The 144,179-nt window shown below is 39.7% G+C and overlaps 3 protein-coding genes and 1 long non-coding RNA gene across 12 annotated transcripts in view; all 4 read left to right on the plus strand.

Annotated features, from left to right (window-relative positions):
* Positions 1 to 5,607: 5,607 nt before the first annotated feature.
* Positions 5,608 to 99,517, plus strand: EXOC6 (exocyst complex component 6). 8 transcript variants are annotated; one of them, XM_048310777.1, is made up of 24 exons: positions 5,608 to 5,675; positions 33,348 to 33,519; positions 34,797 to 34,844; positions 34,958 to 35,048; positions 35,961 to 36,006; positions 43,160 to 43,364; positions 44,453 to 44,608; positions 45,272 to 45,340; positions 47,332 to 47,415; positions 47,509 to 47,555; positions 47,938 to 48,058; positions 49,948 to 50,019; positions 50,611 to 50,708; positions 51,648 to 51,753; positions 53,628 to 53,737; positions 54,769 to 54,880; positions 55,628 to 55,762; positions 58,947 to 59,126; positions 62,170 to 62,199; positions 67,778 to 67,919; positions 75,150 to 75,223; positions 97,380 to 97,492; positions 97,915 to 97,926; positions 98,379 to 99,517. In XM_048310777.1, exons 2-24 carry the CDS (start codon positions 33,388 to 33,390, stop codon positions 98,509 to 98,511), a joined length of 2,316 nt encoding a protein of 771 aa, XP_048166734.1. In that variant the 5' UTR covers positions 5,608 to 5,675; positions 33,348 to 33,387; the 3' UTR covers positions 98,512 to 99,517. The 8 variants fall into 8 exon arrangements, with proteins under 8 accessions (XP_048166734.1, XP_048166735.1, XP_048166728.1 ...); XM_048310771.1 differs by lacking the exon at positions 5,608 to 5,675 and adding an exon at positions 13,076 to 13,269; XM_048310772.1 differs by lacking the exon at positions 5,608 to 5,675 and adding an exon at positions 13,076 to 13,269 and having other exon boundaries at positions 53,631 to 53,737.
* A 723-nt stretch (positions 99,518 to 100,240) lies between these two features.
* Positions 100,241 to 109,780, plus strand: LOC125329776 (cytochrome P450 26C1). The gene is made up of 6 exons (XM_048312141.1): positions 100,241 to 100,432; positions 100,508 to 100,732; positions 100,862 to 101,137; positions 102,769 to 102,924; positions 106,504 to 107,010; positions 107,287 to 109,780. Exons 1-6 carry the CDS (start codon positions 100,241 to 100,243, stop codon positions 107,647 to 107,649), a joined length of 1,719 nt encoding a protein of 572 aa, XP_048168098.1. The 3' UTR covers positions 107,650 to 109,780.
* Positions 109,781 to 111,175: 1,395 nt separating this feature from the next.
* LOC125329734 (cytochrome P450 26A1) lies at positions 111,176 to 114,525 on the plus strand. Of its 2 annotated transcripts, XM_048312062.1 has the most exons (7): positions 111,183 to 111,641; positions 111,829 to 112,053; positions 112,145 to 112,432; positions 112,554 to 112,703; positions 113,035 to 113,169; positions 113,383 to 113,535; positions 113,726 to 114,525. In XM_048312062.1, the coding sequence occupies exons 1-7, from the start codon at positions 111,453 to 111,455 to the stop codon at positions 114,065 to 114,067; spliced, it is 1,482 nt and encodes a 493-aa protein (XP_048168019.1). In that variant the 5' UTR covers positions 111,183 to 111,452; the 3' UTR covers positions 114,068 to 114,525. The 2 variants fall into 2 exon arrangements, with proteins under 2 accessions (XP_048168020.1, XP_048168019.1); XM_048312063.1 differs by lacking the exon at positions 113,035 to 113,169 and having other exon boundaries at positions 111,176 to 111,641.
* A 27,815-nt stretch (positions 114,526 to 142,340) lies between these two features.
* Positions 142,341 to 144,179, plus strand: part of LOC125329106 — an 18,157-nt gene continuing 16,318 nt past the window's right edge. The window contains exon 1 of the long non-coding RNA XR_007205042.1: positions 142,341 to 142,603. This is a non-coding gene — a long non-coding RNA (uncharacterized LOC125329106). The remainder of the gene's footprint in view (positions 142,604 to 144,179) is intronic.

The raw sequence follows: 144,179 nt of genomic DNA on the forward strand, positions 1-144,179 counted from the left end.
AGGGAAAAGTAGATGGGATAATTTTCTGAAAGAAGGGACAGATGATGAATATGATTCTTTGCCTTTGGAGTCCTAATAACATCAACAAATTTGCATGTTAACTTTTGGGAACATTAGATGTGAGAAGTCATTTAGCAGCTTCCTGGCAATCACATAAAATCAGAAGGCATTATGTCCTTGTCCTCAAGAGAGAAAACAAAGTGACAAAAATTAATTTTTTCCATAAGACAAGAGCTTGTTCTAATGTACAAAATGAGAACTTCTAGGAAGAGACAGAGCAGGGAGAGCCTTTCCTCTGTTGCCGAGTCCTTCAGCCTGGGAAACCCATGCAATTCCCAAATCCAGCTCCAAGACATACCTGGCCCAGGCTGGAGCAGCATGTGGTGGCCACCTTGGAGGTTTGGCTTCCCCATGAAGCAAAGGGAGGGCTGTGCTCCTCCTGATTCTTTCCTTTCTTTCCTCACAGACATCTCCCACAGTTGGGTGTGGGGATTTGAAATACTGAGAAAATATTTTCTTTTTTTTTTTTCCGTGACTTGACTCAGCGAAGTTTTTGAGGGAGGAGAGCCTGGTTAATTTGTTCTGAGACCCTGGGAAGGTTTATGAGCTTGTGGGATATTTAGGGCCAGGGATTACAAGGGTGAATCTTCAGCAAATCCTTCCTAGTACGCTCTTGGGGAAATGGTGCCTGTTGGTGGATTTCTGACTTTCTGATCCTGTGAAAATTTGTACTTGTGGGTGACAGTGGTCACACCAGTATCCCGGGTGCAGCTGGGTCTGAGCTCATGATATCTGCCTGGCTGCATCCCTGTGGGGTGAGCACCAGGATGGGGCACAGACTTCTAATGTCTGTTTTGTTTTATTGGCAGTTGTCACCTGTAACCACCAATTTTCCTCACTGCAAAACCTGGTCATGTCTCAGGGTGTGGCAGAAGCCACTGCTCGGTCTCAGCGGTCAGAAAGAACGAGGCCATACAGTACAGCAGGAGATTGTCTGGATGTGTGGATTGAGCTGTGTTGTGCCATTTGCCCACAGAGCCCCCCCACATGAATGCCTACCGAGGTGACAAGGTTGTGCTGAGGATGCCCAGGTATGGGATGTTTGTCCTGCAAACGGCGCTGCAATGACCCCTGTAGCTAAGGAAGGAGAATTGAAGGGCTCAGTAAAAAGTGTTCTGAGACTCCCAAAGATGTTGACTGGCATTGGCATGGGACTTTAAGACAAAACAATAAGCATCTGAGTGATTTAAAGTGATCTTCAAAGTAAATATTTAAAGTGATCTTAAAATGCTTGCTATCTTGCAACCAGTAGAAATGTTGAAGTAGCAGGTAGGGAGATGGAGTCCATTATTTTTCTGGACCTTTTGGAATTGTTTCAGCTCTGACAAAGCAAATCCCCTCGTGAATGATGAGCTTTCTTTAACTCTGTTTGCAAGGGGTCATCCTAAAACTGAGAGGTAATCCTGTCTCTGTCTCTCTGCTAAACCATGCTGTGCTTCAGTCCAGCTGCCAAAAAGGAAAAATGAAAAAAAAAAAAAAAGAGAGGGGAGAGTTTATAAAATTTATTAAAACAGAACAAACCAAGAATGTTCAAATTACTTTTTTTTTTAACACTTAACTGCCTGGATTTGAACTAGCTATTTATTGGCCAAAGTTTATTTTTTCCTCTCATTTTTAATCCTACTAATGATGAATTATTTTAAGTAGTATTGGTTAGTTCTTGTTTCTTATTAGAACATTTCCCTTCCTCTTCCCCCTCTTCACCTCATGCTTTATATTTACAGAGAACATCAGGTAACAAGACAAGCCTGGCTTCTGACCAAAAAGGTATTTTAGCTAGAGATTCATTAGTGGGTATAAAAACAGCCAAGCTTGTTTAAAGGCACTTCTTGCACAAGAAGAAAGGGGTTCAATTACCATATTTCATTTAAAGTGAAGATTAAACATCTTTACCAGGACAGTGCACTAATCCCATGAATCCTATTTATGTTGAAATGTAGTGCTATTGGCAATAAACAGCAATTTGAGAAGTCATAACCCAAGGAAATAATTGTCAAGTGACTTTAGAGCTCCCTATAAATTTCCTCTTCATGACTTTGGCAGTAGTGTTCAACAACAGAGTTAAATATTTGTTTTAGGTACTCCTGCCTTTAACAGACTAATTAAAAAGATGGAATTCTTTGATTCTATCTCAAATAATTTTACTTCTAATCTCTCTCAGGCAAAGTCAGCTCTGTAAATGGAACTAAACATATTTTTTTTCTGAATAGAGACTTTACAGTATAGCAATAAATTCAAGCACTGGGAAAGTAAATGCAACTGAAGTACCCTTAATGATGCTATTGTGTCGTTGTTATGGTTGTAATCCCATTACACAGACCTTTACCTTGAAGGCCATAAATTCTTTGAGAAATAATTCTAATGGGAAGGCACATTACTTAAACATTGTGTTTAAACATGACAAAAAAGAAGATGATTTAAGTTTGAAAAACTAAGTCACACTAACTAAAGTAGTAATAATGGAAGGAGATTAAATTTTTGCCTATCATGCAAACCTTCTAAATTTGTATTTCCTGAGAAACTGTGCAATGGAGCTGTTCCCGGAGCTACTTCTTGTAATCACATGCATGCCTGGAACTTGACATTAAAGATCAGGCCCCCATTCTCTGGGAGGCTCTACTCCTGCAAACTTAAAAACAGTACCTGAACCAGAAAATTGTCAGTCTAAATGCCTGACCCAATGCCCAGTGAAGTCAATGGAAGATTTTTCATTGATTTTAATGATTTAGTTCAGGAGCTAAGTAAGTATTTCTACGACAAAAATCAATATTGTCCCACAGTGGTAATGTTTTCATGTGCTTCTATTGATCCTTTTGACACAGATTACAGAATACCTTGGCACTGTCAACATACCAGGTTTTAACAAACTGATTTGATTTATTAACACCATTTGATTAACATCTGAAGCAGCAAGTATTTATCAAATGTCAGCAAACAAATGTCCAGCAGACAGATCACCACAAAAAATGACTTGTTGCACAGTGTAAGCTGAAGTTCAATAGCAAAAGGCTTTCTGTAAAACCAGTTTATGTGAAAGCCCTACACAATATGCACAGCATAAATCGGGTATTGAGAAACTGGGTTTTTTTTAACCAACTATATCATCAGGGCTAAAAAAAAAGCTCTTACCTCTCCTGGAGCATCTTAATTTACCTCTTTACATGAATGGTGAAAAAACCACTGCTGTGACAGCAAGGCTGTAAAAATTATGCCAGAGTTTCCAAATCCAATGGAACTTGCTTAGTCTGTCAGATAAGTTTTATGATTTTATAACCCATCTTCTAAATAAATACAGTGAAATGCATTCTTCTCATTCAGAAATCCATTGCTGTGTTTGGAACATCTGACTTACAAATGGAAGTCCTGGGGCACCAGAAATGGTACTGGTTGTCAGTGATATTTACAATGTGATTGTTCAATTGACCATCCTGTAATTTAGCTTTGTCCCTTTATAAACCAACCAAAACCCTTCAGTCATTTCTTGAGAATGACTCTTTGAAATCTCCAATTCAACTTGATTTTTGTATGGCTATTTGAAAAATAAATAATTCATACAATTTAACAATTATGTAGTAGTAATCTGTGGTGCACAGCTTTCCTACTACATGACCAAAATCTACTCTTTTAGGACATCAGACTCTTCCACATGATATTGTTTCTCAGTTTATTAATAGTCACCAGAATGATCCCCAAATTTAAAATATCATTTCCTCCCTTTGAAAGGATCTTTTTCTCCTGGAAGAATATTTGAATCCTTTCAGAATTTTTCTGATCCAAACCCAAAACTACAAGTTATATCTGACACAGACTAGGATGGGTTATATTCATTTGCAATTTCCAAACCAAAGTAAAGCCTAATTTGCTAATTGAATTGATAACCATTTATCACACATATATGAATATCTCTTACAGTTAAATCGATCATACCAAAAATGTGCATATCATGTAAATCTTATCGGGATCACTAAAATAATGGGACTTTTGTTTACAAGGTGTCGATTGGTTTTAGAAGCTTTGATAATGACTCCAGACAGTCAATAAATACAGAGACTTTTACATAGCCAGTAGGAGCCGAACTAAACTATCTAATCTTTTTAAAATGACAGACAACACAATGAACTCTGAACTTAATCCCCTCCAAACATTAAGGAGACAGTTCAGTGCTTAAAGTACTATTCAAACTCAAACCCTACATTAAAACAAAATCACTAAGTGTCTGATTTAAACACACAGGAAAATTCAGAGGTGAGGCTGATTTTCCTTCCCATTGTGCCTGGGCAGTGGTCTGTGGTGGGCTCCAAGTCTGTCAGTTGCTTGTCTTGGGCAAGGAAAATACTTCTGTGCCTTTTGAAAGTTTGTAGTCAAAACATTAAAAAAAACCCCCAAAACTGAAGCCTTGATTGCTTTTTGTCTCTATCAGGCAAATTTTCCCATAATGTTTTGAAGCAGACATGGGAGACAATGTTATATGCTACATTTCAAGTTGCAAAATTTACACTGTTGGGCTCATAACCTCTGAAAATGATAAATTGCCTTTAAGAGGAAAAGGAAACTGTAAATGTAAAGCTTATGTTACACTGAGAGATGGGGGAGGAAGGTGGCAGGTAATGGCTAACATACAAGTTGTGTATGTATGAGCATATAAATATGTTAAATCACCCTTTATTTCAACTTGTCAATTTTTGAAATAGATAATAGGACTGTAGGAAAGTTTTATCTAGTATTAATGAAGTAAGAGAAGAGAAAACAAAAATATCCTTTAAATTATCATTAGCAATTCTTTTGACATAATTGTTTGCTTTCTGACATTATTAGAATCTCTATTTGCAGTGTGAATATGAATCCTCCCAGTACTGCTGAAGGTTCACTATTACCCTGTTTTCCATGAATTGCATCTTGTGTGAGCCTTTTATTAGTTTGTCTTATAAATGTACCTCTTGGGGTAATGAAAAGAGGAATGAATCCATTCTAACCTTTTCAGTGCATCCCTCTTGCTTCCTAATGTAAAGCCTGATGTGAAAAAATGTTTTTATTCTGTTCTTAACATGACCCAGATATCTTTAATGTCTTTCCTGGTTAATTGGAGATGGGATGTGTTAAATATCTGTATTTGTTATTAATTAATTCCACTGGATAGATAATATTTCCTGAAATCTTTTTGATGCTTCTTAGTATCCCAGGTAGATTGCTGTATGCAAAGGGGGAAATACAATTTAAATAATCACTTGGACTTTAAATCATAGATTTTTTAATTAACAAAATCTGCTTACATTATAGAATGCAATTTGTTGTTCTACAATTTTGTAAATTTGTTTTATAGTATCCTCATTGTCTTGGTAAGTTTCAGTATGTGAATGGCTTCAAATATTTTATGTTATTAACAATGATTCTTAAGTCAGGAATTTCTGATATTCCCACTACCTGGGTTTTGCCGTGATTAATTATTTAATCTTGTCTTTCCTGCAGTGCTTGGAGAGCAGACTATAGCTTCTTGTTGTTGAATTGTCACTCAGATGAGCTACATTATCAGGACAGCCTAAATCTTACAATGGATTGTTATTGAGAGATGTGATATCTGTGTTCTCAGGATGAGATCAACCAGCAGAAGTGAGAGTGTGAGTATTTATTTGGCATCAATGTGTGATATTTTAAACCATTTTCTAAAGTCTGAATTTACATTAACTGTATACAAACTCTATCTTGATTTCAGACTCCAGTTATGCTAGTAGATTTTGCTGATGGAACACAAAATTTCAAGATAATCTAATTTAAGAAACTCTCTAAATCCTTACTTTAGAATTTATTTGACTGACAGGGTTTTGATAATCAGTACTTTCTCTGGTGATCATTTGTGGTTGAATAAGTGGAATTTCATGACAGCTTATTACACAGCACTTTTCCTTTGCAAGAGTTGCCTTTCCTTTCCATATTTGCCTAATTAGTATTTCCTGAATCAGGGAACAGCTACATGTTTCATAATTCAAAAAAAAAAAAAAAAAAAAAAAAGAAGATAAAGAACCAGAGCTCTGCCAGGTCTGTGCTGAACGAAAGTCCACAATGGCCAACATATTTGCCTTCTGGTTTTTTTCCTTCTTAATTTCTTTAAAACTTTTCTTAACCATTCTAATAGATTGCTTCCTAATCTGCCCCTGGTTAGTTACTATGCATTTAAGGACAAGTACTGTAGAAAATCTTACAATAGGAAAGTTTATGTAAAAGAACTACACAACTGGTTGTGAATAACATCTAACCAGTATCCAACCAGAGCAGAACCTACAAGTGTCTATAAGATATGCTGCAGCACCTTTTATTCTCAGAAGCTCCTTGGTACGTGCTTTCTCTCCTATTCTCTTTCCTCCACCATGTGTTCCCAAATTCACTACATTTGGGCAGTGCCATCACACATCAAGTTATAACTAATTTGATTAGTTGAAGGCATTTGTATTTTTTTCTTTATTTGTACCAGTGGTAGCAATGAAAGGGTTTAAGAAAGCTGAACGATGCCTGCTGGCATTGAGGGCAAAGCATCCTTGGCATGGGCTGGATGGCAGAGGACTCCCAGACTCACCATGTCCCCTTGCTGAGGACTATCCCTGGTGCACTCTATGTAACACAGGCCCCCTGCTCTCCTCACTTTGGTGGGGCGTGGGGACCCCTCCTTGGCTGGCTGTGCTGCTCATGGCTGACTCGCTTGGAGCACCAAGCTGCCCCCGTGTCATGGGCTGCTCTGGAGCATGCTGGTGGGGCTGGCCTAGTGACATTCATGTCCTGGGCTAAGGGTGTGCTGCTGTGTTGGGTCTGCCTGCAGTGATTCAGTTTCAATTTTTAAAGCATGGAGCTCTCCTATCACCTGTAGCAGCCTCCCAGCATGGTGTTAGCCCCCAGGGTGGCTCAGTACCGGTGTCTGTGGAGGTCCTGCTCTCCTGAATGGAAACCAAGCACTGCTTTTTGGATAAAATCCCAGGCATGCCATGGCCAGTGAGCTTCTGAACCAAGAAGAAATATAAAGGTGTGACTTTTTTTCCTCCAAAAAGAATAGCATTTACCATATCTTTAATTCCAAACTGTGCAGCAATTTCACAAGGAGTACTTATCAGTTTCCCAATTTTTCAATTGATCAGACCCTGCCCTTACTTTGCCTGTGTGTGTATTTATAGCAGTGTAACACTAAACCAGATTTGCCTTTGTTTTTGTGATTTATGCATTTTTTTTTCTTGAACAGGAAAACATTCATTATCAAATGTTGTGAGAACAATACAGTAACTGGAGGTTATTTTATATTAAAATCTCGTTGATTGTTCCTCCCCTAGAAATCTCTCTTGGCAGCTCACTTCCTGCCAAATGAATCAGCAAAAGTTGCTCATGAAAGTTGTTAATATATAATACAATCACCCAGCACTGCATTTGCTCCTTATCTATAAAGTTCTTTTGTGATCAATGATTCACATCACCTTTTGATTATAGTCTCTGAGCACAAACAGTTTCTTAATATAAATTAATGGCCTTGGAATTTCTAAATAAACATTCCCTTTTGTTTAGCATCATTTCCTATTTTCGTACCAAAACAGAGACTTATTGTAATTGTTCAGTTTTCACTGGAAAAAGTGTTTGTGGCCTGGAATGTTCTCAAAAAACAAGCGGTTCCTTTCAAAGCTAACAGTGTTGATTTACAAGGTCTAACGTGCTATGTTAATTGAATATAGCTAGGAAATATTACAAAAAAGCAGCTAGTGTGGTGTGATACTTTAAATAATGATTCTTGTACTCATTTACTGGAAAAGAGATTTTCTCTTGGAGTATAGTACTATTTGGCAGTGTTGTTTGCTTGGATGTTTTTTTTCTTTCACAGTAATGAGACCCAGCTATCTAAGCAGCAGATAGTCAAGGCACTTCCTTTAAATTTCCTGATAGCTGTTAACACTATTAAATTGTTAGGCATGCACTCTTCAGCAAAATGAATACTGAAGATTTCCTCTGGCCACATCTGACTAGTAGGACAATTAAAATACCAACCATCACATGTTGGTAACCTAATGTTAACTATTCCCTCTTACAAACTTAAGAGAAGCATGAGTGGAGAATGTAGCAGAAGCATAACGCTGACCTGCACAGAACTGGTGCAAAAATCTATCTGATAATATTCCTTTCTAAGGCAGAGTTATTTCACTTAAATCAATTAGGTGGTGTTCTAACTTAAACTGAAATAAGAACCTGAGAGACTGAAAATGCCTGTGGAGATATTTAGTTTAATTAATTGTTAGCTAAAGTGATTCAAGCCTATATTCAAACAAGGTTGTGGGTTTTTTTCCCCAAAGTATTAAAAGAATATAGGCCATGATAAAAATGATCAAGCTTCTGAGTGGCTTGCTCATAGTAGTTTCAATTAAAGCATTTCAGTTTGCAGTGAGAGTAGACTCAGAGTGGGCACCATGTCTGTCACTCACGGTGGCTCAGCTGACAGAACAACTCATCAAGCTGGGATCCCTTGGCCATCACCCATCTGATGTCCATCATGCACTCATCCTAACCTCAAAAGTAATTTTAATTTCTGACTTGTTCATACCCCAAACTAGAACAGGGGCTGTTTTTCTCAAGAAAGTTCTCCTGGGTTACATAAGGAATATAAATTCTGTGGCTATCTAAGACTGGATGCTCTTAAAAGTGCGGAGAAAAAGAAAGCCTTCCCATTCCAGGAAAGTGATGTCCTCTAGAACAGTATCTGTAGTAGAGCTCCTCACTGCCTACAAAGAAGCAAAGCCCTCAGGCTCCCAGGGCATGTCCTTGACTCAGGGTTTTGGTCGATGCTTGTTCCTTAAAAGCACTCATAAGCACAGAGAAAATTTTTTTATGCATCAGTGTTTCATTCTGTAGAATGATAAAGATGCTACTTTGTAGGCTATTACCCAATATTATTAAAGTGTCTCCTTCAAATAGGAAATTCAAATGCTGTGCGAAAAAATATGGTTTGTATGTTGCAATGAAAATGAAATAGTACTTGTTCTTCAATGTCACCAAGCATTACATAAACACATATAATGACAGTGACTCTCCTCTCCTTCCCACTGCAGTCAGACAGAAGTGCCTCTGTTCAACCAGTCATTTCGACGCCTTTATTGACTCTTACAAAGATAACATCAGTGCCAGCTGAGGATCTCTCCAGATATTTTTAGGAACTTGTAAGATGTCAGTGAAATGTCAAAAGCAGTTAGTGATGGACTGCCCTCCTAATGGGAAAGATGTGTGCTGTTCTGATAATTTACTATAAAAAAACCCCAGGTGTAAATGTGAAATAGAACATTGTTCATTCAGTATTTGGTGAAGATTGTTATATACACTGTCCAATTCTTAAATACAGTGTAATTAAAACAAAAACCCAATGTATTTATGATTTTGACTACTATTCAGAAAGCACAATTCACTTAAATGCTCTGAATTAAAAAAAGGTAATTTCCCTGCTGATAATGGTAATTCCACCATCTCCTTATGTGCCTGTTTTCCCCAAGTATCATTTGATAGGGTTGTTGCCACCATGCTTCATCTGAGAGGCAGAAGTGGGTCTGGCCATCAGAAAAACAGGCACAAGGGGAATGGAAGCAGCCAGTTCAGTTTCTAGGGAGAATGAGCTAGTTTGCAAGGGTCCAGTTTGGGGATGAGCCCAGGAAAGAAGGCAGTAGCAGAGCAGGAGATGCCAGGGAAATGACTAATGGCATTGTTGTCCTTGTGGAGGGATGTAAAGAGGAGATATCTGGGCAATGACCAGTGAAGTAATTTGTTATGGATGGCATTGCATGTGAAAATTATCTATAGTAATTCCATTTGAGGGTGGACATTTTCCCCCTTCTCTCTTTTCCATGAATCATTCAAAATGGATTCCAATCCAACTGGGAAAGAAAATTAAACAGACTCAAGGCTGCTAATCGTGCACTGGCAATTTGAAAAAAAGGAAGTAATCTACACGGGAATTGCATACCCAGTAGGGACTCTATTCTACAGCACATTACACTTTTTGTAATAGTCATGTGGGTAAAATGTATTTTTAAAGTATCAGCACAGGCAGGCAAGATTTAAACCAGCAGTTCTTGGCCCTCTGGTATCCCATTAGGGTTGGGGAAGAATAGGAATTAGGGGAGGAAAGGGAGAAAGGACGTGGTGAAAGTGGGTTTGCTCTAGATAAGCCTCTGCATCCTGTTTCACAATCTTGTTGATAATTTGCCCCAATTTCCCCCCTTGCCCTCTTCTGAGCTGTGAACCGTTTTTACACCTTCAGCAAGAAACAGGTGCTTTGGATCATTTTTTAAAGGAAAAGCTTAGGATGATTGGAAAGATGGCAGCAGCTGTCTTTATAACTTACAGGGCCTGAGGTTTCTGCCTGTTCAAATAATGAAATACTTCCTTCACAGAAATAACGTGAGTTTAACCAGCACAGAAAATATCTTCTCTTTTTCTGCCAGGGACTTCTAGAAGATTAATAACTTCTCAGGCTTCTTGACCTGGTTAAATCTGAACTAGTACAAGTATGATACCTCAGAAATGATAACTTCTACTCTCCTTTTCTGCATGGAGAGTACCATAAATTAAAAAAAAAAACAAAAACCAAAACTAACCAAAAAACTTAGCATTGTCTTTGCTGACAATCTATTTAGCTGCAGCCTCCAAGTATGTTATGTATAGTTGTGAAGCAAAGATACACTGTTCTGCCAGAAGCTGATGTCATGTGCCTATACTGAATTTGTGCCTTTGTCTTTTTACAAAAAAAACTTCATTTCCTTGAACAAGGCAGTTCCCTAAAGCCTTTCGAGAGTGGCCCTGAGCCCAGCTGGAAAAAGGAAAAGCTCCTGTGTGACTGAAAGATGTAGATGTTGGGCACATCTAATCAGCACTGGAATTATGGTGGGGAGGAGCAGAAGACAGAAGTGGAGAAGGGGAGCCCAGGTTGGACAGACAGCACAGGGTAGAAGCAGGGTCATCTGTGCATAAAGGGCTTTTGGCAGGTGTTAATGTACTGTCCATGGATCAGATACAGATCCATCACTGTACCTTGGATCCTCCTCTGGATGTCATGGTCTTAGACTGGTTCAGTGAGCCTGTAAAACACTGGAGAGCTGAGCAGCCAGGCCTGGTGCATTTGGTCTGATCTTGTACAGAGAACCAAGGTACTTCCTCACTCACTGCCACAACCGAAGAGACTGTAACATCTGCCTATTTCTTGGTAATTCACCTTTGTATTTGTTTGCTTCTTTTTACATTGTTTTGCTTTGTTATTAAACGTATTTATTTCCACGCAGCTGTGATACCAACAAGAACATTTGCACAACAGAGTCAGAGTCCTGTTTATTTTGGTTGGTTGATTTCCTAAAGCAAGCTACTGTTTAAATTTTTTGGGAAAGGAGGAAGAAGAAAGTTTACCCAAAGCCTCTGTAAGAATTGAACTCACTTAAAATCATATAAATATATTCATAAAAGCATTTTGTATACATAGTCATGCTTCCATCACCGCATTCTATTTTTATTGCCAGCCAGTGTGTGATGGCTGGGTGTAGGTGTCTGAGGCATCTGTGATTTACCTGCCCAGCCTCTGCTCTGCCACAGTGGCAGTAGATGTACTTTCTTCTATCACACGAATAAGCTTAAGCTTATTGTAATATTTACAGTTTACTTTCCAAGCCTCACCTCATAATTGTTAAATTAATACTGAACCCAGTGACTGTTAAGATTAGAATGAAGAGTTACAATATCCATCCATTCGTCTGCGTTTGTGTGACATCCAGTGGCAGGATAGGTCAATCACAGGCTCCCCTTTCTGGTGAAACGTGTAAAAATTACTCAGAACTCCATGAAGAACATGAAAGCAGGAAATGTATTGCATAGTAGTGCTAACAGAGCAATTGCTTAATTTTGGTTCAAAAGTAAACTGGTGATTAAAGCAGCTTGTTCAAGGAAACACATTGCAAATTTGCACGTACCCTTAACTCACTGCAGCCTTTAGTGTTCTTTCCCACTGCTACTGACGTGAACTCATCTCCTCAGTGTTCCCACTGGGCACAGAAAAGTGAATAAACTATATATCACCCTGCTCAAAAATGAGTAATCTCTGTTTCCCTGCATTTAACTGTTGAGTGCACAGCGAGTGTCTGGACTCATCAATTTTGTCAGGAGCAGTACTGAGATTCAGAGCCAAATTTTGATTAAAACTTGTGAAATATTTAAAAACCCAAAATATATTAAGTTTGATTATCCAAATAATATTGAATTAGGCTTCTAAAAAGTTGTTTAAACTGAAAGATCTAAAGTCCAATCTCATGTTTGAAATAACTGTCTGAAATTAAAGTAATTCATGGCAGTTGTGTAAAGTGTTTTCTTTGCCATCGTCATGACAATGATGTGACAGCAGCACTGCTCTCAACATTTGTTTATCCATTTTCTTCCATGCAGATAATAAATTAGTAACATCTTTTTTATTGCTCACACACATAAAACCCACAGTTATCATAGAGAATTTTTTGCAATTTGTTATAAGTAGCAACTACTAATGCTGAAAACGACAAGAACATGTTTCTGTTTTTCTAATCTGCTTTACAAGATCCATAAACCTTTCATAAATCCAGCTAAGTCCTTGTGTGCAAGCTTTTTATATAGCAAAAGGAAAATAGAATTTTTTTAAAGAATAGTTTTAATCTCATAAAACTTAACAGAGAAATTAAGCATTGATGTCTAGCGTCTGAAATTCCTTTAAAGTTATGTTTTCAAAATTATTAAATTTCAGGTTTACTATTTATTAATGACAAGCTATTTCAAGGATGTAAAAATATTATTTTGGCAGTAAATTTGTTGTTAAGATAAATATATTGGACACACACACAAAAAAGACTGTGCAGGCCTGGGTACTGCATACGAGGCACATGTTACCAGTAGACAGGAAAACAGCAGCTGTGCACCATTCTTGGACACAAAGTCCTCAGGAGTCACGAGGTTAGCACAGGATCTTTTTTTTTTATGCCTGGTTTTGCTGACTACAGAGTCACTTAGTCAACTATAATAATCAGAATAAAAGTCCTCTCCTAATGTTAGATTAGTTTTATGCTACTCTATGGAAAGGAAAAGCAAGTCAAATCTGTCAGAATTGTATCTAGAAGAAAATAAAGATCAAATATACGAAAATGCCCTTGCTGAGATCCAGTCCTTTGAGCTGCCTCTTGGAACCACCCTAAGGTATGCTTCTTTTTGATAATACTATACTCTTCATGATGGATGTGTTCCATTCTATAGCTGTTCTTTCAGCCAGCACAATATATTAGAAACTTTGTTTTCCTGACCCTGAAGCCTACAGGAAAGTTGAGTTTAATTTCAACGTGATTGGCCCTAAGTGAAAAAATACAAACCAAGGTCACCTACTCTGCTCTTTCTTTTCACCAGGACAAAGCGATCTGTTACTGATGGCTGGCTGTAGATTTATGAAAAAAGAAAGTGCTCTTAAAAGTGAAAACAAAGGGAAATTTTGTCTTTTTTGTAGCAGTGTTTTTAGTTTGAAGTTTACAGCTATAATTTTAAAGAATTAACTGCTTATTATTCTTAAATTTTTAATAAAGGTAACTTTTATTTTAATCACCAAAGACACAACTACTTAAGGTTTTACTGTTGATATTCGAAAATATCTGAACATTTAATTTTTTTTTAATTTGCAGCTTATGGAAACTATCTAATAGTAAAAGTGTAACTGAGAAAGTTCCTCTGCATATTCATCCTTAAAAAAAGTAATACATAAAAGATTATTTTGTAATCTGTCTAGGTATATTGTCAGTATTTGCAGAAGAGTTTTAAAAATAGCCTGCCTGGCACTGTAGGCGTCAGGTTGCAGTAACGATCAGGCTAAAAAAAGAAAATTAAATTTACCCTGAAAAATGTGTCAATCTATAACTTCAGTATTTTGGTGGTGGGAAAAAAAGGAATGTGGGAAGATCGTTACTGCATTTGAGTGATTTCTTGAAGGAAATACAAGTGGTAGGATTTTTACTTTTTTTTTTTTGCATCATGCACTTTGTAAGCACTCATCTACATTTAGAGTAGTCCTTGTTGATTTAGTAGGCATCATTAATAAATTTATCTGAATCAGTGCTGAATATAATAAAGGCACAAGCACAGACAAGATGTGCACCGTCTTCGGTGCCATTTATTAACTCGTGTACAGGTGTAGTTGCACCAGAGCAGGAGAGATGTTTAGCTTGATAACAGTAACTGGAAGGGTGTCAGATGCAATTGTAGACCTTGATGCATTCACACTTGTCAAATGCTGTCAGTTCCTTATGGGAAAAAGTAGCTACACATCACCCTGAAGTTTTACGTATCTAGCCTATTTCTTTACACGAGCTTCCCACTTGTGTGCAGAGAACTTTGCCCAGAAAGCAGGTGCATCCTGTCTCCTGAGCATGCAAAACCCAAGGATTAGTTAATCCCTGGCCACAGGCCACAAAGTGTAAAATTTAAATAGAAAATAGGTTATTCCTCCTTCATTGACACATGAAGCTTTGCTGTACAAAGCACTAAGAAACAGTATGTCAGTTTCTACTGAAACACAGCAAGCCACTGCACGTAAAGGTGCACTTTTTTTTTGTTTTGGCTTGGCTTTGTTCTTTTTTTAATCCGATCCCCAAGTTTCTATCACGTAAAGAATGGAAGGACTGAAGTCAGTGACATAACCTGAATTCAGAAACCCCCGCGGCGCCGCCGCCTCAGGGGTCGGTGCCTTCCTGCCTGGACGGGCACGGGCCGCGTGTGCGGGAGTGGTCAAATCAAAACAAACCAAATAAATTATAATAATAATGATAAAGCAAAAGCACGCCATGAAACAAACCAGAACTAGCTCAGTGGAAAAGGCCGCGTTGAAGCCTATAAACCTTCAAGGCATCTGTGTAGCGCGTCTGTGCATTGGGGAGGGCAGCCGGTCCGTCCGGGAGAGGGGCCACATTCTGCGCGCCCCTCGTTTGTCACAGTGCGCTGGGCGGGTCGCAGCGGCTGGCGCCGGGCAGACGCAGCTGCCCGCGGTCTCTATCAGACACCAGTGCCCGGAGATGCCATGGGGACGGAGGGGCTTTGCTGGGCGCCCCTGGCGTCCCCGGCGCAGCCCTTCCCCTGACAAGGGCCGCGGGGCACTGGCGAACTGGTGCGAACCTGCGCCTCTTCACCTGCCCCGCTCCCTCCTCCCCGCCGCCCCGCGCGCACGGGAAGCCCTCCCCGGCCGCTCCCGCCGGCCCCCGCCCGGCTCCGTGGCCGCTCCTCCCTCGGCGCCTCCCGCAGCGCCGCGGCCGCGGGATCCCTCCCATCCAAGATGGCGGAGAGTCTCCCCGAGCATGATCGCATCCTGCAGGAGATCGAGAGCACCGACACGGCCTGCGTGGGACCCACCCTGAGGTGCGGGGCGTGGGGGCCGCTGCGCCGACAGCGGGCGAAGCTCCCGCGCCCTGCCCGCCCGCCGGCCCGGGGAGCCGCGGCCCAGCCCGGCCGCGCTTTCTGACAGCTGCTCCCCAGGGACGGCGCGAGGCCGCCCGCAGCGCCGCCGGCGAGAGCGGCCGCGCCGGGCGCGGAGGGGACGAGCAGCCCCCGGTGCTGCTCCGCGGGGGCCCGACCGCCGCCCCCCGCCCCGGGCGCTGCGGGGCGGAGGGAAGGGGCCGGTGCGGCGCGGGCAGGGAGCGGGGCTGTCACGCCGTGCCGGGGCGCTGACAGGCAATGGGGGCCGAGCGGAGACGGCGGCCGTGCCCCGGCTCCAGGCTGGCCGCTCCCTGGTGTTGTCTACCGGGGAAGCAGCCGGGCACGGCCCGGCTCCGGCGGGCTGGCGTGCGGCCTCGGGACGTGCCTGGCCCTGGGCCCGATGCGGGTGGCCGGGCTTGGGGCACCCGCCGTAACCCAGTGCCGGCCTTTGCTGCCCCGCACTTGGACAAGAGTCAGCTCCCTGGGTGTGCCGGTAGCCCCGGTTCTGTGCTGAGAACGGGGCCGAAACCGTATCATGGGTGGGTGTTGCAGCACTCCACTATGCAACCCCTAATGATGAGGTCTGAAATCTACTACCCTGGTCAGTTTCCTTGGAAATGTGGCTGTGTTTAGAGCATTTCTGCTGTGCCATGACTTCAGTGGTTTGGTTTTCTGTCTTTTTCCTCCAATTCCACATACTGCCAAATGGCCTAGCCTGCTTGTTGAAAAAAAGGTTTTGCATAACCTCTCCTGTTAGAGGCGAACGTCGAAGTGCCTTTCACTTAGAGCTGGGGAGATAAGGGCAGGGCCTGTGGTGAGTGAATTGGGTTATAGAGGAAACAGGGGGAAAGGGGGCTTTCATCATGGAGCTTTGCTGATGCTTCCCTGATTAAAGATGCTTCCGTGATTAAAGATGTCTGAAAGGAATAAAAAAGCATAGGCACTAGCCAAACAGGGGAGAGACAACTGTGAATTTGAATGTTATCTCTTTGAGAGGATACAGTGAGCCTGTGTGCAGAAAACTGGGAAAGGCAGTTTGTGTGGCAGCATGCTGCAAAGCAGTGAGCACGGTGCTGCTGGCTTTTCCTGGAGTGGGAATGATGCCTCCTAGAGAGTGTGGACAGGGCTGGGAAAGGGTGAACGTGGGGTACATGGGTGAGGAGCCCAGTGCTGAGAACTGGTAGAAGAGAAGTTTCTGTTGCATGCCAAATGGGCCATTCTGCACATCATAGCAATTGATTTTGAGGTTGGCTATGTGTGGATCCTCCAAAGCTGTGTGGGAGGTGGCAGTCTGGACATTTGTGTGAGGCTGGGGCTAATCAATCCTCTGAGAACCCCCATGGGGAGTGTGGTGGGGTCGTCCAGACATCACACAGGGACTGCTTGCTGCGTCAGTCTGGTCTTGGAGGTCAGCTTGGAGCAAACTGCACTCTGATCTCCCCTCATGTTCCTTAAACACAGCTGCTGTTGGGAATACAGTGTGGAGATGCTGAAGTTTAGCATCACAAGGAGCCTCGCATGTGACAAGTCTGTGGGCTTAGGCTGAGAGAAAGTAGCTGGGATGCTTTCAGACTTGAGTTGTCCCTGGAGGCAGTTTAACAGTGTTTCACTTTACAAGCCCAGGCAGGTTGAAGCTGATGCCTGCAAAAAACCACAGCAAAATATTAGATATAATTGCAGTTTCGCTGCCATTTCCAGTACAGAGCTTATATCATTCTGTGGAAAGGACAGAGAATTAGGCTACACAGCAGAAGGTGGCAGGTTTGGGAACCACAGGCGTGGATGGGGGAAGGGACTATATGAATCTCTCATTCATATTAAGCATTTAAAATTTGCTAATGTTTTTATAAATACTAAAACTTAATTTCTTATTTTTTTGCGTGTTCCTGTCCTATCACTGACTTTCCAGTAAGGGAATTTTTGCATTGCTGACTTTCAGGATTTTTAGGAAAAAAGTGCATGTTGGTCTGATTTAACCTCTGGTGTTCAATTACAAATAAAAAAAAAATGAGGTTAAAGAGTGGTTACTCTTTAGTGTTTTGAAAGAAGTCCAGCAAACACCGCAGAAATATGCTTCTACTCCCTAAGAACACCAGTGTTTAAAACCAAAACTTGAGCTGTCTGCTCAGCTCTGTCTGTTGCAATTTGTGAATTGCTGTGTGAAACTGAAAAGTCTAAAGTCCCACATCTAATTACAAGATCTATTTCAATGAACAGAAGCATGAATGTAAAATGGAGCATTATTTTCTGCCTGAGATCTAGGTTTTACTTGCTAAACAATATAAATCAAAGAAATGAGTTGAGTAATTCTATGTGCAATTGCATAAGGCTACAACATGAAGTGATCCATTGATTTCCAGTCACAGAAGCTATTGAAGCCAGTTGTCTCACGTAATGACTGAAATTATGTTAATTTCATTATGTGAAATGGAATATTTTTGTAATCTCTGGTTTGTAATGCTGGGAGAATATTTATAGCATTGCCACATGAAATAAAGTACCAACATACCTACCTAAATAGCAGAACAAAAGAAGGGACTTGAGGTGAGTAGTTCGGATAAGTAGCGTGAGGTAATATTAAATGCTGAAGATTGTAGGATATGCAGGATCTGACTTATCCTTAATTGTTAATATCAAGACATAAATGTCTTCCTAGTGCATCCATGCTTCACGAAGGATGTGTACTTTTTTCTTGTGGGCTGTATGTAGATTCCATGGAAACACATTTTTGCTCCTGTTTTTCTTCAGTGTTTTGCTTGCTGGTTTGGTATAGCTGTCCCTGCCAGGTGCTGCTTCTTACCTTGCTACAAGAGTGGCAGCACTTGTTCTTATTATAGAAAAAATAATAGCATTTATTGATATATAATGGTTTTGTGTATAATTTACAGGTAAGGAACAACATACAGACTGATCCTGCAGGTGATTTTCTAGTGCTGAGATCTACCCATAAGGAGGAATGTGAAATGCAGGTCCTTTATAGGAGGAATCAACATACAGCTAGTGCAGTTGGGATTATTTACTGTTCAGGAGAGTTAGCTCCTAAAGATGGCTCTGCATCTCAAGAGATGAAGAGATTGTATTGGATGAAATTAATTTTCTTTTTAGATTTTAACTGGGTGAATTTAGTGATTTAAATTTGCTGCTATTTTACTTTCATCTCTAAATTCAGTAACACATGCTGAATCACTATAAATGAGACTTAAGCCAGCATGCCTTTCATTAAATAGACACACTGTGTATATAGCAAGGCAGGATTAATTTTTTTTTCATCAGACTCTATGAAACTTCTATCAACATCTTTTTGGCTTTAATGGCTAACAAAATGAGATTAATGACAAAACTTGTTAAAGGCTCATCACTCTCACCTTTTTATATAACATGTTAATATAGTATAATTCATGTTTCATACATACTTCTGCACTTCTCTCAGGGAGAGCTATCTCATTTCTAATCTTTAGAAAGGAAATGGAAGACGACAGAAAGAAAGACAATTCCCATAATCCTCCCAACAACAACAAAAAACCCCGAAAGTTATTAACAAAAAACTTAAGACCCTCACTGAAGCCTGTATCTTAACACTTCTTGAATAGTCAGTTGGACATGCTGTGGTAGCTAGTAAGATAAATTCTCTTCAGAAGAAAGTAATTGACCTTATCTGATGGTTAGTTTATGGTTGGTTGAAATAGGTCAAAGTGGAACTCAACAGAGTAGGAGTTGTTCTGCCAGTGCTCTGTATACTATAGATAAGAGGTTTTTTGAGTCTGTAGTAATGTGTAGTATTTCAAAGCTTTTTTAAAAAATAAATGAATTAACTCTTAAACTCTAGCTTGGCAATATATTACATAAGCATATGGTAGACTTTCTCTAAACACTTCATCTTGTGAGCTTTGCATAACTAAGTTTGCAGTGTTCTGTGATTCCCATGCACAGCCGTCAGTGGAGTACCTCCATGCCCACAATTCATTGACTGAACAAAAATACAGAAGTAAAATTAAATATAAAAACTGTGGGGGATTTGGTAATGGAAATTTTGTAGCTAAGGTGAAGTTGATAAGGAGGTGCTATGTCTATTGATGTATCTATAAGTGGAATGTACTCTGTAGCTTTAACCCACAGTCACAGCTTGGAAAGTGCTCCTCAAAAGTCAGTGTAAAAATGCTTTTAATCAAATTCCCTCTTCCTGAAATCTGTCATCACCAAGTTGTTGCCTGGTAGATGTTAGAGCATCTTCCAGGTTGCTCTAAGTTGTGCTGGCTGTGAAACTTCTTTGCAGAGTTCTTAGAGAGCCTCCTGTGAAGACATTTCACTGGCCTGTTGTCTCTGGCTGCAGCAATCACACCCACAAGCGCTGTTCAGTCGATGCATTTCTGTCTGATGCTGCAGTGTGCTGCAGTCACCTCCACTGATCTAGGACTGCATTGCCCTGGTAAAAGCAGCACTGAGCTGAGACTGCAAAGCAAAATCATTTCTGTATAGTGCTGGGTTTTTCTCATTTAGGTTAAACAGAGTTTGGAGGTTGGATGTCATAAATGAGTTTGGCTGAAGTGTTAGAACCAATTGATAGCTGTTCATCCTGTACTTCTGTCCTTGAGTTACAGAGAAGCCAAAGGTAAATGCTACACTTTAGTAAGGCATCATTTGAAAAATAAGCAAGACTATTTTGTCCTTTACTGATCAACGTCTCTAAGAAAATTCAGAGTTAGAAATATGGAATGAGAGTCTAATTCTGCTGCTTTTACTGTATTGCGGTACACTTTGCAACTGCAGGTGCTTTGCCCGGACTGGGGTCTGTAATTTGTATTTTGGAGATATTCTTGTATGCATTGAGGGGGGCTGTCCAAAGCAAAATGAGCAAAGTGCCTAAATGTTATGTAGCTTCAGTTTTACTGAAAGTCTACATTACAGTTACTAGCAGGCATGATTTAGCTATGTGATTCTGTGTTTTCAGCACAACAGTTAGTGAGCAGTAACATCGGCAGTATGAATGAAATCTCAAAACGTGGGAAGATGGTACAGCATTAACACAATTGTAGGCAGGGAAATACTTTTTCTGAGTACTTGCCTATGGTCTATTGGAATTTGTGATGTGGTTATCCAATAACAAAATGTGGTTGCCCTCATTTTTGCCCTGTGGTCCTACTTGTCTGGTAGGATTGTCTAAAGTAATTTTTCTGTGTCTTCATTATTTTGGAGTATGACCCAGCAATTCGCATTTTTGTCTATAGCTTAGTCTTGTTTTAAATATAGAGTAAGAGTACTCTGAGATCATCAGCCAGTGCTATAAATCAGAATTTTAGTGGTTTGATCACATATTTTGATTTCAAATTGTATTTTTTTTCTTTTACAGAATTGTAAGTTACTGCTTTGAAAATTTGTAGTCTCTATTAATGGTCTGTCTTCAAGCCCTTCTCAATTTTCAAGTTAACATGTTTCATTCCTGGTTCCCTTTCAAGAAAAGTTACAAAGTAGCCCAAAAGAACTGGAAATTCCGTGTGTGATAGGTGTGGTCTCTTTTGGATCAGGTGACAGACTGTACTTTCATGTATATTGTTGTGGTTTAACCCCAGCCAGCAGCCAGACCCACCCAGCTGCTCATTCACTCCCCCACCTGCAGCATGGGGGAGAGAATCAGAAGGGTAAAAGCTGGGAAACTTGTCGGTTGAGATAAAGACAGTTTAATAGGGGAAGCAAAGGCTGCGCACACAAGCAAAGCAAGGAATGAATTCACTGCATCCCATGGGCAGACAGGTGTTCAGCCATGTCCAGGACAGCAGGACCTCATCACAAGTAGTGGTTACTTTGGAAGACAAATGGCATCAATCCAAATGTCTCCTCCCTTCCTCCTTGTTCCCCCACTTTATGTACTGAGCATGATGCCATCTGCTCTGGAATATCCCTTTGGTCAGTTGGGATCACCTGTCCTGGCTGTGTCTCCCCCCAGCCTCCTGACCAGTGTGGCAGGACTAAAAGGCCTTGGCTCTGTGTAAGCCCTGCTCAGCAATGACAACACATCTCTGTATTATCAGCCCTGTGTGCAACACAAGTCCAAAACACAGCCCCATACCAGCCACTGTGAAGAAAATTAACTCCAACCCAGCCCAAACCAGCACATACATTTATATATCAGTTTACCTGTATTATAATAGCTAACTTCTGTTTTGTATCTGGGTTGTTATGGAGTAAGGGGAATGGCCTGCTCACTGTGAACCAGTGTAGCCTAAAAAAACAGAGGCTTGCTTGTAGTGTCAGTTGCAGATTTTGTTACTTGGTGCAGGATTTGATGGTATTCCAAGTATTTAAGTTGAAAGACAACAGTCAGATAACGCAACTGTCTATGTGATGTATATTGCTATGAAGGAGCAATTTTTTTTTATTGCTAGTCCATTATATAGAGACAAAAGGTCATAAGAAGAGTCTGTGCTGTAGACTGATTAATCTGGCATTCAGCAGCAGAACTGCAGTTCTGATTTTTCTGTAGCCTGATCACTCAGATTTGCCATTGGTAGCAAAAGTATTTTAGAAAGATTCACTTGCATTGCTGCAAGTCTCAACATATTCTCAAGTTTTTATAAAGCCTGAAACTGCTTGTGGGTAATCATACCTGTACTGCATTTTTTTGTTGTGAAAAAATCTTTAGGTTACATGCTGATTAAGTTTGTCATGAAATATGTGTCTGGAAATCAGGTTATCTTGATCTTTTAAGTGTTCATGCATCAGCTTCTGACTCAATTCTTGCAGTGATTTCCAAATGGGCAACTGCCAAGTGAATCTTTAACCTACCTAGTAACCTGTGTGAATTGTTCTGAAACAGCTCTCTCCAATTTCCCAAGCATTACCAAAGAGCTTGAAATTGTCCCAGTGTTTAGGAAACAAGTTTCAAAATACATTAAAGCTTTTAAAATAGGGAAATCATCTGCTGCATCATCATCAGAATAGTGTACTTAATAGATGTTTAATGCAGTTTGTGACATTGTTTCTCATTTAAATTTAGCCTTCTCTTCATATGAACAGCTTATCCTTGTGCACTCTTACATCAGTTATATTCAGAAAAGCCAGTTCTTATTCCTGTCATCTCTTCATTGACTTATTCCTCAAGCTGATTTTATTCAGTGTCTGGTGACCCAGATTTTGGACCTGCCCATGTGCATAGGAAGTGCATAATTTTACATCCTTCACGGGTCACACGGGTGCTTACTTCCTTGCAGATTTTTTTGGAAAGCCAACAGCATAGCCTGTGCTCCAGCTTGCTTTGTGTCTGGCTGAACTATTGCTCCGAGACTTTGCAATTTCCTCAATACAGATATCTACCTGAGGAGCCTTAGAAAAATTCAGTTAAATATAAATCTGGTTTTGATCAGTAAGTGCTGGTGTGTTTTTAAGTTTCGTCATGTTGCATTTTATGTATTGTACTACTAATATGAGCTCATTCAAGTTGATGAGGATTAATATGTCTTAAATAATTCTTTTAAGATAATGCCAGAAAAGGATTTGAAAATAAGAAGCTATTTTTATGGGTTGTAGTAAGCTATTAAGTACTAACTCATTCAAAAATATAGACATAGCTTTGCATCAGCATCAAGTCATCACATGAGATTTTGTCTTGCTGAAGGGCTTTCTATGGCTAGTTATAAAATCTAGCTGGCTATTTTTAGATATTATATATCCTTCTGGCTATTTTCTGATGATGGTTGAAATGACCAAACCTAATCCCTGTCACCACAGACCTTGGTATAACAATGACAGAATGTTCAATTTGGTGTTTAGCTTGATGAAGTATTTTCAACAGTGCATCTCTTCCTCATCTTGTACATGTCTACTATGGAACTATCTGTACTCCTGACAGACTGGGTCCTGTGCAGGAAGGAGTTAATGATCTCTCCTGGAGCCTGGCTGAAACCCTTCCTTTACCTCAACCTTTGCCAGTAATAGCAAACTAGTAGGGAACTTAATCACTGACGGAGGTATTAAAAAGGAAGGAAACAGATTTTAGAGTGCATCAGCCTTGATGGAAAGACGTGGGATTGGATAGAGAGGACCTAAAAGATGCTGGGGATATTTTTTTTTATATATACAGCATGAGAAAAGTGTTCAGTTCTAATACCGTCAGTGAGATTTTCACTGTTTCTCAGGGAAAGTAATTTGCTTGCAAAATTGCAGTGAGTGTAACTTGCAATTCTCCTGTGAATCAGAGTAATACAAAATTAATAATGCATATACTGTCGTATATGTACCTGGGGGATACTTTTGAGACATTTCAGCTTCAAAGGGAAGTGTTTAAACTTTCAAGTTTTGGGACTTTCACAGTTTGCACTCTTCCTTAGGCATAGAGTGACTTTGAAGGATTTTTACCCCATTTTGTTCATGGAAAGAATGTTTCCTTATAAGTTTTGTTTTGAGTTAATTTTAGCAGAAAAGTAACGTAGTAGATACTGTTTTATACTGTATATTTGTTCTGGTTTGTTTCATACACGAAGGAAGCTGTAAGCAGTTAGCCAGTGTGTGCTACCTTCTCTTGAAATGTGGAGCTCCTGTGCTGTGCTGGAGTGTCACCTTTCCCTAAGAAATGAACAGATTTTCTTGGTTTGTTTATCGAGCAGGACGAGAACTGGAGTAAGTCAGTTGCTTCAACACTTAATTGCTTCCTAACTGAGAGAAACACTGTGAGTTTCAGTTCAACTTCTAAATTGAAAACAGACTTTTTTTTAGAAGTCATGTTTTATTTTCTTCAGTGATCCTGGGAGATATGCAAAGAATATATAGCACAGACTGTTGTTTTACATGAATTAAATACATTATGATTTTTTATGTGTAGGCTGTGTGAGCTCATAGAGTTAACAAAAATGAATTATATAAAATCACTGTAAAATGCATGATTTGGTTATAGGTTTGCAGAGGAATGTGATGCACCAAAGAATTAAATGGTTTGATCTGTATTGAATAGAATACATTCTTAATCCAATTGGTTTTGAAACTTAAATTACTGGATATTTTATTTAATCTGGAACTTCTTAAATTTGTGAAATAATATATTTACATCTGTGTAGCACTGATATTCAAAGCCTATTGAAGTAACTTAAACATTTCTGACATAAAATATTCTGTTTTATTTCATATGTCTTGTGAAGAGACATATGAGATTGTTGAAATATGAAATTTATTTTGTCTACCAAAACAACTGGTCTGTTTTTATCTCAAAGATTATGTCTCAAGTGCTCTAGATAAAGTTGACAGATTAGCTAGAGGTTGTAATAGATGCCTAATTATTTCTGGTACATGTGTAATAGAAATCTGATCAAATTTTTTAAAAGAACTTAGAAGCTCACAATTTGGTTTACGGATGAATCCATTTCTCCTAAAATATAACAATTTATGTAACAAACAGTCTATGGAAATATTAAGGGAAGATAAAAATACTGTTACATGGACTTCAATTTTCTACTTTATATTCTATGAAATAACATAGGTTCCAGCTACATCCACTTGTATCCATGTGGGTATATGAAACAGATGGCCAAACTTGGCACTTCATTCTGTGGCAATAGCCAGTACCAAAGCGAGCGAAGCTGCCATTTCCTTTGCTGCCTTTTTATCTACTATTACAACACAAAATTGGGAAAAAAAAGTGGTAGTGCAGCACTTGTTTTTCAGTTTCTTGCTTCATACATCAGTAAGTCGCACAAAGGCTTAGCAGGAAGAGGCATCTCCTTGGTCAGCAGTGTAAAAACAGGAAGGAGGAAGTCTATTGCAAATCTGGGTATACTGATTATCAGTTCGTGTTTTGCTGCAGAGGATGTCCATTAACAGCCATCAGCGTGATCCATTGCTTATCCAGCATGAACAATGACTGCTCTAGTGCTGCTACTACAGAATAAGGACCCTGCTTATAGGAAGTAATGTTAACTAACAAACTGTACTCGGCCCTTTCCTGCTCATAGAAACAGGATACTATTAGTGAGAACAATTCACAGAAATTGCACATCCAGGAAAACCAGGCAAGCAAAGCATAATAGTTAAACTAAGATTAATAAAATCTTTTCTCTGAATAGGCCATAGCTGAGTTTTATGTTGTTCTGGCATGTAATGTGAGCTTTTAAATAGAGTGGTGAGATGTAATTATGAGTAAGAATGGCAGAACTGGAATGTAGGTAGTGTCTGGCATTGAAAGGCTGCTTAGGTTTTAAGAAATGTGCTTATTACCATAACTGCAATTGAATGACCGGAAACACCTGGACATTATTTTATAAAGCTTTTTAGGGTGTATGCAGCCACCTATATGAAATTACTCTGTGGAAAAATCCCTACAAAGTTTGTAGCTTGTGTAAACAGAAAATATCTTTGTATATTGTAGGACAAAGGAAGTTTCTGCAGTGTTTCCTGTGAAATTGCAGCTCAAATGGAGTGTGTGATACAGTATCGTGGTTAGGGATGCCATGGTTATAGTCACAGTGACAGGTCTGTTTTAAGGGCAGAATCTTAATTTGCATTGTCAGTGTTTTGTGCTTGCACTGTTCCCACTGAACTCATCATGCAAATTTGAATTGTGAATATTACTTAATTTTATAATTTTATTTAGTATATCTCTGTGTTACTGTTTCATTTGGGATGTTTTTTCAATGAAAGGAGAAATAGGAAGAGCATCTAGTGGGCCACTTCTTGCAATGTGTGTGTGGGAGCTAGTTGAGGGCATCTCCAGCATCAGGACAAAATTGGCATTGGTAGCAAGATATTAGTAGTAAAAACATTACTTTCCATAAGCACAGTCTCTTCATTTGGGAGTTGGTTTATTTGTGTGTGTGTTTTGTTTTAAATATTACTTTGAAACATTAAATAAAAAGTGTATGGTTGGAAGGGGTTTCTTTTGTGCCTGCATTTAATTGATCAAAGTAATTAGTAGTTTTTCTCCCCTGCACAGTGCTTAATTTGAAGCTCTACAAATGAATCTTTTTCTCTTGCTTCCATTGCAGATCAGAAGTTGCATGGTCAGACTTACATTCCATGTCAAACTTGTACAACTGTTGTACAGACACATATAATTCCTGTCATTGTCACAGCATTCATGGAGTTGTAACTGATCGGCACTTACTGAGTGGTTATCAGTATCCTGAAAGGAATGTGTACATACAGTTCTTAATTGCTTCATATGTCTTGTGTAATCAGGAGATGAAAGACTCTATGGCAATATAGGCACGGCTGGGGAAACCTGCAATTCATCCTAGAAATGGGACAGAACAGGATGGGTTGGCGGAGGTGTGAAAATGGTGAAAGGTGGCAAGTCATTAATAAGGAGCTTCTTTGTCCTGTAGAAAGATTGCTGTTTTTTTCTCTATTTTCTGACATGGTTTTTTGGCTATTTTAAAATACATGATCTGTTTTAAAAGTTTCTGCTGCTGCTAGAGCCTATTATTATAAATGATTACTAGGAGAATTGTTCTCTCAAAAAATTTACGGTAATGCTTCATGAGCTCGGATTTGTCTTTCCTGAATATGGATTGCAGTTAAAAAGAGAATCATTGCCTATTTAAAAGAACACACAAAACAATCCCCAAAACCTTCAAGAAACAATATTTTTTTAAAAACTCCAATGGGATTTGTTAAATATTTTTTTTTCTTTATTTAATAGATTGTTCTAGTAATGATTTTTAAGTGACAGAGTTATCACCAACCAGGAATTCATATTATCTTCTGAATCATTATTGTTGTATGAAAGTATGGAGATTTTATTTTTAATAAAATAAACTCTTCAAGTTCTTTTTTTTTGCCTGAAGTGTGAGTTCCTGAGCAGTTCTGCTTTTCTCCTTTGAAAAGTTACAACTATTGCTATATATATGAGATCAAATTACTTTAGTTCCCATTCTGATTATTCTTGCAATTATTTTTCCATGCTAAACCAAGAAGATTACAGTAAAAGTTGTATTTAGGTGTCTGGTTATTGTCATTTTCTAGTCTAGAGGCCATAGATGCAGAGATAAACTGGAGATGAGGAGGGGAAAAAGCAAATTTGGGATATTTGTTGAACTTACAAAAAATAATTTTGGGCTCCTCTCCTTTTACACTTAATAGTCTGTATGCATGTCAATTGTCTGCCCTTCCAGTAGTCCAGTCAATGTATTAAATTAATTTTTGGGCTTATATAATTTTTTTTTTTTTTTGCTTCTAACTTTTTATTTCCCTCCTCCTTAGTGAAATGCTCATCCTCTTTCAATCCCGCCTACACTCAGGCATTTAAGGACATCTATCCTTAATTGCATGCACAGAAATATTTGTATGAAATGATAGCAGAAATGTATTTTTGAAGTGAGACTGTAACCATTTGTGAAGACATTTATGATGCTCGCTTGGAGTGATAATGTATATGTACGGACTTATCATTATGGAATAGATCAGATGATTTCAGGATAATTGATTTTTAGTATTATTTTTGAATATTTTAATATTTTTAGTATTATTTTGAAGAATTCGTGTGGAATTCTTGGCATGTTAAGTTTTACAATTTTTGACTGAATTTTAGTTCTCTGGAGATGAGCCTTTTTGCTTACTTAACAGTTGGTGGTTTTGTGCATAGGATGGTGCCCTCTGGTGCTTCAATATATTTTTACATTTAAACACAAAAAGTCATCAATAAGAGCTATTAAATACACGTTTTTCATATTGTGGTTTAGTTTTGAAAGTAAAAGTTTTAGGGAAGTTTTTTTACGGTATAAAGTAAACTTATTTTATTGTTTTAAATTGGAAAATGGTTGCATATCTGAAAATTCTACTTCATTTTTTCTTGAGACCTGAATTCAAATCTGTTTATGCTTGTCTTTCTCCCTTCAGCTTACCTGGTTAAAAAGATCAAGGTAAAAATATCCCTATTGCAATAAAATGTATCCAGTGAACTGAGACATCTTTTTCCTTTAGGTTAGTCTCTGACTACTCCTAGTTTATTTTTTTTTCCTTTTTCGATTACTTTCTACACTATCTTCTTTTTACCTAGACTGACTTTAATATGACTCATCCAATTGTTGGGACGAGTAAAAAAAAAATGTGTCTCAGTTTATATACAGAGTTCTGGGAATATAGACAAAGAACCTGCTACACATTACCAGGAAAGTTGTTCAGCTCTGCTTGTGCTCTTCATGGGTTCCCTGCTTGCCCTGTCGATTAGGGAGGAACATTCAAGTTAATGTTCTCTCATTCCAGATTGAAAATTAAGGTGATAATGTTGTGCAGTTTTGGGGTTTTTTGGGAGTCAAAATCAAATATAAGCTTCAGTCTCCAACAACAGTGATTTTCTCCTGTTTGATCCAGTTTGAAGACTCCTACCAAGGAAAAAACTTTGTCAAAGTTTCATGGTATGAATCAAGCACTAGTAGTCTATAGGTTCCTATAGCTGTGCAGATCAGAGGTTGAAAGCAGTTGTAATAAAAACTGATCATGTCTTTCAGTTTGACACAGTTCAAATCTGTGCTATGTTTCAGACCGTCAGCATCTACTTCAGGGGTCCATAAAGCTGAGGAAGATCCTTGGGGCTCTTCATTCAGAGGTGTATAAATTGTCATCTCCTGAAGAAATGGAGCTAGAAGGGTTACTACTTCCTCACTCGCTTTCCAACAGAAAACACTCTGTGTTGTAAATTCAGTTAATTTTGTCTTGTAATTAAAAAAGTTATCTCAAGGATGCTTTTAGGATTCCATGTCGCTTCAAGGTACTGCAATATTGGTCACTTGTCTGCCTGATAATTTAGTTCTCAAAAGTGGAGAATTGTTATCTGCATCTCTTGCAGTGTCATTATCTGTTGAAATGTACACTTTCAGATAATTATTCAGAGGTAGCAATTACTTTATTTAGATAGGTGTAGATAATCTTTGAAATAAATATATGTATGGAAAATAAGCTTCAGTATCAGAAATAAACTATGATGTGTGATGTTCCGTAATGGGTAAATCAGATGTGTATTGTCTCAGTTGTGTTTGCAGATTTGAGAAAAAGCCTAATTTCTGTCCATGGCCAGAGATGGCCTGGCTCTCCAGTGTACACTTACTTTTTCACAAAGGCCAGTGCTTTAGGCCAGACTTTGTTCTGAAGCCCCTGAAACAGCATGTGTAAAGTGTCTTCAGAGGACAGTGTCCTAAGGGAGTCAGTAAACCCGTTTAATTCATCTTCTTCTCACCTAGATGGGAAAGTTGTGATACAAAGTGTGAATTTCTTCTAAATACTCTGATTTATTTCTGTAAAGGCAAGCAGTTCTTTCTCAGGGTTTTATTCACTTGTGTGCTGGCGAGTGTTGATTTGTTGTTCCCACAAGATGGAGCTGTCTACATATGTAATTAACATGGAATTTATACTACTGGTGCATCTTGGGGAGCTCTGTCAAAATACTGGTTTAAATTATAGGTCACAATTTTATTAGTATCTTTGCAGGAAAGGGTACAATGTATGACACAAAACAGTAACTATTATTTTAAGGAGGTAGGGTAATCTTGTGATTAAGGCATTGGGAGGTACACAGTATTTCTTTCTTCCCCCCCCCCATTTCGAACATTTATTCCCTGTATTATTTTCAATTAAATATTGTGATAATACCCCTGAGATTAAAAACCAGTACTTTCTTATCATTAAATTTAAGCATAAGCAGCCTTAATATTGAGGAAAACCTAATCAATGCTGATTTTTATAACAGTGCAAACTGTATTACCTATGCTATGTTGTATGTACTTCCAGAACTTCTGGCTGTGTTTTCTGGAATTTTTTGATATCATTTTAAGGAGCAATCTTCTGATTGCAAAGGATTCCCTTTTTTCAGTATTTTAACAGCATGTGTGAAAGCGTTGGCACGGATGTGAAATGGATAAAAAGTTATCAAGGCAGCTATTGGATACCTTCAAATCATCAGGCAATAACTAAGTCCAAAAAGACAGTGCATTGCTACCGTCAAAGAAAGTTTAGTGTTACAAACTCAACTATGCAGTTCCTCTTGCACCATCTTTTTGCAGTCTCATTCTCCTTTTAGATATATTTTCTTTACTGAGTTTTACTGCTGTTTTCATTTATACTTACATTACACAATTTACAGTTTGAGCACATGGTGATAGATAGAAGTCTCCTGTCTTTGTGATAATGCCTCCCTTCTCACTTCTCTTTGAGAACACTGGAAGGAGACCTAAACTTGAAGGCTTCTTCCACCCTTAAACAGAAAGGCTAAAGAAAGCAGTAATAAAATGAACTTTCGTTTTTGTGTATGGTGTTTTTGTTGGTTTGTTTTTGTTGGGTTTTTTTGGGGGGTTTTTTTTTTGTTTGTTTGTTTGGGTTGGGTTTTTTTGGGTTGGTTGGTTGGTTGGTTTGTTTTTGGGGTTTTGTTGTTGTTTTGGTTTGGTTTTTGGTTTTTTTTCTGTCTTTTTGCTTTAGCATGCAGTGCAGTATAGGTGGTGAGTCCAGCGCGTTTAGAGGAGGCTCATGCTTTCCAGTTATCTGTGAAGGCACTTTGATACATCTGGTCCTCCTAATCTTTTTTTTCTTCTCCAAGGACTCTGAAGACAGTTGGATGTCCCTCTGTGTCCACCCTCTAGCTTCCAGCCTCTCTGACCCTTTTCTTAATGGCGCAATATTCATGTAACCAACCTTTGTATTTTGGAGTGCTGCAACATCAGTCATTGAACCTTTTTCTCATCCTTTCCCCATTTCTTTACAGGTGGCAGTGCTAGGCTCCACATGCTTGCCCCTGTGTCTTCTCACACAGAACATTAGGTTGCCTAATGAGGCCTCACTCAGTGCCCACTGTGTCTTGTGCCTTTCCTTCCTCCCAGGCCAGGATGCTGCTTCTCCCGCCAGCCAGCACTGGGTTCTGGGTGTGGGAATTCCCCCCTGGCAGATGCAGGTCACTTGTGACCATTCACCACAGCCCTTTAAAGCTCAGTCATCCTGGGCAGCCTTGAGGGAGCCCTTTCAGGCAGTCTGACAGGAACCTCAAGAGGAGAGACTTACGGGCACACTTTTGCTTCTTCCAGCTGTCATTTCAAACTGTGGCAGTGGAAATGGTGAGGGGTGAACCACTTTATGGGTAAACAACCTTATTTTTCCCCTGGTGCACTTTGGAGGAAAGAACCTGCTTTCAGTACCATAGCCTTATTTTTCTGTCCCCAACAACAAAAGGGGTTGTTCTTGGAATATTTTCTTCAATAGTTTTGCCCTGAGAAAATACCCATAACAAGCAGAACGTAAGGAATTGGCTTTCTTCCTTCAGAATGTAGGAGAGCATATTGCCTCTCTTATGTCTCTTAAGTTCAGTTGCTTCTCTGAATATATTGTACGAGGTTAAAAGAAACTCAAAAAGCATAAGGAATCTTGTTACAAGTCTTTTCAATCTCTTCTGCATCCTTTTCTTCACTGAAAGATCACGTTCCTGTCAGACACTCAGCTATAGGTTTGTTGTGCTGATGATGAGCCCAGATCTCATCAAAGCCCAGGGGTCTGGTTAGAAAAGGGAATCTTGAAGAATACAGGAAATCACACTTCTCCAAGAAGATTGGGAGGGAAGTACTTTCTGTCTACTCAAGAGTTTTAGAGGCTTTGACTCATGGTTACCTGGTTCTTGAACTTAAGACTGTACTTCTGCAAGCAACACTGAAACCCTTGGAACTTCAGCCTTTTCTTTTCCTCATCTTAACTTTTTAAAATTTTTATTTTTTTACAAACCAGCTTCTCCTTATAAATGTCCGGAGAAAACTTTGTAATTATGAAAGGAAATTAGAGGCTAAAAAAGCAATTTAAAGATTTTTGATCACTTCTATTTTCTAACACTCGTAGTTTGCAGTGCAAACGTTTGTATGTGTATGACTAAATCATCCTCGTATTGCTGCTCTCATTCTGTGTGAGAAGCTACTTTAAAACTGCCTGTCTTTGCTGTTGTTGATGTATGAAATTATTAATCAACTTTTTGAACTGTCTGTGCCTTGTCTTTGTTGGGGGACTCCATACCTTTGGTTTTGGTACTGTTCTATGTAAAACCTCCTGCTTCCTCTGACAAAGTCTAAAGCTTTAAATTGCCCCCTGCCTCTTTCACTCATTCTTACGCTGGAGCCTTTTTGCACGCAGATTTCTGTTTCTGATGCTGCTTAGCAAACGGCGTCAGTAATTTCTCCCAAGTCATGTTTCCTCCTGGAGGTTTCAAAGTGAGCTATTAAAGAATTAGTAAAATAAGCCAAAAGACCTGATTCTAGCCCTTCCTGACAGTTAGATCCCATGGAGGAAGCAGCCTTAGGCGTGTGCATGCCACGGTTTTGCCCTGGGAGCCAGTGGGCATGGGCAGGTGGGGACGGAGCTTTGGGGATTGCCAGGGGTCCGGCTGCTGCCGCACAATGCTCCGGTCATTCCGGCTGGAGTCATCCGACTCTGATTTAGTTGGATAACTCTGCTGGTAGGAATACCGGGAAAGCAAATTTGTATGTTTGCACTTCTTTATATTTAGCAAGGAGTGGAATTTGATGGAAAAGCGATCCATGCTATTTGAGGTGGTTGGAGAAACTGATTCTTTTGTACCCATATTTGAGCATTAGGGCATAAATAACAGACCAGTGAGGCTCAGGTCAACCATGATGTAACTGGTTAAGCACCTGGATTAATGCCATAAGGGCTGGGTTTTGTGCCATCAGTTCTCGGTTTTGTGCCATCTTTTTTTTAATGCTGATTTTGGTGGAGTGGGTCCACCAAAGGATACCACTGACATCAAGTTTGCTCACTTTTATTTTCTTTTTAAGAGAGATAGGTTTCAATAAAGATCGTTGCATACATACTATTTTCAACTGGGGATAAAAGTAAACTCTGATTTTCTTATTTGTATTTAATAGGTCTGTATATGATGACCAACCAAATGCACATCAGAAGTTTATGGAAAAACTTGATGCCTGCATACGTAACCATGACAGGGAGATAGAAAAAATGTGCAATTTTCACCATCAGGGCTTTGTGGATGCTATTACAGAACTTCTTAAAGTTAGGGCTGATGCAGAAAAACTAAAGGTAAGGAACAAGTTTTTCAGAGTTTCATATATCATCTTTGAATCTAAAAGAAGGAACTGGACTCTTCTACTGAAGATTAATTTAGTATTTATCACATGCATTCTGATGTTTGCAGCAATTTTTAGAAGTGAATTGGATTTATGATTAAAGCTGTGTTACCTGATACAGTAATTTACATTTACAAAGCTGAATATTTGATTAGATCTCATTCTGATTTTTTTTAATGTATATTTTCAGAAAATGCTACCAAATTATTTTGCCTTTTTTAAAGACTTTCTCAGAAGGTAAAGGACAACAAATGATAAACACAGTATTTCTGAAATAGGTCTTTTCCTAATCATGCATTTATATGTCAGACCTTAGAAGAATTTAAAGTCCTTATTAGAAAACTAAAAATACCACAATTATACATGAAAAAAAATTGTTCTTTACTTTGTAATGAGCAGAAGAGTAGGTGATGTTAGTAGTTTTCATGAGATATGAGAACCAAGATTTACTCACAGATCAGAATGCAGAATAGTGAATTATGAGATCCGTCCCTTTTAGCTCTCCTTACACTTTTGAGAGCAAAATATGCACACCAGACAGAATGAGCATAGTTCATCAGAGGTTATGATTAGAGGACCATTATATAAAGGATATTCAGATAACAAGAGACCAAATACAGCATCAATGAGGTCATTGAGCATCTTTGTTCAGAAATTAATGAGATTTTTAATAAACTAGAATGTGCTTCCTTATTATGATGACCTAATGAGTCACTTACTATGTGGGAAAATCTGAGGTTGAGCTTTGCCTGCACCTGCAGCATTAAAATGTTGCTGTGGTTTGGAGATTTCCACGTTTGATGTTAATCAACCACCCAGTGTTTGCATTCAGCAAAGTATGAATGTTTAATTACCATAAAATGCAATCACCATTTCTTACAGACAATGAATGGCCCATAGAGCTCATTGAGGTTATCAAAAAGGGACCAGTGGTCAATTGGGTCAATGATTTGAATTGTTTGACAGACCTACAGAAACAAGGAAAGTTCAAAAATCCCAAGTAGATTTGAGAAGTTTGCCACAGAATCTGTTAGAAAGAACTGTCATAAGTAATTGAAGTTAACAAAAGCCCTTTGCGATCAAAAGTTCAAGTTCAAGCTGTAGAGTTAATTTGAATTTGCATTTCTTTGTTCTAAGTTTCTCAGGAAGCATGATCTGATTACAAGGGTGAGCAGTCACATCAGGGCAATATATGCATATTTGTCTAACAAAGGTGAAATTATTTTTAAGGTCCAAGTTACTGATACCAACCGAAGGCTTCAGGATGCTGGGAAAGAGGTGAGAGAATGGTGCTTCCTATATGGGCATTATGAATTTTTGTAGCAAAATAAATTTATTTGCATAATTTAAGTGTGATTTTCTTTCCTTTTTTAAAAAAATAAACCTTTAAGGTGATAGCTCAAACAGAGGAAATCATCCGATGTAGAGTTCAACAGCGGAATATTACAACAGTTGTGGAAAAACTACAGTTGTGTCTTCCAGGTGAGTGACCTATAGCTAAATAAGATGGCAAATTAAATAAAGTAAGTCACAATAGCCAAAAGGAAAAGACTTTTATTTTTTCTAAGTTGTGGTCTTGTAACATCCAGTTTAACGAAAAAATTAATAGGTTTTTAAAAAATGTCAAAACGTAGGTTCCATGTCTTTTGTAATATTTGGCATAGAGCAATTGCGACACTGTCAGAAGACAGTGAGACATTTAAATGATCCAAACAATGTGGCCACATACAGCTTTGAATGAACTAATATTTTTGATATGTTAAACAATTCATTTTTTTGCTTGAGAGGGTGGGTTTTAGTGTTTGAATACTGGGGAAAATACTAATGATACTCTTTCAACGTTGTACTTTTAGCTCTGTGTCACTACAGGTGTTTTAAAATAAAACGTAAGGACTCTAAATGTTGTTTCAGGAAGGTAATATTGTAGGATTGCACATAAGCTCCCTAAGGGTTTTATCCTGTTTGTCATATTGGTGTAAAGTAGATTTGAGAATTTTTCTTTGTGAAGTCTTCTTGTTGACATGTTCTAAGTACAGTAGGTGGTACTGTTGCCTTTTTATGGAGACAGACCATGGACTGGTAATGCAGATAAGGTTGTGGCATGTAGTAAGTGAATGAATATGCTTGATATGTATAGTGCTGACTGTTTTGTTAATATTAATTATTTTTAATTTAAAAGCTGTTAAGAGTTCAGTTATTTTTTTCTTTTTTAGCTGCATTCTAGAATCTTTTTTTGCTAGGTTTATCACATTTATGCTATAGTAGTAATTAAATAAGGTAAATATAGCACATCCTTTTCTGTTTCTAATTTTGTCCTTTACAGTACATATTTTCCTTTTTTATTAACTAAAGCCATAATAAGACTAACAAATTAATCTGCTTGTTTTTATGCAGCGCTGGAAATGTACAGCAAACTAAAAGAACAGATGAGTGTAAAAAGGTGAGTAAACTTATTTCTATGAGAAAAAATGTAACATTTGTAAGTAAGTCGATAGAATAGCACTTACATAGACAAGTAAGTGTTCTAAGTCTGTAGCTTGGCATATGTGTAGTCTTTGTTTCCTACTGGCCTGTATTTCAAGAATATTTGAAAATGTTGTATTAAAGAGCTTCTAGGACCTTAGTGATTGCCATGAAAAATAATGCTTACTTAAATGGGCATGACATGTAATGACGTTATGATTATAAAATATGAAATAAAATTTGCTCTTCTTTATTACTTAAAGCAGTTTAAGAAGCAAGAAAAGTAAGATCCTTAGGGACTAAAGATCTTTCAGAGTACATTAATAGCTGATTAATATATCATCATATATTTAAATCAAACTCATAATGCAAGAAAAAAGGACATTTTACTCCTTATACCTTTCTTTAGACCTATCTGGTTTCTCTATACTTTTGTGTAAATGTGAATATGAGAACGAAGTGCAGATAATGTATTGTGGTTTGGGGTTTTTCCCTCTGTGACAAGTTGACTTGTTAAAAAGAATAAAAAATATAATTAAAAATAAATTTCTAGAATAACAGTTTATAGCTAGTACATGACTAGCTGGTCCTTCCTATTGTGTCTCCACTTTTCATCCTCTCAGGGAGCCACTCACTGCTGCTGTAGTCCCAGTATCCCCAGTTCTACCTCCCTCCATGGCAGCTTGGCTGCCCCTGCCCCATGCTTTAGCTGCATCCTGCCCCACTGGGGCTACTGCCTGCACCTCGCACACCCACCCCAGCAATACCACTGCAGCTATTTTCTTCTTCATGATTTCCATATCATCACTGCCACCGTGATCCCTGCCTGGTTTGCTCAGTCACTGGTGCTCTGTGCCTGCCCTTTCGGGATTCCTGGCTGCTGACGGTGCCTCTTTGTGCACTTGGCACCACCGCAGGGAGCTCCTGCTGACAAGTCTGTCTGGACAGGACTGGTTCCATTTGGAACTAGCTGTGCATGGTCAGTTGTCTGCAGGGCTGCTATGTAATCCAGATTTTGTCTGGATTTCAGTTTCTGAGTAGCCAGCACCTCCTACCATACTGTTGGACATCTGAAAAACCTCAACAGCAGTCACTGTGTATGAACAATCAGCTCTGAAGCCTGTGTGCAGACATGTCCAAAATGCTTCAGATTAACTGTACACATCAGCTCTATGAACATTGCAGCAAATCTGATGCATCTTTGACAGTGATATATGTGCTGCACGATACCTAGGTATGTTTGCTTTCTGGGAGGTCTTTGCAGAAATACAAAAGCTTTAAGAATGACCTTACAACTGTGGTACTGGGGTGTTTCTTATTACAATTAAAACATGCTGTACGTGAAGCAGTGTGGTAGATCTCATCAGCTTGGCTGCTATGCAATATTAGCTTTGAACAGGGCACTAGTTGGGCATCTGCTTAGAGCAGCTGGCATGTAGTAGTGGTAGTAGCATGTTATTGCAGCGTTCTTGGAGCGGCTCTGCATAAAGATGTAAATAGTCCCCTTGCTACTTCAGTCAGAGATCAGACTGAAGAGTGTGCTGTCTGAATCACACCACTTCCCTCTGCAAGGTCTTTTGTGGACTATGCTATGTTTAGTGTGCTGAAAATACTGGAAACACTGGGTTCAAGTGTGCATTCTGCCATACTTTTGCTCTGTCAGGCAAGGCAAGCAGTGTTCTAGTTTTTGAATTGCAGGGGAAGTTATAGTTCCTAATGTCATCATGTAAAGAGCATTTAGGCGAGATAAAATTGCTGATGGTTTTTAGCATTTTGACTCCATATTTGCTAGTGGTTTTGTAGAGTCCACTGATGGTTGATGCGCTTTCTGAGAAACCATCAGCACTCTTCAAATCTTAAACTTATATCTGATAATTTTCCTGTGGAAGTTGTTGCCAGACAGGAAGTCTTGAAAGTCAAAGGACTCCTGAATTGAGGGGTTTGGACATGTTATTGTCATACCATAAAAAGATCTAAAGGAAAGGGGAGATGCTTTGATGTACCATGCCTTGAAATCACATGGAGTGCAGAAGGCTTAGACTCTGCTGCAGGCTACTGCTTCAGCTCAGATAACTCTTTCATTAGCTACGCTACAGTTACTATTTTGCCTGTGACTTACAATTCCCTATAATACAGCCTACAGGTGGCTATCCTATGGAACTTGCAGGTAATTCAAGTGGTAATTTCCTTGTGGCTCAGCAGAGTGCATTTATTCTGGCCTTTATCACTACTAAAAGATTGAGCAACAGCAAGGACATCCATAGTGTCAGTGCAAAGACTTGACAGCTGATGTGTACACATACAAGGGATTTCAAAATTGATCTTCCTAAGTTTTGCTGTGAAGCTTTTTCCTGGAAGAGTCAGAGAGAGTAGCAGTCACAATCCCAGACATAACAAAGCAATGAGGAATGTTTGATTTAGGCAAAGATAATTTCTCATAAACCTTCATTGAGATTTGTTAATGCAGCAAAGCTTTCACTGCTCTTTTTTAATAAAAAGACACCTTGACTTTCCCTGCTAGTGGCCTTTTAGAATGTATTTTTGTTATTCCATTGTCTTACAGTCTTGCACCATGAATAAAACTCTCAATTCTAATGTTTAAAGGAAGGGAAAACAAAAATATGGATACTCTATATGTTTGGGGGATAGTTGTTACAGAGAAAGATTGGAATTTCATTTCCTTTTTTCCCTGGTAGATCTCTTTTGAGATAATGCAGGATTTTGGGTCCAGAATACATACTGGTTTGTGCAGATGGAATAGAGGTTTATGGAGAAGTCCAAAAAGCCATCTGTTGATAGCAACTTTTGGTCCTTACCAACATGGGTAACATTTGAACTGATGACCTAGAGGTGAAAGGCTCTGTATCCTATTTATCTGTCTCCTGAGCCATGGATAACACAAGCTGACAAGAACTGTAGTAGTGAGAGGAAGTAACTGCAGAATCTGCTCTAAACAGACACAGTTGGCTGGAAAGAGTTACAGAGGGTTTAAAGTCTTAACTGGGGAAGCACAAAGGAGAAGTGTGGTTTTCTTGCTGCTCTCCCAACTGCCTAGTGGGGGCTATGCACTTAGACAATTCGAGCTTCAATTTTAAGTCTGAGATAAGGTCATCACACATTTCATACAGCTCTGTTACCATGGCCTTAGTGTTTGGATTTTGATATGTGTCTTGGGAGAAAGGTCCCAGCTGCTTCAAGTGATTGTGGTCTAACTGGAAACAGAACTGGTGTTCTTGCAAGTCTTTTTCCACAACAAATATTACAAAAAACCCAAACCCATCATAAAATGAAAATAATTAAGTAAGTCAATCTGCTAAGGTTGTTGCTGAATCTTCTCAAATCTTCTGTGAGATGGACTGAAGAATGAGTATAGTGTTTCAGAGTGAGCTTTTTGCCCTGAAAGACTTGGATTTGTTTTTTGACCTTGGTATAAGCTTTTTTCCAAACTGTGGGAAGGACAGAGTTGGTTAGATATTTAGGTTACTAAAACTCACTGAGACAGCCATGCAGCCTTTCTCTGCATAAACCTTCCAACCATCCAAATAAACCTTAAGACATAAGGGATGCAAATATGAAAAGTTCATAATTTGTATAATTTGGTTTTACCCACGTGTGTATGGAAATAGAACAGATGAAACCATGGTGATTGGATTTTGTTTTTCTGCATTGTTTTGGAACCACGTCAGAATGCAGCACTGGCTTTTACCAGCTGCAAATCAATGCTTCCCAGAGGTACCATGGATATGGCAAAAAAACCCATCAAAATTTATATTTGATACTGAACTGTCAGCTGCTTTCTTTATCACCATTCTCAAGTCTTATTATTTCAATGATTTCACTTCTTAAAAAAATTTCCTACCACATCATTATTGACAAAAAAGGTATTCCACAGATCTTGTTTTTTTCCACACAGCAGCTCTTTAATCTGAATTTTGGAAATACTGAGCTTTTGATTGAGTTTATACAAGTTATAGAGTTATTAGTGCCTCTGTCTCAGTTCATGGTCCTTTGGGCAACTGAAAAAATTGGTATACTGGGGAAGTTTAAAAATTAGGTTTAAAGTTGGTAAGGCGACTAGATTAGAAAACAAAGACTTGTGGTAAAAGGATTTCAGTTGCAATTTCAACATGTCACCTTCAGGATCTCTCTGAATATGACTTTTCTGGAGCATTATTGAAAAATTCCAAGGAACTCCCTTTAATGTGTTTGGTAGCAAAGTTTTATGTATTTATTCAGTGGAAATGTAGTAAGCAGGAATATACAGTATTTCCTTTAAGGGAAGCACTAAAGTTGGGGAATACTACTATTTTTTCTTTGTAAACTAAGTTTATTTCCTTAATTAAAATAAAATGAGGATTCTGTCTCTCTTTTTTTTCAGCAGGAAATTTTGGGCTATAACTACATGTTTTTTTACTTAATAAGCTTGTGTGCAAATAACTTATTCTCAGTAAAATTCAGTCTTTGTGTTCATCTTGCTCCTGATCTGTGTAATTTCTTTACTGCTGTAGTTTAACTTGGTGTGGCTTTTTTAGTAAGTGATGGTATTTCTCTTTACTGACTCCAAACAACACTCTGCTGATGAAAATCTTAAAAGCTCTCTTTGACATTTAAAGCATAAATGCATACTTCATGTATACTAAATTAATGGTCATTTTCTTTTAGTTTTGGGTTTTTTGTGTGTTGATGTTTCATATTCTCTACAGACCTGACTCTTCTGTGCCCAGGGCATTTGGCAAAGAATAAGATGATGCAAAACACTAATATTAATCTTTGAAAGGGGGGGGGTTGGCTGTTTGTTGTGAGGGGTTTTTTTGTTTACTTTTGTGTTGTATTTTGGTTTCTTCTGTCCTGGTTCTTGATAGTATTAGAAGGTTCCATTTTTATAGTTTGGGTATGTTGGTAAAATCCATCATGCAATTTTCTTGTTCTGGTGTTGAAATGGATCATTTCTGCACAGTTACATCATATGACCCATGTTGGTGTTTCAAACTTGTGTCTTTAGTTTCAAAAAATTACGAATTTTGCATTGAGGAGCATATTCTCACAAGATTAGCTCAGAAGAATAGACAGAAGAATACTGTATGTATATGAAAAAATAACTTTGAAGATACTTCTTTAACTCATTTGTAGTCACATGGGCAATCTTCACCTTATGTGATTGATGATATATGATGGGAACGAATAATATTGTCAAAATCTTCAGCATTGAGTTAAATCTATGGAAAGTTTTAAAATCTGAATACGTAAATACATCATTCTAACTAATGATATGCAAAACTTTTAGTTTAAATCCTGACCTGCAGATGACCTTCAAATTAATAAGACTTCAGTGCTTTATCAGAACAGATGTTAAAAGGGCAAGGTCCTGAGCTCCATATATGTATAATTAGTAAGGGACTCTAGAATGGATTTAAAATGGATTATGTTAATTCTGATCTTAGAGCCAGCAGTCAAAAACCTTCCAGATGAACTAACAGTGTTCTGATAAGCTGATCTGTATAATTTAAATAAAAACCTTTTATACCATTTTGATGCTATTATGGTTTTATTCCCCAGAAGTCTCACCATGTGGCGCACTCTTGGCCATTTTCTGTTTAGAAAAACAAAACCCACACACATAAACCCCCCAGACCTTTTCTTATGTGCAACATTCCCGTCACCTTATGTATATTTTATATAAACCAAGTGTATAATAAACAAAAGCTCCTAATTTACACTTGAAACCTCTTTATTTGCAGTCTTCTGAAAGCAGCTCTGTTCTGGAATAAAAGAGAAGATTTTTCCCATCCTCCAGCTATGCTGAGTTGTTAACTTAGAAATGTCTTGATTAAGAAGATTCAAAACACTGTCTTAATTTCAGAATTGAACAAGAAGTCATGACTGTAGTTGTTAGTAATTTGTTATTGCTTGTGTACTGAAGGAAGCCAGAAACTTGAATTACATTTTTTGAAAGTGTTTACTCACTATATTTACAAAGTAATGTCTGGAAACTAAAGAACCATTAAGGACAATTTTCCAGGTTTTCTCATTTGAAGGGATTTTCCTCATATTCAGCTTTTTCCTTCAAAATAATTTCATAATTTTCCAAAACAGATTATTTGGGACTTTCAGGAGGAAAAAGGAACTAAGATTATGGAAGAAAAGCTGAAAATGGGTTAAGGATATTACTCCATATTTGTGGAAAGAAAGGGTTGGAACTAGCAGCAAATTAACTCCATCTGATCTGAGTGTTTTTGCTTTTCCCATTTAAGACCGAGCCAGAAGGCTTCGGTTTACCTTACTCTGTTCTAACAATCAGACAAACTAAATTCATTTTCCCAAATGCCTCCAAGGCTGAGTAGCTGGTAAGAATACTACATAAAGGAAAATTATTGTCACATCTACAATTGACTGCTGTCCTGCTCATGTTTAACCTGGTTCCTATACCTCTCTTTAAAATGTGGTTGAGATCACAGGTTTGTTGATTATAGTACTTTGTTGATTCAATGTAGTTGTTTTCTGGGTGGGATAGACTGTATTTTATCAGAAGAGTTAATAGGTTTGTGGTTTACAGCAAAATATGATATACTGCTGGAAAAAAACATTGTTCAGGATAGGTGTATACATGTCTTTTCTGACTAAGGATGGTGGAAAGAAGGTGGGCGTAGATGTGTGTCTGTGTTTACATATACCTGAAGAAGGCAGATACCTGCAGGCATGCTTTTTCAAGATTTTTTTCACTGTTTGGTGCATATACTGCAGTGTTGGGTGATTGGCAGTTTGTGTTTCAGAAAAAAACTCCGACTTGTAAAAAGCCTAATCAGTTCAATGTAGAAGGGAAGATAATGGTTATGACTTTAGTGTCTCCATTCTGCACAGTGCACCATGTGGTCCTGGGACTGTTGATCAGAACAATTAATACTCTAGGAGCCTACTTAAAATTTTGACTTGGCTGAGCTACTCTGGCACTTCACAGGGTTTTTTTTTTCAAACTTTATATGGATGACCTTTTGATTGTTAATTTTTCTAAAAACAGAGCAAGCTAATTAGATGTGTATTGGTTGCATGTGTGATATTGATGTCTATATTTGATAAATAAATTATTAAGTTTTTATGAGAAGATACATAATTTTATTTTAATATCTTTGTAGATACTATTCTGCTTTGAAAACAATGGAGCAGCTAGAAAATCTATATCTTCCTAGAGTTAGCCAATACCGCTTCTGCCAGATAATGATAGAAAATCTTCCAAAACTGCGTGAAGAAATAAAAGAAATATCCATGTCAGATCTGAAGGATTTCTTAGAGAGTATTCGAAAGCATTCTGACAGAATTGGGGAAACTGCCATGAAGCAGGTAAGCCAGCCTAACAGGATGACTTTGGTCCTGTTGTTTACTGAAAATTTGTTTCATTAGTCTCAAATTATCCCAGAAGGTTTATTCAAAGATTACAGTCATCCCACAGACCTCTGAGTAAAGAAGGAGAGCTGTGAAATGCTAACATGTTGTGTAGTTTTTATCAGTGTCCTAGACAAGAAGTAGTTTCCTCCCTGAGAAAGGAAGGAGAGATGCTGTGTATCTCAGGTTTCAAGAAATTACGAAATACTAGGAGTAGTCAACTCCTGAATAGTCTGTTTCTCAGCAACTACTGCACCAAAACAAAGAGCAGCCTATCTGGCCAGCTGGCCAGGATGAATTAGACAAAAGAAGTGTTGAGATAACTGCCTAGTTCTCTCTAAAGTGCTACTCGTACAGAAGACAGAGGTAAGAGCCAGGAGGACACTGAGACAGCTGGGGGCCTTGCCTGCTCCATCACAAAATAATCTGCCACTTCAGAGCACAGGTACTGGGCAAGGTTTAAAGCAGTTAATGCTTTTAGAATTTATTCAGAGAGCAAATGAAGTTTTCTTTTGACTTCTTGTTGACAGAATTCAGGTTGGGTTGCCATTTTGTCATCTAAGGTTCTTGTAAAATGCAGCATCGATTATTATAAATAAAACTTAATTGCAAAGTTGTGGTGTGCTGCCCTCAATAGTAAGGACAATATAGTGCCCTTGACTTCTGCAGCTGACTGCTCACTTAGACATAACTGAAGACAGCAGAAAAATAGCTGGGAACTCAGATACCTGTACTTCATTTAAATATTGATTCTCTGTTTGTGATTTATGGTCAGGAAAATTACGGATTTTTTTTTTTATTTTTTTCTGCCTTTAAAATTGTATTCTGGTAATTAGGGAAAAATTATGCAGGATTCACTATTGGATTCATTTATCATCCCAAATTGATGAAAGGCAAAATCACTGGTGTAGACTGAGGGTGCACACATCTTGCAGTTATACTGATGCATATTCAATTGTACCACCTGTTTTTCATGTCATAGCATATACTCATCAGTGATGAAATTTGAATTACATGCCTCTTAATTGGTTCTACTCTTAAAACAGGCACAGCAGCAGAAAACCTTTAGTACTGCTCTTCAGAAGCAGAATAATGTAAACTATGGTCGGAATATGCATTTAGGTAGAAACAGAATTTTGGAATCCAAGAATGAAATCACATTGAAGCGAACATTTGAAGATGAGGATGAACATGAAGAAGAGGTAACTTTGTACTAAATCAGTTCAACTTATTTAAAGTGAACTTTGTAGGTTTATTGAACAAAGCTCGCAGTACACGGTCTTTAGATGGTTAACGTTAATTAGTAAAACATACAGAACACCTCCAAGGGGTACCAGTCCAGATCAGCATTTTAGGGTGAAAAATTAATGCTAATATTTTAGTTGTATTAATGCTAGCTTTAGCATTATGTTTGAGGACATTCATTCAGACAGGACCTGCAGTTACTCTGGAATTCAGTTGCAACTTACATCATCCATTACCTGTCCACTGTTACATGGCCCGCTGGAATATTCTGGTGTTGCTAAATCCAGCACTTTGGTGTTGAGGACCTCAACTTGGGTTAGAACTCTTTCATCTGTCAAATACTCGGTATTCCTAAATTGAATAAAACAGTGAGTATTTAGACCTTTAAATCTGATGCTCAAAACACAGAGAAAGGAGTGTGGTATTGTAACACAAATAAAATATATTACTGTAATACAAAGGGAGGAGAGATTGGAGCAGTTGTTTTATTGTTTTTGGATAGAAGCCATCCATTTTTGAGTCCTTGTTATGTAGACAAGTTCTGTTGGTAATATATCCCATTTTGCAGATTATATGTTTATTATATTTTATCTACTCTTCTTTTTCCTTTACTTCTTCAGGTTTTAACTGCCCAAGATCTTGTAGACTTTTCTCCAGTCTACAGGTGTTTGCACATCTACTCAGTTTTGGTATGTATTAAGGTGACCTCAAGAAGAGATTTAAATTTTTGAAATTGCATGCTCATTTGCACATTGTTCATACTCTTAATAGTTCCCAAACAGGCAAGTGTGTTGCTTCTAGTGCTAGTAGTTCTGGATGAACCAGCTGAGATGGGTAGACTGTGGATACTCAGGGCATGAGCCCACCTGTTCTTTTGTATGCATAATAAAGGACACTCCACAAGGCATTAACTACCTAGGTGTTTTTAAGTATATATGTAAAATATGCATGTTTGCCTTAATACTGGTATTAGCACTTCTGCAGTTCCCACAAGTATTCCATGTTACCCAAATATTTGGATGAATATTACAAAACATAGGAATATTCAGACTGAATCTTGTGGAAGTCAGAGTAGTAGTGAAAAATAGGAAGCAAAACCTGGAGATTCTGACAGGGTGTGCCCAGGCAGATTAGGCTGGATTCAATGGCAGAGACACAGTAGCCCATTTTAGCTTCTGTGAAAGAGATTCAGTGCACAATCTTAAAAGGATGAACACTTTTTTTGGGAAACACGGTATCAAATTATTTGTTGTTTTCTGATTTTTCTTATGTCTCAGTTACTTTTGAAGTCAGGTTACTTATAGAATATAAGTATTAGTGACACATTGATGATGTAGATGTAAGTATTGCTAATCCTACAGTCTCAGCTGGACCTGGCTTCAAGCATTCAGGCTGGGTTATCATCTTTTTATGGAATCCTTGCAGCAGTGTTACATGAAAGTTTGCATATTGAAATACTGTTTAAAATGTTATTTCACTGTCAGGACTGGGTAGAGATTTGATGCTGGGCGTAGAAGTCAACAATCTGAAAACTGCACTGAATATTTGGGCTGGAGGTGAATGGTTGATATCTGATCAGTATGTGTTTGTATGAATTGGAGCATACTGTGTATAGTTCTTCTGCAACTTGGTTTCAAGGGTTTTTTTTGTTTGTTTTTAAGCAAAGTCTCTTTTACTTTTAGGCTTTCTTAGGTTAGCAGTATTTCTAAATATGACTAAATATTCATTATGAACTAAATATTCATTGTGAACTAAGTACTCATTATGAGCTAAATTTATATCTTATAAAGGAATTAGGTAAGTAGTGCTGTCTTAGTAGTATAAAATGTCTGTAATAATTTGATTTGGAGATTTTTTGGAAGACCAAGTAATGGAATTCTAAATAGCACTGGCCTAATCATGGGCTCATAAAGTGAAAACAAACCTTAAAAATGCTAAGATGCTTTATTATTCTTGCATACAAGTTACATGTGGTTTAGCAGATAGATGAGTCAATGCAGCACTGATTTCAAATGGACAGATGATTTCTACTGAATGGTCATTTTAATGAGATGAGTAGGATGTCACTTGAATTCCTCGTAATATAACCTTTAGGCACAGAAGGTATTGTGTTTTTGAGGATCATGATAGGAAAAAAATCCAAATCCAGACTCATTATAAATCTGAAGAGAATAAGCAAATATTCAATAAATCTAATGTGTGTCTTTCCTGAGGCAAAGGTAATGCAGGAAGTGTTCAGATGTGTCATATATTCACAGAAGCTTTTTTGTAACAACTTTATAATGCAGTTACTTTCTTGATTAACCTAGACAAATGTTTTAGGAGACAGTGAGTTTCAATTATACAGTAATAGGCAATATGCCTTGTCTATGAATATTAATACACTCTGAAAGTTGTAGTTTAAAAATGGACATACTGTTTAAAATGAATAATAGTACTTGACAAAATGTACGCACACGAGCAAAATTTTTGTTTACAGTACAGGCTGCAAGCTTCTCTACAGAAAGAGGTAATTTCTGCGTATTTCACGCAAAACTTTGCAGGTGTCAGTTGGAGGTTTACATGTGGAATAAATGCAAAATATGTGCTTAGTTTAAGAGAATTCTACCCTTAAATTAAGAAGAGCCTTTTTCATACGGAGACAATATTCTTTTTTTGACTACTTAACATCTTTTTTTAGGGTGATGGAGAAATATTTGAAAATTACTACAGAAAACAAAGGAGGAAACAAGCAAGATTAGTTTTGCAACCACAGTCAAGCATGGTAATCAGTACTTTTGGTTTTGCCTTGATTTGAGTTGAAGCTAATGCTTAGTGGTATTTTTGTTCCTAAACTTGTTTTCTTTTTCACTGAAAGCATGAAACAGTAGAAGGCTACAGAAGATACTTCAGTCAAATTGTAGGGTAAGTTTTCTTAATGAAAATTTATTTCAGTTTTACTGTGTTGATTCTTAATTCAACCTATCTCCCATTGTCCAAAAACTTTCTTCTGCAAGATTCAGTTTCTGCACAAATCGTGTGGGTGGTTATTGCTGGATCTGAGCAGGAAAGAGCATCCAGATCCTACCAGCACAGTGCCCTACAAGGACCCTCCAGCATCCTGGGCTCCAGATGGCATGAAACAAACTTTTCACATTTTTACTTCATTCTGGGTGAAGCACAACAGCAAACCTACTGAAGTGTCACTGCTCCCATGGGGAAGGTTTTGGCTATACTTGGGTGTGAAGGGTAGTATTTGCTCTAATATTAGAAACAACTTAATAATTTAAGTATTATTTTATTTTAGTTTCTTTGTAGTAGAAGACCACATTTTACATGTAACGCAAGGATTGGTAACTAGAACATACACTGATGAACTCTGGAACATGGCCCTTTCCAAGATCATTGCTGTTCTTAGAACACATTCAGTAAGTGAGAAGTCTTACCAGTATTGCAGTTTAAATCCTTTTACTTCAGAGCTCTGTGTATTTAAAGCTGGGATAGCAACAAAGTGAAAAATTACACCTCTCTCATGTTTTCTTTTTCTCGTGATTAAAAATTGCTCAGATTTGGGAGGGAGCCTGCCAAGCTTTTGTTTTGCCCAACAGTATCAGGCTGTGATCCACAGCCATGGGCTATTTGCATAATCCTCCACTGATTTACAACTCACAGGGTCTTCCAAACCTTCTCTTAGTCCAGCAGTTTAGAATATGCAGAGTTAATCTGCTGTTATTATTGCAATCCTTCCTCATTAGTCTCAACTGACCTCTTCATTAGATCAGATTGAATAGTTCAGTGCTGAAAGCACCACCAGGAAATAGTTCCTAATTATCATTCCAAATGCTGTGTTTCCAAAATAAACTCCACCAGCAAAACCCTTGGAGCTCTCTCTTCAATGCTATAGCAGTGTTATGTTTATGTTGAAATAAAGGTATTAGAAAAATTCTGTATCACTCGGGTATTTCGGTGTGTTCAAGTGTGTCTCCTAAAGTTATATTCCTCCCTTAGCTGCAGTGATGCTGCATGCTATTTCTTATTCCTCTATGAAAAACCAATGGAATACACATTGTTCACTCAGACTGACTGATAATAAATTGCTCCAGAGTTTACTATTGGTGTAACTTTTACTATCAGAAAAAATAGAAGAATTTTATCTTTCCCTTTTTAATGTTTGCTAGCAGCATTTCCTTTATGCAGTGTTAATTTTTATTTTTACTAAAATTGATCTTTAATTCAAGGAATATTTTCTATTGCATATATACTCAGCAAAAATGGGGAAAAAGTTGAGATTGCAACCATAGTTAGCATAGGACCTTTATTATCAGTGGTACATGAGATGTTCTCATACGTTTTTACTTCTTTTGAGAGGATTGTGATTAATTAAGAAATATCCATCCAGAATTCTTTAAAGCTAAATACTTTGCTAGTTACTTGTCTCCGTGTAGATATATACACCTATACAAGAATATGATAATTTAAGGGTTGAAGGTAATGTAATCTCTAAAGAACTTTTCCAAGTCTTGTTGTCTACTTGGTCACTATTTCTTCCCAATCTGCATAACTCACATCAAACCCAGTTCTTTCAGAATCTCTCTAACATCATCCTACTGTAGACTAATGTTTAGATAAATAAACCAAACCCTTACTTTTAATAAAATACGCTAAAACCAAAACTTCAAGAAAGGTGAAACAGGTGTATATGGTCTTCAATCAATACTGTATTCTTGTGAAGCTCTAAATTATTTTAATTTTTTTTTTTTTTTTACTTTATCTGGTATTGCAAATAGTGAAGCTGAGTTGTATGACTCTACACCTCTGAAAACCAAATTTCAGTCATCTAGTAAATAACTTAATGTCTTGACCTTTTTATCATCCAATTTAAATTTGAACTTGTTTAGAAAATATTTTATTAAGTTTTACCCATACAGCTAGGAAAAACTGTCTGAGGTGGTACAGCATTAGTTAGACCCAGGCTTGGTGGTCAAAAGAATGTCCTGTGGAACCTCTCTGATACTGATTTAACCAAGTGTGCTTATGTTCCACTAAAATAAATGTAATTTGCTGATTTTCAGTCTCAGTACACCATGCTGGTATTTATTGAATCTCATATTTTAGTTTACTTTTTCTGAACTTCTACACCATTGATAGTTGTATAAAAATTTAACAAATACTTTTGTGTAGCTGGACTAAGTAAAGACAATTGAGTCTAAGTTGTTTTTCACTAGGGCTGGAGAGTTTAACCTGTGATAGTATTCTTTGAAAATATATGTTCCATATTTTAAATCCTTTTAACAAAACCAGAATTTCTCACTTTCAGTCATATTGCAGTGATCCTGACCTTGTTCTGGAACTGAAGAATCTCATTGTAGTATTTGCTGATACTTTGCAGGTACATTCTGTATTATTAATTTAACTGAAATTCTTGTAGTCAGATTTTAACTTTAGATGAGTGCGATGTTTGTGTTTTCATGAATCATATATACAAATCAAACCCAAAATTACACAGTAATATTTTAAAAATGTATTTCTTGCCTTGGGTCTTCATTTTCATTATTATGAACTGAACATATGTGTTCTGGGCTATCCAGCAAGCATTAGTTATTCATATCTGTGCCAAATTAGTTTTGTAATCTGTGTATGCTCTTGTTTTTTAAAAATGCTTCACTTCTCATCTTAAAAAAGAATAGCATTCCAGTTATCCTTAACTCTTTAGCTGAAAGACCAAGTGAACATCATTGGGAAGTATTCTTGCAATTTTTAACAAACAAGGACAAATGGGGTAAATTTCTGAGTGCATAGGATAAATACTTTGGTAAAAATTTAATAAATCAACATGTAGTGGTGGGCTGAAAGTACTATGATCTGTGTTATAGAGGTGACAAGATTGAATAATAAATCTCACCTCAGATTTCTGAAGTGTTGTGATAGGAATTGAGTGTATTGGTTCTTGAACTATCCCCTTTTCATTTTTATCCTTTAGGGCTATGGTTTTCCTGTGAACCGACTCTTTGATCTTTTATTTGAGATAAGAGACCAATACAATGAAACACTTCTTAAAAAGTGGTCTGTATTGTTCAGGTACAGTACATCAAAATCGTTGTGCCTTTTATATTGCATCTATTGTTTTTGTCTGAGTTCAAGTTTTTATGATGTAATTCTGAAAGAATTTGTTAACTCAAGTGTTGTGTATGGATTTCAGGTTGGTTAGGACTAAGATATTCATCACATGTAACTACAATTAGAAGAGAAGACATCAAGTACTGCTTCTATAGTTAATGGAAAGAAGGAAGGTGTCCAAAGGAACATTATCAGAGAAACATGTAGGAAAGAGACATCTGTTTCTCTTCTTTAGGAACCTAATAATTCTAGGTTATTGCAATAGGGCTTTAGGTTCCTAATTTAGGTTGTCTTAATGTTTACTGTTAGTTGATACACATATCTCATGACAAACTACTGACATTGCCAGTATGTCTTCATGGTTTTTTTAATGAAGGTTGGTTTCCACCAATTCCTTGGGATCATTTAATTGAATAAAATTTAAACCCAGGAATATGTCAGCCTGAGACTGTACTCCAAAGCCTATTTACAGATGGGGTGTGATGTCTCAATGTGCAGAAATCGTTTGCCATAAAATGTTTCATTACAGAAAAACTTAATATTAAATTGACCACTTAAGGTTGTCCAGCTCTCTGGAAAAGTGTAGGTGTCCATAATCAGTAGGTATATTATGGTTTACTCTGGAGTGGATTAGTTGCTCTGAGGTTCCTTTGCTGTATTATGTACGTATTAAAACACTTCTGGGTTCTTGCTCTGTGATTCAACACACTGTAAAAAGTTAATATATATGAAGTATTTCCAAAGTAATTAAAAATACTTGGGATGTGTAAAATTCTTAAAACTTTTTGAAAGTGCACACCTAAGTGTGATAGTAAAATTTATATTTATTTACACATGTTAACACCAGAAAATACTGTAAGTTACGTGTCTAAATTTTTTTTCACTTCACTTATTCACCAGGGATATTTTTGAAGCAGACAACTACAGCCCTATCCCTGTAGCAAATGAAGAGGAATACAGAATTGTTATAAGCAAATTTCCTTTTCAAGATGCAGAACTTGATAAGGTAAGGGAATCTTTTATGTTATTAAAGTTTGTGGAAATCCAGTTGAAGACACTAGGGACAGTAATGATTTTTATAATTAAAAAACAATTAAAATTTGAAAAGCTAGGTCGATTAAGAGGCTAAATCACCTTCTTTGTGTGTAATTATCTAGTCATAAGTAAATATGAAAATGAAAGGTTGACTCATTTGTTCAGATGTTGGAGTGAATAATGAAACCCAATTGTTTTGTAAACAAATTAATAATAGAGTTTAATTGAAAAAGTCTTTATGTAATTATAATGCAATCTGTCTTCAGTTAATTTTTGTTGCAACTCACTGGGTTTAATTACTCAGTATATGCTGTTAGATTGCAAAAATACATGTAAAATAGAGATTGGTTAGAGACGATGACTTTTGTATTTCACTTTTAAATTTTAATATTTGTGTTTGCATATGTGGGGCAAAATAAACATGAAGGGACTGTGAATAATTCTGCTATACTAGCACAGCAGTAGGATGTCCTTTTGTAGCCTCAGCCATTCTTTCACTACAGACTCTTTTCGCAGAAAGGTGATTAACCTGTTCTGCTATTCAAGTATGGTTTTAGAAATACCATGAAGAAGTAAGAGGCTCATGATGGAGTCTGTAGAGGGGCACTAAGTCTAAGAACCTCATGACAGTGGGAGTAACTGCTGTAGGGGGAAGCTGTTCTATACACAATCCACCACTACAGATACCTGCCAAAGTGAAAAGCTATTTTAATTCTATGGTTCAGCAGGGATTTGCCAGGCAAATGTAACAGCTGCATGTCATTAATACAGTGTTGCAATGAAGATGAAAAATTAAAGTTTTTATGCTGATTTTTGAATGAGATTCCAGAGTGCTTTCTGGATGCTTTCTGCCATCAAATTAATTTACTTAGCCTTTATAATACTAAAAGAAGTTGAACAGAATGGAAATCCCTTATAGTGTTGGAAGTATACCATACTCTGGATACTATTTAGCATGGCATATTTTGCTAATAAATGGCAAAAGTTTTCATTTTGTACTGAATAGTTTTATCTGCTATACATATATGTATGGTTACTACAAAGATTTGGCTGTTGTTGATGGATGCTTTTTTTTTTAAAGAGAAAATGAATTATTCATGGATGATACCAGTTGTTGATTATTTTTCTCATGCATTAGTCATAAAGAGAAAAAGATTTTTTTTTGTAAATGTCAAAAATTATGTGTTCAATGCAGAAATACCTATTTGGTCTGTGTAGATTAAATTGAATTTATTCACTTTTGTTCTCCCAAATACAGTATCAGCTTTAAAATCAAAGTGTAAGAAGCATCTTATTATTACAAACTTACTACTGTTTCCCACATGTTAATCCAAATTCCTGAAAATAATTCAAACTGCTTTGGTTTTGTGAACCATTAAAAAAATAGTCTGAGCATTCTCTAGATACTTTGGGAATCCCAGAAGAGTTGAACTTCTCAAACTTTTTTTTTGGCACTGCTTTCTTTGGGAAAAAAAAAGTTTGTGTTTTTGAACCTCTTATCCCAATTACTTCTATCTTGTTCATTCAGATTAAAAGCAGTTTGAGACCTGTTTTTTAATGTATGTTTGTAAATTGCATTCTGCAGGGGCATCGTGAATTACATAAAATCTCCAAACTTTATTGTAATTTAAAGAAGTGATAAAATTCTATTTTGCTTATAAGCTATTTAAACAGACGTGGAAGTCAGCTCAACACATACAGCTTTGTATTTGATGAAAACCAGAAAAGGTTAAGATAGATTAAAACATTGATAATGTTAAGTGGCTTTCTAATTGTTGTGTTTAGTACCAAGCTCTGTTGGAATCAGTTTCAAGTGTAAGACAGTATTATCTCTTATTTTCACAGCAGTCCTTTCCAAAGAAGCTTCCAATGTCTCAGTCAGTGCCTCAAATTTATATGCAGGTGAAGGAATTTATTTATGCAAGCCTTAAGTTTTCAGAGTCACTTCACCGCAGGTAAGCTCGAACTATCAGGAATGTGGCTGTAAAGTAGCTTGTAACTTTCAGGTCACCTAAAAATATATACTAAAATGAAAATAAACTTTCTTGTGTACTTGCTTGCTATGCTTGTTTCATAATTTACATATGTAATTCTTTATATATGTTTAATCTATGATTCCCAGTGCTGTAGCATATATTTATATGTATGTGGATATATATATACACTATACAATATGTGCATCGGTGAGTGTAGCTTGGTGTGGTAAGCAGTTTAAAACACTGCTGGGGTTTTTTAAACAGTATTGACTGGTTTGAATAATCTAGAGAACCTATTTAACAAGGCATGTAAAGATTGAAAAGTATACTTTGATACTGACCATTTCAGAAGTAATTGTTTAGCATCCCTGATTACTTCCTAGTCTTTTCCTACTCAGTGCTTTGAGTTTCCTTAGCAATGATTTCTCCTGCAAGAAAATGAGCTGTCTGCATGTTCACTCCCTCTCCTATCCCACGGTCTTCTGATGGAAAACATCACACTTCACCCATTTTCTTTCCTCTTCTGGCCTTCAAAAGCTTAGTATTAATTCCATAAAATAAAATTCAGAGATCTGAAATCTGGAAGGCATTTGTGGTCCTTGTCACCCACTTCTGCACTGTTAAAGATGTAAATTACTCCCTTTCACACATTCTTAATTGATACTGTTTATAATTTACACGTACTAATGAGCACATGTTGACCTCCTTAGTAACTCATTAAAACCCACAAATTACCCTTTACAAACTGCAGTGTCAATAAACATGTCTGAAATTTAAAAATAACAGATTTTGCTTCAGTGTTGAACTTCAGTTAATGGATAATTTGGTAAGTGAAAAAGGTGTTCTATCTGCTAGATCACAGAAAGCTTGGAGCAACTGGAATTTAAATGTACATAGAGAATTCTTAGCGTCAAAGGTTCCCTTTGCAGGGAAGAAATTAAAATTATTAAATATCACTGTCAAAGTATTGTCATGTACAGCATAATTATAAAAATAAACTTTTTTTTCAGTTCAACAGAAATAGATGATATGCTCAGAAAATCTACAAATTTGCTGCTTACAAGAACTCTAAGTAGTTGTTTACAGAACCTAATTAAAAAACCTCATATAGGTTTAACAGAGGTAAGTTTTAAAACATATTCAAAACGATGGGTTTTAAAACAATCCATGCTAAAACTATTTTTCTAAATGTAGATACACAGATATTGACACCACAGTGTGAGAAAATCAAGTAATGTTTACTTTAAAATGAAAAATTAAGAGAAGTATAAAAAAGCATCAATATCTGTTACATAAATAAGAGCAATACAGTGTTGGGTCTAGTTGGGCCCAGAGAGGCCTCATGAGAGAGACGTGACAATGAAAGAGTTTTGTGTTTTGTGTGATGAACAGAGAGTTGCAAGAAATAAGCCAAAGACTCTTACATTTTTGTTTATATGCAGAGTATGATTTGTGTGTTCTGTCTAGCAGTTAGTAGCACTAATGTTGAGTTTCTCTTTCTTCCTATAAAAAATAGAGTGGAGTAGGATATAATATATACTTGAATGCATCATTCTGTAGACAATGTTGTGGCTTTTTTAATAGCAGTAAATTAAAAAAATTCAAATGGCACAAATTAGTGATTTTATTTTAGCAATATATTTTCCTTTTTTTAATTCTAAACTATCCGTTGGATTTATTTCTCTGGGTAGGTGTCTGCAATCTTTATTTTTGAAAGCAAACTTGAAAATTAACAGGAAATAGGTGGTAACCTGAAATACTGAAATGAATTTCTAGTACCATTGTTCCTGGAAGAAGTAACCATTTACAAAATCAAATGACAATGAGTGATATAAAAAGGTTTTTACAAGAATTTTTTGTCCCTTGTAGCTTGTTCAAATCATCATAAACACAACACACTTGGAGCAAGCCTGTAAATACCTTGAGGATTTTATATCTAACATTACAAATATTTCACAATTGACTGTTCACACTGCAAGACTTTATGGGCTTTCTACATTTAAGGTATCGTATATCTCATCCATTATATGACTTTGTCTGAAAAGTTATGTAAATGATGAAGCATTTTAAAACAAAAAGGGTGAGAGCAAAGCTGCATGTCTTCTCTTTTTTGTCTCTCAAATTATTCTGAACTCTAAAGCTTGTAAAGTTGTAACACTGAGCAGATAAACAGTGGGTTTTTATGTTATTAGTATGACCTGGAATATGTCAGGATGTGAGAAGCCTCAGTATTGTCTTTCAAATGCATTTTTTAGTAAGTTGTGAAATGACAATCTAAGCTTAACTTCACCAGAAGCTTTTAATAGATTAAGCTCCAGTTTGTGTAACATCTCCCTTTTTTCTGAATGGAATCAAGCAAAACAGCTAGCTTAATCTAAAATGTTTGTATCTATTTGTTTTTATTCTACAGTAGAAATGTTTTGTGATGTATTTTCAAAGGGTGTAAGTATTAGTATAAAAGAAGTATTAACAACTAGTGCTTCAACTAAAAGTATTCTGTGATATTTTTAGAATTTAAAAAGTAAAACAAAAATAAAAGTCATCAAGGATTCTACAGCAGCTGCAACTTGAAGTTTAGGTGTTTGGTGTTTTTTTCCGTGCACACTGAAACAAAGGAGAGTGATTTCTTGTATTTATGGGATAAAGAGGATTAATCCTATTGAGAGAGTTCTGTTTTCTGCAATTCATTTTCTCTCTTGATGCAATATGTAGCCTACCCTACTGTAATATACCCTCTGGCATAGATGTTAAAAGGTGGGTGAGGTGGAATAAGATATCATCATTGCAAGACACTTCTTATTTCCAGTTGATTGCTAACAATTCTCCCATTAGCTGTTGCTTGTTTTGCTAAGGATTTAGTGCATGAGGCAAGACAGAAAGGTTGTGGCCTAGCAACTGAACTTGGTTACCACTGCGCTAGCAGCAGTTTTACTAATTTTGGTCTAGGCTGCCTAGTTTGCTTGTTGTGTACCAATAGTGCATGTGTGTCTTGCAATTTGTGTATCTATAGCTATTTTCATGTAAGGGCAGTTTATTATCTTTTTACCATTCAAACACGCATTCAAAAACACTTAATACAGCCATAGTCTTTGATTTTGTTAAGAGGTGAGATGTTCTTTATCCTTGAGTTTCATTTAATACGTGCATTTTCAAGTTGCATTACTTTTTTTGTAGATTGCTTATGCTGTAAGTTATGTTTAACACTCCTGCCAGCTAAGTTTTGTTGGAGGGATTGACACAATAGTGTGTCTGTGCTTAGTGAGTTTAGCGTGTATGCACTTCGGAAAAATATGGGCTAAACTCTGACAAACATAACGGGTTTTTTGTGTGTGTGGCTTCTCTCCTGTCTACTTGCCTGGAGAACTTGTTAGCACAACGTTCTCAAATTATAGTCGAAAATTCTTTTCTTGTTAATCCCTCTTTTTTTCCCCTCTCCATTGTAATGAAAAACTGCTCACAGTTCCCCAACTGGGCCCTCACAGAGTTTGGTATGTTCTACTGTTATTAAATTCATCTCCTGGTGGCAAATTGTGTCACCTCCATTCTTTCAGAGTGGTCAAAAATCTCCTTTTATTAACAGCATTGATCACGTTTACATTCCATGAGATGAGCTTTTAAGTACATCTACGCTGTAATTTTTTAATGCAAGACAAAACTAGAAGGACTAGTGCTGCCACTGCCACTAAATTATTTTAGCTGTTAAAGGTGATACAACCACTCCATGAATGACTTAGTGTTTAAAAAAAAAAAATCCTAACACAAGCAAAAAAAAAATTGAAGCAATTTTGCTAAACCTAGGTGGATATATTTGCAAGTCCCATCATTATGCATTGTTGCAACTGAGGTTTCATTGTTAATTAGAAACTTTAAATATAGACTAGACTTTAATTGAAACTTCCTTAGTCATGGCCATCTACAAAATTGTGGCTATCCGCATACCCCTTTGACATCGTGAAAGGTTGCCAGATTCTTGCATGTTGGATTTGGAGAGCTGTTCAGTGGAGGCTTTCTCAAGTTGGTTTGGCAGTAAAAATGCTATTTTTAGGGAATCATACTTTGATACATATTTATGGCAGGGCCACATACTTTCTTGCTTACTCCTGAAGTGCCTCTCAGCCTTGGGCCTCATTGAAGACTAAATTTGGCACACTCAATGTAAGGACGCCTTTAAGCTCAGATAAATGTGAATATTTTTATTTTTTCTTTTTGCTTTTCTTATTTACGCTTTTGTCAAATGCCAAGTTTTTTGGATTGCTTTCTTTCAGAGGAAAGTAGTGATGGGAGTTTCATCTGCTTTTTTGTTGCTTCAGTATATCCAGGCTGTTTTTACCCTCTGAAATCCTTAAGCAACTGATCCCTTTGGTTTAAATCAAATGTCTTACTTGAATTATTTCTCAATTATCAGGGAAGAAAATTTTATGTTGAGCCCAAATTAGAAAGATACCCAATATCTCTAAACTGCAGACTGGCAAAAGCACAACTTTCCAGCCACACACACAAGCATCTGCCCATGGATCCTGTTGCATCACTGAGATGTCCCCTGTACAAAGGAGACAGAGAGACAGCATTGTAAACTCAGTTCACAGTAAATGCGGGACCTTGCTGTTCCAAAAAGTAGAATCCAGGGTGTGGGAGAACAAAAGTAGGAGGGAGGAGGGGAGTGCTCTGCATCGTGGTGTATGATGATCAGGATATTTAAAGGAGGATGAAAAATTATGAGTGTTCTTCAGATGTGCAGCTTTAAGACATTAATTATATAAAAATAATATGATTTCTTTACCTCTGTCCATAAAAGACAAAATTATTAGGTTCTTTTATTATTTTCTTTGTAAAAGAAAAATAAACTTTGTGTCAAGGTTGATACATTTGTAAGGCTGAATTAAAGGTGGTTGTTGTGAAGAAAGTAAACAAATTGCTTTGTTTCCAAATTAAAATTAACTTAATTTTTCTGAAAACTTTGATTATTCTGTAGGCATATCATGTTATAAACACTCATAGTATGCATTATGGGAGTATTTTATAAACCACAGCCTCAGATGTAAGACACATTAAAATACCAATTTAAATAAAATATTTTTTAATCTAAGAAAAAACAAATGATTTCAGTTTTGTTGATGGATATAATCTTATCTGAATTCAGTAATATTTTAGAATACTGACAAGCATTGCACACAATTTTTTTTTTCAGGATGCAAGGCATGCTGCAGAAGGAGAAATATATACAAAACTTAACCAAAAAATAGATGAATTTATTCAGATTGCTGATTATGATTGGACAATGTCTGAATCAGATGGACGAGCCAGTGGATACTTAATGGACCTAATTAACTTTTTAAGAAGCACGTTTCAAGTTTTTACTCATTTACCTGTAAGTGTTCAAAATCAAGTTTAATTTCAAACTATTTGAACATCATTTTATTTTAAAACAGTAAGGTTTTAACAAAAGATGTGTTTTTTGAATTGTGCACATGCTGACAGATGTATTTTTAAGATTTTCTCAGCACAGAAATGCTGTCAAATATGTTTCAGTATGTTGATAAAGCTTACCCATCAGAATACTTAGAAAATACTTTCAAATACTTTAGTCTAAATATTGTTACCAACAACTAATTTACAAATAGTGTAAGAACTTGTGCAGTTTTCTAAAGCCTTTTTGGTTAACCATCTTGGTTTTGTGTACACATGCATTGGTTCAAACAATGCAGAATTGGTGCAAGTCCTGCATTTGTGCATAAGGTTATGGAGGTCTTGTGTTCTCCAAGGTTTTTAGCTAAATATTTTTGATCAGTTATTTGATTCTAGTTAACAGAGCTTTATTGAAATGAATCCATGTTCATATTCAAATATATCCTGTGTCATTTTGTCCCAGGAAAAAGGGTACTGTTGACCTGTCTTATGTATGAATTGTTACATTCTGTTGTCTGATTTCCCCTTGCTTTCAGATGAAAAAGACTATTTCTAGTTATGCTTATCATCATAATGGTTTATAGCTTTATAGGTCTGGAGTAACTTCAGTAAGTAATTCAAGCTACATCTGCTTTTTATCAGCTTGTCCTTGATTGTTACAGTCACACTGATGTCTCACCTGCAGTGCTTATAAAGAATAAGTCCTCAATGCATAGGACGTTTCAAGGCTTCAGACTGGAAGTAAAAGATAATTCTTTATGTGCACAGCAAGATGTTGAAGTTGCTGGCATAGCAGGCTTATCTCATCTTCCAGGTTTTGCACAAAGAGACTGTGATTCTTCAGTCTCCTGTTCTTTTAACTGACTCAAAGACAAAGCCCTCTCAAAATGTATCATGTGATATTGATGTGAATGTGTCATGTGAGGCATATGCTTCTGTGCCAAATAAGTGGAGCATTTTTTGATAAAGAATAGCAAGTCTGTTAGATAATGTAATTCACTGTAACTTAGTATACAAAGCAGTGTGAGCAAACGGCACTGCTCCTCATATGCATATGGCAGTTAAGGGACGTGAAATTTGTAGAGCGGGGTGTACAGAAGTCTGTCGTGAATGTATGTTGCTAAATAGGTGCTCAGAAATGAGCCACAGACAAAACGAAGTAATCTGTTCAGAGGAATGCAAAGAAGCAGCTGTGGCATTAGGACTTAGGGAGTGTGGAAGGAATAGAATTACGTGCCTGGGGGTACAAGTCAGCCTTTGGAGAAAGCCAGTTTCTGTGGAGAGGTTATTCTGTAATTTCAAACTCTGGTCAGGTAACAGGCAGGATGTAGAATTGTGTGGACAAGCAGTCTGCTCTGGCAAGAGGTTTCTTGTAATTTTTACTTACCCTGCATCTTTCTCCCTATCCTGTCTTGGCCAATTGTAGAAACAGTTGTGTGAATGTTGTGTGTGAGCTGTGGAGTTTCTATGAAAATGTGTACACAGTTTCACTATGTTAGATTTGTACTAGTAAGTTACTTTCTTTAAGAGAGAATTTATAGTAAAAGTATTTTCTAAGATTAGCCCAGAACTAGGTTCTATAACTCACTAAAATAGTAAGTGCTTCAGAGTGATAAACTAAGCTAGATTTTCACATGCTATAATTAAGGTTTGGAATAGTTTTAGAATTAGTTTTCATTAGTGAATTATTCCATTAATGTCACAGTGTCATTTCCATAATAATTTTTGCATGGCTGGCAGAAACATTCCACTGCTCAAAATAGTTTATCAGAACCTTTTCTGTAATTAGAAATCAAAGAACAACAGTCCTAGAACACTGGCCATAATTCTAGTAAGAAAAAGAGTGGGACAAGTAGAGAGGTCTCTTCTCTTCTACCTTAGCATACCCAATTGTGTTAGAGGGCATTGGGCTAGGGCTGGGGACACTAGCTGGCCACACTAGTTCTTTGTTGTTACACTCCAGGATCACTGACTTTCTCTTTGGTATTGTTTCAAACTCTAGTCTGCCTGTAGAAGTGTTATAATATGTTCTTTAACAATTTTTTTTTGTTGCAGTCATTGGGTTCCTGTCATGAGAATCTTGTTTTATTTTTGCTGTATGTATAAGTTGTGTAAATGCACAGGGATGTGTCTCCCTTTGTGCTTTCATGTGAGGCTGTACTGATGTATTTCTGTACCAATGTAGACTAACTTTTCAAAAATGCATCTGATGTTGTATATCTGTTTCATGCAATTTGTATTACTTTTATTGGAGTATGAGAGCTCTAAATCAGGTCGACCATGATCTCAACTGTACAGAATCTTCACACAAAGTGACGCAAGTTAGTTGGGGTCTGATATCTCTGTTGAGTCGTTGGAAATGTCTTGTGTCTCCAAAGCTTCTTTTCTCTCTCAAGTTCTGCATCTTAATTTTCCTCCCTGTTTGTTTACTGTACTTAAGAAGCAATTTTGGAGAAGAAAACAGCTTTCTTCCACCCTACAGTTATATTGCCATAAGTTTTATGTTAAAATTTATTAATGAGTCGTGTTATATTTAGATTCTTACTATCCTGAGTCATTCTAAGTCTTGCTTGAACAAAGTATGTTAATAACATACAGATAGCCTCTGTAAGCAGTAATGGTAAACATGGCATTTGTTTTTTAACCTAAGAGTTTTGGAGAATACTCTTTGTAATGAAAAGTTTTTGGAAAGGCATTTCAATAGACATTCTCTCATTTGAAGTTTGCTACTTTGATATTTTGGCATATGGTTCCTTATTACAGAAAAACATATTATTGCCAGATTAGTATTATTTAAGTTATAATCTCTTTGTAACACCTCAACAAAATACTGTATAAGTTCAGAGGTTTTAAAAAAAATATTATTATGTAGCTATAATTGCTCTTTTTGTAAGCTTTTCCTTATCTTTTATTGCTACCAATTTTTTATTCTTTTTTTTTTTTTTTGAAGTTGACAGTACATCTTAATTTTTTTGTTTTGATTGCCTTACTGGTTTCCTTCTCAGAATAACAACAATGACCATGCAGCTATGTCGGTAAGTAGATGCAAGATGAAGAAAAAGCATGTGAGCAGAAAAACTATGAACTGCCTGCAGGCTTATTGCTTCATTTTTTAATCATTTAATAAAAAGAGCCTTTCTGTTTTGCTGATAACTTGCTGTGTACCTTGTGTGGATGCATGCAGGGATCAGGTTAATGACTAACATTGGGCTTTCATACACTGGCACAGACAGCAGGAGTCCTAAAAACCTTGCAGAAGGTTGATGGGATGTGCCTTGCATCCCAAATGAGCTAATTTAGAGGAGACTGAGACCTCTTGAAAGAGAGGTCAGGTATCAAAATACATGAGACATGCATACAGAATGAGGATAGAGTGATATAGCTGAATAAGGAATCAGTGAAAGTTCCATCGTTCCTCTGCTCCATTTGTGTGGGGTCAAGGGAATGTGTGTGCTGGTGTTCTTTATTTGCTTTTCTAAAAAATTTTTTAAGAAGCTGATGAATTGCATTTAAGAATTCTCCCATCCCCTGATTATTTTCAGGTTGTAATTTTTTTTTGTATAAGGAGTTTATTTTGATTTGGCATAAGCATTGCTGTGATAATGAAAGTGATGAGGTTAATATTACAAAATTATTAAAATCTGTAGAATGAATCTAGCAGTGGGCTCCCGAGTTGTTTGAAGCCTAGAGCACATGAGTTACAAGTGGAGGTGTAGGGAGATGGAGTATTTAGTCTGTTGAAGAGAAAGCTGAGGAGAGATCTAGGGGCAGCCTACAACATCTTGAAGAACAAATAAACAGATGGAGCCAAACTTCTTGGTAGGACTGACAAATTCAGACGTGTCTGTGGTCACAGGTAGAAGCTTGGGAGATGGAGTTTTGATATTAGGGGAGAAGTGTGCTCGGAGGCAGTAATGCAGTCTTGAAGGAGATTGCACAAAGAGGCTGCTGAATTCCCATCCTCAGTTATTTTGAAGGCTCTGCAGGAAAAAGGTCAATAGACCTGAAGTAGTGTTGGCAATAGTGCTCCAAGTAGAAGGCTGGACTAGATGACAACGGTGGTTCATTCCAATCAACACTTCCATCATTTGAATACTCAGCATTGTGGTGACCTGTCAAGCTAATAGGTGTCATGAGCTCTGTGTTTTGTGTAGAAGTTCTTCCTGGTAATGTTATATAGGTCTCAGACTGCTGATTATGTCATAATCGAGGACTAGCAGAATTTCAGCAATGTCGAGCACAGAAGCTGTGTGGCTTTTGGAAGTCATGCAGTTTTTAATGGTTCTGTTTTCTGAATTCACAAGAATTTAATCTTTTGAGATTATGTTTACATCCCCTTTTAAGTTCATCTTGCAGTTTGAAGTGCCACTAGATGCTTTGAATCAAAAAGCGAATTAAAATTTCATTATACAGCCATTAATCTCATTAAATAAATTGGATGATCATTTTTTTTATTAAGCAACTACCTTTTTTAGTTTTATTTTGAAGAATTAAGGAAATACATTACCTTGTATTTCCAGATCAGTTAACTTGAAATTGTAGTGGGACTATATGTAAGTGGCTTTAATCTAAGTTTAGAATTAGCTGAAATTTTATTCTAGATATGTGCCTTGTCAATACAAAGTTGGAAAAGAGTGGCCATTGAAAAGAGACAGTTGCAAATTAACTTTCAACTAGGTATTTTTAATTGTTTCAGTAGCATTTGGGGCAGAGACAGGAAGTAAAATTGATTCTTAAAAATTCCATTCATGTTTTTAGTATACTTGTATTCCATCAGTAGTTCAAAAGTTGGAGTTTTTAACCCTGAGTGATGAAATTTGTATGTTTAATTTATTTGCATTTTCAGAAATAATAACATTGTTATTTCATATTGTTAAATTAATTCTTCATCTTAACATCTTAGATTCAATGGATAAGTTTTGTTATTTTCTTTTTATGCTGAGGATAGCAGTTTGTGTTATTTTATTGTTTCCGTGATTGGCAGCAAAAGCCTAATTTCACAGCTTGCAGTGAGGGTGAAGGGGTGGTGGTTTTCTGCAGCTATATTCAAAAACTGTCAATCAACAGCCTCCACAGGCTGCTTAGAGAATGGGTTTTCTTACTGACTTCTCCAACTGCTGCTTCATGCTGTCTTTGATTGGCACAGCCTGGCAGGGAGGATGGATGAATCTGTCACTGGCTGGTTAATTGTGTTGCTGGTCTCAGCCTGACATCAGGTCTTTGACTCCTAAGTGGCTCAATACAAAACAAATTAGCAGATTGTAGTCATATTTCTCATTCTGTATGCTTTGACTTTGTTGAATGCAGTCCATAAATCATATTGACTGACACCATAGTGAATGATGAAAGCTGCTTTTGAGACAGCTAGCATGGGTTTTAGAAAGCAGCCCCACGAAGGTGCTGTGGAAGGATGCATATGGCTAACCCTTTGGGAATTTCCTAGGAGCCAAATGTCTCTTTACTACAATTGTTCTTAGGAGAAAAGCTTTTGGGTCCTGTAAAAAAGGATTTAATATGTCAGCAGATTCTCTTTACAAGCTCCTTTGAAATATAAGAAGTTTGTCTAAGGGTTTTCTCTTTTTACAAACTTGTATTTCAGCAAAATGTGAAGGCTGGGTGAAAAAGTAGTTGCCTTTAACACTGTTAGCAGGTGTTTTTGCGTATAGAATAGGGTCCTTGTTTCCTAAACTTTACACTGATTGAGTAGAAGAATAGGTTTTATAGATAGGAGCAATTAGCATAGGCACAGCAGAGACAATAGTAGTGTCTCCAAATGGGAGGCAACTGGGGCGGATGTGAGAAGCCTGCTGAATCTCTGCATGCTATTGAATATAGGTATTTAATTGCTAGATAACCATGGCCACCCCCACCCTCTTAAAAAATAATAATAGTAATTTAAAAAAGCAAAACAACTGACTGAGAAATAACAAACATCAAGACTGTTTTAAAATTAACTGACATTTGTTCAAGTCTGAAAAAGAAATGTTATTGCTATGTTCATGAACCCTTTATTTCCTCTTCAAAATGCTTTATGGAAGAATGGCAAGGAATTGATTATGTGGTACACGTTGGAAATTCGGAGATGAATTTTTAAATAGATCCTATTTTTCAAACACAAATGTTAATTTTATTCTTTTCTGGGTATGATACATTCAATGTATTTTGAAGTGGGAAGCACTGAATTTTGAAGAGGGATAACAGTATAGTTCATGTTTCTCTTAGTTAAAATTCAGCATATTGATAGATACGCGTAGCTTTATTTTTTCTCTAAATTTGAGACTATTGAGTGATTTTTCTTAAGTATCAACTGTGTATAGTAAACTTGTAGTATTTGTTGATGTGTCATTTGAACAATAAGCCTGTAGTTCAAGTTACATAGTTGGAAATAGTTTATATGTTAGGATGCTTACATTTTAAATTTAAAATTTAAAATCAACGTTAAATGTACATGTATTGATACTTATTTAAAGTCCAAGTGGCTTTAGCCATGTCATTTCTGTATTGTAACCATTATCTTGTGCTCCAGTACTATTGATATTTGCCAGATTGTAACAATTAACTACACGTGCTTGTTAGAAATATAAAATTCTGTCATTTATTTAAGATAACAGATGAGTACACATTATTTCCATATGAAATAAACTGAATGTTAAAATTTTTCATGACAACCTATTAATCTGGTTGAACTTTTATTACATTATAGTGGCAGCATAAATAGGACATGGAGCTGATTTGATGGAGCAGTACATTAAACAGAGATGCACTAGTTGTTCCATTAAATCAAAACGACATTTCCATTAAGTATTTCAGACATACTACACTGTAATTACATGAACTGTGGCCCATTGAGTCCCTTTCTCACCTCTCTTTTCCTTCTTTTTTTGCCTATTCTTTTTTTCTTCTTTTTGCCTCATTCATATTGATATTGTTCTGCTTGGGGAATATAGCTGCATGTCTCCCAGTATAATTGCTGTTTGGTTTGGGAGACTTTTAAGCATGCTGTTCTTGCATTGTTTCTTACATTCTTTGTTGTCAGTTCATCTATTTTGCTCAAAAATGTTATTTGCTTTTCTGAGATTTTCAATTAAGAAGCTGACATGTCATTTTAGATAAAAAGCTCCTAGCAGTTCAAGGTGTCCTAATGCTAAAAAAGAATTAGCAACAGCCATTTAATGTTTCAGTGTGAACATGAGGAGAGTTGAAGGCTTTCCATTGTATTCTCTACATTTTAATTACCTTTTAACAAATAACACATTTTTAAAGCACAAAATATTTGGGGCAAGATTTGCTTTCTGTTAGGAAAATTTTCTGTACATGGAAATTCAGTAATGTTAGTAAGTTGACTTTTTAAGGACAAGATCTGGCTCTTCAGGTGCTGGAGCAGAACTTTCCAAACTTTTTGGGACAGCGAACTGTTGTCCATTGTAATTGCTCATTACTTCTATGTGTTTCTGGAAGTCAGCAATGAATCGATCAACCTGGCTTTGCAGAAAACAGCTGGGGAACCATTGCTTCAGAGAAACAGGTGACATCACTGTACTGATGGATAGGAGTAAAACAATAGTGGTGTGTGCTCCAATAGCTCTGTTATTATGATTTATTTTGTGTAAACGTGTTGTTACGTTTGTTTCAATATCATTCAACATACACATCAGTTGAAAAGAGTGGTTTCAGTACATTAAACTGCAGAGATTATCATATAGTTGCATTTGACACCCAAGATCACTCTGTTCTAAAAGATGGCAGTGCTGTGAATAGAATGGTGCCATCTGGTTTGGTGTCTGGTCTCAAGTGGTTTTCTTAACTATAAGTAGGAATTTGGTTTTTTCAATTTTTCCGTACTAAATTTTAAGTAATTTATTCAGGTTAATGTCTGAGTTTGTGTTTTGTTTTTTGATCTCATGTTGGAAAAAGTGTCTCATTTACATGTAGATGATAAAGAACAATATTGCTAGCTAGACTGTGATTGGGAAATTATTTCTATTTTGTACAGCAGAGGGCTACATTTCATTTTGTAAGTAGTTGATCACTGACAGCACTGATTTATTAAGCACCTGAAAAGATGATGGATAATCATGAATTTTTAAAATAATTTAGCAACAAGCTTTGAGATGGAATCTGAGCAATTAAACTACTAGTAATTAGCACAAGCTCTTACGAGAAATGCCCCAACCAATTGCAATCATTTTGGTTTAAATAAATTTGGGGGTTTTGTAATTTACTGTTGTTAAAATTACGCTGCATGTTGATTTTCATTACATTCTTGCTTTCATTCTGTTTGGGTTAAAAATATTTAAATACATCCACAAAACTGTTCATATGCTTCAGCAACTTTAATTGTCATTGTTTTGGGAATGGCCTTGTATTCATGAAGACTGCTGGATATCTGGAAGAAATATCAATAATTGCTTTAAAATATATTTAACGTAGTTCTCTGATCTAATAGAAACAAATATAATAGCTCAAATAAATAACAGAAGTGTGATCTCTCTCCTTCTAATCTAAGTTTTGTATCATTAAGACTTAGAGTGTGTATTAAAATCAAATCAGATGAGCAGTTCTTTAGTGATGTATCATTGTTTCTATCGTAAAACTTGTTGCTTTTTCTACTAGGGAAAAGTGGCCCAGACAGCTTGCATGTCAGCCTGCCAGCATCTTTCAATGTCCCTAATGCAGATGCTACTGGACAGTGAATTAAAACAAATAAGCATGGGAGCAATTCAGCAGTTTAATTTAGATGTGATACAGTGTGAATGTAAGTATATATTCCTATCTGTATTGGTCTTAACATTGAAGAAAGTTATTTAATGTAAGCTATACAGTGATCTTTTTCCATAATCTACTAAAACTTTGTCTTTTATTAAAAAAATAATATTACAGTACATCTTCTTGTAAAAATTATTTATGAGTAAGTATATTGGCATTCCTCGGAAATTTTTTTTGAAACTTTTCTTTTAACTAAAGTACCTGAATTGAAACATACATTGTTGTTACTCCTAATGGGATCATAATCACTGTATCCAGTAAAGACTTAGTTTAGTACAAAATTGCCCCAAACTACTGCATAAATACTATGTTTTGATGGTTAAGAGCAAAGGTCAAATGTCTGTGAAATTTTAGTGTTCCCTCTTGAGTTCATCTATTATGATACAAATTTTAAATGTGCTGTTACATAGGGTTTCCTCACTCCTAGAACAGCTACTGCCTTACTATGCAGAATAATAGTACACATTTACTAAACATCAGATGTTGTTTTACTGTCACTGTTTAAAATATGGCATCAGAATTATTTTATAAACTGGTTAAATCCAGCACTGAAGGCAGGATTAATTACCTCATACAAAAAAGATTAAAAAGTTGTAAAAACAGAAATTATGTGGTATTCATAATACTGACACCAGAATCATTCATCTTAACAAGCTGAATGAATGCAACCACTAAACCATCATCTGCCTTCTGAACAAATAGTGCAACAGTGAAGAAAGCTTCCATTACAGTATTATTCTAATATCTAAAATACCAGCTGTGAACAACACAGTACTTCACTACTCTCTGTAGATGAACCAATGCCCTGTTTCACCCTGGGATTTCTAGCAGTACAGGGGATAAAATGCATGTCTTGCAGGTGACTTTCACATTATGAACAGTATGTTCACAGCAAAGAAGGGAGAAGTTCCAATGTGTCCAGCTGTCATCTGTTCTTTGGGTTTTTTCAGACCATTTTCTTCTCAGGCAAAGGCTGATATGTGCCCTGATTAGTGCTATCCTAATTTCTTACTGCCATTCTGTCTGCCATCTTTGGTTGATGCACAGCAGAAACTTTAATCAGTGAAGAAATCTTAGCAGAGTTTTATTTGATCTAAAATGATAACATTTCATTATTTTAGAGTTAAAATATAACTGTAAGACAACATGGTTTTTATATGTAGCTGTTATTCTGAGCATATGGTGTGGACAGGACATATCAAAACTTGGGCCAAAAAAAAGAAAGTTTCAGAAAGCTAGTAACTTAAAAACTGAAAAATGCATCTTTTCCACCACTCTGTAATTTCTAGCATGGGCCTTACAAGTGCTAATAGAATGAACTTTACTTCTTCCTTTCTGCAAGGCTTTTAAAGCATGTTAGAAAAAAAGAATTGGTTTTTCACAGAAACCCTTTGAATAGTTTAAATGCAATTATGGAAGCTTGTCAGAATAGTGTGTTGCAACAAATGACATTTTGCAGTCTGTAGAATAAAGGAGTGACACAAGATTTTGCTCGGACTGCTTTGATGATGTGGTTTCATTCATAAGGTCCATCACAGGCACATTCCAGGCCTCACTGTGATGCCCATGATTTATGTTCTTGCTCATCACCCTCCCCCAGCTTTATTCTTTGATTCTTTGGGATTAATGGACACGACAGTGACATTTCAATTAGTGCTTAGAGTGTGCGAATAATTCACAACTGTTGCGAGTTTTCTACTGTATTGTATTAATGGGTTTGACATTTTACTTACAATGGAGTATACTCAGATGAATTTTGAACTAAGAATTTAGATGAGATGTAGAAAGTTATTAATATCTGAAGGTAAACTTTTAAAAATTCTTGCCAGTATCCTAGAATTTTTTTTCTGATCTTTAATTTTATTCTTTCTGATATGTACTGGAGAGATCTAAATAAAATCAGGAAAATGTGATAACTTACTAGCTTTTTTCTTTTCTGTTAAAAAGCAATCAACAGTCCAAAGAACAATCCAGCAATCTGTTAGTCTGTAAGTGCTCTTCTTAGTGGCAAAGGATAGGTAGAGTGATAAGTGGACTTCCAAGAAAGGAAGGTGGAAGGGAAGGAAGTGATCTGGTGGTGAATTGTGATTTTCATTATCCTGCACTAAATTTTCATGCAGTGTAGTACCTATAGTAGCTAACTTCAAAAAGCAGTGCAGAAAATCTGGAAATATCTGATATTTTTGCTCAACAATAATAATAATAGCATCAGATGGTCTTGTCTCATGATTTGTAAGGAAAAAAAGATCATCATCATCTTGTTCTTCTTCTAGCAAGTTTTTTGTTTCCTTCCAAAGGTTCCAAACTCTTTCAGTATGATTTCAGTTTGTCCTGTTCTAATGAAAGTACTTCTCCACTTCCTCTGCGAATTCTATAACCTAGAGCAGTGTTGCACCCCTGTATTTTGTACCATTCTTTCTCAGTGGTTATTTTCCACTAGGTTGACTGAGATTCTTTCAGCACTGTTCAAAAAATAGAATGCACTAAGTCCCATTGAATAAAATCCAAAGATTAGTCTTTTGCTTGCACATTACATTTCGGTTCCCCCAGAAAGGAAACGGGTTGCGAAGGGGAGGTATTTTCTTGAAGTGAAATTCAAATGTGGGTTACTGTATCTCACTTTACAAGAAGAAAGGTGTACATAATAAAAATGAGCTTTTCAGAGACACCATCCAGATCTATTTAGCTTACATCAGCTTCTTATTAAAGAGTTAGAAGTTGTCAGAAGTTGCAATTGTTGGAAGAGCAAAATGTTTTAATGTATGTGTTTTAACACAGATGAATGGTGAGGCAGGATTAGTTAGCAGAATGAAATATGGGTGAATGGGCATCCTTCTTCACCCAGATGTGAAAGGGTGAAAAAGTTTTGGGTCTTGCCTATAATCGAGCAAGGGTTAGTAGAGAGTTAGTGCAAAGCAGGGTGTTCTGTATTTTCCTGATCAGCCCTATGTATGGCTTCCTGACAGTCCCTCCTTCCACCCACTGTGTGGAGAGCTGCAGTATCCAAGAGCAAGTGACATCTTGAGCAAAGTGTTCTCTGCTGAGCACACACAAAAGTAATCTCCAGGTGGGCATGCCAGAGGCTGAGGAACTCAGATCCTGTTTTTCCTTGGAAAGACATGATATTCTTCTCTGGAGCCCCCTCAGTTTACCTGCCTTCTCTCCCATCTGGGCAGTCAGGTTAACTTCGCTCGCTGGCGGCCATTCTTCATGTGCCGGTCACGTATGGCAGCACGGGCGGGAGAGGAAGCAGCGAGGTCTTGCTGGCACTGGGGGCTGCTGCCTGGCCAGCTGGCAGCTCCCTCAGCAAGGCTCCCTCCAGGCGTGTTTGAACAGCTGGAGCATCCAACAGGGCTGCAAAGTGGCTGAGGCAGCTGAGATAGTCACCTGATTCTCTGCTCTTCCTTTAAAAATACTTCTGAAGCTTTGCTGTCCTGCCTATGAATCAGTGCTATGAGACTGGAGTAAAACTGTCCTAGTTTAGCTTTTGATTCAAAGTCTGGACTCTGGTTTTTAATTTCTTCCACTGAACAGCAAAACTGTTTGTCAAGAATTAGGTACTGAATTCCCAGACCAACAGAGAGGCACAACCAGATGATGTCTAAAAGATGGGATTTTGAGAAAATAAAAGGAAGAGACCTGTTAATAAATCTAGAATTGCAGAGAAAATCAGTGCAATTTGCAGTTAAAGATGTCTTAAATTCCATTTAGCAGATACGGCCTTTATCTTATGATCTCCATTAATACTTATGTATATATATGTCAATTCTCATATATCCTGTATACAAAATGTAATTACAAGATCAAAGAAAAATATTCAAAAGAAAATGGACTGAAGTAATCTTTGCAACATTTCTATTCACCATTATAATGTGTGTGTTACCTCCCAGCCTGTTTTTGTATTACTACATATTTGCTTCGTTTGATCCTACCTTCTTTATATTCCTAAACTGCCTCTTACAGGAAGTATGTTGAGATTCTACATATTGAGGATGCATGCTGTGCCAAAGTTATTGTTCTATATGCACAGTAGCAGCAAAGCAGAGGAAGAGATGATGTTAACAAAAACCTTGTGAATACCAGATCACATAGTGTGTATTTTCAACGAATTTTTCCTAAACATTTAAGATTCTGATTCAAGCTGCCAAACAGCCACTTGTGTGTCCCTAAAAGTGACAGTTTAGTGGTGATCTTTGCACTTCGTTCTCCTGTGTTATAAAGTTCCGGAATGCTTTTATGCACGTTATGCCAAACAACCAACCATCCCCCTACCCCTCCAAATCCTCTCTAAGTCTAGAATGATTGTAGGGGGTGAATATTTTAGAAGATGTATATATGACAGTGTCTCATTACTATCTGGAAAAGGGCCCTTAGGACAAAGACATTAAGAATGTTAATCCTGTTCTTGTAATATCTTCCTAATACGCTGTGCAGTAGCAAATATTTAATTAGCTTTGTAAAATTGTTAGCAAAACTTAAAAGCCCTGCACTGAGGGTAGAGGGGGAACTGTCTGACTGTTATCATAAGTAGATTATCTTTTTGCCCTTTGAACTCATGAAATTAAAATAATGAAACAAATTCTATTGTAGTCACCTGTCAGAGTGATCCAAATGTGAGAATAAATGCCTGTGCTATAATGAGTGTCCCTAGTGTTGTACATGCGTTCATAATATAAAATTGTAGTTTAAGAGAACAAAGCTGATAAAACAACTAAGTTTGGTACATTGTGTGCTTCTTGTTCCATAGCTGCAATGCTAGTAGGTATTACGTAGAGAAACAATTTTTTTCTGCATTATTTAATGCATTAGGATAAATTCCAAACTATCTTACCCTGATGAGCACAGAAAAGAGGCAAATATTTGCCCCATGGCATGGAAGAGTATTCTGGTGTAGGCATATATCTCCCAAAGTATACAGTGCCAAAAGCTGAAAAGACTTTCTTAAGGTCACACTTTTCAGTTATATTTACTTTTCAGTTCTGTAGCCCTTTTTTTGTCATTGATCTTCTTTCTCCCAGTGCTAACTACAGTTGTGGAGTGGCTGGAGGAGTTGAGATTCTGGTGGGGGAAGCTGGTCTCAGTGTACTGTGTATGAGCAGAAAGTTAGGATCAGATCAGGTGATCTGATGGGCCTTACTTTCCTGGTTTAAGGGGTGTAGAAAAGACCCCTTCTGACCATCATGCATATCCTCCTTATTAATGTGCTGCCAGAGCTCACAACTCATGTATCTCTTCTTATCTGTTTACTGTGGAGCTTTGCTTAGAATTCCATGCTGGAGTATGGTGTTCCGTTTTAAACGCTGTGTTTGGCTGACCACAGAGCCCAGCTTCACTGTCTGTAAGAAAGGTGTTCTTAGTGGCCATGAAATGCCTGCAGAAGACAGCAATGTAGACACATAAGCCTTTAGCCTGGGTTGTTCAGAGGGGTGCCCAGAGTTCCTAGGCTTAGGCATGTTTGTACGGTGATTGTACAGGCTGTTTTCTCTTTGCTGCTTTTAAAGAGTTTAATTTTAGAAAACTCTGCCTATAAAATACTGAGTGTAAGGTATGTTTTTTCTACTGTTTTTTAGCTTTTTTTTTTTTAAAGGCATGTTTGTGGTCAATTAGAATTCCCTGAAAACACCTCTAGAAAGTTGGTGTTACTTATACAGTAGGAAGACCAGACAATTTAAAATTCACACTTGAATACAGTAATCAGTGAGCATTTGCCAATGTTACCAATACTTGTCTGTGACATTATAGTGGTCTCTCTAAGGCATTTGATTGCTATTTTTTATTTCTGTAGTTGATAAAGAATGAAGTTGTATTGCAGTTCAATTCATTCTCCTGTTACATGACTTTTGCACTAGTGTAATACAAGTAATAAATTCTGCTTCTACTGGTAAAGCTGCTACTCTAATACTATATCCATCTATTACTAAGCTATTCTTAAATATTCTGAGATGGTCTTAGTAGTTCCTTGTACCATTTAAGTGAGAGTCTTTTTTTTAAATTGTGTTCCGTATAGTCATTTTTAGACTTGTGGAATAGTCAATCTGAATTCATTAGTCTGCTTTAAGTTGAAACCATACATTCAGAACTAAATGTTCGAGGCCATTTTTCTACCATTGTGTTAGCTCAGACACCAGTGGTTTTCTGGATTTTACCTCCACATAATCTACATTTTCTAACTAGCCATTTTAAAAAATATATTAAGGATTTCATATTACTTCTAAATGTTAGTATTAGGAACAGTGGAGTTTAGCACTGGATGCATATGTTCTGTTTCCTCTGCCATTGAATGACTTGTTTCTCAAACTTGGAAAAAAATATTACCTTTCATTGCCTCAGATGATGCTTCTCTAAAACTATTGCAGTAGTATCTACTTTGTTTTGTTAAGAGCTCTACCTGAAGGGCGTAAGAAAAATACTCTTAATTTCTTTTGAAATAAATATCTAACTTAATTTCTTTTGAAATATCTAACCTGAGTGGGGATGTGAGGCAGTGGGTATTTGTTATTAACTTGTGACTGGGATAATAACAACAAAAAGTGTATTTATTTTTAAGTTGAACAACTATTGATTGCTTCCTGATTTAGATAAATAGCTGACTTTCTTTCACTAGCGTGTTACCATTTTTTGTATTATGATTATATTTTTGCCTGCCAATTCTGACAGCCAATTTTGGGTTCAAAATGAGCAGAAGGTCATTACTGATAAGCAGGCTAAAAAGCATAAGCAGGAATTTCAGCTCTGCTCTGACAATGGCACATGGGGCTTTCTGCCTGTTGTCTGCACATGAAACTAACTCCCACCTTAGTGTTTGTCCTTTAATGCTGTTTGGCTGGAGGTTGAGGTTTTTATAGCATAGATGCTGTAACAAAGGCAGATGTTTGAAAATACATTGACAGCCATGAAATTGGTATTATTTTGAAATTCTTCAGTAATCATGCACCTCAGGCTAAAAAATATCTTGTTTTCTGTGGTCATGATGTTACTACTGGGTTAGAATTTTAAGCAAAATTTCTCGTAATACTCCTAAAAGTATTATTCTTTAGGGTTATTGGAAGAACTGTCAAAAGGTTGTTTGTTGGTTTGTTTGGTTTTAATCACTGTGAGTTATTAGTTCAAACTATTCCTATGAAACTATGCTACCTAGCATTTACATTGCATAGAGCTTCATTTTTCTGTTAGATTAAAAAAAAATCTACATCCGTAATATTTAACCTTTTTTTTGCAGTGTTTGCTAGTTCTGAGCCTGTGCCAGGATTCCAGGGAGACACCCTGCAGTTAGCTTTCATCGACCTCAGACAAGTAAGACACTAGTTGGTGTTTTTTATCCTACTAATTTCCCCTTCTGACCAATGCTGAAGTTATTAAATTCAAGAACCTTTCATGTTTTTGCATTCCCATGTAATTAGTTGTGAAAAGCAGTTATTTGAAGTGTTATTAGTGGCACTATTCCCTGTAATTTAGCATAAAACTGTTTCTCCAGTGCGTGGTTAGGGGGCACTGTGCTACTGGTAGTACTCTTACAGGAATATTAGATTGAATTTTGGTCCTGACAATTCTGTGAAGATCCTGTGGGAAGATCCTTTTTGCAAGAGTGTATGTGTTATCCTGGTGTGTGCTGATCTGATTCCATTCTGAGCATTTGCTCCTGTCTGCAAAACTACTCCCTGGGTAGCAGAATCAGGCATCGCATTATTTAACATTTCCTTTCCTGAATTTGTTACATAGAATTCTTTTAAACTGTTGGAAAGCAGATTTATTCCAACTGGATGATCTTTATTCTACATAAAATCTAATTTAATTTAATTTAATTTTAAATGCTGTAATGTTGGGAACACTTTCCCACAGATCTTGCCAAAAGGAAGGTTTTTCCAGACTAAAATTTACTAAAATCTTTGTAAATTCAGACACTATAACCACCCATAACAAATGATTTTCAAAGCCTTTTCATGCTTGAAGTTAGCTTTTACAAATGATTTATTATTTCACAAAATTGTAAGTATGCGTACCATTTAAATAGTGAAATGAATCATTAACTGCACAGGGAGGATCTTTGGCCTGCAGATGTTGATGATATTTTTCAGCACCATTATGAGCCTATCAAAGTCATTAGAAAATAAGAGAAAGTGGAAAGAATTCCATACCAAATTATCTATATAGTAAGAATATTCTTGCTTTTAATAGTTTGGTAGGTTTTTCACAGCAAGATTATTAAAGGGTATTTCAGAAGGGAAAGTTCTTGAGGCAAAAGTATTCACATTTCTCCTGATAGTTAGAAAGGACTTCATTCAACTGTCTTTTTAAATGAAAAAGTTAAAAGGAGGGTTCTCTGTTACATTCTCGCAGTAACATAACAATGAACACTATCAACAGTGGGATAAGTGTGTACTGTGTGAGAAGGATACAGGATTATGGCTACAAGACTTGTTCATGCCACAAGTCTTGCCTTGACTAGCAGCCTTCCTCTTTTGGATTCTTTTTTACTCTCTTTTTATTGTCAGTGTTAAAAGGACTAAACATCTTTCAATTTGTACTTAGATCATTTCAGTTTAAGGGAAAGGATGTTGAGATTTTGGCACCATTTCTGTCCTCCACCTAAGTGGTATAAATCCTTGCAGAACCTATGTTTGTTTCAAGGGAAAACAATTTTTCCAGCTATGCGGGAGGGCATACTTACTACAGGAAATAAAGATTCTTGTATATTTTAAGCACTAGCTGGGGAATATGTCACTTCAATAGGTATTATATTGTTTATGATAGCTCTTAGTTTATGTTAGCAACTTATATTTAGAATTCTCTCAAGCGCTATATAGAGCAGAGAATTTAGTTGATTTAAGATACTTCATAAACAGGAGAAGTTTGGGCAACTCTCTACTGGGTTGCAACTGGAGCTTGCAGATGTAGAAGAGTTCTAGTATATGTGATTTGGTTTGGTTTTTACTATATTTTTGTGTGCATCACCAAAAGGTATTGCAGGCACACATCAAAAAGTCCTACCATTTAGTAAGGCTTTTCAGTGCTTTCTCTCTTCTCCTTATTTGTGATCCATTTCTGTCTTAATAGGGTAGATGACAGTTCTTTTCAAGAATACTTAGAAAGGCAACAGAGCCTTTTTCAAAAAGTTCTTATAAAAGGTCATGCTTCTGTTTTTTAGTTTGAATTTGATACTTCTTCATGAATTGCAGGATATGAAAGATAAGGAAGTAGGTCCAGTGGTCAGGTTTTACCTGCCCACCCGGACTGTGCCCTGAGGTCAAACTCCTGATATTGGCTGTTTGGTACAGAGGAGCTGATGACAGGTAGGGGCTGATACAAGGGGGAAAGCTTGAACCGTATCAAAGCTAAAAGGCAGGAGATTTGGGACTCAGTGAGAGACTGTAGCTAAAAGATGGATCAGCAGGATTGCCCTCTTCTTAAAAAGCAGCTGACCTGCAAGGGAAAAGACTTTATCGTCCTGCCAATCACATGGTTGCTAATGGAAGCCAGTTATCTCAACAACAGCTTACTCACTCTGTGCTGTACTAGTGCAGTGTGTAAGATTAATGAGGATTGGGCAGTAGGATATTATAGCACATTTTACTAATGAAGTAAAGTCACAGGGAGCCAACGTGGAAGACAGAGAGAAGAGCTACACTTGGATAATTACCATGTAGGGAGGAGCAGCTTTGAAAAGAATTGCCATAAGTATTTTCAACCTAACAGTTCTTGATCCTCTGTCTTTCCCTGAAGACAATGTGTAGGGAGCCTGTTGTCCCCAGCAAGCCCACTTTCCTTCTTCCTTCCACAGACATGGAAGAGCAAACAGAAACAGAAACAGCTGGCATGAGAAAGAGTTGTGTCTAAGAAGACAATAGTAATTAGTAGCAGGAAGCTCTAAGAGGACAGAAATCACAAAAGGGCAAGCACTTACCAGTGTGCCCTTTGAGCCACCTCTTTCTCTTTATACTGTTCTCCACTTAGGCTTTTTTCATACTTAATATGCTCCTTACAGATCTTTGTAATCTGAAGAAACCCTAGTCAATAAAGATTTTTGTGCTGTTTCCATAACCACAGCATCTCAGCATCTTACACAGGTGACTTGGTGTGGTTGGCTAATCACACATGGTGAATCACATGGATCATCTAGAAACTTGCAGCTCCAGCTATTTTAGCAGGTAGAAAATTTGGGGCAGATTCATGGTTCTGTGCAGCTGCAGTAATTGTGTCATGCCTTATGCCACTTTTCTTAGCGTATGACCTGAGGTCACACCTATGTGCACCCTTTGACCCCACTTAAAGCCACTGAGGGGCCATCTCAGCCAGGCAGTTATCAAAGTGGCATGTGCTGCGTTACAGAGATGTCTCTGGCATCTTGTGAAGATGACCCAGCTCTCCTGCAATTTGCATTGCTCTCTGACAATCATTTCTTGCTACTGTCTGTACAGGGAGCCTGGGTTAATAGTGCAGTGGCCCAAAGTGAGGGGGAATAAACTTTGGGGATTTTGCTACCAATTCAGATCTTAGGTCAATCGGAATTAACCTTCAAAAGTGAACAGGTCTTAGTTTGTTCTACTTGAATCGCCTCTGAAGAGGAAGCACAGCCTCTGATATGAATTAGTTTTTCCTGGTTATGATCTGTTCATTAGTGCCTAAAGACTAGGGTTACAGTTCTGGAATGTGAGGCAGTTTCTTGGATGTTCTGTACACCTAAGTACTGTGAGGAAAAGACATTAATATTACAATTTGTGTGTTATTCTTTGGAGAGCCAGTGTAGTATGTAGTGGACAAAAAAAATAACCTTGTGTTAGGCTCAGTAGTTGCTGTCCTAGGCCAAATGTCCTGATTCTTAACCAAGTGGGTGCCAACAAATGCCTACTCTTGAAATCAAATTATTTCCTGCAGAGATATAACCTAAGCTGCCAACATAGCTTGACTTTGTTTCACTTTGGACTTCAAAGGTTATTCCTGATGTTTCTCTCTACCATCAGCACTGCTTATGGGCTTCTTCCTCTACTGTCTCGTGTCAAACAAGCTAGCTTGATGATTGTGGAATTTCCTTGTTTTGCTGGGGTGAGGAGAACTGTGTCTCATCTGTGTTCTTTTGGCACTTAAGTACATGTGGTTAACACCCTCCAGCTGCTGTTAGTATTGGTCCTGCAATGGGCAGCAGTCTCAAGTGGAAATAATCAATTGGTAACTCCAGAGTTAAGCAACCATAGTAGCAGTATCTTCACCCACGTGACAAACACAGAGTTTACAGTCTGATAGTGGTGTCCCTCAGATGGTAGACCAGGGGCTGTGATCAACAATGTCCATAAGCTCTGCTTAAGCATGGGGGGAAATTTTAGATGATTTTCAGCAGTTTCTGTTTGCATTTTCTCAATGTTAGAGATAAATTGGACATAAAGTCATAACACAATCAATATGATTAATATACAGAGTAATATATCATAGAAATCTTAGAAGATACATTTTTGTCAGATTTTGTTTATGATGTGTGTAAATGAGCATGTGTCACTTCTATGAACTCAAATTATTGATAGTCCACAACATGTATTCCATCTGCAAATTGATACCTGATATTTAAAAGTATAATACATTATCTTCTAATTTGGAATCATTGATAGTTTACTGGGTTGCTTGTCCATTTATTTTGTGATGTGTTTTCTGGTGAGAAGTATTGCTAACCTTCTGACCTGCAGTGTTCCATGCAACATATGTAAATTTATTTGGAAGAGGAAATTGTTACTACTACTTAATATAGCCCTCCTCTGTCTTCCCATTCATTAATGAGACATAGCATTGTCCTTCTGATAAACTCAAAAGAAACTCATAGTAGGTAGGAACTGTGTAACAGACCACTGGGCTTCAGTCCCAGGCGCAGGATTTTCTGCCACTAAAGGCAGGGTGACAGTTCAGTCTTCCTCACTGTTATGTTCTCAGTGTTTAATTTGAATTAATTTCCTGTGGTAGTAACTGCGTTTCAGATCTGGCTTGTCTCCGATTCCCAAAGGTGCAGCCTGCCAAAGCTCTTGTCATCTGTATTCCCTGTGGAAAATGCTCTCGAGCTCTTCAGTAAACCTCAGAGAAGTTGCAGCCTATTGCCAGACCGGTTCACCATAACTCTTGGAGGTTGAGAGCTCTGAAGGTGTGCTCTGGCTTCCTTTACAGGCTGCCAGCCCACAGAGTGCCTAGGCTTTTAAATTAGTGGGGTACACTCACCCCAACCTCTGTGCCAAAAGAGTTTTGAACTGAAAAAACATCAGGATTTTTCAAGAGGGAGAAATCTTCAACAGTATGTTTAGGAGTAAGTTTTAAAAGCTTCAGAGTTTGAAGATAAAAAGTAAGACTTCTTTTCATAAGGCAACAGTTTGTATTTTTAATTAGAAAGTAGTATAGAACATTTCATATTTTGCTTCCTGAGGGAAATGGTTGCTGAGACTTTCATCTTCACAGAGGCTCTTTCACAATGCTTACCGATCCCTTTCCCCCTGTTTTGCACTCCCCAGCTTCTCTGAAGAAGCAGAGGAGCATGTTACATCTGTAACATGAAGCCCAGCCTCAGGGTGCTATGTAATGGGATTTGTGCTTCTCTAGTTTTCAGTGCAATGCTGCTTATTTAGCTAAAGAAAGGAGCTCAGGTTTCAGACAGCAACAAAACAGGAGTTGCATCTCCCTGGATTTCAGATCCTCACTTTGCTGGAGGAGGAAGGCAATTCTTCCTGGACTTTCCCTTCTCCATAAATTAACTTGGCAGTAAGGCAGGAGGGCTTGAGACACACTGTGATCAGAACAGGCACATGTCAAGTTTCAATATCTCATGTACTTGCACCATACAATGGTAGCATGCATATGCATCTCTGGGTTTAAAATGACACAGTTAATTTGAGTATGACTGCAAGCAAAATACATGTTACCTGGCTTGCTGGGAAGACACAATATTTCTTCAGAGTACTATATTCTTCCAAGTAGACAGGAATTCTTCACATAAATGTGGCAACTTGTTTGTAAGCACTTATATTCCCTAATGGAATCTCTTACTTTTGATTTCTCCTTCTCAGCTAGGTTCTGCAAAGCCTTTAGTAAATCACGGTAGGCTCAGATCACAAGCTGTGTGTATAGATATTTGTGAGGAAGATCTCAATCAGTGCTCTGTACACAGAAGCAAACCGGCTCATTACTGGGATGGGGTTTATACCTGCCAGCTGGTAAGAATTAGGAAGCTTTGGTAACAAATGCACAGAAATTAACAGCAGGGGGTCAAAAACAATCGTGGCTTTGGATTCACCATCTTGATAAGGATTTGCAGAATCAAAGCAGAATGGCAAGTCAGTCATTTCCTGGTAGTAAGTATTCCTACCCTGTTACTGCCAGAAACTAAAAGCACACATGCCGGGTATTAGGTGTCTGTATATTCTTTGGGACATTAAATCATTCATCAAATTCAGTGCAAAACAGATTGTATCCAGTTCATCTAAATGTCCCTTTTTCGGCAGAGAAGTGTAAATACCATGCTGATCATGTACCAGCTTTTTCTGTAGATCCTGGTGTACTAACAGTGAGGGGGAGTACCTGAAAACAGGTTTGAAAACCTCGGTGTACAGATGCTGTTACTTCACTTCAGTAGCTCTATCAATACCTCACTTAACTAAAATGATATACATATGGCTATTTAACTAAAAGATACCCTATTCCATCTATGGCAAAAACCTTACCAATTTCTCCAGAGGAAAGTATAGTATATTTTGAACAAAAGGTTGTGAGGTGTAACGGTGTAATGCTTAAGCAGAATGCCATCTCTTAATCGACTGTAAAGAATGCCATAGGTACCTGAACCATGGAAGTTATAAAAAAATAATAAAATTTTCTTATTGTTTCTTTAAGCTAGTTAATTTAAGGGATGCAATTCTCTCAGTTGTCCTCTTACCTAACAAGATACACACGAGAACTAAATGAGCTGACAAGAAATCTGTACTGTGTATTTAGGAAATGACAGAACTTGTGAAGCATTGACTCAGCTTGACTTAGAGACCTGCAGATAACAATCTTTGAATAAGAACATAAGAACAAGAACATTAGGGCATTTTTTGTTGTTGTTAGCCGAATTTATAATTTTGGGAACTAAGGCAGGAAATCGCATTTATTGGTCTCATTTGCCATGTGCAGGTGAAACGCTTGACTTAGAACTGTGCAGGGGAGTTTTATCTTCTAAATGCTACAATCATAGAAATCACTAAAAGTTTCACTGGAGAGGTTGATCAAAGCAGATATTAACGAAAAAAAAAAAAGTTGGCAAATGCTGCTGTCAAGACTATTTAGGTGGACATCTCTGAATCCCTATCTGACTACTAACTGTCACATTTAATCAGCTTTAAGCTCTTCTTGGTCATCATTACTTTTGCAAGACACAGTTAAGAAATAGTTAATCATTTAATTCAAAACCTACAGAGCTGTTGTTATGATGAAAACTTCATATCTCTGGAAAACCTTCCCATTCAAGAAAATTCATCCCATAGTTACAGAGGAAATTCCTATAAGACTGGGACCTAAATGGAACTAAATTGTGTCCTTGGTAGTTGAAGTGAAATCCCAAGAATACTCTGCACATAATGTTAGAACCCAATTCCATTTGCTTGGGCATGACACTAAATTTCTTTTATAACTGGCATGCTGTGGAACACTTACGAAGCAGCCATTTCCAAAGACATTATGAGAGAAGGCACAAAATAAACTTTATCTGGAGGTTTTATTCTTTTGCAGAAGGACCTGTTGGTAGGAAAGTGTGAGAAAGTTCACTTCTAGATAATTTCTCAATTAACAAATACCTTCCTTGAATTAGAAGTTGATCTATGCATGCTACATTTGTAAAATCCTACTTACCTTTTGAGTCACTGATATGCATTCCATTTGGTGGAAGTTACTCAATGAAACGAAGATTCTCTCTAGTTATTTTTCTGCTAGCAGTTTTGCTCCCATCCAGTCCTTGCCTTTGTCATGTAAGAAATTATGTACATGCAAAGAAGAAAGATTTGGGTGCAGAACTTCACAAGGTTTGTGAATACATTATATCAAGCTGTTGTCTTCCTGCTGACATCCAGTTGCTGCAGGATCTCCACCATTGTGTCTGGGCTCTTCTGCAGCCCTGAGCTGATGGATTGAATTCAGTTTTGGAGCCCCCATCTCCCCAGTACTTCCTCTGAATTCTGTGAGCAATATGTGGTTCCTATGAGTAATGAATAAGGATTGTTAGTTGAGCAACACAAGAGAAGAAAATTATTGGTTTCCTTCAAGTTCCATGTTGTTTGTATTCTGTTAACATTTCTAAGTCCTAGTCTCCTATCAGGGAGCCATGGAACTGGTAGCTGCACTAGTGTATTAAGTAATTTCTGCACCAAAATCACTTACATTCTCCAGCCTTAGATAAACAGGTAGTGTCGCTGGTATGTAGTATGTACTGAGCAGCACTACTAACCCTTTAACCCTACAGATTTGCCTGCAGTATTTTTTCAGTTGCATCAATCAACATATTTAGGTTCCATTCCTTTTCTAAATTATCTGTCAATCACATGCAGCAGACAGAATACCCCATTTTTTCCCCTTTTGCTAGTTTCTTCTGTGAAAAGGAAAGTCCATCTTATCTTTAAAAGTCACTGTAGGGCAAATGTAAAATCCAGCTTATCATACATGTTAACATTTATGGCTCTCATAACCTGGATGTGTCAGGTTTGGAGCAATTTATCCTCCTACAAATTGTGCTATTTTAAAGAATATTGAAATAACAAAGTTTGCATGGATGATTCACATATACATTGTGTCCTCCCTGCAGAGGACTTTCTCTAGAGCATTAGTAGCAAAGGAACAGTGCAGCTTAAAAGACCCCACAATTACGAAAAGTGTGAATAATAATAATAAAGAATAATAAAGAGTGAATAATAGCAGAAATGAAAAAAAGAGAAAAAAGTCAACATATGAGTAAATGGAAGCACTTGATGATGGGGAGAAAAGAAGAACATAAAAATACAGGATGAGGGGGAAAAAATATTAAAAGTCAGTTTGTGTCTGTAAATATACTTTATTGTTCTTACCCTTTTCTTTTTGTGTTTATCATTTTCCATGGTTTATGGTGAGACCATTAAGAGCATTTCTTTTTAAACAGTAGAAATTTGAAGAGATGTTTTTATCCAAAGAAAAGAAAGGACTTTCAGTACACAGTTAATGGTATATAAAATCCATGAAACCATCAGGTTGCCTCATTCCCAAGGAGAACTCAAGCTTTCCCGGTTTCAGTAGTGTGCCTCCAGGAAATCGTCCAGGAGGACACATAATTAGCCCACGCTCTTCCAGAGTGCACAGTGTAACATGATGCAGTTAAACCAGAAGACAGTTTGCATCTTTTGACCCTGTGTCAAATGTGTCAGTTGAGTAGCTTACCTGAGATCTGTAAGACAACGTAGGCCATCAGATGTTTTCCCATAGAAAGGAACATGCAGTAGGACACACACACACATAAACACAATTTTAAAACCTGACTTATTTTCAAAGTAACAGAAAAAGTGGCCTTTGTAAGTGGCACAACTCAGTGCTTTCAGATTCTTTCGTTTTGCCAGTCTGAAGTTTAAATAAAAATGTTTGCCCTTGCTTAGGATGTATGAGAAGGACATTGAAAGTGGCTCTTTCACTTTAGGCACTATCAAGATATTGAGTCCTCCGGAAGGGTGAATTTGATACTATCATTCCAATGCATGTCCAGATGATAGTTCTGGGAATGGTAAAATGTTTAGTATAGTGTCTACTTCTTGCATTTATTGCCATGCAGAATAGTCCAAAAAGTTTACAGTGAAACAGAATAATGTTGAATAACTCCTAGACAGAAATGCATGGTAAGTGTGTGCGGTGGGGTGGTGGTGGTTTGTGTGTGTCAGGGTGTGGTGTGTGTAGGGGGGACTTGTGTAAGTGGTAGAAAAGGCACAAGCTGAAAACTCAAATGACAGTGTAAAACGGCCCTCATAGCTTAATTAAATAAAACAAATAATGTGATTTAAACTTCTTTGAGTTAAAATTACTTTAATAAGGGTGTTAATTACTAGAGGATTAACACTGCTTACATGTGATAATAGATCTGGTCAGTCAATAAAGGGTGAGAATAATGTTCATTTAAGAAGCAAAAGAATCTAGCACAGGATTACTCACTAGAAAGGGATAACATTTCAAAGTGGCAAGTAAAATCAGGGGAAGATGTTTTCAAATTGCAGGAGGCATTAGAGGCTGAATCTTGCCATCATTAGTCAGCAAAAGTTCCATGTGTACTGGGATCTGTTGGAGCTAAAATATGAAGAGTAATTATTGCAAATGACATATAACAGAATTTGGAATTACTCAGTCTTCCAGGGAAATCATAAGAAGTAATTTTTCAGATAAAACATTTAAAGAAAATACTGTCTATAGAAGTGAGGAGAAAAGGTGTAACCTAAAGGAAAAAGACCAACTTCCAAGGAGAGTAATTTCTTGAAGATGTATTTCTTAGAAAAGAAATTGTATTGGATTATTGCCTTTAAGCAAAAAGGAGTTTTTCCTAATATGTTTGCAAACAAGAGCCAGAGGAGAAAGATCTTTTGCAAAAACCGTATAAAAAAAGGAAATTCTGAGGTATCCAGGTTACAACTTGCTGGGCTTGGAAGCCTTTGTTAAACCAAGTTATCTAGACAACAGGTTAACAAAACAAAGCCAGGATTTTATATGAGCTGTAGTATTTGCTAAAATATTTTTAGAGTCATTTGATAGATACAGATTGATACAGATTAGATATATATATATAGATATTAGATATAAATATGGAAGTAAATGTCTTCTTGTAGCTGAAGAGGAAGGTGAAGGTTGTCCATGAAAGAATATGAAAGTTTTTTCCTAGTGATTTTGGCTTTCCTTTTAACTTGTCTGTATTTACATTCCTGAGCTACTGATTGTGGAATTCCTTGTCCAGTGGTTCTCAGGTCTAGAATAGCTTTCCCTAAGGGATGTAACTTCATCTGCTATAAAGGGTGGTTTTGCAGCCGTTCTCTGAGTGCACTACTTTGGAAGAAATAACTATCTGTTTACAGTAAACTTACAATGGCCACATCTGTAAGTGTCTGTGCTTTATGGATTGGACTGGATTTTTGTTTCTGGATGCGAACAAACTTATGCTGGTCTGTGGCCTGTTATGTCTTGAATTTCAGTGGCTTTTCACATATTCTAACTCAGCACCCAAGATCAGCTGAGATACTTTATTGAGCACTTGCTGTATTTGAGCACTTGCTGTATCTGGTTCCTGCAGAAGCTTTTCAGAGAGACACCTTGTATATGAAATTCTAAGTGTTTTGATGGCCACCTACGAGAAGAATCTGGTGCACTGTGGCCGTAATTTTTTTATTTTAGATGTGCAGCTTTTGACAAATGCACAGATCCTAAAAGAAACCAAGCCAAAAAAAAGTTTTAAATTTAAAAATAATTACTCTGTTGTGTTGAAACAAACTATTTCCCCTTACCTGCTGTAGAACCTCAGGTTATCTCAGTGGAAATGATGTGATTCATAGTACACACTACAGATCATGGACTTCTGTGGAGACCAATTGCTGCAGATTCAAGAGGTGGTCATAAACCTTACAGACCTGATGTATATCCTCCTGTTAAGTTCAGTCAATCTGTGTAGCAATCTAATTTCAGCACATTTCATAGATGTAATTTTCTCAGGTGTTTTTGTTCAAGTCAGAATATGACAAGAAAAGATTGGAAAGTTAGGAGAGGGAAATGCTCCATTCACTGAATCCCTAGTTCTCAGCAGTGCCTGGGCTGGCAGCATCCTGGGTCTGTTCTTGAGCTGCAACTTCACACAAAGAGCTGAAGTCTTTGCCTCCTCTGTAAGCACGAAGCTGATGCCATGGAGCTGTGCCATGCTCCCTTGTCTTCCCATAGGCATCAGTTTGCATTTGTGTGCCAGGGCTGCGTATCTAAAACTCCTTCCTTCAATCCTAGAAGTAACCGGACTGAAATTTAAACTTGGAGTTGTAATTATACTTGGACAGACCACTGCAGGTGATTAGTTCTAGGGTACAGCAACCTGACTGTCTAGATTAGATGTGTGTGTATACAAGGACAGTTTGGGGTAGTTAAAACCAGCATTTGTCAGATAATGACTTCTTGTGATATGGTATGTATATATAAACTTGTAAGACTGCAGGCATCTGGAGTTACTCTTACGGGTAGTGCTAAATATTAAGTGTGACAGATGGGACAAGAGTGTTCAATTTCAGAACACAGTATGGAAGTTGAAGTGAATATGTTTTGTGTTTGAATTTTATTCTAGTTACACCAAATGAGATTATTTTAAATTAGACCCACCTCTAAACCAGAGAAAGTGGTTAAAATTTAACTTCAGATTTTGAACTTCTTGAAGATGTTTTTATAGTGAATCATCTCATTTTTCAATCATTTCAATCATCAATCATTTTTACAGGAAGGATTGAGACAAATGATACCGTTTTAATCCCTGAGAAACGTATTTTCGGATGCTGTGCCTCATCATGTGCTATTTATGGCATTATTTCATAGATGAGTGAATAGTTTAAAGCAAACCTGTGTAAGTTTAGTGCAAGTAAAAAAGAAGTGCCTATAGAAAATAAAAAACTAAATAAACTAAACTGTAAAATTCCTTTTTGGTAGATGTCAATATTAAGTACTACTGGCAAACCTGTGTTTAAAAAAACAATCACAAGCTGAGTGAAAATGCCAGCTGAGATTTAACTGTGCTATATTAAATGTTTCATAATTTTAACAGTTGAAATTGTGTTTTCAGTGTCTCATTCAGGTGAGAGGCAGATGGGCCATTTTGAGGGGCTGCACTTGTCACCCCTGCATGCTGTTTGAGCGAGTACACCTCTGCGTCAGGAGCTCAAAACCAGAAAAAATGGTGAATGACCTGACCATTGCATAATCCACAGTTTTTAATCCACACGAATTTTGCCATCGCCATAGTTTTATGCTTTGTCTAAAGGGACTTTGTGTACGGACTAACACGCTTGACAGGAGCAATTTGGCCCGAGCCCGTGCCCTCTGGAGCCTGACTGTCTGCCAGGCTCCTGCTTTTCAAACTCTTCCCTGTTTCTAGACTCAAAAGACGGTTCTTTTGCTACTAGTCCAGTTTATTCTTTAATGATGAAGAACAACACACTTCATAATAAACATTTTCACTGTAATTAAACAAGTCTTCTTTGAAGAGGTATTACTTGTTGCTATACTGTGTATTTCATAGGACCTAGCTATTTATATTTGTCTCAGAAACTACTTTTCTGTGTCTTCAGATGTTACATCTTGGGCTGCTTGAAGTTTTAATGGGATTTGTAAAAATTATACATTGTGAGTGTTTTTCTGGTTATGGTAACAGCAAAAAGCTTGTTCATGTGACTTCAACAGCAAGTGTTTTATTTTTTAGGCAGGCCTAAGTTCATTTGAAGTGCCAAAGGAAAAAAAAAATTATTTTGACATGTTCATGAATGTAACAAGACCAGACATCTCTCAAAGTATACCACAAGGTCCAGATTTTAGGAAAGAATTCTGCCCTTTGCAAGGATTTTTTTTCTTAAAAAAGATATATGAATACAAGTAACTTCTGTTTTTTTCTTAGCATAGCAACAAATCCCAATGGTTCACCTGTCATAACATTATACATTGTGCATATATGAATGTGTTGAAGATTGTATCCCAACATTCAAGATAGTGACAGATACAATTTCACTTATAAATTCGAAACAGATGGTAACATTTAAATACAAAATTGTTTCATTCTTGTGAACATTTCAATGTCCTAAATTTAGAAACAATTTCTAAATGCATGGTTCTTAAAAGAAGAAGGTGCGTTTTAATGCAGTGGCTTAAAAACTGAAAGACACTGCCTTTCTAACACAGACTATCCTTCCTTTGAAAATCCAGGGCTCAGTTTTCAAAGCATTGTCTAGGAATTTAGCCTGCGACCCCCATTGACACTAATGGGAATTGCATAGCTAAGTCCCCATAACATCACTTTGAACATCCATTTGTCGTACCAATTCAGAAAAAGGGTAGCATAAACTACAGGGAGACATTCACAGATCAAGAGATCGATGTACACTTTGAAATACAAGACCAATGTGCGTTATTCCAGTTATGTGATCAATAGGGGGGATTTTAAAATTCACAAAATTAATCACCAGGTCTAAATAAAATATTTTGGCAAGTGGCAGGCAGACTTTCTAACCAGGCTAACAAGATGTTTATCAGCAGTAATGAACACCTACTGATTAAGGGATAATTGTGTTTGGTTGGTAGGGTGTTATTCTACACTTAGCAAGCTCGGTCTTTTTTTCTTTCAAGCTGGACTTAGGTATCTATATTTTAAGTAGTTCTGTTGTTCCTTTGCAACCAAGAAATGTTCAGAGTAAACAAGGCTTGTCCTTGTCCAGTCCTGATTCTTATCCTGGTCCTTTATGTTGTTTTTTTTCCAATTTAGTAAGTGCTTTCATGGTGTGCATGCTTTAATTAACAGGAGCATAACTTGGTGAATAATGATGGTGTTATCTTCATGGTCATGCATACAGTTTTTGTTGGAAATAAGTGTATACTTGTGTAACATATATTCATGTATACTTATGCATGAAACCTAAGCAAAGATTTAAAAAGTGGTGTTGTTGTTGTGTAGCTGTGTAGCTGTGTTACTGCAGTGCCTATGAGTCCCGGTCATGGACCACGGCCCCATTATGCTGGGCAGAATATAAATAAGTGTTTTAACAAAAGAAAGACAGTGCTGCCTCAGAGTTCCCAAAGCAATGAGATTATAGCTCCACTGAAAGGTTAACGTTATGTCAGAGATTATGAAACAGCAACGATTCTGGTTGACAGGCTTCCTTTTGGGTTGTGAAACCCATTTGTCCTTCTGAATACAAGGTAGGGTGGATTGGTACAGTGTGAGCTCCTAGGAGTAGGAAATGTTGAGGACTGGAACATTTGTGAGTGGCTTTTGTGAATTTACTGTGTTTAAAATAAAAAAGTCCCCTTCATGTTTGGTGCTTTTTAGCTCCAAACCCCAATAAAAGTAGTAATAATTGAAATATCAATGTGTTTGCTATTTCTTTATCTTAATGACTTAAATGATACATAGCTAGCAACAGTCTTTTATTTTGTAGGTCAAAAGCCACGCATCCTCAAGGAAAAAATTGTAATGTTACTTGTGTATTCTTTCCTAAGAAAAGGTCGGGTGTAGCTTGCAGTTGTATATGCTTGGCACTGTTCATTTCCCAGAAGAGTTCACCGTATTCTAGGCTTTGGGGTTTTTTTAATTAAAGAGGTCAAAATCCATTATATCAAAATTTCAAAGAATTTACCAATTAGCTGTAGTCTGTGATGCCCAGCAGGTGGCTTTTATACTATTAAAGGGAGATTGTTTCCATCTCTGATCAAAGCAAAAGCAAAACAAAAGAAAATATAGAATATTTTGCTGTACACAGTGCAAACCACATGCAGTGTAAATTATGTGAAAACTGTACGTGAGAGACTGTTCAGTCATCCCACTTCAAGAAAAAGTTCTATGTATTTTCACGCTGGTCCTCACGAGGATTTTAATGGTAATGTCTAAGTCTGTTTAGATTACTGATTAGCTGCGAAGGTTAGACAGCTTGCTATTTCCTAAAATGAGGACTTTAGCATTTTTCTTATTTAAAAGTAAAAGTGAAAACGCACAATTAAGTAGATAATGAATTTAGTACGAGTGAAATTAGAAAAAGCTGAGTGTGCTGGAATGTTTCAAGATGCAAAAAAATTCCAATTTGCACTTTTCAATGAATCTAAACTTCCCCGATTTTTGCCTACTTAAAAGAATGTTTGTGACCTTTTGACCCTTTTGTTATCCCTTACTCAGAAAGGCCTTTATTCTGTAAGACTTAGGTATAAAAAAATAAAAAGAGTGTTAATGGCATAACAGTCGTTTCTGATCACCCTGTGCAAGATGTTTATGCAAAGTGTCAATAGAAGCAATTGGCCTAACAGTGTGACAACCTGCTTTGCTTGGAAATGGGCTAATCTCCTGTTTGGGTTATCCAGAGGTCAGGTAAGGATTTCTTTTTTCACACTCCCCGTAGCGCATGGGTACATAACCTGCAAACACTACAGGGCAGAAATCAGAAGCAATTGAGCCCAAGGATGCCACAAAGCATTTTTATTTAATCCTGACCCGTTTGCTTTTCCTGATTTTTTTTCCCCTCTGCCTTCTTTTAGTTTTTCCCTTCCTGGTCCCATCCCAGAGAGTCTGCTTGAGCGTATAACACATAATGAAGACAGGGACTCTACCAATTTCATTATCTGCTGCTTCACTGTGTTGGTTTTTTTCTTTCTTTTTTTTTTTTTTTTTTTTTTCTCCAAACAGGCATCATCCCACTCTTTTTTGAAGTTCACGTGGAAACAAACCTACTTTAAATCTCAGTTTTTGAGGGCTGCCCCTGTTGCCCTGTCACAGCAGGCTGGAACTCAATAAGAGCTCAGGCAAGCGTATCGGGCCGGGCAATGGGCCTTGGCGGGCTGCACGCTGTGAACTCCTGCCTCACTGAATCAGCTTCTGTGTGTTTTTATAACTGCCTTTTTTTTCCCTGTTAATTATGCCCCAAGGCTGTGGAAAGACAGCATTTATCTGTTTCAACAGACTAAGCAGCAAGTGTTCTGACATGTTTATCAGGCAAATTGTACCTGACAAAAGGTAATTACACATGCAATCAAGTCCAGAAGTAACTGGGTGATTAGGGGTTAATAAACTATTTAGCATAAGAAATATTCAGCTTGTGAGCAAGGGGAGTGGGCCAGAACTGACATAACTGACAGTGATATGTTAAAGAATTACTTTTCTTTGGATGGAATATTTGACTTTACTGAAAGGTAAGAAGGATATTAAGCGTACAACTCCTCAGTTTTATCTCCAGCTCCTGAATCACTGGTGCCTTTTGTACAACCAAAGGTCTTTGCTGGTGCTCGTGCTACTTTAGAAGAGATAATTGCACCATTCCAACTTGCACTAAGCTACCTTGATAATTTACAATTAGGATTTTTGTAGTATAACCAGCACAGTTGCTCTTGTCTAATGGACACTGCCCCCATTTCCATCTGCAAAGCTCGTGTCTCCTCCTTCTGTTGCTGTGTTCACTCTGTGCATAGCAAGTTCCCAAAGTTGCGTTCTCTTCCAAGATTATTCCTGACAGTTGCCCAAAAGTAAAAAGGCAAGGGCATCTGTATGATATCTGAGGATGTGACAAGAGGCTCAAATGGCATTGAAAGGGCCGGATGGTCGATTCCAGCAGTTCCCAGTGCACAAAATTCTCACGTAATTACAAGATGGCCTAAATACAGGACTATGGCTGAGCTGCTCTGAACTTTAGGTAATACAATGCAAAGCTCTAGTGAGCAATGATGAACAGTAATTTCTAACCAAACACAGCCATGTCACCTAGATACTGGGAAAACACTTTAACTTTGAGGAATGGTACAAGTACCCTATTTGAAATCAGAATTCTGTCTCTAAAATTTTAAGATCTTTTCCCCTCATAGCATCAATATTGTAATGTTTTGTGTTAACTGATCCTGTTAGCTAGCAAGGTCTTACAGTAGGAGCTCTTTTAACCAAAACATAATTTGGTATCTTTTAAAATAAAAGTCTTCTAATTAAAAATAGCAGTGTTATCTGTATAATGTCAGAATGTCCTATAAACTCTTACATAAGTACATATAAACACCTTTTCTTTTCCAAGTGGTGTTTATTTTTATAGAGAGACCTAATGTTAGACATAAAAGGCATTTAGAAAATACCTGCACATGAAGGGAAAATTACAAAATCATAGCTCTGCAGGGCATAATTCAAAATAAAAGTGCAGAATAGCAACCAGAGGCTTTAGTTACCTATAACGTTAGAAGTATATATGTGACTAATAATGTAATGGTTTGGGAAAGCAACGCTGTTGCACATACAATAAAAGAAACATGCTGCTCTCTGGTCATCAGCCCTGATGGTTCCAAGATGTTGGATAAAGGTTCCCCTTCTATCACACCTTTAGAAGAGGCAAAATCATTTAAATAAGGTGGAAGTGTATACTGTATCTTGTAAATGTAAGTAAGTGGACAATATATAGGATGTTCTATGTGGTGTACTGGAAAGGCTAAAGCTTGTTTTTTTTTTTTGTTTCCTTGTTCTTTTTTTGTTGTTGTTTTTTTTTGTAATGACTCAGACACTTCTCTGCAAATTGTTCCTACTCAGAAAGGAATAATTGCTCTTTGCTCCTAGGGAAGCATATTCTGCTTCATTATAAAATACTCAGGTATAGTATTGTCTGTCTGAGCTTATTCTTATTTTTCATGCTTGTTATGGGATAAAGAGCACAGCAGTACCATTGTTCTTGGGTAGCAGAGTATGTATATTTAGTTTATTTGGTGCTTCACAGTGTTTTGGCTGCATAAGCTGGTTCTGACTGAACACCCCTGGGTGGCTCCTTAGGTAGGGCTGAGGAGCTTTCTAACAGCCCAAATGGGCTGCACTGCCTCCAGACTCCAAGTAGAGGGTGACTGCCTTTCTGTCTGAAGTTTTTTCCATACATGTTAACTTTGGAAAGATGCATGTGCAGAATAAACATTTTTCCTATTGTAATTTCAAGGCAAGAAATCACATTCTAACCTCGAAGGAGTTGCAGCTGGTAGCACCAGTATGATGTTATACACTCTGTGGCCTTTGATTTTTGAGCCTGGGAAATACTTATTGCTAGGACCTACTCTTTGCCTGTATTTATCTTTTGACAGTGTATGCCAGTGTGGACCATTCCTTGCTAGAAAATACACCTCATTTTCAGTTATTGTCTCAGTAATAGTTAAAGCTTTAATAGATGAAGTAGTAGTAGGGAAATGTTGCTTTAACTTGGCCTTTAATAATTTTGATCTTAGGTGCTGCAGTAAAAACTACTGTCACAGAACCAGGAAATTGTCCTGTGCTTCATGTACATCATGTGCCTGTGGCCAAGACAGTCCTACTTTTTCTATATCAGGGAGAGGAATTAAAATGCTTAATTTAAATAGGGCACACATTTGTGTAGCAAAAGATGGCATAAATCAGAAAGGAACAGGGCAGCAGAAATTGAAACAGATTGGTGAGCCAGCACCTCTGCATTGTTGCTGCAGGAGTGAAGGTGAATTCGGCGTTGTGTTGTGCTCAAGTGAAGCTTTGCATGAGTGGATTGAAGTTATTTCCCACCACCCATGTGGTGGTCCTGGGGCCAGTGAGTCATTTCTGCTAGACCGTCCTCCTTGCCACTGACTGCTCACCAACCTGCTCCCCTCACAAAGTGCCTGCATGGGCTGTACATCCGCCAAGCCTGGGTGCCAGGGCAGATGCAGGTGATAGGAATGGCCAGGAAACAGATCCCAAGAGCTGCACACCAGGCAGCTCCTGCCCACCCACAGCATGCAGTATGTGCTGTCAAAGCCCACTGCACACAGCAATATGCCACAGTGCAGAACTGCAGCTGTGATGGGGTCAAAATGCACAATGCATAATTGTTCACAGCAGCAGTCTGGTCTCCAGCAGTGTCTGCAGCTCCCTGCCACATTTAATCCAGGGCCTAGCACATGATTGTCACACTGCAGCCCCTGAACAGATGCATAGAAGGAGGGAAGGGGGCTGTGACTGAGTGGCATGTGTCATTTGATTGCATGTCTGAGCCTTTGAGCTACCTGCCACATGTCATGACAGCTGCTTGAACTTAAGAGATTTATTAGCATGAGGTTGGTTGCGTGCAGCCCTTTGACCAAGCATGGAGCAGGGAAGAAGCTCTGGGTACATCCCCCTTGCAAATAGTGTCTCTTGAGGTGTTCATTCTTTAGAGCCAGGACTGTCTTGGAGTACACAGAATATGCTTCATGTTTTGTGTGACTTTTTTTTACCTCATGTTGAAAAACAACAGACTTCATGGTCTGTTTAGAGCCCTGCATGCTTACCTGTGTTTGGCCAGGTGACAAATGAGGTGTAATCTTCCAGCCATCACTGTGACTGAGATTTCCCAGAGCCATGGCACCATCAGACAGTTGAGTCAACCACTGAAAGCATGGTATGGAACTCACTCATGCAGTATTGTCAGGGAAGTTTTTCTGAACTTGTCAGCACTGTAATTGTGTCAGTCATCAATGGCTTTGGGCCACACGTTGCTTACAGGATACCTTTCGATACCTTTTGCCCATATGAGCTTCAGGGTTGTTTAGGATTTACCCAGAATCCTTAATTTCAATGTTACAGTAGGGATAAGAAATGAAATCTTTCACCTCTGACTCACTGCATGCAACTGCAGGAGCATTGGTCCATCATTAGGGACCATGTCCCATGTGGAGCACATGACAAGTAGCACTGTAAGTAGCAGAAAGTTATCAATGACCAGATTATATAGTTTGGGTTCCTGTCAGCTTTATCCTCACAGCTTGTCTTGTGCATCTGCCTGTCCTATCTTTTTACTCTTTTAATTGGGCTTTAAAATGCCTCTATGAGGACTGGGCACTACTAACTGTGTAACACAGGTAATAACAAGTGATAAATAACATGCAGCAGCAACTGAGGCTGTGGGTTTTACAAATGATACTAATTTCTGAGTTACCAAGCCTTCCCAAGTCTGTTTGCTTAGTGACTAAAGGCATGTTCTCTGCAGCTCAGTAAAATTGGTGGTGTCCATCTTGAGAAAGGGCTTTGCGGGAAAGAACTGTTTGAATTTGACCTTTGTAGTTATCACGGATATCTGGTCAGCAAAGAATGAAATAGCCTCCTTGGGTTTTAGATCCTTTCACCCCTGTGAGATAGGGAAATGTAAAATGTAGGTGTCATTGAGGTTTGTAAGGGTCCCTGGAACTCTTTGGGATGACAGAGCAGTAGGTGTGTCAGAGGTCCATTATAATGCCAGGAAATGTTGCTACCTAGTCCTAAAAGACTACACTACAAATAAGGAAGGAGTAATTAATTAGAAAATTATATATTTAAATTAGACACTTTATTTGAAAGTAACATAAGAAAGTGATTTGGAACTGGAAAAATTTGCAAAAAAGAGGCATAGAAATTTGAAGCTGGGAAGACTGGGTGTATGCTTTTATTCTGTAAATAAATTGGTGTTATGATTTTGGGCATGAGCATTACTGGACAGCTCTGACAGTTTATCAGGCTGAAAAATATGAGTAAGGCAAGGTTCTCTGAGGTGCAGTCCCTTCTCTTAGTGTAGCCTGAGAAGTCAGAGGAGTGGGCACCTGCTGCAGCTCTGCCTGCAGGAGCAGGGGCTGCTACTGTTGTGCCCCAGCTGTAACAGCTCTGGTCTGGCTTAGCAGAAGTGAACAGAAGTTTTAAATGAACAGGGTTCTTCCTTGAATTAGCAAAATGGTGCGACTTGCAGTAGTCTGTTACATTTTTTTCAGTGGTTTTGTTGCACAAAATCCTGTTCCAGCCCATCTTTCCAGCATTACTGATTCAGCAGGTCTCCAGGCAAGCAGGGCTCTAGGTTACACTGAGGACCCAGCTCAGCAGAGCAGCCACAGGCACTGTGCGCTGGGGCAAAGTGTTGTTAATGGTTCCCAATGCTTATTTTAACAGTAGGTTTGGCTAACACAGGACAGCCTGAGAACAAGCCCTTGTTAGCCCTCAGCAGCAGGACAAGGCCAGGCACCAGACGCAGGGGGAAGCTGGGGCGCCCCGCCATTGACGTCAATGGCACTGGGGCCCGCCGGCCCGCAGGTAGCCGTGGGAAAGGCATCCCCGAGCGGGACTGCCTGTGCCCTGGCCCCTGGCAGCCTGGGCAGGGTGCCCAGCGGTGGCTGGCCTGCACCCCGTGATGGTGGAGGGGGAATTAGGCTTTGAGGGCTGTGAGGGTGCTGGCTGCTGAAGGTTCGGCATTGCGTCTGATTGTAAAAGCAGGCTGGTTTTTTGTTGAACAGCAGCTCTGAGATCATGAGTCAAAGGCCTGATTTGAAACTGCAGCCAGGCACGGGACTGTGCTTGGAGACTTTCTGTTCCTCCATTGAAGTGTTTGGGTTTGTTTGGGCCAGAAGTGTGCCCGGGGCTTGGCGCTGAGTTTCAGAGATCAGTCACAATGGAGAGTGCGGCAGGAGGTGTTTAATTCACTTAGTTGAGACTACCTGAGCCTCTGGTTTTAATTGCTGTGAGGAGCAGCAGACTCGAGCATCCCTGTCTTGCTCCCCACGGTAAAGCAAGTTCCCGAACACCAAAGCATGAATCCATTAGCATCCCCTCCTGGGGCCGAACCTGCACAGCCGCCTCCCTGCACACGGAGGGAAGCGAGAGTGGTTAAAGAAAGAAATGGGCAGGTGAATGGGGGCTGTTGGCTGGGCTCGGCGAGGGGCTGCGCCCGGCCTCTCTCTGCAGAGCCGCCCCGCGCTCCCTCACCCGCCTCTTCCTCCGCAGCTCCTGGACCTCTTCATGGTGTGGGACTGGTCCACCTACCTGGCTGACTACGGGCAGGCCACCTCCAAGTACCTGCGGGTCAACCCCAGCACGGCCCTCACGCTCCTGGAGAAGTAAGTGCCGGGGCCGGAGCTGCAGGCGCGGGGATGCAAAGCAGCGCCGGAGCCGGAGCTGGAGCCGGAGCCGGAGCCGCCCTGCCAGGAGCGGCGGCGGCCGGAGCCCGCAGCGGGTCGGTGTCCCGGGGCCGAGAGCCGCGCGGGATGGCGGCGGGGCCGGGGCCGCGGGAGCAGCCAGCGGCTGCCCGAATCGCCGCTCTGGGGAAAGGGAACGCTGAGATTTGGCCGTGGTGAAGCCGGGGCGAGCATTTCGGCCGGCCTGACGGGCGGGCTGGGAGGGCAGGATGAGCAGGGCGCGTTACCGGCAGTCCGGTACCAACCTGCTTGTAAAAGCCGCATCGAAACACGTTGCGGTTTAAAGACGCTTTCTAACAGTGTTTTCTCTCCTCTCCTGCCTGCGATGAAAATGTCTTTTGCAGAGTTCACAGAGGGTACGTATCGCCTATATTGTTACAAAATATTGTTTCTGCAACTTACTTAATTTCCCCAATTTCGTTTTTAAATCCTTTGGTACGGGAAATCGGAGATACAGATGCCCGTTATTGATGGTGAACAAAACTCACTCATTTGCCGAGTCTGAATTTGCCATGGAAGCAGATGATACTAACGGGTTTTCTGACTTGCTTCTCTCCTAAGGCAATTGGTAGGATCAGGGGTCCTGCTGAAGGGGTATTTGCTTAATACTTACAGGTTATTTGTGAAGTAATACTTGTTAAAATGAGTTCTGCACTGCAGAAGTTTAATTTAAGAACACATAGTGAACAGGTTCTTATTAGCAGAAAGATCAAAAGAGGAACAGTAGTAAACCGATTTAAATAGTCGGATTTTTCCTTTTCGAATTATGTTTCTAATATGTTTGTCATTTGCTTTTTTATTTCTCTAGAATGAAAGACTCCAGCAAAAAGAACAACATTTTTGCTCAGTTCAGGAAGAATGACCGTGACAAGCAGAAGCTAATAGAGACTGTAGTAAAGCAACTTAGGAGTTTAGTGAATGGTATGTCCCAGCATACATAGGCCTCTTAAATTGACAGTATCTCATCACACCAAGAGGTGTTTCTTAGCCACTATTTCTAGTAAGCAAATAGTGATACCAGTTATGACTTTTGTTTGACTGAGAAAAGCAAAAATGCAGTAGATGGATTGTACATGGAGTCTTCAACAAAAAATTCTTTGTACGTATTTTTAATGGATCGACTACTATTTTGTATATTGTAAACAAATGGTGAAAAATGAGATTGTACAATAAAAACCAGCGCAATCATATTGTACATGGAACAGCTGAACTGTAAATATGTTATTTAAATATCTGCAGATATGGTGTCCAAAATTTTGCTCTGAGTAGGAATTATTTGAGAAACGATCCCTTAGTTGCTGTTTTCTGGTTGAATCCTAATTTAATGTTTTTAAGCATTGAGATACTTGTGTTTCAGATGCCACCTCTTGTTTTCCTGCATTAAATGTATATTAGCCTTAAAGTGATTGGACATAATTTTGTATTCCAGGTTTTGTAGTCTGGAGGTATGAAAAAGTCTTCTGATTTTTAGTACCTTTGAAAACTACCTGAGAACTAGACTTGATACCTATTTAGCATTAGGACTTATAGGCTTTGTTCTCCAAAAGGGTATAATCTTGAGGTTGTGAATGTAAAGAACCATTTGAGTTCTTTATAATGTGACGTTTTGTTTTGTTTCATTTTGGTTTTGTTCCTCAGGGTTACTATTTCTGACTGTACTTTTGTAAGATCTTGGGTACTTTATCCCAGGTTGCAGTAAGGAATAGGTTTGCCGCTGTTGGTTTTGTGCCGCATCTGTTTGTTAGTTTGCGCTTTCTCGCGCCAGCCCCATCCCAGCGATTAGCATTTTGTCCCACTACCAGTCTCTTTGCACTGTCCCCTCCTGGCTATTTTAGGCACTAAGAGAATGTTTAACAAATACAAACCAAATGGAACGTGTGAAAATAATGTACATTTTCGCTGTATTTTTAAGTTATTGACGGTCTAAATACAGTAATATAAACCTCACCCGTACTCCTGTTTAATTTCACACACCGAAACACACCTCGGAGCCGGTTTCGCGGGACCTGTGCAAGTCCCGACTCATTGGTGATTTACCCCAATCACCTTACCCCCGGAAGGCGGCCGGGGCTCCGCGGGGCCCCGACGGCGGGGTGCGGGCCAGGAGCACTGCAGGATCGCCTCGCCTGCCGCTGCAGGCCGGAAAGCCGGGGGCGGTGGGGCCTGCGGAGCGGGGCTGGGGCGCTCCCTGGTCGGGGGAGCCCGGCACGGAACTCGCTACCTGGGCAGGCTGGCCCGAGGGTGCGCCGGCAACTCCCGGCGGGGCGGAGAGGGTACCGCGCTCCCGAAGGCGGCCGTCCCGCCTACGGCTGGTCGCCCCGAGGGGCTGGGCGGGGGCGGGAGCGGGGCCCGGGCCCCCAGCCCCGGGGGCTGCCCCACCGCGGCCCTGAGCCCCTCGGCTGGTGGCCCCGGCCCTCCCGCGCCAATTACCGCACTTGGCCGCGCTGCTTAAATATGCAGCGGATACGTCATCTCCGAAGGTGGATCGGGCGTAAGTGGCCAATATCTATATAAATGTGGCCGAGGGGCGAACCGGCAGCAGGAGGCGAGCGGGGCCGGGCGGGCAGCAGCCGGCAGGGCCCGTCGCGCAGCGCCCGGAGCCGAGTCGCGGGGCGCCGGCCCCCCGCGCCTGACAGCCGCCGCCCGCCCCGTCCCCGCCGCCGGAGGAGGATGCCGGCCGGGCTCTCCTGGCCAGAGGCGGCGGCGCTGGCGCTGCTGGCCCCGGCTCTGCTGGTCGCCCTGTGCCGGCACCTGTGGGCGCTGCGCTGGAGCCTCAGCCGGGACCGCTCCAGCTCCCTGCCCCTGCCCAAGGGCTCCATGGGCTGGCCCTTCTTCGGGGAGACTCTGCACTGGCTGCTCCAGGTAAGGCGCCGGGGGACGGGGCGGGGTGGGAAGGGGCTGGCGGGAGCCACGGGCTGACCCGCAACTCGTCCCCAGGGCTCCCGCTTCCACAGCTCCCGGCGGGAGATGTACGGAAACGTTTTCAAGACCCACCTCCTGGGCCGGCCGGTGGTGCGGGTGACAGGCGCTGAGAACATCCGCAAGATCCTGCTGGGTGAGCACACGATGGTCAGCACACAGTGGCCCCAAAGCACCCAGATCATCCTGGGCTCCCATACTCTGCTCAGCTCCATTGGTGACCTGCACCGCCAGCGCCGCAAGGTGAGCCTCATGGCCACCCCAACAGGGCACACAGCCCAGGTGGCACCTCGGGCCCAGGCCTGGGCCTCGGTGGCATGTGTGCTCCCACTGCTTTAACTACCTGCCTCTCTTCCCCCCTTCTCCTCTTAGATCCTGGCCAGAGTCTTCAGCCGTGCCGCCCTGGAGAGCTACCTGCCACGGATCCAGAAGGTTGTGAGCTGGGAGCTGCGGGGCTGGTGCATGGAGCCAGGCTCTATTGCAGTTTATTCCTCCACTAAAACCTTAACTTTCCGCATTGCAGCTCGGATTCTGCTGGGGCTCCACCTGGAGGAAAAGCAGTTCAAGGATCTGGCCAAAACTTTTGAACAGCTGGTGGAGAACCTCTTCTCCCTGCCCCTCAACATACCCTTCAGTGGGCTGCGCAAGGTACTGCCACCTGCACTGCTCCCTCTGCCCGGGGGCAGGGCCTGGGCCCTGGCAGCACAGACCCCCTGTCCCTAGGCCCACCAAGGGGCACTTCTGATGGACCAGGACATCTGCAATGTCCCATTCTAGGTCTCAGAGCTTGGTGTCTTACCTACCCCAGCCGTTTCCCCTTCTCTCTGCACTTCTTAGCTGCTCCCAGTTGGCTTTCAGCACCTCTGGGCGCTGGCTCCAGCTCATTGTACAGCATGGGGCTCCTCTTCTCCCTCATCCCGTATGTTGCCTCTGGTGAGTCCATCATGTCTGGGCCTGTCTCATCTCATCCCACCTGGACTCATGTCAGCCCATGGCAGAGGGGTCTGTGGGCATAAGCACAAAGACAGATGGGCACAAAACACCTCAGGTTAGCATCCCTGTGCAAGTCAGGCAGGCTGAGGACTTAAGACCCTCTTACAGGTTCTCAGTCCCTTGTAGTCCAGCAGTACAGAGACGACCCGGGGAGAGGGACAGTCTTCTCTGCCTCTTCCAACCTGCAGTTTCTTCCCTGCTGCTCTGCCCCTCTTTGTCTGCCTCTCCACACTCCTGCTCCAGTTGTAGGTCCTGTGTACCATTCTTCCTCTCACATTCTTTCCTCCTCTGGCTTTGTGTTGTCCACCCTTACCACAGCTTAAGTCTCCTGTTCATTTTAGCCAGGTCTTCCCTCATCTCTTTTCCACTGTGAGCTCTGCCCCATTGGATCACCTTACCCAGCCAGTCCCAGCTCTCCCCCAGCCTCCCTCCTACTCTTCATCAAAGCTCTTGTTTCCCCTGTCCAGTTTCCCTTTGCAGGTTGTTACCAGTGTGAGCTGTCACCCCTCCTTCCCTATCCCTCCCTACTCTCTCTCAGGTCAGACAAAGCCTGTCTGGCCCCAGACCAACATCTTCAACTTGCCTTTAGGTCTCCTTGTCTTTCTCCTCGCTCCCTGCTGTGTTAACTTTGTCCAATCCTTCCCACCTCAAATCTAAGCCTCTGTTATCTTCTTCCCAACATCTGGTCATGGCCATTTTTAATTTCAAACTTGTGGTCCTTCTGACTTTTGCAAGAGACATTTTTATAGAGAGTCGTACACTCTGTGACTCTGCAAAGAGATTGCTGATCGCTTGACTTGCTGAGATCTTAAGTGAATCTTTTGCTGCACTGGAGTGCAGCACACCTGAAGATGAGCTGGCTGTGATTAATGTGTCTTTATCCACTATACCCTTGTAAAACCATTTGTGCCTTGCTGTCTGAAGTCAGTTTTATTAAGTTACTTTTTCTTGTCCCTTGGGATAAGCTTCTTTTGGACCTGACACAACTGTGGGTTTGCTCAGTGCAGATGACTCTGAACATGGTAGTGTGGATTTACTGCTGTCTTTTCCTCCCAGAGAGTTTCTTGGGAGTCTTTGCATTTGATTCACAACAGCAAGGCAACAGAATGTGCAACATTTCCCCCCAAACTGCTGCCTCTTACAAGGCTCTGGGGCTGGGCAACAGATTAAACAGTTCTTGCTGTTACAGGTCCTGGGATTAAGGATTGCTACACTTGGGTTTCCCTGGTCTCTCTAGAGAGGGGGCAGGTCCTAAGGTTCTCCTCAGCTGTGTCTGCCTCTCGCAGGGAATCAAAGCACGGGACACACTACATAAGTTTATGGAGAAAGCTATACAGGAGAAACTGCAGAGAAACAACCCAGAAGACCACAGCGATGCTCTGGATTTCATAATGAACAGTGCCAAGGAGCATGGCAAAGAACTCACCATGCAGGAGCTAAAGGTAAGGAGAACCTCTGCCTTGCAGTGCCCCTCCTGACTTGATGGCTGTTTGAGAGGCATGGGCTGAGGGCCAGGAGGAGGCTTGTATGGGGACCCACCACCACCTGCTGGCTCCTGCCCTTCTCTTACTCACATGAGGACACCAGCTCCTGCACAGGCGAGGGAGCCTGCACTTGGCACACTCTTGTAGTCATGTGTCTCTTAAAGGGACCCCTTTAAAAGGGAATAAATGCCCCTTCTACCTTTCCTCTTCATGGGCACCAGCCTTCAGCCTGATGTAGGATACTGGTAGGGTTATGTGGCTGCATTAAGGCTCTGCGCGTCTGTGCAGTCAGTAACCTCCAGGACACTCTCTTGGAAATACTTAGAGCTACTTGTGTGCTCCTCAAACACAGCCCAGCACCCAGCCTAGGGCAGGGTGTAGATCATGTCACTGGAGTGCTCAGGGCTGTGAGCCCAGAAATCTCTGAGATCATAAATCAGAATGGGTCCAGGGATGGAACGATGGATTCCAGGTCATTCCCTATCACCTCCTCATTAATCAGATCATGTAGCTTGTGGATTGCCATGGTGGAATATGATGTATGACAGTGACTTAGGGATGAACCCAGTAGTCCTTACTGAACCAAAACCACCAAGGGAATGTGAAGAGTATTTTGCCAAAGATCTTGGGAAAAAATTGTCATTAGTACTGCATCATTCATAGTTCCAGCTCACTTGGTATCAGTGAATGATAGATGACGTTGCATTTATATAACAAGTTTTGAAGCAGTTTTGCATGGATACAGCAGCTGGATATGGTTTTAAAGTATCTTAACATAGTTTAAAGGTAGTTTTACTGTTCATTTAAGCATTTCAGGAAAACTATCCAAAGACTAATGTTTTATAAATATTTTGTAAAAATGCAATCTCTAAATCTAAAATATTTGAAAAACTTTGAGCAACTAGTAGATATAATTAGAATCAGTATATATTCCTAAACAAATTTTATTATAATTATTTATTATTTATTTTAACAGTGTGTTACTATAATGTAATTTTTACAAATAATTGACAGATTCAAAATGTGATTAAGATTAATTAATCTCTGTTAGTATTCACATGAATATTGCTCAAGAATAATTTCACAATCTCTCACCATGTCCCTAGCTCTGACCACAAATAGAATAAGGGGATATTAAATGTAACATGGACTGTGTGACATCACAGCAACCTTGGACCAGCTGATTCAAATTATAATATACTCATATGCTGTACCTTTCTGTACCTTCATGGTTAGAAAAGCTCTGTATTTAACAAAATTACTTGAAAACTGAACTGCCTATGCTTGCAATTATGGGAATATTCTCCACTCTAATAAAACCATAGCAGAGCTCTCATTTAATGAAATGGTGTAATTGGATAAAAAGTCCAAATCTGTCTCAGAATTTTGGATATATCTGTCTTTGAGAGACCTTCCAGACACTGTCACACACTAGTTACTAATCTGCTTTTTGTTCAAATGGTCTGGAAAGACAGTTTTCCCAGAAATTTTCCTAAATACACTGTGATTTGTACTGCTGCCATGAACTTACCAGGACCCTTGAAATGTAAAGGTCATTAAAAAGATACTGCTTTGCCAAAAATACTGTTTTAAAATATTTAAAACCTTGAAAAGAGTAAAAAAACCCATCCTGCATAATGCTGTATAATATATGTGTATATATGTATATTATATACATATATTATAAATACACATATATATGTATATTATATATGTATAATATATAATAACACTGGCTGGATGTAATGCTGCCTGTTCTGCCTCCCAGGACAGGGAGCTGGGCTGTAGCACAGGGACAGTACTGGTGAAGCTTGGGAATATCCTGTGTTCCAGTCACTGTTTCTGTTGGCCTTGTAGAAACAGGGAGGGAAAGTTGTGACAGCAGCTGTGACACAACTTCTGCAGCAGCACTGTCAGAGGTTGATGCAAAGAGCATAAGGGCTGTTATTTCAAACCTAAGAGCTTGCCCTAAATTCCTTGCATGCTATTGAAATGTCTTGGGGTTTTAATTGCATGTGGTGGAATGGAGAGGTTTCTTTTCATCTGGATCTGCTACCTTGTGAATGTAAAAATTCCTGCTAATGCCTGCAGGAGGTGTGATAGGGGTTGACAGGAATCTGTTGTTCCAGGGGTCTTATTTCAGCTGAAAGATGCCCTTGAGAGCTGCACTTTGGCAAAAGCATCTAGTCCAGTCGATATATGGCACTAGGGATGGTAGCAAAGAGTCATCTTTGTTACAGTATCCTTAAATTTATCAGACTTGAATTCAAGACTTCTATTCAAGACCTTCAGTCTTCAAGTGTTTTTCTCGGTGTTTGTGGCTTCACCTCTCTAGAATCGATTGTATCAGAACAATTTAAAGTCCAGACCCAGTCATGTGAAAGGACTCTGTGTCCCTGGGGGATTTTGGTCCTCTTTGCCCCTGGGCTGGGGCAATTAGTGCTCTGTAGTACCAGTCAGGTCCCAATCCTCCCAGGGGTGCAGCTCCTGGTACTCCTCCCTTCGACTTCTCCCTGGCTTTTGTCTCTCAGCCTCTGGCCTCAGCACTCCCAGCCTTGTGCTGTGGAGCCACTGGCACCTTCAGATGGTGCTGTAGGTTTGAGCATTACATTTGCTGTCAGAGATGTGACAGGCCATGAACCAGCTCTGGGCAACCCTTAACTTTTGGAAAACCATTTGGAAAAGTTGATCAGAGGGTACTGTAAACAGCCCACAGAAACCTGGCATGTGCTGTGCCGTATAGACCCTGCAGACAGTTCCACAGAGGCTGGGAGGCTGCAAAGGGACCCCTGAACTTGGATAAGGCACATACTACAGATTTGAGTGTGCTGTGGTCCATGTATCTGGGCTGGTTAACTTCCTAACTGGTTGTGGATACATCTGCTTGTGGGAACACTGCTGTGCTTCAGATCGTACAGCTTGAAAAGCGAGCAAGTCCTTTGCCTGGTGTGTGCTCCCTGCTGGCTACAGCACTTCCCAGGCTGACCTGCTCTAGCAGAGAGGCCTTCATGCTTGAATCCCCTCCCAGATAAGATAAATCATAACTGGAGATGGATCAAATGCAACCCATTTTAGCTGCCAGCACATTTTTTGTGCATAAATTTGTGCATAAGATTTTTGTGCATAAACACAGCCATATCCACTGCCTGGGCAGAAAAGTAAAAGCTGGAAGCAAAGGGGAATTGGCAGATGAAGATAAAAAGCATAATGCTTGAAATGGACTTCACTCAACGTGCTATAATTCACGTTAAAATGCTGCTCTAAAACAGGTAAATATTTTGAGGAAAGCTCGGAAGAGCTGGATTGGAGGTGATGTGTACTCATCCCAGCTGTGGTTCTGCATCAGTCACTTGGCAAGTGGTTGTCCAGTTCATGCAGAAATGCTTTAGTCCCTGCCAACCCAGGATGGGTGCGGGTTTGGGGAGAGCAGAGTGGGGGCCCTCTGCACAGTAGCAAAACCTGCAAAAGGTGAGAACAGTCTGAAACACAATCACTTTAAAATGTTATTCAAACTTGTCATTTTCATTCCTCTCCCAGGAATCAGCAATTGAGCTCATATTTGCTGCTTTTTTCACCACGGCTAGTGCTAGCACCTCTCTGATCCTCCTGCTACTGAAGCACCCCTCAGTGATTGAAAAAATAAGGCAGGAGCTGATGTCCCATGAGTTGTACCATCAATGTGAGTGCTGCCCTGCAGGATCCTGCCTGGACACCCTGACTGTCCAGAGCAGGGACAGAGAGAAACCACTTTTCCACTCCATGGCCAAAGATGTTCACAAGGACCAGAGCCAGCCCCCAGCCCCATTGGAGGAAGATTCCCTCCAGCCCAGTGCCCTGATGGAGCCCACTGTCCCCCAGAGCAACCCCTGCACTGGCCCCCAGCTCCCGGTGCCAAAAGGGCAAAGCTGTCACTGCACCTCAGACATCAGCCTGGAGAAGCTGAGCCGCCTGCGCTACCTGGACTGTGTGATTAAGGAGGTGCTGCGGGTGCTGCCCCCAGTCTCCGGAGGCTACAGGACGGCACTGCAGACTTTTGAGCTCGATGTAAGTAAGTGCCTTGCACTCTGGCAGGCTGCTAGAGAGCTGCTGCCTGCAGTTGTGTGCAAGCACCCTGTGTCCAGCACAGTGGTGGGACTTGGCAGTGTACCTTAAGGGGAAGTGTCACCCAGCAACCTCTGTGGGTCCCAGCTGGGCTGGGGAGAAAAGGAACTGCAGAGCAGGTGGGCAGTGCAGTGGGGCTGTCCCCAGGTACCCTCTGCTCACCCTCCAGCAGCACAGGTATGTAACAGTCCTCTCCTCCCTCTTCTCTCCCCTCCCCAGGGCTACCAGATCCCCAAAGGCTGGAGCGTCATGTACAGCATCCGTGACACGCATGAGACAGCTGCTGTCTACCAGACCCCCCCCAGCAGCTTTGACCCAGACCGCTTCGGTGCCAGCCGGCCAGAGGCTGCAGGCCGCTTCCACTACATTCCCTTTGGCGGCGGGGCACGGAGCTGCATCGGGAAGGAGCTGGCACAGGCCATCCTCAAGCTGCTGGCCATTGAGCTGGTCAGCACGGCCCGCTGGGAGCTGGCCACCCCTGGCTACCCCACCATGCAGACCGTGCCCATCGTGCACCCTGTCGATGATGGGCTGCAGCTCTACTTCCACCCCTTGCAGCCCCTCCATGGCCATGAGGCCTGAGCCAGGGGTATGCTGCTCCCCTCAGCCCTGGAGCCGATGCCCCTCCACAGCTACTGGGAGCAGGTCTCTGCTGCCCCAGGCTGAGTGTGCTACTGGGTCACTGCAGAACAAACCCCAGAGGTCTTTCTATTTTTCCCCTCCTGGTGTACAGGCTGGTAGGGTGTGCAGCATCCTGGAGTAGGGTGTCCTGCAGAGTCCCACTCCTGAGCACTGGGGTGAACCTCAGCCCCAGGCTGGGGGCAAAACCCACTGAAGCTGCTGGCAGGGTGCATATACCATGGGGGCTCAGTCAGGCCCTGCCCCATACAGGCCCCCAGCTACCAGGGATGGGGAGCAAAACTTCCAGACCCACAGCTAGGGCTCCCAGGGTTATCTCCTGTAGGTGTGTTATAGGAGAGGCAGGACAAACCTCCTGCACATTGTAGCTTTTTAGATGCAAAAAGAGGGAAGGTGGGGGGGCTCTGCAGGAAAATACAACCCAGAGCTGCCCAATCTACGGCATCAACTCTAGCTAGAATAATAGGGTGTAAAGTGGTTTTTATTGTAAATATTTAATCTCATTCATGCACTTCCCATTAGAGCTGGCACAAACGTAACTCTCATTCACTCACTAGTAGTAGCTGTGCATGTTGTGCTTGAGCACTGTGCTGCTGCTTGGGGTCTGCCATGAAGCCCCCTCTGGGGTTCCCCCAGGATATGCTCCCCAGCCACTGCCTGCTCATGGGATGGACAGAAGCAGGGGAGGGGGCTTTGGGGAGCAAATGTCTAGAAAGCAGACGTTTATGAATATGTCTGATTTGTGGTAGAAAGTCACTTGTTCCTGATGATGCTGTTCACATTGTGGAGGGGATATTTGCAAGGTGACACAGGCCCTGTGGTAACTGGCTGGCTGGCCAGACTGACTGTGTCACCTCTGTCAGCCCAGCTCTGCCAGGCAAAGTGTCAGGACAGCAACTCCATGGGTCCATCCAGGGGGTGGTACCTGAGGCTAAATTTGGATGCTGAGGGCACCCTTTTAGGTGGCTTTTGAGTACTCCCACGGGGTATTTCTCTCCCATGAAAATAAAATGAAGTGAGTCCTGTTGTTTGTGTACTGAGAACAGAGCGGGGCCCAGGTCCTTGATCCACAACAATGTGTTTTCTTTCAGCTTTATTTCTACTCCCCACTGTCATGCATCCTGTGTGAATGCAGTGGGAAAATAATCCTCCTTGTCCCTACAGAGCATGCGATGCCTGGTGGTTTCGTGTGCTCTGTGTGAAGAACCAGCTTGACCTGTAAGGGCCAAAACATGGCAATAAGACGGTGTCCCTTTGGAAAGGCTCTGGGGAGCTCTCCAGTCTCCTGAAACTCTGTCATCATCCTGCTTCAGTGTTACAGATGACCTTGCCCTGGCCAATCCCCCTTGCCTGTCCGTGTTGGGGCACTGCAGCGGGGCGTGTGCTGGCGTTAGCTGTCAGAGGGCTGTGCAGTGACCACCACGCTACCTCGAGCAGAAACCTAGCTCCCAAATGTGACAGGTCAAATCTGGAAGAGGTTGAACTGCAGGGCTGAGATTAAGTGCTATTGGCAAGTCGACTCTGTAGTGAACCAGAGCCTCTGGCCCTCCTGACCTTGTCCTGAAAGGTGAGTCTTTTTGCCTATCAGAGGTGAAATCAGTAGATGGTGGCTGCAAGTGGCAATGACTAACTTTAATTAGCAGGAGCTACTGGCTGGCTGAGACCGCAGGCGATTCAGGGTCTCACTGCGGGCAGGGCTTGGGCAGGGCTGGGTCTACAGCGTCCAGCAGCGGGTGCAGGAAGGTCGGGGCTCCTCCAGCAGTGCACTTAAAAATTGCCCTGACTGCTAACGAGCCCGCTGAAAAATGTAACATGAATCTAGTTAAAAAAAAAAAAAAAGAAAAAAAAAGAAACGGATAAACTGATTTTGTTTTCAGATAAACACGAGCATTTACAAATGAAGTGTAATAATTGTTGCTTGTAATCAAAGTTTGTTCATATTAGGCTGTTAATTTCTTGACCCCCTTCCAAGATGTTTTTAATTATCCCTTTCACTCTTTACCATTTGATTTCTTTTCAAGCCGATGGCTGGGGAATACACAGCTGGGGAGATAATAAAGCCTTCCTGTGGCAATTATCGGTGCTCAGGCCACCGTATCTCGTTATTTTGATAGACAGTGAACTTGGCGCGGTTGCCGGCCGGGTTCACGCAGATGTCACGGTCCGTGCTGTAGGTCACAAGCAGGTCAGCGCCCGGCAAGAGGAGAGCGCCGGGTCAGGGCGCGGCCGCCGCTCCCGGCCAGCACCGGCCGGGCCCGCCGCGAACCCCGAGGGGCTACCGCCTCCGGGGCCTGGAGAGTACCCTCCGGGGGGGGTTCCCTCCTGGGCAAGGGGCTGCGGAGGCAGGCAGCCCCGCTTCGGCAAGGCATCGTAAGAGGAGGGCGGGTCTCGTGTGATGCGTTGATTGTTAGAAAAATAATAATTAAAAGTGACATCTCTCTCCCCTACACAGACACGCACACACAAAACTTCCAGCGTTTATTGAGCTTGTCTGGGAACAAGAAAGCAAAAGTAACAGGGAGGGAAGAGATAAAAACCGTAAAGAAAAAAAAGTGTATTGGCAGCAGCTGTGGCCGGCGGAGAGCTCCACGGCCCCGCAGCCGCCGTCCGCGCCGGGCGCCCCTTCCCCAGCGGCCGGCGGCTCCTCCGCCGGTACCCAGCATCAGCCCCATCCAGCGCAGCCCTCCCGCAGCCCCGCTCCCACCGCGCTCCTCCTGCCCGGAGCCGCCGCTGACGCCCGGAGCGCAGCGCCGGTGCCCGCCCGCCGGTGCCAGCACGGAGCCCCTCTGCGCCGCGGCTGCAGGCGAGGTGCCCCGCCGTGCCAAGCGCCTCTTACCGACCGCGGCAGCCCCGACGGGATGCCGAAGAGCCTCAGGAGAGGGCGGGCAGTGGATCCCGGGGAGAGAAGCTGGGCACGGCGGGTCTGGTGTTTCCTTTCCGCGCTCACCTCCTTTTCCCTCGGTGACCTGCGCTTGAACCTGCATCGGGAGGCTAAGACGGACTGCTGCCGGGGGCTCCTTCCTCCGTGCCCGGCAGAAATACAAGCCGTGCCTTTCGAGGTGAACCAGGGGACAGCGGAGGCTCCTCCGCCGACACGCCAGCACAGCTGCAGCTCTGCTCAGGGGGTCTCCGGGCAGCCCCAGCACGGGGGACTGTCCGCTCTGGCCGCCTCACGGTTCCGGCCCGGCGTCTCCCGGGTCCGGCCGCTACCTCGCCGTTCCCAGCCGACGACGGCGGCGGGCGGGCGAAGGAACTCCGCAGAGCTGATCGGCGCCGGGCGGTAGCGCCCCGGGGTAGGTGTCGCCGGGCCGCCGGGTGCCGGCGCGGGAATTTCTCGGGGCGACCGCTGGTCTCTAACGAGCATCGGCGATAAATCCGAGGAGGAGGAGGCGGTGGCGGCCGACCACCGGCTGTCAGCTGTCGGCGGCGTCCCGCAGCCCACTCGCCGAGCGCGGTGCAGGGTCAGCGAGCCCGGGGCTTCTGCCGCCGCCCCTGACAGCACCTTTCCTTCCCCGGCAGCGGTCTGTGGTGGACAGGATGCACTACGCAAAGCAAATAGTTAAAGATTTCGGGGGGAGGAGTCAGGCCGCAATCCGCAATTAAGGATGAACTTTGGGTGAACTAATTTATCGGACCAAGGTAGGGGTGGGCAGCAACCTGGGAAGGGTATAAAAGGCGGCCCGCGGCGAGCCCGGCCCGCGTACTCAGAGCTCCTGGGGGGCCGGGCGGGAGTCGCTTCCCCAGTCATGGGCTTCTCCGCCCTAGTCGCCAGCGCCCTATGCACCTTCCTACTGCCCCTGCTACTCTTTCTGGCTGCCGTCAAGCTCTGGGACCTGTACTGCGTGAGCAGCCGCGACCCCAGCTGCCCGCTCCCGCTGCCCCCGGGCACCATGGGGCTCCCCTTCTTCGGGGAGACGCTGCAGCTGGTGCTGCAGGTAAGGCGAGGCGATGGCGCGGGGAGCGGAGAGGCGCGCCCCGGCTGCTCCTCTGGCTGCAAGGGAGGGAGATGAGCGGCAACTTTGACAGGCTCCCGTGCCCAGGTGGGAAAGGCTCTCCCTGCCTCTTCCTCTTATCCTTTCTAAAATTTCCTTTATCATTTCCCCCCTCTCATCCCCTGTCCAGAGGCGGAAATTCCTGCAGATGAAGCGCAGAAAATACGGCTTCATCTACAAGACTCACCTCTTCGGGCGGCCCACGGTACGAGTGATGGGTGCCGAGAACGTGCGGCACATCCTGCTGGGCGAGCACCGGCTCGTCTCCGTGCAGTGGCCCGCCTCGGTGCGGACCATCCTGGGCTCGGGTTGCCTCTCCAACCTCCACAACGGGCAGCACAAGCACCGCAAAAAGGTACGGCCCGACGGTGGGCGGGGAGCGGGCGCGGTCGCCCCGGGCTCGGCGGCTGAGCCTCTGTCCCATTCCTCCTCGTCCCCCTGAGCAGGTGATCATGCGTGCCTTCTCCCGGGACGCCCTGCAGCACTACGTGCCCGTCATCCAGGAGGAGGTGAGCGCCTGCCTGGAGCGGTGGCTGGGCGCCGCCGGGCCCTGCCTGCTCGTGTACCCCGAGGTGAAGCGCCTCATGTTTCGCATTGCCATGAGAATCCTGCTGGGCTTCCAGCCCCGCCAGGCCAGCCCCGACGGCGAGCAGCAGCTGGTGGAGGCCTTCGAGGAGATGATCCGCAACCTCTTCTCCCTGCCCATCGATGTGCCGTTCAGTGGGCTCTACCGGGTAAGGCTCACGGCGGGCCAGGAGGAGAGAGGTGCCCCTGCGGCCAGGGCAGGGGGGAATCGGGGGGAAGGGATGGCAGTACAGCCTGAGACTCACACTGCTCTCCCTGCTGCTTGGTCAGGGCTTGCGGGCACGCAACATCATCCACGCCAAGATCGAGGAGAACATCCGTGCCAAGATGGCCCGCAAGGAGCCTGAGGGCGGCTACAAGGATGCACTGCAGCTGCTGATGGAGCACACACAGGGTAATGGGGAGCAGCTCAACATGCAGGTAAGGCTCCCCAGGACTGGATTCATCCCTTTCCCCCAGCCCCTCTGAGAGCATTACACTTGTGGGGACAAATGGAGAGAGCAGGAGGTGCTCCCTCTCCCCACAAAATAAACCAGCTTGTTCTGAGTACTAGGGTACAGAGGCTGCATTCAGGCTGTTGGTTGGGGAGACATGTCCATAGGGAGCATAAGCACCTCCAACCACCCCCATTCTGGCCCCTGGGTGTCTGCTCCAGTTTGGGAACAATGTACAGCATTGCAGTGGTAGAGTGGGCCTGGTAGAGATACTGCGTTCAAGGCCTGGTTTATTCCTCTTCTATCCTTTGTGTAAGGAGCTGAAGGAGTCTGCCACAGAGCTGCTGTTTGGGGGCCATGAGACCACTGCTAGTGCTGCCACATCGCTGATTGCCTTCCTAGGACTCCACCATGAAGTCCTGCAGAAAGTGAGGAAAGAACTGCAGGTGAAGGTGTGTCTTCCTCAGAGCCATTTCACAGGAGGGGGTAGTGGGAGGAAGGTACCTCCAGGACAGGTATCCCAGACAGGGCTCCCTTTGACCCAGGTGGTGCCCTCCTTTTAGGGGTGACAGGAAAATACCACTTGGTGAGGGGCAGCTGCTTTGCAGTGCCAGGAGCTCTGGCTGGCTGCTTCATGAATGTCATGGCAGCATTTTCCTTTCTAGGGGTTACTGTGCAGTTCCAGCCATGAGAAGCAGCTGGACATGGAGGTCTTGGAGCAGCTGAAGTACACGGGCTGTGTCATCAAAGAGACTCTCAGGCTGAGCCCGCCTGTTCCTGGAGGATTTCGAATTGCACTCAAGACCCTTGAGCTAAATGTAAGCAAGGTTTGGGCACAATTCCTCAGAGCAGCTGTGAAGTATTTTGTGGTCATGTAGCCTGTCTGCCTTAGAGTGACGTGCAGGAAGCCAGGAGGGGAGGTGGGGTGCACTGATGTGTCCTGTGCTGTCACTTCACGTTATTTAACACAGCAAGGTGTTCCACATCTCCTTTCTCTTCTTCTTATAGGGTTACCAGATCCCTAAAGGTTGGAATGTTATTTACAGTATCTGTGATACACATGATGTGGCAGATCTCTTTACCAATAAGGAGGAATTTAACCCAGATCGCTTCATGTCTCCATCTCCAGAGGATTCCTCTAGGTTCAGTTTCATTCCTTTTGGTGGGGGCTTGAGGAGCTGCGTGGGCAAAGAGTTTGCAAAAGTCCTCCTAAAAATATTTACAGTGGAGTTGGCTCGGAGCTGTGACTGGCAGCTGCTGAATGGACCTCCTACAATGAAAACGGGCCCCATAGTGTACCCTGTGGACAATCTGCCTACCAAATTCATAGGTTTCAGTGGCCAGATCTGAGAGCTCAACACTCGCCTCTGACTGAATTTCTATATAGCATTGAATATGTACATAGTAACTTTTTATAGTAACAAAGGCCTTTAAATATTTAAAACTTGTAAATGTACAATAGTAATTTATGTCTTCTAAATATTTCAAGAGGCTATGATATTTTTTTCCCCCAAGCACTACAATTATGGGTCTCTGATTCATAATTAGATAATGTTATTTCTATAGAAATAAGTTTTCCCCTATTTAAAAATATCATTGAAAGGTGGCTAGCTAAGCATTTGAAGACATTTCGGGATGGTGTGTGTATTAAGAAATATTCAAAAAGCATTCAAAACAATGGTAACTAGCTACTTATCCAAATTACCTGAAATGGTTATTGTTTGAGAATGTTTTCAGTATTATTTGTGTCTAGATCGTGTGTTTCATGTGTGAATTTTAAGTTTGATAATAAAGTTTATTTTTGATGATCCTCTGTATGAAAATCTGAGTGTATGCTAAAGAGTAACTTAATGAATGTGGCTCTAGGGTTTGGATGTAAGGTCAGATTGCTTTTGTAAATGAGGTATTTACTATTTCTGTTTTCCTAACTCTCCCCTCCTTCACAGGTGGTTGCTTGTGACTAGTTAGTTATAAGTTTTGGCTTGTAAGTGCAAGAACAATGCAAAACCACATGCTCTCTGAAAACTGCATGGAGTCATGGCAAATGCTACAGGTCTCCTTATCAAGCACATCATTTTGAGCCACAGTAGAAAAGAAGGAAAAGGAAAGAAAAATAATGTCACATAAGTCTTTCTCTGGAGCTGGTTGAGGAAAAAATTCTGTAAATGTCCTCTCCTCCCATATTACTGCTGACCTGTGTGAACAGACCACTGAATCTTGTTCTGTGTTGAGCCTGCTGGCTATGAATCTTTACTTATGAAGGTGTCTCTTATCAGCTGGTAGAGCAAATAAAATCTGCTTATTTCTTCTTGAAATGCAACAGTTCTGACTAGGTCAGAGATAGAGCATGCATTTGGTTTAAGAACTTCTTTCCTGGAATTCAGCAAAGTGAAAACTAAAAGGCAGGCACTAATGCGAATTGATTAACAGAGAATCAACTGTTGAGATGCAATTCCCCAGGCGTGTGTAAGCAGGGCAGATAAAATGCCCTAGGCATGACCCCTATTTTGGCTTAACCATAAGGAGTTTTGTGCCCACCCCCACTTACTACACCTATTAGTCTTCCCTCAAAAGTCAAACAACATGGGCTGGCTCTATAAACATCTACAAAGTAAACCAATGTAATTCAGCGTCACAAACACTTATAGCACCATATAGAATAATTAAATTTTTTGTTTTCTTCTGGAAAACAGTCACTTTTTCATTATGTTCTCCCAAGATCAAAATTAAGGACAGAGTGAAGTCGCCCAAAATAGCTGCAGGTCCTTAATAGCATCTGTGATGTTTGGATTTTCTTTTTTTTAAGAGGTGTTTCTGTAACACATTCGATGTGTTTTCAGCTAGCATTTTAAACACGGAAGCTTCTAACACATGGCCTTAGCTGCAACCTACATATGAGCATAACTATCAAGAATTTTTCATATTCAATTTTTTGTAGCCTTAAAATACAAAATATATTCTTTCTAGATTGCACCTGAGTCTTCTTGGCAATGTTTAAAATCTTAAATATTTTTTACTGTGCAAACCTGTTGTACCATTATGTTCCTCAGGGACTTGATGAATAACCTCAGTTTAAAACCCCTTTATTACCAATATAGTAGTGGAAAATTGCAAACCTTGATCCTGATTTGGAGGTGATCTAGAGCCTGGAGAACTGCAAGGCTCGTGTCTTGGTATCCTTTACTAACATGTTCTTCTGTAACATTACAACATTGTCCAAATCCAAATAGATGCTGATATTCTTTAAATGTTTTGTTTGGTTTTAATTAAAGTCTTTTATATGTGGGAACTTTCTGAATGGTCTTCACATTATTTTAGTTTATATTTTAATTTTGTAAAGAATGGGAACCTAAGTGCTGTCTGGAGAATACAAACACTTTCACAGTGTAAGTCTAAGGTCATACATGCAAGTCTTTAATTTTTGGTTTTGAGTCAAGTTTGCACGGCTTTTATGTTTGAAGAAGAAGAAAAAAAATCATATACTTGATTTTGTCTGGACATCTTGGGGGCACATCCTCAGCTGTTGTAAATCATGACAACATAACCTATGTTAGGTACTGCCCCTGTAATAATTTATCTCTGTAGTTAAGTGGTCTATCACTGCTGTGCAATTTAGGCATCCTGGCACTAGCTCTAAACAAGCTATCTCGAGAAAAGTTAGCAGCGTAGCTACAGTAAAACAGAGCTCAGTGTGGGTTAATTGCTAGAATATTTGCCCAACTTCTTGAGCAGGTTTTACAACCCCTGCTAATCTCCTGTATGCAGCTGTATTTTGACAGCTTAGATGCTGGCTGCAGACCAGTTTCAGGTGAGCTCTGGTATGAGTGTAGCTTTGCCTGCTCAGCAGAGGCTGGGGTGGGCAGATGCTGAGACAGTAGTTGCTGTTTAGGTGCTGCCTGTCTGCTGCACCCTGAGCTCCCATCCCTCTTGTTATGCTGGGTCCAGGAACTGATTTTGTTGAAAAATTACCCATCAAAAAACTAATTGCTTTTTGGGCAGACCAGGTCCTCATTCCAGCTCCCCACATGAGCTTAGTTTGTGCTGGGGTGCTGCACCGAGACAGGAGGCAGGGTATTTCATATTCCTTCTCTTGGTTAACCTGTTATTTAGAAGAAAAATATTTGACCAGGTCTCCCTTGGAAAAATCACACACAATTTAGAAGTTGCTCTGCTTTGGTCCTGGAGTAGAAAGCTATGACTTATATGTAGCATGCTGGTTCTTCCCTGAGGGTAAGGTGAGTTAATAGAACCCACACTCCTCCTAAAACCATGTGAGTAATAGCTCCTGCCAGCCAGTAGCATCTCTGGAGCTTAGACTTTCTGAACTATCTATTCAGTGCTATTCTTAAAAACACACAGTTATATCTATTCTTGAATTAAAAGGACATTAAAGAATTACATTGGTGTAAATTGACATTGAGGAATGCTGCTTGATAAATCAATACCTGATTGAAAGGTATGAGTATTTCCAGATAAGGTCAGAACAGGTAAAAGTGAATTTTGGTAATGGTTATATTAATAAAAAAAAAGTGCTGAAGACTCATTGGAAATGTTTAACTTGATCAGGTTTATTTCTTTTGTTCTCGTGAAACAAAGATGTTACTTGCATGTTGCTTTCAGCAGTTGAGCTGGGAAAGATTTTCTTTTGTTTTGGTTCACAGAAGCAGCTATTCAAGGGACAGTATAATTTGAAGTCTTGTATGCTTAAGGCTTTGAACTTACTTTTCTGATATTTTATTTTATTTTATTACTTTTATTACAGCAGTCTTTTCCTGGACCTTGCAAGATGAGAGGCTGACAAAAAGGTTTTCCTTCTTTCTGCCCCATTTCAATCCATGGTATGTTTTCTTATTTTATTCTGTTCAGTGATTTAGAATAACCTTTGAAGAGGTAGCAAGAAAAATACTTAATAATATGTAAAATACTTTATCTTTGACTTTCAAGTGGTACTTTCCTGAGTGTAATAGGAAGTTTTTAAAAGTGCTTTTACAAACCTGCATCTAGCCATCTTTGAGAAAAGAACACTGCTGTGTCTTGTTAATTCTACAGCTCTGCAGAGGTTTTCAGGATGGATGCTGATAAAATAATATGCCCCAGTCTTTTAAGAACTAGTGTGCATAAAATTAGAACTCTGGATCCAGCTCTCTTTTTTTTAAATCATTGGAATTGATTGTATGAGGTATAAATTCTGAAAATTTGCTATCTATCTCAAAGGGAGCTGCACTGCTTAGACTGCCTGAAAATCCAACTACTTTTGATATAGTCTTAAACACAGATTAAATAGCCCATGTGTAAGCAACCCATCGCTGAATTTCTTGACCTTAAAATTATTGCATGTCATCTTTCCTAGAACAGTCTAACAGGACCCTATGCAAAACTACTGGATCTTTTGCAAGGCCACGCAGGAGATTTGCATAAACCAAACTTCAATCTACTACCTTTGGCAAAGTTTTAAAAATTATAAAATGCAGACACAAATCTTGTGTTTGAGGTACACTGCTGGTATGTTTCAGGCCCAAATTAGTGAATTTATTTATGGCTTAAAGGTACTATGTTACATGGAGTTGTCCTCTATTATAACAAAAAAAGAGTGGGGTGGGTTTGGATAGCATTTGTTAATTGAGATAGTTTTGTTTGCCAGGTGGTTTGTATTGTAAATTCTCTGTCAAGTTATACATCCAGCATGCAATGCAAAACATATACAGATTAGCAGCAAAAATTCAAAAAGTTTATTAGTTGCAACCATTAGAGTGATAGATTAGGAGAAAGGAAATGTAACTGGCAGCAAGTTTAGAGAAGACTCATTATTAGACTGTCTTGCTTCACTTGTTTAATAATGTCTTACGAAAAATGTTATATGAGAAGTTCAATGAATAATGCAGCCTTCATTAAGTTATGTAAATGAATGTAGCTTCGTGGGTGGGTTGGAAATAAAATATCTAACAAATCTGTTTACATCCAAAGAGTAAAAGCCCCAGAAACAGCTTTTAAAGAATCTGAGATTTAAATATTTAAGAGGTGACAGACAAGAGAACTTTCGTAGTAGGACATAATAGTGCTGTTTTGATAGGTGTTTACAGCTTGCCTTTCAGTTGCAACATAGGCAGGGTAATATATTAAGTATTCTCAGTTAATTAAAGTGGTATTTGTCCCTTTATCAGCAGTCCCAACGTTGCAATTTCACTTGTATCTGTTAGTGCCCAGGAGACATGCAGAACTTTTGTGATTTGCAAGGCTGGAAGGATCATTTTAGCAAAAGTGACTTATGATGTACTTGTTTGCCAGGTCATTTTGTTCACAAATACACAATCATTCATATGTTGGTAGATGTCAATGCTTTTCTTTCCCCCAGTTTATGACCATTTAGGAAAGCCTGTAAGTCCATGGGTTAAGATTACACTGCTGTACATGATAACTGTCACAACATGAGAAAATTATAAACCCAGGACTAAATCAGGCATAGACAACATGTTCTCCTACCACACCCACAAATGCCAACCTTTTTTATGCTTCTCCCAAAGCAAATCCTTGGACTTGGGCCTCACAGCTTATGCAGAAGGTCAAAGATTGTTGGAGGCTGTTTTCCAGCAAAGGGGGGAATAAATTCCAGAGCTGAGGGCCCCTCACAGGACCTGTCTAGAGATAAAAGTAACCAAAATGCAGTCAGTACCATTCACACTCTTGAGTAGGAGGCAGGCCAGTAACTTTCTGAGGTGGTGGGAAACTGAAAAGATCGGTGTCAATACAGAGATGTGGGTCCTGAGCAGTGCTCTAGGTACAGCTTAAGGAGGAGATGCACAAAGGCACACATCTACAAAGACTTGTTAAGTCATCTTTGTTAATGCTGCTTTAAATGAAATAGCTTCCTCCAGCAATTGCTATTTTGAGGGGAAAAGGAACAACTTAGGTTTGGGATTTTTTTTCTGCTTGAGCTGTATGGGATGAATATTAGTCTAGTGTATCTGTATCTCAGAAATATATTGCTTTTGAAAAATATCAGCAGGACAAAGATATTTTCAAGATTGAATCTGAATTTTCAGTAGAATGATAGGAGATCTTGGTTTCCTTGGCTTGCTGGCTTAATTGACTTAAAGAAGCAAGAGGCTGTGTGCGCTTTACCTAATAGCCTTTATTTTATACCTGAGTGAACTAACTGCCTGTATGCTATGGGAAAGAGAGGAAGGGACTGCATATTGCCCTGATAGCAGTAGCAGTGCCTGTCTACATCAATAAAGTTGGGGTTTTTTCCTCTCTTACTTGCAATCTACATGATATACCTACTCATCAAACACGCTGCTTCTCTCCAAAGCTTCCCTCGGAAGCCTAGGAGCCACAGAACAATCGGAAACTGCTCCCTGACCTGGCAGTAGCCTCCTCTTTGGTGAATTGTCCTTAACTTTGACAAGAATGGAAGGAGACAGGGTGGGAACAAAGGGGAACCAGCACTGAGACAAACAGCCCCACTGCTCCAGCACCACACTGCAGCCCTGGCTGCCTAACACACAGGTGATTTTCACCCTGGTGTCATCCTCCTTGTCCCGCTGTCTCTGGCTCTTGGTGTCATTATATTAAATATATATTATTGATGTTAATGATGCTGCCTACAGCACTGCAGCAAGCTAGCATATGCATTATAAATCTAGCAGTTAAAGAGAAAAATTCATTAATCGTGCTTGAAGTGATAGCATGTCGTAACCTTTCTGCTCATTGTATGAAATGAAATGGCTCAGATTTGTGACATTTCTGAGGGGACTTTTCCTCTAACTGGGACTAAGAGCATGTTGGTGCCTGAAATTCACTAATTGTCAGTCAGCGTTTCTAGAAAAAAATCACAAATTTCAACCACAAGGACATGCACAGCAAAGTACATTTTACAGAGACCAGTTACTTGCCTGCAAAGTAGAACCATCCACTTTTTTTGGAATTGTCTTATTGTTCTCCACTTTTGCATACTGCTAGTAATTTTTTTTGTAATCAACTCTTTGCAGATGTACTTATTATCAAAGTATTTAGGAGGAGAGAAGGGAGACAGGCTGAGCACGCTGATGTGGAAAACCAAGAATCCTTAAGCAGTCAAAGGTACTTGTTTATTTTGGTGGCTCCTTGGTGATTGTCCTTTTCACCTTTTATTAACCTGCAAATGGATTAGTCCTTGTAAACCAAAGAGAAGAGACCAGTGCACAACCCACTGCCCCAGAGATAAGGTCACAAAGAGGGGACGTGTCCTGAGTACAACCTCAGAGAAGAAATAGAAGCCTGAAGGCATTTACACTAGGCTGCCATTGCGCTTTACTAGCCCTACTGTGATTTACCGTATCAGTTCAACTGCTGACACCTTTATGTCCCTCCCTCCTATCCCAGCAGGCCACAGAGACACAGTCCATGATAGATGCTGGTGAACTTTTCCTCTGATCACCTTCTGAAGAACTTTCCCATAATCTATTGTTTTCTATCACAGTGGAAAACAAAACAAGGGGTTTTTTTGACTTTCAGTTACCAGCTATTTTGCCCTAACTTTAAAGCAATGTACTGAATTTATTACATCAGTGTGAAAGAAGTTTTAAACTCTTGTCTCTTTATCCTACTCTCTGAACTTAACATGGTCCAGAGTAAATCAACGTAATTGCTGTTAGACCTACATTGTTGCAGGAATGTTTTATATTCCATGTTGTCAGTTATTTAGAACAGTTAATTGAAATTGCAAACATAAAGAGAGGAAAGCTACAGTTAAGAAATTAACTTTTTTTTTTGTGCCTGTGGCTACTTATATGAATTATATTAAGAACGAACACTAACTTTAATGTACATCCAAAAGTGTCTGGAATATCTGAAAGGAAAAATACATTTGTGGATTCAATGCAAGTATTTCCTTTAATTGACAGGTAAAAATATAAGAACCCATTCTGGATTGAGAGAAGCAATTGACCTTTCATTCTCCTTTGCAGCTCCAAAATATTTACCGAAATGTTGCATTTTCTTCTAAATAAATGCATGCCACAGGCTACACCTGGTTTTGTCTCATCAAAATTCAGCACCAGTATTACAGCTTGAGGGGGAAAAGAAAGTCACAGCGGTATTACCAAGGGGTATATTGAGGAGGGTGCACTTGGAAGAGAGGGAAACTGTGCCACAAACTCTCCTGAGAGCATTCTTCCTCTGAGTGTGCCCTCAGGTGACTTCCTTGCTCCTGCAGCCTGCAGAAAGGCTGAGCACAAGCACATACAGAAGCATCAGTACCTGTGTAACAGGGAGTTAAGGAGTGGCTGGATTGAGAAGGAGATACCAGGGAAGGCTAAGTCAGAGCTTGTCAATAATGTTCTGATTGCAGCACCAATCAGCTTCATCCTTTTAGCAGAGAATTATGTTTGAGGATGTCTACCATAAAATGCTCCCGAATATGTTTTTCCAATCTTGTGCAAGGCTCTCTGTTCTCTCTGGATTATGAGTGTTGCAGACTCAAAGTTGGGTTTTTTGAATTATTTTGATAATTGCTTCTTATAATTAACATTGTTGTAGAGGGAGATTTGACCCAATGTCTTTTAACAAATTAAGTATTTGTCTTGCTACTTTTTTCTTCATATACTGAACTTTGTGCTCAATAAACCTAACTTCTGGGCTCTGTTCTATCAGCATGGCTGGCTGTGGTTTTGGAGCAGTTGTTTTCAGCACAAGTGACACAAATACAATTGAGATGTTATAAACCAATCTTGTATTCCTGAATTCCTTAAAACTGATTGCTTTATCTGGCAGCATGAAGTCTGGAGTCAGGTTAGACATAGAAATATTTACTCACACTATACGTGGGCAAATGTTTATAGCTATACATCTAGCTATATAAAGTCAGGCAGAAATATGAAAAATTATTTTTAACTTCATATTACCTACACTAGGCAAAGAAACACAGATGCACTGTGGACTTGAAACTTAACCTGTCACCTCTAAAGCACAGTGTGCGTCCCATCTGGCTTCTGCTCCTTGTTTGCTTGCTTTTTCTGAAGGTTGGAGGAAGGATGAGAATTTTAGCAGCAGCTTCTTGATCAGACACACTGTCCTTGCAGCCACAGCAGAAAAGGAGCAGGAGTGTAGTCAGGCCACCAGCTTGTGACAAGGACAGTATAGGTGCCTTCGTGCCTGCTCAGCTTGTTCAGATGGAGGGGACATAAGTATGCTAAGAAAACAGCAAGTGGGGGGCACAGAAACCCAGCCCTCTCCTGCTGGTTCTACCCAACACTTGTGCACTTTGCAGCTCCTGCAGGCTGAGCTGGTGCAGGCTCCAGGGTCACCTCCCTGTCAGCTTCCTCTTTCCCATCTTCCTTTGATCTTCTGCATGTCTCTGATCCCTTATATCTGCTGCTGCACTGTGGCTTCCCTTCGTTCCTGCAAGTTACTCAGAGTAAATGCAGTTCATGTCCCCTCATGCTCCCTCCATCTCTCTCCCCTGTACCAGGTTTCCCTTTTTCCTCATCTCCCTTAGCAGTGCTCACGGTGGTCCTGTCTCCCTAACTCTGCCGGTAGTCTCCCATCATTCCCATCTGAATTGCCCTCCTCAGTCTCCTACCCCTAGCGAAGGCAGACTCTCCAGTCTTTATTTGTCTGGGAAATGGCTCATTTAACTGGGACAGGGAGGATGGGCAGGGATGAGAAAGAGCCATTGTTATGCTGAAAGCAGTTAATGGGTGCCACCAGACACTTGTGCGATCTACAGACCGTAGCAGAAGTCCCTTAAGCTGTGCTGGTGCTGCCCAGGCCGCCAGGGTTTCCCACTTCTCCCTTCTCAGTTTTCAAATTTTCCTCGTGTTGACACTGGTCTGGCATCATTCCTTGGCATTTTCTAACGAATTTGATGGGGTAGTCAAAACACACCATACTGCAGAGGGAGAAACACCCTCGGGTTGCGAAAAGACCTAACGATATGCCTGTCATCAAAGACCTGAGGCTTTGGCTTTGGAGAGCTGGCAGCCCCTCTCCTGGAAGGGAAGGACTGGCGGATGGAGCTGCAGACAGGGCTCCCTCTGGCTCTGCTTGGAGCCATCTGGGCTTTGGCCGGCTTTGCGGAGCGAGGGTGAGATTTTGTGGCCCAGGCCCTTACTTTCTCCTAAGCATTTAAACATGCCATTAGAAAAAAACCAACCCAGAATTTTCCAGGAGAAAACCTTTTTTTACTGGTAGATGCTTGGCTTTCAGCAGATGTGTAGGTCAGCTTCATGGTCTGAGTGTCCTTATTTTATTAAGGAAGTCTTCCTTTGTGTTCTTGTATAAATTAGGCTTAACTCATGATTAGACTGAAGCTTTTATGGTTATTAGGCAAAACCCCTGACAATATAAAAGCCTAAATAACTCAGGCTTTTACACCAAAAATTAGTCATTGTCATAGCTCTTCCACTTTTTGTGGGGCTGCCTGTTCAAGTCAATGTGAATTTTGGCTCAGTTTCTCAGTTCTGCTGTCTGGGGACTTGAAAGTTACTTAAATTTTCACCCTTTCCCATTTTTTATCTCTTTCTGCCTCACCCTCTCTCTGGATCACAAGTGCTGACTTTAATGCTCAACATGAGCAGAAAGTCTCTCAGAGTTTTCCTGTGACCAAAAAAAGTGAAAGATGAGAAAGATTTTGCCGGTCAGAAATTGACTGTTACTGATTCATTGAAACAAATCCCAGTGGCTGTTGGGATGTCTGTAATGAATCACTGGTGACCTCTGAGGGGAAGATAATTTGTCAGAGATTGACTACAGGTACATCTCCTAGACTGGTACAGAAGATGGCTATGTCCATATTCCCTGACAGGTACAGGGAAGGCACTTGAAGTAAGTCTTATATGAAACAGAGTGGCTGGCATATGGTGTCATTCCCCTTCCAGTCACATCCAGCTCAACTCAGCAGTGGCTGGTGCAGTTATCATTGTCCTTTAATGGTCTATGAAAATGAACTTTTGATCCCAGTCCTGTTTTAAGTAAACAGATGACCCCATCAAGCAACACCATCCCATTTGGGAGCTCAGCAGAGGCTAAAGCTAGCAGTAAAAGATCTGCCATTTACAGACACTGCTAGTGAGCTGTGAACTTTCGTCCAGGGGGTGATGGTGGTGAAAGGACACAGGAGGAAGTAGGAGGAGTGACGCTCAGGCCTTACGAATTTATGGCCAGGTTTTTTTAACTCTAGTTCCTTCTGTCAGAAGAAATGTTGGCAATGAAGGATATTATCCATGAATAAACTCGTGAGGAAGAAAAGGTTAGTAACCCCTCCTGCCTCTCCTAGAGGTTGCCTGTGTAGTGGCAGGAGAGAGTTCACATCTGGTTCAACTGTCCCTGGACTGCAGTGGCAGTCCAACACCCTGCTGCTTTTAGCCGGAGTGATGCTGAAGGATGGCGGTCAGCACACGTGCAAACCCTGGCCCTGTGGAGCTGAACGGGCTGATAAAGTGACTGAGTGCCTCTGGCAGAACCTGTGTGCAGACTGCAGTCTTTCCCGTTTCAGTGCTAGAAACCAAAACTCTATTGCAACATGGTGTACTTAAAGGCTGCCACAGGCCACTTTAAATTTGATCTTTAAAGTGTTTTTTATGAATGAGAAAATTCACTGTCTATAAATATTTTTTTCAGATTATTGCAATCTTTTTTGTTAAGCCAAATTCATTAGTTTAAACTTAAGGACTGCATTACACCATGAAGCTGGGTAACCTTTTTTTTTTTTTTTTTGTTGGGGGAAGGGAGCTGCATGGCCTTTCACCTTCCAGCTTTACAAGCAAAGCCAAACTTCTGGGTAATCACTGCAAAATGCTTTTTCCCTCCCCCTCTTCCAGTGATGGCTGCAAACAAAGGTCTTTAGGGCTGGCTACTCCAGACTTCAGGACTTTTAAAGGTCTTTACTTGACTGGAGATCAAAGGTTTCTCCTTAAAGAGTTTATCACTCAGACAACTGCAGTTAGCATTTCAAACTGGGTTTACAAGTCAAATAATTTAGCAATTTCTTCTAACCATGTGGTCTTATGCAGAGGCTGCTGGATGCCAATTATAGCACCACTATGACATGGAGTGCAGCACTAGCTATTGACAAATGTGTGTACCCTTTTCACAATTCTTTACTGCAGAAAAAAAGAGATTTCCACATATTCTGAGTAGGTCCCAGACTGCTCAGCTGGGGTTTGAGTTCCCTTCCTGGGATTGTGGATTCCTTCTTTGTCACCTTGAGTATGGCTCTTCAGCTCTCTGTGCCCTGGCAGAAAATGTTTTTCTCCTTGGAAAGCATAGAGCTATGATGGTGGATGGTGGGCATTATTATTGCTGTATAATGCAGCAACATGACTAAAACGAGGTCTTAAACATTGTTCAAATGTCCCTGACCATTAACCCTTCTCCTTTCAATGTTGCTATCAGACTGTCCTGACACTAGGAAGAAGAGATTGGTGTGTACAGGCTAAGCCAGTGACCAAAACGCTGTTGTCTGCAAATCTGTACCAACAGCTCTATCATACTAGCTGCTTGAATCCAGAGCTCTGTTTATTTTCTGTGCTAGGTTATCATCAGTTATGTTCTTGTAGGTTCCCTTGCTGTGCTAATCACTTTAAGCACTTTCCAAAAGTGCATTGAACAATGACACTAGCACCCAGCTTGGATTCATACAGCTTTTCCTCTCAACAGGCAAAGAAATGGAGCCATGGAATTGTTTTGGGGGTGGTGAAACTTATGGTGAAACTTTTGTTTCTGTTAGTCCTTTACACACATCATCACAAAAACCCATGTGTTTACACGTGTTGTACTTTAATTTGAATGTAAAATTATGGTAGCAATATCAGCTGCCTATTAAATTGTCAGAAGAGTTATACATGGGATTCATTGAAGGGAAGGTGCCTAGGCTTACACAAACAATCAGCCCGTTGTAAGCAGAGCTGTGCAAGAAGTATTATATATCCCATATATGCACCTGGAGGGAGGTTTTGCTCTGCCTGCTAACTATGGAGGCACAGGGTGTGACTTTGCCTGGCAATTCCAGAACAGAAGCATTTTATGGTAGCAGAAAGTGAAAAAGACAGTGGGTCAGACAAAAGGCTGAATGGTTTCTCAGAGCTCCTGTGCAACCAGTAGTATGCACAGCATTTAGGCAACATTATTACTAGTATTTTATCTGGCTAACTGTTTTCAATTCAAAGTGCATGGAAAGGTAAGGAAAAATGTCAGCATGTTATGGGCAATTTGTGGTATGTATTTTTTCCAGATGGACATTCCGTCTTGTACATGCCAATTATGATGTAGGCTGATCCATTCACAATTATGGGTGACTGAGCACTCAATAGAAGAATTGCATGTTGTTATTAAACAAATGGTGTGTTCTACTTGCACCTGTATCTGAAAAGCTGGATAACTTTTAATTTAGGATGTATTAGGTGTATATTGGATACAAATACCCCCTGTAGTTTTACATGACAATGGTATCCACTTGGCATCCTGATAATTTAACAGTGTTAAATTCCTAGGAAGCATTTTTGATCATCAGATCCTTTCCCTCACAGAGAGGGTGGTTATTTTCTACATTATTGAAATTGTATAGCTTTCATTCCCCAGGCTGACAGTTTCTACAAGAGGCCAAGGTTATTCATACAAACACGTTGCAGAGGAACACAGAGGGTGTTGCATCCTTTTCCTGACCAGCTTCTGAATGTTAGCCTGTCCTTGCCCAGTGTCTACACCATGCAGAAGGCTTTTGCAGACCAAATTGAAGATAATAATGATAGTGGTATGACATCAAGATAGAATTGTCTAGTACAGGGACCATTCAATGGTAAGTACAAAAGCAAGGCATAATTCAGAAGACAACCTTATTTGAGTTGATAGCAAAATTCCACTTGAATTTGAAAAATCAGGCTGTATCTAGCCAAAACATCTTGTAGGACTTCCCCAGCCGCCCAATCTTTATGCAGGAGCCCTATAAAGAGACCATTCTTATTTATTTTTTTACTGTTTAAAATTTTATCATGGCATCTAGGAATCTGTAGCATGAACTATGAGTCTAAAAGGGCATTTTCCGGCACATCTTTGTTCTCAATAATGTAGAAGTCTTGAGGGCCCTAGATGCATTAATTTCTTACTAGATGTGCTCAGGGTGTCACCCAAAAGAGAGGAAATAGCAATGATGTTTCCCTTTCATGTAACTGCCTACTAATGGAAGTTGCCATCCAAGACATAGGAAATATGAGTCATACCTTGGCTGGGTGACACACTTCACCCCCTTGCTGCGAAAACACTCCTAACCACAGAGCCTCCAGCAGCATGGTGGAGTGCTCTGTTCCAGGGCAGAAATTTGACCTTACCTGGAATTGTGCCAGACCATGATTATAAATATTCACTGGTCTGGTCAGGAAGCAGGATGCTATCACAGGAGTTGGAGTGCTTCTCTGAAAGTGAGGGGCTTGGCTGTGCCTTTAATGACATTGTGCATCTTTTGAAGAAAGCTTGATTAGGCTGACGATGAGTTTGATGTCAGTTTGGCTACCATGTTGGTAAGATGGCTACACAAGTGTGCAATTGGTGTGTTCAGCTCTGCTTTACACAGTGCCACCTGCAACCTTAGCTCTGTATAACCCAAACTTTCTAATGATGAGTGTGCTTGATTTTTGAGAGAAGAATACTTCAAAAGATGAAAGTTAAGCTCCTAGGAACCCTCATTCCAAAGGCTCAAGTTTTACCCTCCATGATTTAGTTGTTGTTTCTTGGGATGACAGTGTAGGCCAGTCCACTGGGGAGCATATTGCCCATTGTAGTCCTGGGAATAGTGGTTAAAACTGACAGGAGTGAGGCAAGAAACAGCAACACTGACTTAGTGCAGAAATGCTCAGATTTCCTAATGGACTATCACCTTTTCTGTGCCTGAATGTGAACATTGTCCACTTTATTATCTCTGTCTGGAAAGAGGAATTGAATAAAAGATAGTCATAGACCTGAACCTTTCTGAGTGATTTATCAAGTAGTAGGAGAATTCTGAATATGAGGGTTAAATCTGGAAAACAGCTGTGTTATGAACTGAATCAATGCAAAATACAAATTCCTTGTTCTCTCATACCCTATTTGGTTGGTTCATTTTATTTCAGTGTAGTAAATGGGGATCCAGTTTTGCATTCCTTACTCAAATGCACAATTAATGTAAAAGAATCCCCTTGTCTGAAAACAAGTTGTGAAAGGTCTGAGTTAAAACAGCAGGACCAGGCAGTAAGTCATACACTGCAGAATAATAACTTCTTAACATAATATCATCATGTGCCACAAAAACTAGAAACTAAAATATTCACACTGACCATAAAAATATCTTTCTACACTTCACCACATCCTAAGGTATGTTTTCTTTTGGAAGTAATGTATAATATATTCCTACCATTACTATTGCTTGGTGAAGTGGTTCTTGCAAAGTTTAATATCTGCTGATGCAAGGTGGGGGGAGGAAGTGGAGGGAGAAAGAGCTTGTTTCTAAATTTTAATTTTGAGAGAAACTATATAAATATGTCAATATCTTACAGATATTATTTTACAGATAGCTTTATTTTGGCAACAATGTGGTAATTTTTATATCAGAGCTAGTAATTTTTATCAAAAGAAATGTATGTTATCATAGCGCTGCTCTAGAAAAGACCTTCTTTGACACTGCTGTTGCAGGTAATTGGTATCTAGTCACAAAACCCATTCTCAAACTCGGTCGTAAAAACAGGTATGTTACTTGCTTCCACTATTCTTGAGGGAAAACTCTCCTTCAATGTCCCTTTTCTAATAGTTAAAACCTTCAAAATCCAGAAAAAAATTGCTCAGAGCTAGATTATATTTATTCTTGCACTAATTTGGTTTTAAAATTAATAAAGGTTTTTCCATTTTGAGTATAGAGAACCATTCTAGCAGACTTCATTCTATTTCACCACACAAACCTTTTCATTCTCTTCTCCAGGGTCCTGTCAGTACAGCAAGTTTTCTCTTTGGTCATTCAATTGTGAACAAAGATGAATTTAAAATATGGGCTAATGTGAACAGTATTCCAGATGAGGCTCGAACAACACCTTCTCCAGTGTTATGAATATTTGCCTATTTCCACTGGAAGTGCCTCACCTCATATATTCCAGGATCACTTTTGGCTTTTCACAGCCATATCATGTTGGCAACTCAGTCTTTCCATGATCAGGTAATACCTCCTGACCTTTTATTTTTCCTTCAGTGGTTTCCAGCTGATGAGAATTATTAGTCTCATCTTAGTCTAATTTTAATTCTTGCTATTAGTTGCTAAATGTTCCCTTTATACATTACTTTTCATGCCACTAGCACACTCCTGAGCGCCATTCTCTTTTGGACACCCTCTTGACTTCTTGCTGTCTTATGAAATGAGATGGTCACAAAACTGATCACTGAGAAATTACAGTAGTAATTTCTCACCTAACCACTTCTGACCAAATATTACTACTTTTAGAACCTCCCCCCTAGCAAAATCCTCATCCACCTAATAGCTCTCTGTTCCTACCTTCTCTACCTTAACTAGCAACACTTAAGAAGCACAGCACCATGTGCTCCACTGCAGGCTTTTTCTGTGCTCAGAAATTCTGTTATTTCTTCAAAACAAAACACCATTAAATGCCTCATCTAGTCTGATATATTTGCTATGAATTCTCACTGGTAGAACTGAGCTTCGTATGTCACTTCTGTACAACAGCCTACGAAATAATCCTTAACTTGTCAGGAAAAATTCAAAAAGTATGCATTTCAAATATGAAGATGGTATTGTTAACAGCTGCAGCTTTGTGATACATCAGTGCAATATTCAATAGCTAATTCCTCCCATAACAGTGGGGATAGAATGCAGAAGTAGAATAATACTTTTTAAATGCTTCTCTGATTTGATTTTTTTGTCTGTTTCTGCACTGAGAATCAAAATGATTAAATTCTTTCAAAGCTGATGAAAAACATTTTTGTTACTACAGTTGTGCAAATAATCGTATTTATTTATTAATTGATTAAATCTTTAGAATACAGACCTGGCATAGTTGATCTGTCCTTACAGAAAAACGTGATTCAAGAAATATTAATATTCTCCTAATTACATAGAGATGACATTTATACTAATGCCTTCATGTATAAACAAATGCCTTGAATTCTGTATAACTTTATGACTTTACATTTTTTTGAGACCTAGGTCTTTGTAAAGCACAATGGAATTGAGAAAGAAAAAGAGGAATTTTCTGTTTCTTGTATGCACAACTTCAAACAGATATAGTTACCTATATAAAGCTATTTATATACTACTGGAAAAAAGATAGAAATAAAAGTAGAGAGGCTTCGAAAAGTTTTCATGCTTGGACTCTCTTGTAAAATAACTTTTGTAATTTGTATATTAGCCATTCTTTTAATAGTGAAAAAGATTTATAATTCTTCAGATATAGGTTCCCAGTTCTTGTTTGTTCCTATATATTTTTAATCAATGATTTATCATTAATAATTTTTTGGAACAGGGAATAAGGAGGTGGTTTGGACTCATATTTGGTCAGATGACAAATACATATAGTGAGGCACCAAAATCTTTTCTTTACGAAAAGGAAAGAGCTCATGATAAATAGGCTTTTTCTCCTCCCCAAAAAACCAACCAACCAACCAACCAAATAAAAAAACCAAACCACAAAAAACCCCAAACAAACAAGCAAAAGCACCCAACTACACATTTATAACTTCTGAAATCCAGCTAAAAATGATAAGAAGGTAAACATTTTTGCAGATGACTTCAGACTCAGACACCTGGTTTTGAACCACAGAACCACCTGTGCAGTGTTAAACATGAGAGGAAGGAAGTACAGCACACAAGGTAAAAAGTACAGGGTGAGGCAATGTGATGTATCCCTTAGGTCAAACAAGAGGCTGTTTGTAAATGACCCTTCTGAGGCAGGGTATGACTTCCCAAGACTGGAGCTCTCTACAAAGGGACGCATAAATAGCAGTTGTTCACAGCAAGGGTTATACTATATGGCTATTAGAGTGAATAGAAGCAACTCACTTCTTGCCAATGACAGGAAATAAGGTCAAGCAAAGATAACAGGTCTTTGAATTAGAGGTTTTCAAAATATTAGTCTTACGCCTTTACTATGGAGTGAATGAGTGGTTCTCTTTAAAATGTCCTGCTTCTGAAACTCAGGGACATTTGAAACCAAGCGTACGAAACAGCAATCATGAGGTTTTATACCTCCCTGACCCAGCCTCACTTACTGCAGGAGGCAGTATATTTAATAACGTGGTCCCTCTGAATGCAAATAATTTAAAAAGGCAGCGGAGGGATTTTGGGATGTTTTGTTCAATCTGGATGTTCTCTGCAAAAAGAAAGGAGAAGAAATCATGTAGTATGTCAGTGCCGTAATAGCACTGTTAAACATCTGACTTGCTTGAGAAAATAAATGTTTGAATAACAGCATCTTGTTTACTATTAATCTTTAATACCTGTATGTGCTGCAGAAATAGTTATCTTTTTCCATAATTCCTTAATCAATTAACTACATAATCAATTTCCAGAGTGACCAAAGCCTCAGCTTTCTTCTTAGGCATTTGATAAAGGAAAATTGATCTTTTCCTGTTACCTGTTGCTGAAAGTGAATCATAAATCATCATCCAAAACCAATCATTATCATGTTTCACAATGCAAGCATTTAATATCAAAATTTGTTAGGGAAATAGTTTTCCAATGATTTCTAGAAGCTTAGTCTGAGCTACTGTCCTCTTATCTCTTCAAATCTTACCAGGTATTTTTTCCTGTAAGTCATTTAAAAATGTAAAGCAACTGGATCTGAGATAGAGATATGAAATTAAATCACAGACACAAAGTTATGATAATTTAAACTCTTATGTACACATATCATGTTCAGCAATCAAACAATAAGTGAATCTATGTAAAATTGTTCCATAACGGGGTGAGTTCAGTAGAGTGGGTTCAAAATTAGTGAAAGTTCCAGCAACAGTGAGGATATGGACAAAAGATGACAGAATTTTTTTTTTTGTAGCACCTCTAGTAAAATAGTACATTGTATTAATTTTGTATTGATATTTTGTAGTCAAAAACAGAAATTAAAAAATAATCAAACACCAAATTACTTCTTACGCGTATACAGCCGGAACAGCTTTTGTCTTTACTGTGTACATGTTTCCTACGTTTAGCAGGTGTGAAATTTGATTTTGTACATATGTTGTTCTTTCAATAAAACACAAATCTGCTTACTGCTAGCTAAGTAATTTCTGAAAAATTAGTAAATTCATGTAGCATAAACAGATAGACCCCATATTTTGTTCTAATTTGTGTACACATTTGTGTTTCAAGTCAAATTGATAAGGAACAATGGATAAGGCAATTTATTTTAAAATAATAGTCTTCTCTGTTATTCTTGCAAGAAAGGGTAAAATCTCTTGATGGTCACTAATGTGTTAGCTGGGCTAAAAAAAAAAGGTTAAACATCCTTTCTTATTATCCCTTAATCATGGGCAATTTCATTGATGCAAGGGTTTCATACCTTTCATAGGGATGCCAAAATGACCCATCTAAGTATATCAGCTGCAAGGCAAGGGAAGAAAACAAACTTCACACATTTGTATTCCTTTTGTAATGCTGCAGCTCCTCCTTTAAAATGACAGAAAGCATATTTGCACTAGGGGTTTGCATTTAAGTGAAAAATCTTTCTCCTTTTATATTGTATGCTTTGTTCAGTAATAAAATGCCAGTGATGTTAATTAGATAGATGAAGATTGTTAAATGAGCAAAGTATTTGTTTCTGGTAAAAATGTGCTGTTTAGGCAGAAGAAACATGAAACATTAGAATATATTTATTAAAAATAATGATTATAGGTACATTTTGTTCCTACGTTATATTCTTCAGTTTACAGAGTGATCTACAATCAATAATGAGATCTGCAGTAAGGAAAAATGCTAGAAATTATTGTATTTCAGCTACATTTCAAAGACTGCTCTTTTGAAACCATAATAAGACAATGTTATGTAGTTAAAAATGTTTTCTTCATTACCATAGATCTCTTTAAATGGTGGGAAACAAGAGAAGGTTGTAGCCCTCATCAGCTATATCACATCAAAAATCTAATTAAAATCTGAATATTCAGCAGGCAAGTTATGTTAAGGTATAATCAGGAATAGTGGTCAGCTTTTCCCAAGGCACGTGCATCCAAACATGCAGTAGCAACCAGGATTGGTCACATTGCCTCTGCTACTCATCCGTATCTCCTGACAGAAATCTCCTTGCCTCCAATTCCTTTCGGCCTGATTGAGGAAGAGGTAGAGGGAAAGAAAGAAACTTCTTTTTGCAAATCAACCCCTGGCTTCTTGTTAGAAATAAGGTTTATTCTCTCTTTTTTTCCCCCCATTCTATTTTCACTTATTTTGAAGAAAGGATTTATTGTGTTTTCCTTTAAACAATATGCAGAGTAGGATTAGTTTGACAATATATTCTAGTTCTTTGTGTTTATGTGTATATATGCAAGATTATCTCTCTCACATTGGTTTTTTTTTCTATTCTTCATTAATTTTAATGATTGTGTATTTCTACCATAAGTTCTGAGCTCCCTGAGTGGTGCCGATCTCTGAGTGGCATTTGGTTTTCTTTCTTCCTTGTGTCTTTAACTTTTATTTAAAAACATTTAAGAAATGGTGCCACGTGTCCTTGTATTTGTCCCCTTGAGTTATTCCTTACTTGCCATTTTGTCCAAAGTTCACTGACTCTGCTCAGTCTGTTATTCATTCATTATTCCACAAAGGGTGGCATTTTTCCAGGGTTTGAATAATTTTTTTAGTGACTGTTTAAAATGAAATATTTTATATGCTCTTGAGAGGTTTGCAGCTCCTCCACATTTGCCATCTGTACCTGGAGATGTATTAATTGAGTGAGCAGGCTGTGTTTCTGGGTGATGACTACACAGACCTCAATCATCCTTTTGCAATTTTCATTCCCAAATTAAGAAGTTTCCTGAGTAGCACTATTCGACATGTATACTGAGATTGGTCTCTCCTGTGTAGAGCCACCACGAATGTAATACCTGAGTACTGCAGTCTCAATGCATTTTCTGTACATTTTTCTTAGTGAGGAAAGTGTCATTATTCCTGTTTCACATATAGCTCAGCATGCTTCAGTTTATGACTGCCTGCATATGTCAACACAGATTTTCAACTCCTCAACTCATGTCCTAACTGCTGGAGTTCTTGTATGGTTACTGTGCTTTATGTGTGGTTTCTAACTCAACCTTTTAAAGGAAAACTCCTAAGAACACAGGATCCTACACAGTCTGAAATTCCTTAGTTTTTGGATGAAAAATGATTATGCATCATTTTACAAATTTGATTACAAACTTGGGTCCTTCTGCTTTGTCATATTTTCTGTCTATACAGGTCCATGGCTTTTTTTCCCTCTGGCTTTACATGTATGGACTTTCTCTGTCTATTGTAGCAACATTCAAAAACATTAATATTGTATCTGAGGTGCCTGCTGAGCATTTCCGACACTTCGCCTGGGAGGGGCACACATGTTAGTAATGATATCTCCAGCTGCTGCTAAATAAATCATAATGCCATCTTAAAAACATTGACAAAATAGAACCAGATTCCATATTGAAAGCTGGCCAATCTTTCATATGAATGTCTTTCGCAGAAATTCCTGGGCACCTGTTATAAGACTTACTCTTCACTTTTAATTAAAAGATATCCAGAAGTATTTTTATTAAATACCTAAGCACATATGGTCATCTCTTTTTATCTTTTGTTTCTTTTCCATACAGTGTAAAATCATCTGCCAAGCATTGTACTCTGTGCAAAGTTTGTGGTTTGAGGGTCATGTTGAAATGGGGAACCAGAAAGATAAAAAAATGGGTGTACAGCTATGAAACTATGTTTGTATATCCAGTACAGAAAATGCAGGTACTTCTCTTTTATTTGTCTTGTGCTGCTCTCTAGAAATGGAAACATAATAATAGAATAATTTCCTGCTGGAGAAGCACGAGTATGTTAGAGAATAAGTATTACCCATGTTTTAATAATAAGGAATGAAAACATACACGGGATAGGATTTTTAAATAACTCAATGGTACTTCCATATTTTTTGCATATAGGTACCCAAATGAAATAAAATTCATCAACATTGAAGGTTGCTTTGTTATTTTTCTGGTTTTCTATTCTATGGTGAATGGTTAGGCTTCTGCCTTACTGCGTAGGTTTTTCTTGTAATGTTCTCTGCACTTTGTCATCTTTTATTCTGTATTACCTGAGTTTTGTTTTCCCTGAAGCAAGCTGCACAGTTACAAAATTTACCACCAGCCTGGAGCATTCAGATTTACTGGTAACTCTTAATAGAAAGTCTCCATGTTCCTTTAGTGCTTTGCTTTCATGGGGGCTAAGAAATCCTTTTTAATAGTCTCTTTCAGAAATATGACTTTGAGGCAATTTCCCCCTGTGTATCTGAAAGCTCTGCAGAACACAATCTGCTTTCAACACAGGTCTTCAGGCAGTCATGTCTTTTAATCCTGCTATGAGTTGTCCTTTTGAAACAGTATTTTCCTATTGTTTTAGCCTAATACCATAACATAAGAGTAATGGTTGTTGTCATAAGATGAAATAAATGAGACTCTTAGATGCAGACAGTGGAGAGAAGCATACATAGGCCAAGGAATGTACTTAAACCATTGGCTGTTCTGCACAGTGGGGTGTGCTCAGAGGAAACCAATGCTGTTAGTATTAACCCACCATTTTCAGTGCATAACGTTCCTGTCATGCTGAAGTTCTGTGTCAGGCAAGAGCTATTAAGAGCAAACTTAACAGCAGGAACTGGTGGAAGTTTACTTGTATATGTTCTGATAGAAGTCACCAGTGACTAGTATGTACATTAGTTTGGAATGGTTTCAACACCATGTGTGTATACAAACGAAAAATACCACGAAGAATCTTCCATTGGGGTAGTGTACCACGTATCTGTTAATTTAAGCTTTGTAGAAAACATTGCCAAATCAGGAGGCCCTACATGCCTTTTGCTTAACTTGCTGCATATATTGCCTAACACCTTTAAGAAACTGTTAAAACACTGCTAATGCAAAGAGAATCCCTGACATTGTGTGCCAAGTTCAATGTTAGCATGGTTTACAGTCTATTTCCATGCCCACAGGGCTAGAAATTCTGCCCAAGGCTATAGGAAGGGTGTAATCTAGTTTGGAGTGACTTAATATGAGGAAGGATGTGATATAAGTACTGGATACTAGAAAGTAATAAAGTATTTTAGATTAAAGGTAGAACTTACAGGTTTTTATTTTCCAGTTTGAATGCATGCAACGGAATGACAAGAAGTCAGGGGTTTTTTGCTAGTTTTTCTTAAGTTTGTTCCCTTAATCTTGTTCTTTAAGCCATTATGCTTTGTTAATATCGCATAGGTAACCATCTATATTTTAGGAGCATATTCTGTTCATTAGTCTCTTTTCTTTCAGTGAAGTATTCAATAGCCAGCAGTTTAATTGTAAGCTCGCTTACAATTAAATTGATAGTGTAAAATAAAATAAATCTAGAGCTTAATCTAATGGATAAACCACTGAGACTATTAAAACTGTTCCATACAATAAATAAAAAAGGGGAGTAAAAAGAGTCTGGGAAATTGTCATACACAAACTACGCAAAACATCTCATCTGCTTTCTGGCATTAACCCAGCTGAGACCTAGCTACCATGTAAAAAACAGATTAAACTAACATCCATCAAGGTGAAAGATAATTATTGCTTGTGTCAGACAACACCTGTTTTTGCAGCATTCCTCAACTGAGTTAAACTAGTGACATGCTGAAGTTTTCCACTGAATTTTACATTTGACAGTTGCCTGAAGCAATTGTGTCTGTGAAACACCTTCACCTCTTCCTTTGTTTACTTTTTGGATAGACTAAAAATGTTAAAACACTAAACAGAAAGTTTCAGAAATTAAGCAGCAAATTCAGCAGCAAAATATGTAAAGTTTTCGATGGACATTTATTGAAAAGTGTTACAATAGTCAGTCTTTTGTGAGGTCTGCATACAGATCTGTTGAAAACATTCATTTGGTAATGAGTTCTGCTTACATTACTCAAGTGATTACATTACTTCCACTTGCTTCAGTGGAAGTTTGCAAAAGTTCAAGTAGCAGTTCCTAGGTAATGCCGTAATGTACTCCTGCTACCTTTAAGCAACACTGCATAGGTTGTAAGGCAAGATGTTCATCCAACTGCATAACATAATCTGTATTTCAGGCACTAATTTCACAACAAAGTCCTTCTTCAGTTGTGCCAAGACAGCTTAGAATCCATGGATCAAAGTGGATTCTGTTACATGAAAAGCAATGATACCTATGAACAGTATAGCTTTCACAGGTCAGTTCACAGAAGGATTTGGAGGGTTTTTTTCTGGGTTTTTTTTTCCTTTTTGAGAGATGTAGGATAAAGTTTGATTTTGTGACAATCTTTTGAAATAGACCTCTTAAAATAGAACTTATTTTTCCACTATGTAGAAAAAAACCATTGAAAACTCTGTGTCATCAACTACTCTATAAGGTACAATCTAATTTGATAAGGTTAAATACTAAATACTAAGAGGTCCAATTCAGGGTTTAGGTCAGATAAGGTGTTCTCATCAATTAAAGAAGGGTTTGGGTGATATCTGATAGAAAGGCCAGGTGGATGATTATGCTAAACAGTAACCCCTAAATTAATTTGATTGGAGTATGAATACAAAAGGTGAAAGTAATGGAGCACAAATCATTCCATTAAAAGCAAACCCGCCAGCACACTGTAAACTATGATAAACTGTGTTCAAAAGGTAAAGAAAACCCCTCTGCAAAAAATGTGCTTCCCAAGAGAGAAACACAGAAGTCCATAGAAGAGAATGAGCTGAGGTCACAGATGTGATGTTTATTGGGGCAATAGATCCAGAGGCAGCACAGCATGGCTCATTGCAAAAGGAGGCAGCAGTTAACAATGTTTGGTACTAGCTGCTTTTAATGACAGCTTCTGAAGATTGTACACAGATTTGAAAACAAACATGGTAAGATAGAGAAATGTGAAACAGATAAAATGTATAAGCCAAAGGCCCTAAAAGAAAAGCTACTGCTACAAATAAGTTGGGGTAGGCAGTTGTACCAGTACAGATAAAAGATGCAAGATCATCTTGTGTGAAATCTTTGCCAAATGATCAGGCAGAGAAACTATTTGTGCTACCTCATCTATTCTTAAGAGTTCTATCTGAGAGCACATCAGAGCAGTATGGTCACAGCAAGGGCAGGGCTGATACCACAAATAGAGGTTTTGAAGAGACTCCAGTGGTACCTTTTCCATTGAAAATTCATTTGGAGGGCAGACCCTGGCCTACAGAATATGTCCTTAAGAGAGTAACCATACTCCTGAGAGAATTAAGAAAGTGGAAAACAGAACAAAATCAGTAAAGGAGACCAGAAATTGGCTAAAGTCAATGATCATCTCACCAGAAACTTAGTAACCCATAAAGATCCCTGAGTTTTTATCAAGATTGTTATGCAAGAGCAGTGTTAGGTAGTGACAGAGGAAGGACAGTTAGTGACAAAAAAGTATGAATATTAAATAAAAAGGATGCTCTGCAAAAATCATGGTCTTACAGTGGATGTCAGGATGACCAAGAAAATATTTCATAATACTTTAGCAACATCACCCCATTAATTTTCTAACACTTCAGAAGAACAATGGATGAACAGAGACCCAAATGTAACTTGACAGTACAGTAACAAGAGGCAGGAGCTAAGAGTATGCAAACAGTAGGATTGTGTCTGTGGAAAGTGTTTTAGAGATGGTGCCTCTATAGAGGGTGAGGTCAGTGGAGAAAGCTGTCAATTATTTGAGCTGGAAATCTACATTGCTGTGAACTGTATTAACAATACAGCTGGTACTGATTACATAAAAGCACCACAGGAAATACCAGAAACAGTAGATTTACTTTGGTTTAAATGTATGAAAAATACATCTTTGTAGTTACAGTGGTAACTGTGGATGGTTTTAGTGCATTTCTTTACATCTCTCTTAATGTATTGATCCTGTACTTTAGAATGATTGACTTAGAGCATGATTCACTTACATCAAACCTAACTGAATAAAAGGTGTAATTGGTGATTAGAGAAGTGCAATGAGATCAGTGGGAGGAACCAAATAATTAGCTTCCACACAATATTTTTCAGAGTTTTGTATTTCAGACAAATCTGAGCACAGACCTAACACACATTCTTTCAAATCCTAGCCATAAAAACATCGTTATGGTTATAAAACATAATAGTCTTTGCCCTGGAGTTTATAGACTTGAACTATTTCAGTGCCAAGACTGTATTTCTACCTGTGTTAACATTTTAACTTCTACTACTGCCTGAAATAGTTCAAAACTGGTAGAGAAGAAATAAATGCCCAGGGCAACATACAGTCTGAAGAACAAATCATTGCGATTAGCTGCCAAAGAGATGATCACAGCTGGAGTCTGGTCCAAGGAACTGGTCTACAGACCACATGCACCAGCTGAGTTCCATGTAATAAACCCTCACCCATTTGTCTGCACAACACCACATGCTCAAATTAGTGTTGACCATGGTGCTATATTTAACTTACAGATTTTTCCTCATCTGTGACCTCTAGATGCCTACACAGATAAAACCTTTGAAACTCTCACCCACTCATATCAGCTTCTAACATGTCTTTTTTTTTCTGGTGTTCACAAATTCAGTTCTTCCCCATGAATTTCTGCTCAGCAGGATAGCTAAAATATTGTTTTCCTAGACTGTTATTTTATTCACCTGTCTCACAATCGTTCTCTCCATAGTCTAAGTCAGCAGAAGTGATTCTTCTTTTAGGAGTTTCATAGTTTATATAATCTTCTCATTCAGCATCTAAAGGTTGACTCCTATTTTTAACCTGTTAATGATGCCAGTGTCTATTTTCCACTTGTTACATTTTCAAAAGAGCACTGGAGTGCTTTCATCGATATATTTGGCAGAAGCTCCATTGAGAACTTCTAAAGAAATGCAACCTATTTATCTTCATTGCCCTTAGATACAATGCCTACAAAAAAATTGCCAACAACAGACTGCTGGGGTCCTGAGACGCCTGCTCCTCAAGCTGATGAGTATTGTTCTGGTGTTCTTTTGTAAAGCTCTGTTATAATTTGTGCTCTTTTATTTAGTGGTATAGCTCTTTGGGGCATGGACTCAGGAACTCTTTCTGCTTTGCATTTATTATGCCTCATTGCTAGGCCTGCAGAGTTGCCTGTAGAAGAACAATTAATAACACTAGTACAAAACTTGTACACACAACAGTCCATAAATGGAAATATTAACTTCTGCGTGATCTACTGGCTATCTTGAATTGCCTTGCTACCCAACTTTCTTCAGCATCAAGCAGGGAGATTCTGTTTGATTAAAGATGTCATGTCTAAACAGACTTTTTAAAAGCCTGTGGCATTCGCTGCATAGTTCCAAGCACTGTACTCTTCACTCATTAGCTACTTTGCTTCTGCTTAGTTCAGAATTAATAAAATCGGTCCCATCCAATTTCAGTGGCACTGTTTGCTTCTAACTTTCTCCCTCCAAATCTCTTAAAAATGCATGAATCAACGCAGCAGTCTGACAAACCATTTTAGGAGCTGATTTGATTGATGCTTCTGTAATAGGTTGCCAGTACAAGTCCTACAACAAATTAGAAAGAAATGGGAGAGCAGGGGCACTCGCAGGGTCTACAGAGCAAGGGTCAACTTCCTAAGTCTCACAGAGGATTCAGCACTTGGGTGGGGGAATGGGTTTGATATACTGTTCTGAACTTCCCAGAAGAAAGGCATGGGGATCTGAGGGATTAAACACATATTGGTCATCCACACCTGTCATTGTGAAGGTAACAGCAGCCTCAGGGGTGCTGGCAACAAAATCTTTCCTATCTGTTATCATTCCAGACACCAGAGCTAACTTTCTCTCTGGGTCACAAAATGGATGCCAGCAGCCACTCCCCCAGTTCAGAGAGGGGCAGGAAGCAGCACAATCACTCCCCTATATTCGAGATGAAAAGAAATTCTCCTTTTTGCATGCCAAAATGCTTGACTGGAAAGCTATGCCCAGCAAGACTCACTTAGCAGAGCCTCTGGCAGCAGCTTGAAAACCGTGGGGTAAATCTGTGATGGTGCAATTGCAGGGTGTGCATACTGCACCTGGGGTCCAGGCTTGGGAGGGTTTGTGGTTCTTGGCAGGGAATGCTTGGGGTGTTCAACAATTGGGCAGGGCAATGGAGAAACTCAACTTTATCTCTTGGAAAGTTCAGAAGTTTAATTCATAGAGCATCTGGGGGGTCAATTTAGATACTTCATGGAGAATATATAGAATTGATCAAGTGATGATTTAGGTGATTATTTTTCTGATCTCTGGTAAGAATATAATTAGTGGTGTGTACAAAATGTTATTGCTTTAGATCACATCCCTGTATGGAATTTCAGCTCAGTGTTGCCCTTCATCAGTGACTCACTGTCAGCTACTTCATATATTTTAGGAGCGCAGGCGTGTTCTGAAAAAGAAAATAAGTAAATAATGATTAAAAGGATCCTCAGCCATCACCCTGGTTAGGAGGGAGGGCTGGTTTCAAGGCGCAGGTGGCACAATCTTTTCCAGGTGACTCTGCTCAGGCCTCTCCAGCGCCGGGCTCGGGGCGTGCAGGGGCGGCCGGAGCGGGTCCCGGGGCTGGCGGTCCCGTCCCGTCCCGTCCCCGCTGACGGGCTCGTTTCGGCGCTGCCTTCCCCCCGCTGCTGCTCAGCCGGTGCCCCGCGGGCCGGCCCTTGCCAAAGCCCGGCGGGTTTGGAGCCTTTGCGAGTGCCGTGAGAGGATGCCGGGACCGTGACTCGCAGGTACATCAGGGCATCCCTGCGTTTGGCTGCTTGGGACGAAGCGGGGCCGCAGTCGGCTTTGGGAGACAGCTGAGGCTCTTCCTCATGGTTATCTGCATCTGTGTAACCTGCTGATTGCCTGGCCAGGAGCGGAGCGGGACTGCGGAGGGTAACGCGTGGGGGATTTACGGGGAAAGGGAAGCCCCCGGCGGGGCCACGCGCCGGAGCCGGGAACGGGAACGCCCGGCTGGGGCTGCGCCTTCCCCGCCGTCCGGGTGGGACCCGCCGCGCCTGCCCGCCCCGGCAGAGCCAGCCCGGCTTCCCCACCCTTCTCTCACTTCCCCCCCCCCCCCCCCCGCCCCTTTTTTTTTTTTTAATATGCAGCGAGATAGGTATTTCCTTTCCTCATTCCTGCTGAATGCTCAGCTCTTGCGTGAATAGAAAAAAAAGAGCAGATATCTTGGACCTAAGGCTTGCCCGCAAATGCAGTGGAAGGGCTAGAAACAGAGCTGTACAAGCAGGCTTTGGAGTTAAATGGTAAATTTGGAAGACTTAGTTAGAAAAGAAAGTTAGTAATGCAAACTGTCATGAAATTGCTTCAGAATTTTCTAAATCTTGAATCTCTCTTCCTGTCATAGTTCAGCTGAATAAAAACATACAACTGTGTTAGTGAGCTGCAACAGAGAGGTGATATTAACTGTAAGATGTTTAGTGATTGCTACAGCTGCTCTTTGTAAGTAATCTCTGGGCTGCTTTTCCTCATTCTTTTGGATGGAAGTAATGAGTGACTCCAGCCTTACAGGGCTTTGTGTAGTATGATTATTTTCACAGGGAATTTATACAGGACTGAACAGTTGCAGGAATTTATCACTCTTCTTTGGATATTGTAAGGCTCATTTGAACCCTATGTAGTACGTAGTAAACATTTCTTATGCGGTCAGAAATCTTTGTCATTCATATGCACCAGTGTGTTATGAAACTGCTTGTGAACTTGAAGTACAGAAAATCTTGCAGGGTCTTAATAATTTTAAAAGCCTCAAAATATTTTCCAGGTTTTGTTGGTTGATAGGTCTAAAACTGATAAAGCATGAATTGAGACTGCTGTAGAATTTCTAATAACATTAAGAAGGGATGGTAGTAGTCACAAGCATGCAGGCCAAGATTTAGGAGGAGCATCAGCATAGGAATCTTAAATGCACTGTATTTTCCCAGTTTTTAAAAGGCTTTTGCTGGAATGTATCAGGAATGAAGGTAACAAGCCTTTTCCTTTTGGAAAAAGTATCTCTGCTTCTCCATAATAAAAAGAAACAGCCTAAACATGAAAATGAAATAGCAGTGCAAGGAGCCAAGTGAACTCATGTGTGCAGAGTTTGGTTTTTTTTTTTTTTTAAACTAACTTTATCTGTGAACTCCCAACCCTGGAGCCTATTTCAAATAAGATAGGAAGCTTCAGTCTTGTCACAAATGCAGCTACAACTTGTCCTGGGGAAGCCTTCGTAATGGGGTCAGGTAAAGTTCAATGAACTACCAAACCAGCACTATTTCAGAAATGCTAAGGTGCTCTTTCCACTGATCGCTCCACTCTCTCTGCCTGTTA

The sequence above is a fragment of the Corvus hawaiiensis genome, chromosome 8 (assembly GCF_020740725.1).
Source record: "Corvus hawaiiensis isolate bCorHaw1 chromosome 8, bCorHaw1.pri.cur, whole genome shotgun sequence".
Taxonomy (NCBI): domain Eukaryota; kingdom Metazoa; phylum Chordata; class Aves; order Passeriformes; family Corvidae; genus Corvus; species Corvus hawaiiensis.

Excerpts from the sequence above, each read along its gene's own strand:
- LOC125329734 (XM_048312062.1), top strand. The coding sequence starts at position 111,453 with ATGGGCTTCTCCGCCCTAGTCGCCAGCGCCCTATGCACCTTCCTACTG. Across the intron at positions 111,642-111,828 it reads CGCTGCAGCTGGTGCTGCAG|AGGCGGAAATTCCTGCAGAT; the intron begins GTAAGGCGAGGC and ends TCCCCTGTCCAG. Across the intron at positions 112,433-112,553 it reads CGTTCAGTGGGCTCTACCGG|GGCTTGCGGGCACGCAACAT; the intron begins GTAAGGCTCACG and ends CTGCTTGGTCAG.
- LOC125329776 (XM_048312141.1), top strand. The coding sequence starts at position 100,241 with ATGCCGGCCGGGCTCTCCTGGCCAGAGGCGGCGGCGCTGGCGCTGCTG. Across the intron at positions 100,433-100,507 it reads CTCTGCACTGGCTGCTCCAG|GGCTCCCGCTTCCACAGCTC; the intron begins GTAAGGCGCCGG and ends ACTCGTCCCCAG. Across the intron at positions 100,733-100,861 it reads TGCACCGCCAGCGCCGCAAG|ATCCTGGCCAGAGTCTTCAG; the intron begins GTGAGCCTCATG and ends TTCTCCTCTTAG.
- EXOC6 (XM_048310771.1), top strand. The coding sequence starts at position 13,148 with ATGGAAAGGAAAAGCAAGTCAAATCTGTCAGAATTGTATCTAGAAGAA. Across the intron at positions 45,341-47,331 it reads TGCACATCTACTCAGTTTTG|GGTGATGGAGAAATATTTGA; the intron begins GTATGTATTAAG and ends ATCTTTTTTTAG. Across the intron at positions 62,200-67,777 it reads ATGACCATGCAGCTATGTCG|GGAAAAGTGGCCCAGACAGC; the intron begins GTAAGTAGATGC and ends TTTTTCTACTAG.